The sequence below is a fragment of the Mytilus edulis genome, chromosome 1 (assembly GCF_963676685.1).
Source record: "Mytilus edulis chromosome 1, xbMytEdul2.2, whole genome shotgun sequence".
In the NCBI taxonomy this organism is placed as follows: domain Eukaryota; kingdom Metazoa; phylum Mollusca; class Bivalvia; order Mytilida; family Mytilidae; genus Mytilus; species Mytilus edulis.
Window position 1 is genome coordinate 116,159,050 of NC_092344.1, and position 144,179 is coordinate 116,303,228.

A 144,179-nucleotide genomic window follows, 5' to 3' on the forward strand; every position below is an offset into this window, starting at 1 on the left:
AAGGGAGAAAAGTACAAAGTGCGTTAAGAAACGCAACGGGACCAAATACTAATTCCAGTGGGAAATCATTTTTTCATGTTCATGTAGAGATGAAATTAACAATATTTACAATTGTCAGGTCCTGAAAACGAGGTCGATGGGCCCCGGGGCGGAAAGTTTTAACCTTTGTTAGTGTTGTGTTTTATAGTGAAGTTTAAATTTTGTTCGTTTTCATCTTTCAGAGATAGGTGTGACTACCTTGTTGCTTAACTAGTATACATGTTTAAAAAGGAACTTTCTGAAACCTGCCAATTTTTCTCGCTGTGTTGAAGATCCCTTGGCTGACTTGTGCTGTTTTCTGGTCTTTTGTTGGTCTATTGTATCTTTGTCACATTCTCCGTTTCCATTCTCAATTCTATGTTGAATTAAAGAATATATATATTAAGATTAATTGCTGAAACTGGACTAAAGAATATATAACTATCTGATATATCAATGAAACCATCATAAAACCATACAATTGGTGATAATTATGAAATATAATTCGGCGACTGCACTTCTTCTCAACGAAAAAAATAAATAAACAAAATGTGATAAAGAGACTTTAAGGGCTTATTGATAACGTGTTTGTAAGAGCGGGTAATCATTAGAAACAAGCTTCAAAAACCCATGTTCAATATATTGTAATTGGGTGGTATGTATTCTTTTTCAATAACTAAATCTTACATGTTGTTAAGTTCTTTTGAAGTTGAAGAATACCACACCAAATAACATTTCACAAGGCGAACTTGGTAGATATCATTTGAATTAGATTCTAAAACCAGGTTTTTATGATAGTAAGGAATAATAATTGGATTAATTATTTGTCACGATAAATTCATTCAGGTTGAAAAAGAAGATCATAAAATAACAGAGCTAAAAATTAAAAGGATTATATAATTCCATTAAGTGTTAGCAAAGATGCGAGTGCTCGGAATCGTTTCTAAATTAAAGAGACTTCATAAATTGCACAAATTCTTTAAAAGTTTTGTTACTTCCTTTCCCTGTCCCGATGAATCTACAACTACTAAAAGTACACATATTTCTTTTATCTAGTCTTGTTGGGATCCTATTATTTTCAAATGAGAATTAGGATAATTTAAATGATATATAATTTAAAAAAGAAAATCACAAAACAGATAGATAGATAGATAGTTTATTAACGTCTCACCATTAATATACACAATACAATATTTACATATATCATAAAACATAAATATATATTAATGCCATTCTTAAAAGAATTATGAGAGACAAAAAGTAAAATTTCATCAAACAATAAAAGGACTTTATAAAACTATGTACATGCACTTATTAAAATTTCTAAAACAAATTACAAAAATTTAACAGTCTAAAACAATTTATCGATATAAAAAACGTCTCCTTCTGTCTAAAATAGATTTGCAGGTTTTGGCACATTTGTAAATAATATTAACGTTTTGGCATCCCAACACAAAAGACAGTTTCTCACGGTTCGTCAACATGTTAAAGTTCTCATCTACACTGTTTATGTATTCATAAAGTTCATTCCTTAAATCGTCATAAAGTGGACATTCAATTAGTACATGTTCCTCAGTTTCAGTTTTAGTTTCACACATAAAGCAAGTCCGTTCATGCATTGGTAAACGTTCGAAGCGCCCGGTTTCGATTCGTATGGGTGCAACCCCACATCTGAATTGCGAATATGCTCTACGTTGAGCAGGAGATAATAGTGTTTTTAAATAAAGTTCACAACTAATTTCGGTTTTAAATGTTCTATATGTCCTTAATTTGTTACTACCACCATCCATACGTCTTGCAGAAACTCTATGTAGATCTTCCGTCCACTTATTTCTAAAAACGGTTAAAAGTTTATCTTCTATTTTCGCTAACACCGTAGTTTTGTGAATGTTCGTGTCATTATACCAGTCACTAATATTACACGATTCAAACTGCTGATAAAGTCTATAATTTGAATTTTTACATGCTTTATAACGCCTAAAACTATGTTCCGCCCAGTTATGAATTCTTTTATTTAGTCGATCAGTGTTCATATACCTTAAACGATTCCATTGATTTATAACAGTTCGCCACTGCCTTACACAAGGTGGTTTCCAGGCTGAATCTCCATTCACTGCTACATTAGGTGTATACCGTCCGACTCCCATATAAAAACGAATTGCCTTATTTTGTATCGAATTTATACATGAAAATGTTCCATCACCCCACACTGCCGCTCCGTAGCTGATTGTACTCCAAACAATCGAGTCATACAATTTTGTGAAAGAATCAAACGGTAGTCCTCCAAAGGATTTATATTTAGATATCACTAGTCCCAAGGCACGGTTGGCGGATGCTGCTACGTGTTTCGCCATTATTTGATAGTCCAAATGCTCCGTTAACACTAAACCTAGGTATGTATATTTTCCCACCACATTTATGTCAAGTTCGCCACATTTAAAACTGTTTATTGTCCTTGGGGTCGAATTTGGTCGGAAATGAACAACGTTTGACTTGTTATGATTTATTGTCATCTTATTCTCTGCACACCAGAGCTGAAGCCCATCCAGCAAAACTTGTAAGTCTGATTCCGAGCCAGCTAACAAAACAAGGTCGTCAGCGTAAAGTAGGATCGACACATTTTCCTCGTCAATATTTATTCCAACATTTAATGAACATATATACGTAACAAGACCGTTCACATACACATTAAAAAGTAATGGTGAGAGCAAACAACCTTGTTTTAGACCGCATTGAACATCGAACCAGTCCGTTAATTGACCATTTACCCGAACACAGCACTCTACTGACTTATATAACGACACGATAGCATTATACATATTCCCGCATATTCCAATATCAAGCAATTTCTGACATAACAAATTACGGTCTATCCCATCATACGCCTTTCGGAAGTCTATAAAAGCTGTGAAAGTCGACAAACGCTTTAGCTTTCTTGTTTCAATAATTGACGATAATGACTTTATATGATCAATAGTACTACGTCCCTTCCGGAAACCATTTTGACAATCATCTAAAATATTATTTTCCTCCTCCCATTCGAGCAATCGATTATTCAATATGTGACAGTACAGCTTGTAGCAAACAGGAACAAGTGTTAAACCGCGGTAACACATTGGGTCTTTTGGATTCGACGTCGACGACTTAGGTATTGGATTAATAATTCCTTTTCGCCAGATAGTTGGAATTGTACCACTGAAGAAACATTTATTAAACAACCTTAGTAGGAAGTTCAACAAACGTGGATTCTTGAGGACTTCCGCTGGGATTTCATCTACACCAACAGCTTTGTTAACTTTCAAACTGATCACTGCTCGTTTAACTTCCTCATGAGTAATGTCATAATTCATCGTAGCACCATTATCTGTACTTGTGTCCGTTGGAAGGTTATCAATACTACCTTCTGGGTTCAACAAACTACAGAAAGATCGTTTCCATTCATTCAGGACAGCGTCTCGATCATGTGAAATACTTCCATCCGGTAGTTGCACAGACATCGGTATAGCTTTCCTTCTCTCTTCGCCTACTCCGACCCGTCCGATCTTTTTCCAAAATTCAGTTTGATTTGTTGATTCCAAATTGTCAATTTCATTTAATTTGTCTCTCCAGTAACGTCGTTTCGAACGTTGTGTTTCACGGTCGAACAATTTCCGTTTACATATGAATTCTTGTCTACATTGACGTTTCCTAGTATCTGATTTACTTTTCAGCATCTCTTTTTCAATAGCGCATACATCATTCCACAAAATCGTCAGATGATCCGACCACCACGGTTTTTTCATCCGACGTTTTTTATTATTCAGGCCTAAAGACACTTTAATAACTTTGTAATCCATCTTTTCCAACATTTCGTTTTTCAAAAGATTAACAAAATTTTGGTAAACTATATCCAAGTTATTTTGGTTGACATTATTTAATTCCAAGGATAAAATTAACTCTTCAATATCACGTAAATGATCCGCTAAGAACGAATTTGGGATATTTTTCAAATTAAACTTATTATATTCACTTTTATTTCCATTATCATTAGATGCTTCCGACACACATTTCTCTACCTTTACATTCCATAAAAGCATCGAGTGATCAGGTTTAGACACTAATGGATCAACATACTCAAATATATCATGTTTTTCGATTAATTCCGACATAGTTATGACGTCACATTGCTCAAAAATATCAAGTAATTCATATGGAATAAGACAATAATCCACTACAGAAGATCCAAGCTGAGATATATAAGTATAATTATTTTTGACACCTTTTCTTCCATTTAAAATACAGCAATTCGAATTTATAAGATATTCGCATAATAATTCTCCATGCGCATTGCGCTTAAAATCAACATTTCTTTCCGGTATCGTATCGACTCCTGCAATGTAATCATCCATATCTCCACAACGGCTATTGAAATCGCCACACAAAAAGAAAATAGATTCATTTCCATACACATGAACTTGGCTCAATAACGAGTCATAAAAATCATTCGCATCTATGTTACGTGTAGTTCCAGTTGGCGGTAAATAACACACACACGCTCGGAAGCAATCTCGACCGTCACTTTGTTGTACATGAACCCATAGAATTCCTTCAACTGATTTATCTAATATTTCGATGTTGTAGCGTGATGCAATGTCATCGCGTACTAGAAATCCGACACCTCCCGAACCTTTCTTTGCTCTTTCATGTAATTCTGTCCGGTTATGACCAAACCATTTATAGCCATTTATACGGATTTCATTTTTTCCTGTCAGATGTGTTTCGGCGATCCCTATAATATCTAAGTGTTCATTTTGAATACACATTTCACGTAATTTATGTCGGTCATCAATGTTCTAAGTGGCCCATCCCTTCACATTCCAAAACCCGCAACGCCACTAATAATGCCGCCCATTTCTGTAACCGCCACGGTGAGTAGACTGTCTAAAATTATCGGTGTCTCTTGGTTCGTTTTCTCGTCGGTAACTGTCTCTTACGTTGTTTGATGTGTTTTGCTCATGTCGTCGTCCTCTTTGCTCGTACAGCTGTCGGCTTAGATCGGTCCTTTCTCTTGATTCGTTGTCATTTCGTTTTGTTTGGATTCTCGATCCACGAATTTCTAATTTATCCTTGCCGATAGTATTCACAATATGACGAAGATTTGCATTGAGCATCCTTTCAGCCTTCGGTAAGTCATTTTCAATAAATACGTCTCTATAATTCCTTGCTTCTCGGAGTGTTTTCTTTACCTCCATTACTTCACGCTTGTCCTGTGCGTTTTGGAACTTTACAATAACTAAACCCGGTTTACCCTCTCGAAAGCTCCTCTTGCGTTCTACAGAGTGTATGCTGATATTTTTCAATCTTAAACCGTCCTTTAACAGTCCGCTTACTTTGTTGAAAAGATTTTCATTTTCACTTTCTGCCAGGTTTCGAATGATAGCGTTGTTTCTTTTGTTGTTCTCTGCCTCAGCCTCGGGTCTGATCATAGGTTCTTGACAACGGTCTTTCAAACTTGATATTTCATTCTTTACACTCTGGAAGTCCTCATTTACATCTACTTTTAACTGTTCTATGTCCTTTGCAACTTTACTCTCCAGATTTTTCATTTCTTTATGTACGATATTCCTTTCCTTCTTCATAGCGGTTTCAATTTTTCTATCAACAACTTTTTCAATAGTTTTTGCGAAATTACTTTCTAAACTGTCTATTCTTGTCGATAGGTGATCGCGTAAAGTATTCATCGAATCTGTTAAATTGCCTACCATGATCTTTAAATCATTGAGATCATTACTGTTTGTTTGTTTACTAACAACTTTAATAGTGTTCATGTCGCTTTTATTAGACGCCTTCCCTTGAACTCCAATACACTGATTGTCTTCTAGAGCGTGACGATTTTTGTCATCGAGCACACCTGGGCTATTTCTCTGTTTTTTAGTACCATTTTTATTATTACCATCAGACCTTCTACGTTTTGTTGTTTTTCTAGGTGTTAAAGCGAAAGTATTAAAGTTACTTACAGGCCTTTCAGCGTGAATTTCAACCGGTACAGATACAATGTTACTAGCCATAACTGTCTGAACGTAACTATCCGCTGATTGTTTACTCATAGGATCCGACTCTGAATTAAGCATTCCCAACTGCTTTTCTCACCGAATTTTCACTAGTTCACAAGATCAAAAGTAGATCAAACGTTACTTTTCACTTAAATGTCTTGTTATAATCCAGAAATATGTGAAAAATACAAAAATATTAGACCACAGAATTTTTTTTTTACTTGTTTACTTGCACATGCGCACGACAACGCATGGGCACAACACAAAAATATATACAAACAAATTTTATAGAGAATAATCCCAAAATATAGTAAATACAGCAATAATGAAACAGTGCTATATACACAGTCAAACCAACGGGTTGGTGACTCATTATGACTAGACAAAAATAATTCAATATCATGTTAATGTATTACATATTATTATGATTATATATAAAAACAAAGTTTCAAAAATCAAAACATCAAAATCGTTACACATCAAAACAAATTAATTTTTTTTTCTGAAATCCGTTCGAACTATATTTTGTTTAGGCACAACTTTTTGAAATTTTGGATCATCAATTCTGTTCAAATTTATACTTGTTTGGCTTCCTTTATATATTGATCTGAGCGTCACTGGTGAGTCTTGTGTAGACGAAACACACGTCTGGCGTATTAAATTATAAGCATGGTACCCTTATAACTATTTACCAGTTTTGAAATTTAATGACCGTTTATGTAAAAGGATAAGATTTACGAAAGCATGTCCACGAAATCTAAGTTTTTGTATCTTGGTAGTTTTAGCTTCAGACGACATTGACCTCATGCATGAACGAATACAATATTTTTTTTGTCACCTCATGAATTGTGCTTTAACTCTTTGAGGAAATTACGTGCTTTTGTAGATATTGTCTCATTTTAGATTTGAGCCCTTTTTAATAATAAGTTTTGATATATGTCTCTTTTTAAATCTTCTGTTATGTGAGTTTTGCAATTTTGTATTTTTGCAAATTAAAAAAAAATGTTTGGCTTTTTGTATTAAGAAATCACCTCCAACACAGCAATACGAATGGCCCTGTAATTATTCAATGATCCAGCAAAATATAAATGAATTTAATATTCTCATTTGCAGCTTTAGTTAATTTTACGGAATTTTTTGGATATTTATACATATCTCATATCTATCTTCAAAACATTTTCTCGTTTTTTATTTGAGTAATCGTATTCATTTTATTACACGGGCACCGGTTTTATTTCTCGATTTGCTACAATCAAGAACGGTTGGTACGTAACACAACCGTTGGTGCTGGTTTGGAGGTATCATTTAATGTATGAAATAATGTTCTTCCTCATGATCAAATTAAAAAAAAAATGAAATGCGTATTACCAAAAATCCAGTTTAACGATTTATTTGATAACGACTTCCAAGTTTCTAGAACACATTGTTTATGATTCTTTATGGAATAACTTAGTTATGCACAAGTGCATGAATCAAACAGACCCCAAACGATCTGAGTTTACACGGCGTTTGGATTCTAAGTATATATTTCTGTTTGGTAAAGTTATATTGTTTATGTTTCGTTTATTTATAGAAAAAATATTGTTTTCTACCAGACTTTGGAATAATAAAAATAAACTAAAACTACAAAAACATTATACTGGTGTTGGTTATATTTTTTAACGTGTAAAAATTGTGTAGTTTTCGTATTATAAGTAGTTCATCATCATGATCATTGCAGTAGAATATTTTTTTTCGGAGAGGATGAAGGAGCTGATATTTCATTTGAGTGAGCTCGAGAAAAGGGAATTCTTCGATATTTTTTTTTCTAGAAATGCGTTTTAGAAAGTAAATTTAAAAAAAACCAGTATTCACTATTTGGTTGGCCATGAAAAAAATGATTTTAATTGACTCGAATAATTGTCATTTTATTATATTTAATACAATTGTACTGTCACTCAGACACTTGTGTTCAATGAATATTTTACAAGTGTATCTTTTATTTGATCTTTTATTCGTACTTTTAACTCTAGTAAACTTTTTCATACGTGTGACTGATTATTTTTGCCAAATTTCAGAAAAATATAAGAATGGTATTATAGATAGTGAGTGTGAACAACTAAAATAATCATCAATATTAAATTCCGACATAGAATGTCTATTAAATAAGTAAAAACAAGTTACAATGTAGTTGATTATCCATCTTTTATTGCACTATATATTTTCATTTGGTCTTTCTCGTTCGTGTTTATAGCTCTATATTATATATATTATTTGCATACCCTGAAAAATGTTGCATGCATACGAATACAACAAATGGAAGTGTTTAACGACCTTGACTGGCTATACAGCCCTCGCACGGTCGGCTCGGTACCCGAAGGCGTTTGATGAGCGTTTCAATAATTTTGTGCCATCGGTCAGGAACGATTGGTGGTCGCCATTTTGGAGGTCGCCATCTTGGTTTTGTGAGCTGTTTTGATTTGGTATGTTGACTATTTTGATGTTATATTCTTCACAACGGCTGCTTTCAGGGCCAGTTGGGTCAGCTTGGCAGCCCGCTAACCTCGATGATGGAGTACTGGTAGATGAGTCGTGGACGTAGTATTAAAGATGACAGGAAGTATTATCAGGACCAAAGCCGCGAGTCAGTGAAATGAATGTCAATCATCTAACACCTCGGACGTCAATCGGCATAACACTCCCCCATCTACAATGGGTTTGAAGTGCATGTTAACGCGGGAATACACCTACACTGTAAATATCGTGCTTAGAATTTAAACACTTGTGATACATGTTTAGATCTAAACGTGTTTAGGATTGTGTTTAATTTCTAAACACATTTTTCAGTAAGCACATAATATTTAAACATGACGTGAATTTAAATACGTTTAAAAATGAAAGTGTATAGAAATCAAACACATTTTTCTAAGCTGAACACGATTCTAAACACAATCCTAAACACATTGTACTGAGACACGTTTAGATCTAAACATGTAAAAAAGAGTGCACAAAAGATGTGCTTAGAATTGTGTTTAGGATCTAAACACCATTTTTACAGTGTACTACAACGTTTACTGTACAGCATTTGATTGGTTTCTGTTATCTAAAGTAGTAATGCGTTGATCATTTAAAAGTAAACCCTCATCGAAAGGAGAGCTTGCCCAGCACGTCCGTTCAGCCGTTATCACTAAGACGTAACTAATGTATCTGAGATTGATAAATGGATATGTTCATACGAATAAAGAGAACAGGTTATGTATTAACCTTTAACATTATACATTTTTAATGGGGTCAATTTTATATATTAAAATAGCTCTTATTATATTATTTTTTTCTAAAAGCCTACCTCCAAAATATGCAAAATTATCTATTCTATACTATTATATCAATATAACAGGCACACATAGATAAACTATGAATTTAGCTTATGTTTAGCCTTTTCTTTTGCCGGTGGAATTTTAGGGGAAATAAATCTTATTTACTAACCGATCGTTGCAACGGTGTGTTGAAAGCATAATCGAGTACACACAATATCTTTCATGAATGTGACCTACCGAATTAGACTATTTACCGGATTTGTAATCACATAAGCAACACGACGGGTGCCACATGTGGAGCAGGATCTGCTTACCCTTCCGGAGCACCTGAGATCACCCCTAGTTTTTGGTGGGGTTCGTGTTGTTTATTCTTTAGTTTTCTATGTTGTGTCATGAGTACTATTGTTTTTCTGTTTGTCTTTTTCATTTTTAGCCATGGCGTTGTCAGTTTGTTTTAGATTTATGAGTTTGACCGTCCCTTTGGTATCTTTCGTCCCTCTTTCGTTATGAATATGTAACATATCTACATGAAAGTTATACCAGTTTGTAGATAAAAATCATTCAAATACTTTAAATATGGATTCATAAAACATTCATTGACATTAAGGGCATATTTGAATTAATTTCAAAAGTTCAATGACGGCTCCCAGTTCGTACTATGGTTGATACGGTAGCAAATCGGGAAACCTCTGATGAGAGAAAAACAACAATTTAAAGTTAAGATAAATCCAAATTCACTTACACTATCGAGACCGTATCCTGATGATACGTTTTATCCTCAGTTGTTGGTTTTATTTTGTGCAGCACTGGGTTGATACCTTTGATTGGTGACTATCAGTCCCTGACGGCATCATCAGATCAGAAGTCAGTACCTAGGTAATGAGGGGGGCAATAGGGCGTCCGTTAACATGTTAACTGCCTCGATTTTGGCAAAATCAGTTAACAACAAATGCAAAAATGCTGATAACAGTAACTTAACCAAGTGGGTTGAAACAGTTAACAGCTTATCTCAGATAACAGTTAACAACACCTTGAAAAGGGTCAAAAGAGGTTAACATAAAAAGGTATTCGGTTCTTACACATCCTTGGCTTTCAAATATTCGGCCTTGGTCATTTCTGATGACGGTAAATTCAGATGAGGGATTCGGACGCACGTATTTTAAAAAGTGTGGTTCTTTTTTTCTTTCTTGTTATGGACATTTTTAAGGGAAAGTCACAGGAAGTAGTGTAAATATTATTAAACACATCTTAAACGCGTTCTCTGATAATGAATTCAAAAGAAAAAAATTCACACTGGTATTTAAGTGTATGTTAGAGTTAAAAGGAAATGCTCAATTGAATTCGTAAATTAAATAATTCCATTTGATTCGGGTAACTAGTTGAATATTACAGTGAAAGTATGTCTTGTTTGAACGTAAAATTGTAGCATAATATATACGTTATAACTAAATTCTGCAGGTTTATAACCATCCAATAAATAAAATTATCATTAACTCAAAAATAGCTATTTGTCCTAATGTACTACATGTACTATTACTAGACATTACTACCACAGCTCTATCGACCAAATGTCGTTTTTTGTGGTCATGTTTTGTTTTAAGATCAAGTAATGCTAAGGCATTTTCATGACAGTCATGTTCTACTAATCCCACAATTTTGAATACTTCGTCCTTCTGCATCATTTCCATTGGTGGTAAAGGCGGCGGGGGCACAGAGTTATTTCCCTTTATATTTGGTGGTGGGAACCAACAGTCAATAGTCATACATCGAGGTTTATCATTTAAATCAGCCGTTGTTGAATATATTCCCTCATCTATAAATTAAAAGTCGAATTACTATATTACTGACAATATGTTGAAAAAAGTTGACTTTAGAAAACAGGTATGATAAGTCTACCTCAAACCCTTTCAATTGTTTTAAGGGTTTAAAGAAATTAATTCATAAACAATCATTCTATAAAAAGCTCACATCGTAAAGTTTGCCTATTCACCGTTTACGAGTTTCTTTCCAGGCGTTACTCTGGCATCGTTTATACAAGACTATCAGTTCATTTGAATGTGTTTTTCCAAAGTCAAGTGCTACCTTCATAGTCTTGCTTTTTTGTTTTTGTTTTTTGTTTTTCTTTCTCATGTCTCTGATCGAGCAAGAGCTTATACTATGGTGTCAATGTTGACGATTATATTGTAATATTCACAAGCGATATGTCTTGTACGCGTATCTGAGCACCACGTTTCTCTCTAGTCATAAATATATAAGTTGTTTTCCTTTCGTTTGATTTTATCATTTGAAAAGGTTAATTTTATTACTTTTTTATGATGTATAATGTTGTTTGTAACTCGACAGGTTTATAAATTATGCAATTTTATTATTGACAAGACTATAGGCCTAATTAACATAAAAATTGAATGTTTTAAGTACAAAGTATGTCAAACAAGACGTTGTCTTGAGTACACATCTGTACAATGTTTTACTTTGAATGCTTTAGAAGAACGGTTCAATATCACAATTCCCTTTAGTTTGGAAAACTAGAATATGTGTCAGTATTAACAATACTAGAATACACCCGTGATATCGCGGGTCTGTGGCTGAATTAAAGAATATAACTATGCGTAAGCCTTATTTTAGTATTGGTATTGTCATCTGATAAAGTCATGCCGATTATAAGATGCACAGTTTTCTCTGCTTTCAACATCTTTCTGTTTGAACCCGTCGACCTGGAACTTATCAATTATTGGTATTATTAATTTTATTTGGAAAACAAAAGTCCCTGGAAAGGAGTATTTTTTAATCAACAGCATTGTCTTTAATGAGTTATAATTAAAGTTGAATTTTTTGATTCGCTGTTTTACGTCATTCCGGCTTACAAATTGAAAACTGTACATGCTGTACCTATATGCCTTTTAAGTCCAGAATTATATTATTCGTATTGTCATCTTAAGAAGTCATACTGATTAAAATACTACAATCGGGAACAATGTGACAATGATTGAATTTAGTAGTGTCAACCCTGTGATTACGACCCGTGTATATAGCAAAATCCTAAATACAGCGTTTGGTGGTGCGCCTGTCAGATGTGGAACGTACAGATAAGGTAATGGGTAACAGGTGAATATACTATTGGTATCGGTATCGGATTTGACCCGGAACTTCTTAATTATTGGCAATATTAATTATGTGGGAAACAAAGGGGTCTGGAGAAGTGTAATTTTTAATCAACAGCATTGTACTTTATTAGTTAGATATAAAGTTGAATTCTTTGATTCATCGTTTTTACATGATGAACGCTGATAAATTGGACCTCGTAATTTTAGTATTATAGAAACATAACAATGATTAAATCGAGTGAACAACCGTTCACATGAATCTTCGGTGCTTACTGTTTTTCATGCCGTGGTTCAAATTTTGAATTTGATATTTACCATTTTTGGTGCCAAGCTTGAGAAAAAAACATCTCTTAAACAAAATTGTTCCCTGGGTACATGAGAGGATACTTGTAGATCAAAATTTCGATGAATTATCTAAAGTTTTGAAGCAGGCAAATAGTATTACAGCATCAATTAAGCGTTTGCTGTTTGAAATGAGAAAACAGTTGGCCTCGGTGAATTTGTGTGAACGATTGTTTAAACCGACATTGGACATTGTTTTGGGTTTATTTCTATCACTGTCAGATACATATTCACGTTTTCCAAACAAAAGAAAGTGTTCTATTTCACCTTTCTACTTGTAGATATCAATTCGACAACTTTTTTTAAATCAAAGATTCTGAGAAAACATGGTGGCATTCGGCTGTTGTCTGATCTATGGTCGGGTTGTTGTCGCTTTGACACATTCCCCATTTCCTTTCTCAATTTTATGGCATAATATTATTAGTTACATAGTGTGCTAGTGACCTAATACGGTATATATGGGGTCAGTAAATTCCATATGGGGTGAGAGCGAAGCTCGAATCCCCATATGGAATTTACTGACCCCATATATACCGTATTACGTCACTAGCACACTATGTAACGAATTTATCTTACCGACTATCTTAACGTGTGAAATTAAGACCAGTGATTCTCAAAACGAGCAAGTCTTCAATACTGTTAGCGCTAAGAAAATACTTCCATTGATCCTACAAAAACAGATGCCAACAATAACGACTTGTAAGGTTTAAATGTGTTTTATGAATTTGTTTCAATCTTAATCATCAATTTCTTCGTCTGTTGGAACTTTTATGATTTTTTCTCAGTACCGTTTTGTTTTTTTACAAAGGGACATAACACCATTACTAACCGTGTATGAAATAAGCCCCGCCCCTTCTTACCTAATAAGGAATACAAAGGGACGTAACTCCACTACTAACCGTGTATGAGATAAGCCCCGCCTCCCTACTAACCTAATATCAAATATACACGGTTTGCACGCGGACGCTTTTAACCAATCATATTCCTGGAAATGTATAGGAGGTAAGATAAGATAAATTGCCTCTCAGCCAAGTAGAATGTTATACTTGCATGGTTATTATAAAATACACAAACAGACAGTATTATAATAAGACTAAATTACCTTTATCTGAACTTGTTTCCGGACTTTTCTCAGTTCCGTCAGTTACAAAAGGCCAAATTTCAGTGCTGTTAGAATTAAAGACAAATTGATGAAGTAATAGGATAGACGCAAACGTTGGACATTTTCTTCCGAATGAAAATGAGAACCTTAGTGTATAAATAAAATATTTTACTATCATTGAGTGAAATATTAATGTATTTAGCAGCATAGATTACTTTAGCTGGATTTGGCAAAACTTTTAGGAATTTTGGTCCTCAATGCTCTTCAACTTTGTACTTTATTTGGCCTTTTTTTTACTTTTTTGTATTCGAGCGTCACTGATGAGTCTTTTTGTAGACGAAACGCGCGTCTGGCGTTTATACAAAATTTAGTCCTGGTATCTATGATGAGTTTATTTAATGCAAACTTGACAAAGTGGGACCTCGATCTCTGAGTGGGTCCGTTGCGGTCGAGTTATACTGTAATATAGTTCCTTGTTTTGTGAAAGGCAATAAAAAAGTATCATTATGAAATACGTACACCAATAGACCAACAATTTTTTACCAAAAATAAGAATCTGTGACACATTTAAATCATGCATGTAAAATTTCAAAATTATGATTGACAATATTAGATTACATCCACAATATCTATTTGGATATTTGAGATATGGCAGCTGAAATGTCCTTCGTAATGCCCGCGTCACACTGTCCCGATTTTTACACCGATGGCAACACGATTATGGAAATTTTCAAAATCGGGACTGATCGTATTCAGATCGAACTATTCGTAGTGCCATCTTTAACCATCGTAGAACCATCGGCCACTTTTTCTATCCTTCGGGCACAACTTCGGGAAGGGTTCTAAATTTTTTAACATGTTAAAAAATCCCCGAAGGTGCGTCCGATGTTGAGGGTTCGTATTGAGTTCGTATCACCATCCTCACCATCGTAATGTCACCGGGAATGCATCTTTGAACATCGTATTGCATTCGTGTTTCCATCGTTTCCATCGGGCAGTTTTGACATTACGATGTCTACACGAATGAATCACGAAGCTACCCGAAGGTCTTACGATGGCAACACGACTTCGTGAAGACCTCGTAATCCCGTCGTGATGCCATCGAATAAAAGTACGAAGGTGACAAGATGGAACTACGACGGCAATTAATCCAGCTAAATGTAAGTTAATTTTCGCGCTTAAATACATTTAAAGTGCTATGCGCGATATGCACTGGTCAGTCTAATACGACAGTTAAGAAAGACGTTCACAAAACATGGAGCTCATATCATATGATTCTATGAGAACAAGAAAGGCGACAGCGTTGTTTAGTTCAAATGGAACAAGAAGAGCAGGTATTACAGGCTCAGTATTTACTTTTACAAATAAAATATTATTTTTTGTCAATTTTTCATATCAAATAACATAATGAAAATCATCAACACTGCAGGTACACGTATATAGGGAAACCAACTTTTTCTTCATTATTCTGATTTTTTATGTATCGTCTGAGTTGTTGTCAGACGAATGTTTACTCCATAAACATTTTGTTTTCTATATGTCATATTTTGCCGCATTTGTTGCTTTCCCCACATCCTTCCTTTAGTCTATATTATTATGATATTCTCCTGGAAAGAGCTCTTTTTGAATAAAAGGGATCAACGAACCCATTACCGTACCTTTAAGATAGATCAGTAAACATGGGCATAATTATGGGTGATTATTCAAACTAGTGCAAATATTTAACAGTTCAAACAAGGCAATGCCGAGCGTGGCCTCCTCTCGTATGTAACATATTGGGGACAAATATGGACACTATATTTGTATATGACACATGCAGAAAATGGTGAATACGCATATTTGATACATAAACTATTTTTTTAGAAATCAACCAAAGGAGTAGGTTCAGTAAGACCCCTTTTTGGCCCCAAAATATAGCAGTTTTACAAAATTGTTAAAATGTAAACCTTTAGTTATTTATTGGACAGCAGAATGCTTCTGCTACATAAATGTGGGCTGTTTTTGACAATACAATGCACATATATCCGGTACTAGCACCATTAAGTCATACTAAATTACTGAAATCCTCATAATTCTAGCATTTTAGTTAAATTTCAGACGGTTTTCGTGTAAAACGAAAGTGGCCGCATTCGTGTTCATCCTTAATATTGAAATCTAAGTTGTATTTTATGATATAACATAACATATATATAGGTTGAGAATGAACACGGATGCGGCCACTTTCATTTTTACCAAAAACCATCTGAAAAGTGACTTTTTTCGGCATATTAGGTAGATTTTTCATATTTGAGCTTGAATCGGATCGTTTTTAATGACTAAATCTGTTAAAATCTTTCACATAAACTAATTAATTCAAATAAAATAGACACTTAAGTGTTTAAAAAGTGGTCAAAATCTTTCGTCAGATGAACCTGAAATTTGAGGCCAAAATCCGTCCTTACCGGACCTACTCCTTAGTCAGTAACTGGAAATACCCACGGTCTTCCGTCTTATGATTAAACCAAAAATTAAATGTACAATATAATGTATATTCAATATTGATCAAACAATTTAAAACGCGTGATGCCTTCGGCATATAATTTAAATGCATCGTAAGCTGTACACGACGTCTTTTAGACATCGTATGGCCATCGCGCCATCATCGTAAACCATCGTGTAGCCTTCGTGATCCATCTTGTAGGCATCGGCTGAGATATGAAGCTTAGATACTGTCTTCGGTTAACCTTCGTATGTCCATCTTTTGCTATCGTATATACTTTCGGCACCCTCGTATAGACTTCGTTATTCATCGTACTTGCTTCGGTCACTTTTGGGTATTTTAACGAGATCGGGACCAACTTCGTACGAACTTGCAATTTTCGCATTCGGGTGTCCATCGTATATAAAAATCGGGACAGTGTGACACGGGCATTAATGAATGTTGATTTCGAACAAAAGTCGTAGTATGACCTTTTTTACATTCTGGTTTTAAACCGATCTCGCGTAAACGTATGGCATGATTCTTTAAAAAGCAGTAACCATCATTCAATGTTATCTATAAACAACTAGTTTCCGTGGTGTGTCGATAGTTAATTATTACCTTTCCGATCCAAATGATCCTGATCCTTCGGTTGTTGTCCATAGACCGTTAGTAGTTGGTGTATGTGCTTGCACAATAGTCGGTTTTGTTTGTCCATTTGTTGGAATCACAGGTATGTCACCTCTACCTTCACCAAATAATAAGGTAAGATGATAGTTTAATCATTCAGAACTCTTGCCTCCATTTGTATAGGTTATTTAAAAACAAAGTAAATAGATAGAATCATTTGAAAATATATTTGAATTAAAGTTTAAATATCCACAAAGTTGAATTACAAAATGGATACTTTTCAGTGTATCATAGTTATTAACTGTTAACCCTCAAAGTTATGAAAGTATAAAGTGGCATTGCAAAAGTCGTACTGAGAATTACCTGACTTTAAAACAAACACATTAGAATATTTTCTTGAAGTAGAATATACAGCTTTTCAGATTGGAGTAAATTTCAGTTTGCATTAAGTTTCAAATTCTATTACATTTTCATATTTGTTGAATAATTGATTGTTCTGTTTTATGTTGTGTTAAAATTGGGATATATAAAAAAGAAGATGTGGTATGATTGCCAATGAGACAACTATCCACAAAAGACCAAAATGACACAGACATTAACAACTATAGGCCACCATACGGCCTTCAACAATAAGCAAAACCCATACCGCATAGTCAGCTATAAAAGGCCCCGACAAGACAATGTAAAACAATTCAAGCGAGAAAACTAACGGCCTTATTTATGTAAAAAATTGAACGAAAAACAAATATGTAACACATAAACAAACGACAACCACTGTATATAAAGGCTCCTGACTTGGGACAGGCACATACATAAATAATGTGGCGGGGTTAAACATGTTAGCGGGATCCCAACCCTCACCTGGGACAGTGGTATAACAGTACAACATAAGAACGAACTATAAAAATCAGTTGAAAAAGGCTTAACTCATCAGATGGACAAAAATATAAGTGGACGTGGCCGGGTACTTATACATCCCGACACAAAAAGACACAATGAACAGATCTGAGAGTACTCGCAGTTATCTGACAGCTAGTTCAAAGCCACTAACAACTAATAAAAAAAATCATGCATCTAAGACTAAACTTTCAATCCGTACACATCCAACATCCAATGGATTTAGTGTAAAGACATCATAAACAGCCAGAGAAAAACATGACCTTGTGCAATGCCAAGTTACAGGTATCGACAGATTGTAGATCCATGAATATGTATATATATAACATACTAGTAAAATTTAGTTAGCTTTTAATCTACTAATAACAAAATCAATATTTATTCCAATAAAAACAATATTCAATGATCTTATTACGGTGTTGAATAGGTAACCTTTTAGAATAAGTTTTTTTATGATTGTTTTAGAGTACGTCTTGATTCATCATAAGATACTCGGTAAGATAAATTCGTTGCACTGTGTATTAGTGATCAAATACAATGTTACAGGGTAAGTAATTTACATAAATGACGTTGAGCTTCGCACTGTATTTGTATGTTAATATAAACAGCGCCCACTGACTTAAATTAGATAACCATGGCTTCCACAGTTTTATTAATGCTATTCCTAGCAGAATATTTGGAATAAGATAAAATAGAATATGCAGTGCAATATATCCTATGTCTTGTTATATAATGATAACCCTGAAAAAACTCATGATAGCTTTTCATGACTAATAGGGACTGATTATAATTTTTCTCTGATACAAGAATTAATTTTTTTATTGGTATCACTCCAGAAATACCGATTGTGATTGTTCTGCTTTTGAATTTTGAATTTGAGGCATATTTTAGAATTCCTTGAACAAAATAGTTCTTTAAAAAGGTAAGGGATTGACTTATACCATGAAAACGTGAACAGGTTGCAACATGTTTCTCTAAGTAACACGAAAGAATTGCAACGCGTTATTCTATGTTACGTGAAGTAACTAGAATGCGTTGCCCTGCGGTGCGATAATTAAAAAACAACGTTTTACTCTAAGATACTGGAACATACAGTAGCATGTTACTCTAATATACACGAACAAATTGCAGCCCACGTCTCTAGAGAACATGTCGACACAATCCTTAAAATGGGCAATCGGGAAAGAGTTAGTCGTACGCTACTGTCATTTAGGCTTTTCTCAAAATTCACATTGTTTTTAGAACCAAAAATAAATGTTAGGTGAAATACTGAGCAATTCATTATCATATCAGATTAAAAACCATTTGACGGGCACCTTTACTGGTACGTGTATAGTGATCTAATCAATAAATTAATACTAACGAAAAAGAGTTAGTAAACCGTGTTCCATGTGCATGATTAAAGACAGGTACATACAGCTAACCTTCGATACAATACAAAAACAATGATAAATGTTTACATTGACGTAAACATTTGATCTTAGTTGAATTTGACTATAATATTAAGCTTTCATTGGTCGCTCCTTATGATTTAGGTATTTGTTCATCCTCTCTATTTTCTTGTTTGTGTTTGTACGTTCCAGATGAAAACAAACTAATCATAGATAGCAGGATTAAATTTTGTATAAACGACAGACGCGCGTTTCGTCTACAAAACAGTTATTTTATGAATATGATCATATCAATGATAATTCATGTAAGAACAAACTGGCGAAATAAATCTCCACGAGCAGTGGCATAAACCCAGTGGTTGTAAATAAACTCATCATAGGTACCAGGATACATTTTGTATGAACGCAAAACGCACGTTTCTTCTACAAAAGACTCATCAGTGACGCTCGAATCCAAAAAAAGTTTAAAAGGCCAAATAAAGTTCGAAGTTGAAGAGCATTGAGGACCGAAATTCCTAAAAAAATTGGGCCAAATACAGCTAAGGTAATTTTATTCCTGAAGAAGAATAGCCTTAGTATTTAAAAATTCAAAAGTTTTGTAAACAGTTATTTTATAAATATGACCATATCAATGATAATTCATGTCAGCACAGAGTGCTGACTACTGGGCTGAGGGATGCCCTCGGGGAAAAAACTTCATCAGCAGTGGCATCGACCCAGTGGTTGTAAATAAACTCATCATAGATACCAGGATTAAATTTTGTATTAAAGCCAGACGAAAGTAGTCCACATTACCGCTTCGGACGCTCCAATGGTATTAGACGTTATGAATGTTAACTCTTTCAACAATTCATTTCCAAAACTGAATAATCTAGTTGTTGGTATGTGTTGCTGTTGTCGAAATTGATGTCAAAAAGATATAGAAATCTTGAAATATTTGAGTAATGTACAGAGAAATTAATATACGTGCATGTTTTTTTTATTGAAACAATCTGATCAGAATCGGTTGAAAAGATTGAAGAATTACAGGAAAAAAACATTAGCTCATATTTCAGTATCAGTTTTTTTATGAGATTTTTTTGCTTTTACTATAAAGATAAACTCATACATGTGTGGCGTTCCGAAAATTAGACACAATGGAAAGAGTGCCATTGGGGCAATAAAGGATTAGTCTGAAAGACACTTAGACTAGTATACTGAATTGACTTTAACTAAATTTGTCTGAATGGAAAATATAGGTCAGCGTAACCATTTTTGAAAAATGGGTGGTTCAAGTTGCAACATGTTGCTCTTTTATATTTTAATAGACGATAACTCTTGAAAATAAAAAAAAAAACTTATCTACAGAATCTTATAGCTTTCTAAGAAGTCCTCATTGAGATGAATCGCTTTAGGAACAGAATATCATAACCTTATAAGGAGTCGTCATTTAGATAAATGGCTTTACAAACAGGATCTCATAACTTTCTTGAGAGTAGTCATTCAGATAAATGGCTTTATCGGTAATTCGTATATTTTCCCTTTGATTTTACTGCCTAATATTTTTGAGTATCAACGTACTAGCTGTATCACTGAAAATATTAGGCAATACATTGTGTGACGTCATAATTACCGATAAACAGAATAATAGATAGTTTCGTTTTTGATGGTGACTATATCATGCGGAATATCACAACTCGCCCTAACGGGCTCGTCTAGATATTCCACATGATATAGTCAGTCTAAAAAACGAAACTACCTATTATTCTATATTTACGAACAGAATATCATAACCTTATAAGGAGTCGTCATTCAGATAAATGGCTTTACGAACAGAATCTAATATAGTCCTGTCAATCTAGCAAAAATTTGACCATAACCTTGAAGTAATTGCAACAGAAGATTTTAAAGTTTTAATCTTCAGCGGTATATCCCAAATATACACAGAAAATAGTCCCATAAAATATAACTTGAGGAAAACTAAAAAATCATGATTTTAAAATTCTTATGGAGATTTGCATTGATAATGGAGATAACCCTGCAAGAAAGGCAGAAATATCAATAAAAATTGATACAAAATTATAACTTTACCGCTTCTATTCAACGAAATGTATTGATTCTTGCTATTTAAGCCATCTTTAAAGTATAAAAAACAACTCTTAAGGTGTTTTCATATCTTTTAATAAGCTACAACCTAGGTTTCATAAGTTATTAGTTGACCATTTATGAGATAATTCACCATGGCAAGGTAAAGAATCTCAAATTGAATAAAACTAATAAAGCAAATATTCCTCCTTTAGTGGTTTAAAGTTTCTTTAAACAAGGTAGATGTTAACCAAATATATGATTTACAGATATAATCAATGCCAAATATGTACATTATTTTTTCAAAATTGTGACAAAGCCATACAATTTGCAATTTCTTAAATGAAAACTGTGCAAAAAAATATACTCAGAATACTTCGGTTTTGCACATTTCTCGAGCAGAAAATTATACAATTTAGTCAAATATGAACTTATAACGCCATCAAAGTATCATATTCTACATGAATTTTAAGAAAATCAACCAAAAACTGACACAAAAAAAGACTTATTTTTGCGGAGTTATCTCCCTTTCCAATGTTAATATCCATCAGAAATTAAATATGCAAAATTTGAGTTTTCCTCAAGTTAGATTTTTTCTATATATATTTGGGGCTAAATGCAACAGATTAGAACTAAAACATTTTCTGTTTCAATTAGTTTGAGGTTCAAACTTAGTTTGACTTGACTAATATCTTTCTTAGGAGTCGTTATTGTGAAAAATTGCTTTACGAACAGCATCTCATAGTTTTCTTAGGAGCCGTCATTTAGATAAATCGCTTTACAAAAACACTAACTTTGATATAAAATATTGTAAAGAAGTCTGTTATTGTATTACATTTAAGAAATAACTGTATTGTATTTGAATCTTTAAGGACGTCCATCGGTAGTTTTACTGTCGCAAATTAAGTTTACCTGGCGACGCGTAGCGGAGACAGGTAAACGGGTATTTGCGACAGTAAAACTACCAATGGACGTCCACAAAGCTTCAAATACAATACAGTTATCTCTATTATAATGCAAAACAAGTTTATAATTAAATTTCAATCATTATTTCAGTGTAAAATCTTCATTAAAGATAATTCTACGTAAAGATGTTATCTTCTTTGGTCCCTACACTAGGTGACGTCACAGATATGCTTCCGGAGTCAACCATGAACACCGGGCGTTTTCTGGCTTCTTTGCCGCTTCAAAATGTAATAAAATTTGATAAAAAGAAGATTTTTAGGTGCAAAAGGTGATTTTTTTGGCTTATAATTGTAGAAATTACATGTCAATAGATTCAACAATTCAAAATGTCGGCTTCCTTAGTTACAGACAAGGAGATAGAGAATTTTACGCTAACTGTCATCCAATCAGAACCATTGATACAAAATAATTGCATTAGAATTCCTAATATTTATAATTGGATCAGAAAAAAGTGTATCAAAGAAGAACATTTTCCCTGAAAATAATGATGAACTATCGGTAATATAATTATAATGTTAACAAATAAAAAAAATATGTAGATTTATAAAATTGCAACAATTTCTAGATGGCGGCTCTGATAGATGCGTAGTTTGATTCTTTGCTTTATAGCATTGTTTATCCACATTGATTCTTTTGCAACAAAAGTTAAATAACCTTTTTATATTGTTCGTCTTAAATAGTGGCATATGCGTTCGCTGATATTATAAATAGCACAAAAGTCATATCATCTTTTCAAAAGTAACTTTTATTTCCTCAAAAATACAAAAAAATATATTATCAACAACTGTCATGTAAGTTTTTTTCAATTCATACAAAAAGTACATTACATTTAAAAAAAAAAAAAAAAAGAATTGCATATTCCAAGAGTATTCCGAGGATGACGTATAATATACCGAAAGGCAAAATGCGGCAGAGTTATATAATTTCAAGCAAACGAAAATTAAGATATATTTTCAAGATTATCGAACAAATTTAACATGCAGATTTTTTCGAATGCATTTATTATGAGAGTAAAACTCCATAATAAAAGAAACTAAAGCATAATAGAAAAGCCATGTTTCCTTAATAAAAGTTTTTTTTAAAAGTGCAACATTTTGCCTTAATAAAAATACAGCTAAGAATGCGATACAATTGAAAATCTACAGGTTTGGAAAGAGAGAGAGCTATCGAACAGTTTACATATCTGTGAAGTGTACATGCCATATCACTAAGTCAAAAATCAAATAAAAGAAAGACGCGTTAGTTAACTGTACAAGCGGGTGGATACTGCACTAGCGAACAGAGTATGGTACGTCTCCTCGGAGTTCTTGGTCACCTGTGCCTTCAATATCAATTTCTGTATAAAAAAAAAGAGAGGTAAACGTATTAAATTAAATTAGAGAATTGCTACTATAACATTTGAAGTTTTGGTCGTTTGTATGTCCTAGTCTATAACATTCAATCAGTGCAAGTAACATTTCTAATTAAAATCGTAATATGGTAGAAAAGGACAAAAAAAACCAATTTAATATGATACTGATTAAGTTTACTACCAATTATTGTATTGAGTAATTAATACAAGTATTGTAAATTTCATATACATATTGCCTACAATTATAACATCAATAATGTGCGTGCAATAGATTTTTTACCATGCATCATTCACACTTACTAGTATGGTGATTTGACATAAGATGAACACTTACCACAATTCTGTTCGTCACTTTCATCGCCACAGTCATCGACATCATTACATTGTAAATGCCTACTGATGCATTTTCCGTTTTTGCATTTGAATAAACCTTCCGGACATTGGACAGTTGTCTCACCTAAAAGAAAAGTAAACACTTTCATTGTAAAAAAAATCACAAAATCACAAAACTACTGAACTCCGGGGATATTCAAAACGGAAAGTCCCTAATAAAATAATAAAACACATCAAACGAATGGACAAAAACTGTCATATTCCTGACTTGGTTCAGCCATTTTCAAATGTAAAAATTGCTGGATTGAATCTGGTTTCATACTTTGAAAATTTAAAGCCACTTACATTGACGACAATTTTTCAGAAAGTGAAATAGAAATAACAATACATGATTTCCAATGAGCATAACCATGACCTTCTCCTGCACATTATTTGATTTGAAAAGAATGTTTTATATATTTATTTTTTTAAAGTCATAAGAAACGAGTGACCGGTGAAAAATAATGTTCTTCCAATTCTTGAACCAATGCATACAAACATCATAAACTTAGTCTTATGTGCACGAATTTATCATTTTTTTTCGTGTCAATTTCGTATAATCGTTAATTTTTTTTTCAATCGGTCAGTGTTGTTGTGAAAATATGGCAGGTAATTAAAGTTCGTGTTTTGATGTCGAAGTTCAACGATTGTCGCCTGTTTGTCAACAATCGACAAAAAATCAACAAAAATGGACAAAATGAATCTGTCCATGGTTCAGACATGGAAATCGAGCACGTCTTTAACATGTAAATTCAGATAATAGTTTTTTTTAAGGACATCCATGCGTATTGTGATCACCGGATTTTTACGAGATGGGTCACAATGAGGTCACTTTGCATACGGAAAATATGCCGGGGGAATTGCTTCCTGGAAGGAAGCAATTAAAATAAAGTAAACTTTTCTAAATATGAATAAATTAAAGAATTTTCTTCAGAAAAAAGTATATGTACATAAGTTTTATAATGAAAACTATCCATTGAGTTATAAAAAAACGTATGCATTATTTTTTTTGATTTGAGGTTTCTTATGACTTTAAAAATATTTCCCCGACATTGTAATACAAATTCAGATGGAAACAATATACTGTGGATTCATAATTATTCGTTGGATACTAATTTTTGTGGAGTTTCGTTGGTACAGGTGAACCACTAAACTAAATGTTTAACGAATAACAAAATTTCTAAATGCTTGTATGCAGTTTGCAGAAATTACAGAAATTCAACAAGCGCACAGCGCAATTTCCAGAGGAAAATTGTGATAAAAAAAATGTGAACAAACGTGGACTGGAAGGTAAAGCTGATTCTTTAAGAATTGAATGCATGTATTGGTTCAATAATTTTAATAGAAATATCGTTGCATATGACTTCAATCAGAACCAAATATACTGGCTATATAGAAAAATATGCATGACGTATAAATATTATGTCAAGTATGACAAGTTCAAGGTCAAGGTCAAAGTCAAAGTCAAAATCCCGTTACTCTGTAACGACAAACCAGAAAATAAAAAGAAATCAAAAGAAAAGTTCTCAACAATAATGAACAGTTTTAAGGAAATAAAATTCCGTCATACCCTGTTAAATTGCGATATGTGAAAAATTGCGTTTATTTAAAAAGTTAAAGTTCCGTACCTCCAGAACGACATAGCCAAAAAAATCAAAATCAACAGGGACCAAATGGGTAAGAGTTCGCACCTAAGTGCCAATTCAAGATGATCCCTAGCACATTTGAAGCGACAGAAATCTTTGCTAGACGTCGATATAGCAGCATCTTTACAAAGAAGACTGGCACATTTGCGTGATGAAACTAATATCTAACCAATACAAGACAAACACGGTATGCAAAGAAATCTATCGTTATTTGTTATAGTTTGCCCTTCACGATATAGACAAATAATGGACTGCACAAAAAGGTAAAACAATGGACTGTACAAAAAGGTAAAACAATATACTGCACAACAAGGTCAAACAATTGACTAATCAACAAGGGCAAAGACAATGACCTGCACAACCAGGACAGATAATGAACTGCATAATAGGGACAAATAATGGACTGCACATAAAAGGTAAAACAATGAACTGCACATCAAGGACAAACAACGGACTGCACAGCAAGGACAAACAATGAACTGCACAACAAGGACAAACAATTGACTGCACAACAAGGTCAATCAATTAGCTGCACAACAATTTCGATACATGTACAGACCAAAGGAAAAAGTACACTTTTATATCCCGGAAATAGTATGCCGATAATCTAAAGTTAATGTCTCTAACGAGATTTAAAGTAAAGATGTAGAAAAAGTAAAACAGAAATACCGACCTCCATGGAAAATTCAATTCGGAAAGGCCATCATCAAATGGCAAAATCAAAAGCTTAAACACCTCAAACGAATCAAATTCAAATGTCATACTCGTGACTGTGTACAGGTATTTCCTCATGTAAACATGTTGCATGACAGTAGCATAAAATTTCACGATGTTTACAAAAACTTGTAAACAAAACAAACATACATAATAGGTAAAAATGTCAAAAACAGGGGTACAGCCGTCCCCAGTGTTATAATCGTAATCACTATAAAAAAAAACCCAAACAAGTATGTCAAAAAAGAAAAAGTAAATGGCATAAAGACAAAGCACATTAGCAAAACTGAAAGACAAGAATAAAAAAATGACACATTGCCGTGATGCATATGTACCGAGTCACGACAAAGGTATATTACCTAAAATGGACTGAACAGTAAAGGTTGATAATTTACAACGACAAAAAATAGTTAACTGTTATACGTAATTAAGATATTAAACAACGTCAGTACCTATAATTTATAATTCAAGACCATCATGTATTATTTGTGAAGTTGGTACGGATTATTTACCAACAAGGTCTTGGTATCTGTCAATGATTTTTTTTTTGAAAAAGGACCAGATGTTCTTCGACATAACCCTTTTTCGTCAACTTTTTTGCTCAGACACTGGGGATGGTTTATAAGGTTCGGGTAGCAGCTACAAGCTCTTGGTATATTGCTACGAAGGTGGGAGAAATTGTTCCTTTAAAAATTAAAATCTTCTCGTTTGTCATAGATTCTGATATTGAGATGACTGTTTATGTCAAAATCAAGGTATAAAGATATGAAATAAGAAAAAAGAAAAAGAAAAAGAACAATTTCATCATATTTACATTTGCTTTCGTCTGATCTATCAGCACAATCAAATTCGTTGTTACATTTTTTATCTATGGGAATACAACGCTGGTCAGATTCACATGTAAACTGGAACTCGTTACAATCTGCAATATATAAAATTTCTAAGTTATCCGTAAAGGGATATATTGTCGGTCTTGTTAATAAATATATATAAGACTAAGATATTTGATTATGGGATGAACTGTGGTATAATTATAAGCTACATTTTTTGACTGACATTGTCATATTTGTTATCTATAAAGAATATATCTGTGGTCATAATCATATACATTGTCTTCAAGGTCATGGTTTCATCGACTACAGACAAGGAACATCACTAAATGAGTAGTGCTGAATGAATTTCGATTTTAATTGATTTGAGTACATAAAGGCAGTATGCACCTTTCATCATAATTATGTCGTTTTAAAGATTCCCCTAGCAGAACGTGGATCTTGTCATATCTTTAAAAAAAAAAAAGACATCTTATATCATGAAAAAGCCAAAACTCACCATCAGGATTTTCAGTAAAGTGTTTATGGAATCTTTTTTTTCTTTTACATAATTCAATTTTATATCAGTCATACTATATTCATTCCAAAATGGTTGCTTACATTCGTGCCATTTTGACTCATAGTTGTCTCATTTGCAATCATGTCACACCTCATCTATTCAAATGATAGAGCGACCATATGGATTCGTGTCTATTGGTATCACTCACCACAATTACGTTCATCACTTTCATCATCACAATCATTGATACCATCACATCTAAATGCCAGTGGGAGACATCTATCTGTACTTATACACTTAAACTGATTTGGTTCACAACCTGCAATGTTTTTTCTTAATGTTATATAAGTATTAACTGGTTTGCGCTATTCGACTAAGTATGCATTTTCAAAGACATGTAAATGGTTCAACGCACTGGCAAATATCATAACACATTTTCCAATTTTATAATAAATGTAACAACCTGTATCAATTGTAAAATAGCTCAAGTTCAACTATTGTGTCATCGCATAGAAGTAATGTGCGATTTAGCATGGTTTAACTTGGATTGTCTCTCGTTAACCAGAATAAATGTCAGGTCAAAGAATTATAACGTACAACAGCTATCAGGAATTATCTTATATGCAAGACACGTCGGATGCGCAGTACACATTTTGTCGCACGTATGTTTGTCTATATTACGACGACACAGAGCGGAAAAGTAATCGCAATTGAATGCTACTTTTTTGGTCAAGGAATTATCCAACAAGAATAAAAACATAACCAATATCATTGATATTAATTTAATATTTAATAAGCAGCCATTCATTTTTGAAAACATCAATCAGAAGGTTTTAGCATATTTCGGTATTTTCTTACAGAATCTTTTTCGGAAGTAGGAGTTTAAACATATAGTACATAGTTTATTTTTGCTTTTTATAAGGAGGAACAATACTTATTTCTGTGTCATAGTCAAAAGGATTTGGCAAATAACTGCACCTCTACTAGTTAAAGAGTAACATCATTTTTTCCTAAAATAAGCACTCCCAATAAAGAAGGATTATACGTGTAGTAATAGTTGTGACTATGATACTGTAAATCTAAAATTAGGTGTTTTGCCATGTTCTGGCTTCAGTTTTATGATCTTTTATTGTTAGGAACATGATACAGATTAAAAGGGGAGGAAAATATAAAATTGCCTTAGACCAATTTGGCACAACTTTTAGTAGGGTTCAATGCTTCGAAGTAGATTTTGCCTTCCTGCTTTTTTTAATGGAGCACCCCTGTGCGAGTTCTTTGTACTTTCTCGCATGTTAATGAAAAAATTAAGAATGGAAATAAGGATTATGTCAAAGAAACAACAACCCGACCAAAGAGCAGAAAACAGCCTAAGGCCACCAATGGGTTTATCACACAGCATCGTGTCGTACCAATTCTATAAACATGTATATATAATCGAAATTTTTACTCGTTAAAAATTACTTTCACGTTACGGCAAAAATTCAATTAAATATCAAATTGGCAACATCGAAAAATATAAAATTGAGAAGATGCGCTCATTGAGTTTTCATTGTTGCGCATAATGGAATATCAAAAGTAAGACATGTCCGCAGGCAGCCATCATTGGATAATTTGGTTACCTTGAAACGATGTTGGTACAGGTTTTGTTGTTGTTGTTGGCGCTGGCGTCGTCGTAGTTGTTGTTGGCGCTTGTGTCGTAGTAATTGTTGTTGTACTTGGAAAAATGAAGGTAGGTGTAGTATTTGGTACAGCGGCAGTTGTAGTAGTACTTAAAGATTTTAATATTCCTGTAACTATGATTTTTAGTTCTTTCACTTCATTACAACATGATGATACGTTATTTTCTAAACTCTGAAAAAGACATACATGTGACTGGTTTGTTATCTTACTTTTAAGTTGCCATAGTGCGTTCATAATATTTATTTTGAAATAACATACATTTTTTATCTTTATTTTAAATACGATAAACAGTAGTAAACCACTGTTCAATAGTCATAACTAAAACCAAGTGTCCCCATCAACTATAAGAGGAAAACAAACACCTACCGAATTAGACTATTAACGGGCTTTGTAACAACGTGAGCAACATGACGGGTGCCACATTTGGAGCAGGATCTGCTTCCCCTTCCGTAGCACATGAAATCATCCCTAGTTTTTGGTGGGGTCCGTGTTGTTTTTGTACCCCTATTTATGACATTTTGTTCATGCATTGTTGTCAATATAATGGAAATTGATGCGACTGTCGTACAAGTGAGAGGTTTAACGCTTTAAAACTAGGTTCAACCCACCATTTTCTATATTTGATTATGCATGTTCCAAGTCAGGAATATGACAGTTGTTGTCGATTAGTTTGATGTGTTATATCATTTGATTTGGCGTACTTAATTATAATCCTGGTACCTTTGATAACTATTTACACCACTGGGTCGATGCCACTGCTGGTGGACGTTTCGTCCCCGAGGGTATCACCGGCCCAGTAGTCAACACTTCGGTGTTGACAGGAATATCAATAATGTGGTCATTTTAAGAAATGTCCTGTTTACAAAACTTTGAATTTTTTTGAAAAACTACGAATTTTCTTATCCCAGGCATAGATTACCTTAGCCGTATTTGGCACATTATTTTTGGAATTTTGGATCCTCAATGCTCTTCAACTTTGTACTTGTTTGGATTTATAAATATTTTGATATGAGCGTCACTGATGAGTCTTATGTAGACGAAACTATCGTCTGGCGTACTAAATTATAATCCTGGTACCGTTGATAACCATTTACACCACTGGGTCGATTTCCCCGAGGGTATCACCGGCCCAGTAGTCAACACTTCGGTGTTGACATGAATATCAATAATGTGGTCATTTTAATAAATGTCCTGATTACAAAACTTTGAATTTTTCGAAAAACTAAGGATTTTCTTATCCCAGGCATAGATTACCGTAACCGTATTTGGCACAACATTTTGGAATTTTGGATCCTCAATGCTCTTCAACTTTGTACTTGTTTGGTTTTATAAATATTTTGATATGAGCGTCACTGATGAGTCTTATGTAGACGAAACTATCGTCTGGCGTACTAAATTATAATCCTGGTACCTTTGATAACCATTTACACCACTGGGTCGATGCTATTGCTGGTGGACGTTTCGTCCCCGAGTGTATCACCAGCCCAGTAGTCAACACTTTGGTGTTGACATGAATATAAATAATGTGGTCACTTTTATAAATTTCCTGTTTACAAAACTTTGAATTTTTCGACAAACTAAGGATTTTCTTATCCCAGGCATAGATTAACTAAGCCGTATTTGGCACAACTTTTTGGAATTTTGAAGCCCCAATGCTCTTCAACTTTGTACTTGTTTGGTTTTATAAATATTTTGATATGAGCATCACTGATGAGTCTTATTTAGACGAAACACGCGTCTGGCGTACTAAATTATAATCCTGGCACCTTTGATAACTATTTACACCACTGGGTCGATGCCGCTGCTGGTGGACGTTTCGTCCCCGAGTGTATCACCAGCCCAGTAGTCAACACTTCGGTTGCCATTTGACCATGGATTTTCATTTTTGAATTTTCCTCAGTATTTTTGTGATTTTACTTTACACCAACATACTTAAAATGGACTATTTGACACCAACTGCCTAAATAAGTTTCACCAACCTAACAATTTCAAAAGATATATTAAAAATGTTTTATTTGCAATTTTTAAGAAACTTAAACCTGTATTATTTGATTCTTAAATAGAACTACAATAAGTATCGAGAACAAATACCATTACCTTTATTCTTTCTTTTAAAATCGTAATTTCTGAAAAAGAAATAAAACATGTTTCATTTGAATTTTTAAGGTGACATTTGAATGGATTATACACAAGAAAAAAACATGGAATATACTATTAACTTATCATAGGTATGTGACTGAACGACTAATGTAATGCATTTAATCTAGTTACTCAGTATTCAAAATAATATTTGTAAGACTTAAAACATATTGTTTCATACTAAGAAAAATTGTTAAATACATGTATCAATGCAAATTGCTTATTCGACCAATCAAAATGCATAAAATCGCAATGTTGTATTTACCTTTATTAGGAACTACAATTGTTGTTGTTACTCCTGGAACTCCTATAGGACCAGCAGGACCTGTCAAGCCCGGGGGTCCCATAAGACCACGTTCACCAGACTCTCCTTTTTGTCCTGGTCCCCCTGGAGTGCCTGGAATGCCCGGATATCCTCGATCGCCAATCATCCCTGCTATACCTTTAGGTCCTGGTAATCCATTTAACCCATCTTTTCCGGGAAAACCATTAATACCTGATAATTAGAATAAACAAATAAGCAAGTAATTCTGTTTACATCAAAGAAAGGGAAATAAAAGTAGACTTAAAATCTGTCAAGAGTTATTCTCCTGTGAATTCAAGTGTATAGTTTCATAACATTATTTAAAAAACAAAATGCAAATATCAAAAAAAGAAGATGTGGTATGATTTTCAATAAAACAACTCTGCACAAGAGACCAAATTACACTGAAATTAACAACTAAATATCACCATACGGCCTTCAACAATGAGCAAAGCCCATACCGCATAGTCAGCTGTAAAAGGACCAGAAATGACAAATGTAAAACAATTCAAACGAGAAAACCAACGGCCTAATTAATGTACTAAAGATATGAACGAAAAGCAATTATGAAACACAGTCACAAACGACAACCACTGAATTACAGGCTCCTGGCTTGGGACAGGCACAAACATAATGAACAGAGATAAAACATGTTAGTGGAATCCCAACCCTCCCTCTAATCTGGGACAGTTGTGTAACAGTACAAAACAAGAACGAACTATAAAGATAGTTTTGAAAAAGGCTTAACTCGTCATATAGATATAAATATAAATTGATTAAACACTGAAAACACAGAGTAGACGTGGTCAGGTATTTGTACATCCCAACAATTATTCAATTCATCAATAGACTAAAACATGCCTCTTACCATTCATTCCTGGATTTCCCTTTTGGCCAGGTAGTCCATTGACTCCTGGTATTCCCTGATCCCCTTTTGGCCCCTGAGGTCCGGTCAATCCAGGTGGACCACGTGGACCACTTATACCTGGTTCTCCCTTTTCTCCGCTTCCTCCATTTCCACTACCCCTATTTCCAGGTTCCCCTTTCTGTCCTCTTTCTCCCTGTAGTCCTATCAAACCTGTTTCTCCCTTTTCTCCTGTTTTCCCATCATCTCCTGTTTCTCCTTTGTCACCTTTAAATCCTCTAAATCCAATTTGTCCTGGTCCACCCTTTTCGCCCTGTTCACCTTTGAAACCCTGTAGCCCTCTTTCTGCTGTCATACCCCTTTCCCCTTTTTCTCCCTTTTGACCTGTTCCACCTCCTCCACCATTATTAGGTATGATGACCTTGAAAGAAGACGTAATATTCAATGAAGTAGCAACGTTTCAAATATAAGGTAATCTTATTACAGCTCAAATTAATTTAAACGGTTTAAAACTCTTTATTGTATGGAAATTACTAAATTTACCTTGGCTGAATTGAACAAAAATAATCCATATGCTTAGTTTTGTAGCAATATTCGACTTGTATGAAATTAAAGCAGAAGCATGTTTATGTCGACTATCCCTCTGTTATCTTTCGTCCCTCTTTTAAAGTTAGTTCCTTTTGATTCTCAACACAACATAAACAAATGCATAATATAAAATGGGAGATTCTCAACACCACACACACATAAATACATAGAAAGAACAATTTTGATTTACATATATCTTGTGGTATTTGCGTTCTATTTTCGAAAGAGATTAATTGACGGGCTTTACAGCAAATATCATCATAATAATTATAGTTTTGATTGTACTTAATTTATTCTGGTATATTTTTATTCTTTCATTTCTGCAATGGGAACTATTTCATCGAGGATAGTACAGGTTATTTTCATGCAACAAGTTTGCTTGTGTACGTTTCACGATGTTTTGCGTTAAAAGGTTACTATTATGTTTGTTAGGTACAAACATAATGTGAACATCCAACCACCTGCCAAAAGAAGAGTTTCCTTTTTATTGTACATCTATGTTCTTCTGTTACTTAATATAACCTCTAGATTCAATCGAAAGTACCGTTGAACATTGAATTAGTATATCAAGCATTTCACCAAAAGACTTAAAATATTCAAGTGTCCGGAAATTTTGTTGCTGTTCAGTATTTGCATACTTTGCAATTCTAATAAAAAGTTTACTTTTTATATTATCCGCGACAACATTATGTACAAGGAATACGATGAAAAATTACAGTATTTTATTGAAAAATGTTTGCCTAAAATATAACCAGTTATGCTACAGAAATAATGGACATAAACAAAAATACAACTTCATCAATGTTTCAATACTAAACTTTCGTTTGTTATAACTTACCGGTCGATTTGTTTCCAGTGTTTTAACTCTAGTATCCAATTCTCTGTAACGTTTGCAGTTAAAACATTCTAAAACCAAAAAGCAAGTATTCAAGTTTAGTTATTTTCAACATAAATATAGAAAGATGACAATAGCCTACCATGGTAAGCATCTCATTAGAACCGCAAATTTAATTTCAAAAGTCAAAGTCGTCCAAATAAAATAATTTTCAAAAAACGTGTTTCCTAGAAATTCAATGCTTTTACAGCTTTTATTTATTGAATGCGATATTTGTAACTTCCTCATCATTTGTTGTGCAAATAATATTTTTTAAGAGGTGTTCTTAATCTCTTCCATATACATTAATTTGCACATGGACTTATTACCATGATACGCTTTCTCTTGTATTCTTGTCAAATTGTGACAACAACCGTTAATAATAGTTATCAAAGGTACCAGGATTATAATTTAATACGCCAGACGCGCGTTTCGTCTTCATAAGACTCATCAGTGCACTCAGATCAAAATAGTTCTAAAGCCAAACAATTACAAAGTTGAAGAGCATCGAGGACCAAAAATTCCAAAAAGCTGAGCCTAATACGCCTAAGGTGATCTATTCCTTGGATAAGAAAATCCTTACTTTTTCGAAAAATTCGAAAATTCGAAATTTCGAAAATACTAAAAAATAAAAATTATAGTACTTACGTATTGAACAGTTATCCCCTTCATAACCAGGAATGCATATTAATCTTCTAACTGGAAAATATCTTCTCATATACTTATTTGAATACCTGTTGAAAAAATATCTGTTCAATTAGATAAACGTTTGATATGAGTGATTGCATCATGTATTGACATAGACATGCTAAATCCACGCAAAATCTGCCCATGTTATATTTTCCCCAAATTTTTAGTTTATTTCAAAGCACAAGCAATACAGCTTTTATAAATAAATACATCTATATCATAACAGAACAGAACATTTGAAATAATATTGGGGGCAAGACAACACAGTATAAAGCATTCAAAGGATTGTCCTGAAAATTTTATATCTGTGACGTATTTCAAATATTTTCTAAACGTTTTATTTTCCCCAAAAAATATTTATAAATATACCTGCTTTTGCTTCATAGAAAAACAATACTCACTCAAATTGATGTTTTACCGACGTCAGCCCTCTGCTACTGATTTAAGAGATGAATATGTCGACATTCTTGACTTATACGAATGCTTCAACTTAATACATATTTAAAAATAAAAGTGCATGTAAATTGGACATTCGACTTCAACTTCGTACTTTATTTGGCCTTTTAAATTTTTTTTTATTCGAGCGTCACTAATGAGTATTTTGTAGACGAAACGCGCGTCTGGCGTAAATATAAAATGTTTATTCTGGAATCTATGATGAATTTATTTATCTGCATATGAGGTGGGTATTCATATTACTCTTGCTTAAAACTCTCACGCTACGTAATAAAGTTAATAAGTAACAATTTTATCATAGTCATAACACATTTCGAGTATTTATTCAAGAAATTTAAAATAATGATGTTTAATTGTCAAACAAAAATACAGAGAATCTACTTATCAGGTTTAATTGGAGACCTGCAAATTATTAATGATGAGTTTTCATTTCAACCTTCCCTTGTTAAATCTACATTCGACAAGGATCCGTTCAAGGAACCTTTCTCTTTTGAATTTAGATAAAGTCAAGAAAAGAGTCTCATTGCTTAATCTCCTGATATTGCATTGCTATAGGATTTTTTTCTTCAGAAAACATAATTTGTGAAATTTTACAAGTACAACTGTGATTGGTGGTGGTTTATTAAAACTTATACCACGGTGATTTATATCCAAAATTATTGTTTTTTTTTCTCTTTTCAGGGAAAAATATATTAAGTATTTTGGAATTATATGAATAAAAATAATTAGAATTCGTCATTAAATGGGATAACATATCACCCAATTAATTAACCTAACATTTAAACGTTTAGATTACTACAAATACGTTTGGCATAGAAAACATTGAAAAGAACTTACTTTAAAAGATTTACCAAAGACGTCTTTTGCTTAATATGTTCTGTTTAATGAATAAACAAACTTCGCAGACATGATTCATCCTGCAAAACCTAGACACATGCTCTATGAATATACTCAGCGGAACTTATAGACATGCTCAATTAAGATACTCCAATGAACTTAAACATGCAAATCTTGCATGCAAAAGTTAAAGAAAAAGATAGAATTAGTTTTTAGAAATATGATAACTATTAAATAAAGTCAAGAATTCTTTTTATATATACAGGAGTTTTACAACAAAAGACTATATTTTTTTATTTTTGTGCTTTAGCTTCTATGAAAATCATTAACGACCAACTTATACTATCTGTAGTTATGATTATAAAAAAAACCTAGGCCAACTGCTAAAAATGGTAATATATATACTACAAGAGAATTATCCCCATGCGAACTTTCGAAGATAGAATCCATACAGATATGCAATCAAAATCAAATAATTAGTATACACATCATGGGAAACGTAACCAAATGACTACGGTTTTATAAAGATTTCAAACTTTTTCACTTAAAACAAATAGGAAAAAAGCTTATAATGTCAAACTATTCATTTCATTTGAACAAATTATTAGGATCTGGATGTTTGTACAATCTGTGTGCGTTCTGGAACTGAATGAATGTCATTAAGACTTTTAAACTGCCATTCATTTTGTGACCTTCCTGGTGTAAAACTTTAACTAAATTGTTCCAAATGTTAGCTGGTTCTGTGATTTCGGGAGTAGCGCCCCGCCCTAAATAACCATAGCTACCTAATGTGTATACCAACCACGAGTTTTTAATTACAAATCTTCAAACAGTTTCTAGGAAGCTTGAGCAGCTGAGAAGTTTTATCTAATGTTGCATACTTACGGATCCCAACACCATTTAGATCTCATTTCTATATTAGTTATAAAATGTGAAGTGCTGAAAATTAAATTTGATTGTCAAGCTTACTGTATCGTCATTTCCTTTTCGTCAGATGCATTTCATTTACATCATTGTTTTGTACAATAGATGTCAAGTTTAGAAAAGAGATATTACCAATATATCCCGATTTATTTTACAAAAGTGCTATTTTTCAAGAGATTTCTAATATAACTAGAATATTCAATGGTAAGCTTATGAACTTGATGTGTGTTTTGAACACGCTACTAAATTGAAAATGTTGATAGCTCTGCAGTAGAAGTTTAAAAGATTTGAGCAACATGTAAGCATTTATTCAAATGTTAATATCAAAGATTTCTTGAAAAAGACAAGATCAAAATTCAGTCGAAGTTAATGTTGAGTACTACATTCAATGGACACATTTATTTACTTTTTCCTGAGAACAGGATTTTATCAAAAAATTACGTCATGTTTTGCAATAATATATATATCAAAGCAGCAATGCAAAACTTGGTAACTATATGTGTTTCGTGATGTTGATCTTTTTAAACGTATATCATTTAATCTTTGATATTCAAATTGTAATAATCATAAACACTATTTTTCTAAATGATGTGAAACAAACAAAAGAAAGGACATCTTGTATTTTATCAAGTAGACGACATTCTTGAACTATTATACTTTTTTAATGTCTCCTTTCTATTTTGATTGATGGCTGCCTTCATAAATACATATAGTTATCTTAAAATGAAATGTAAGATTTGTGATGTAATACTCTTACTTTACGTTTTCATTTGTTCAGAAATATTTTAAGATGTTATCTGGAATATCAATTTTTCGATAAGGTTTTTATTTATAACCTGTGGTATGTAAAGTTATATAATCAAAGTGTAGTTGCATATTTTCATTATAAATTGTATCGTACTATTTGTTGTTTTATCTCAACTCTCGCATGTTCTTAGTCTTGACACTTTGGTGTTATCGTAGTGTGTGCTTTATCCGTGTCTTTTTTCCATTTTGTTTTAAATCTTCAAGCCTGCGACTGTTTTAATGTTATATCTTTCAATTAAAATTTATCCGTAAGTTATTCTGAAATCCCTATGTAGATTTTTATGTGAAAAAAGCGGTATTTTACAGTTTTATCACCTTCATCCTCGGAATTTGAAATATTGTAAGTTCTGTTTATCACGACAATAGAAATTGAATGATCAGACAACTTAAACTCCAAGAGATAAGAAGGAAGAGGGTACAAAGGGAACATTAAAAAATCAAGGAAAAACTTAAAACGCCATGACAAGAATAAAAATAAAAAGTCGAAAAGACGACCAAACCCACAAAACATTACATAGAAAAACAAAAGACTGTACAACACGAACTCTATCAAAACAGAAGCTGATCTTGTCGTGTAGCTCACGCAAATACAAACCCTGTGTACCGTCTCAGACATTCGGTGATATACCAATCAAGGAAAAGATGTAGGGGTTGTGTTTATAACAATTGAAAATATACATGGTCATCTGTGACATATGTGTATGAAGTAAATGTCAATGGGGCTGGCTATGTTAACAACAGAAGTAAATGTCAATAAGACTGTCTATGTTAACAACAGAAGTAAATGTCAATAAGACTGTCTATGTTAACAACAGAAGTATATGTCAATAAGGCTGTCTATGTTAACAACAGAAGTATATGTCAATGGGGCTGTCTATGTTAACAACAGAAGTATATGTCAATGGAGCTGTCTATGTTAACAACAGAAGTAAATGTCAATGGGACTGTCTATGTTAACAACAGAAGTCAATGTCAATTGGGCTGTCTATGTTAACAACAGAAGTATATGTCAATGGGACTGTCTATGTTAACAACAGAAGTAAATGTCAATGGGACTGTCTATGTTAACAACAGAAGTAAATGTCAATGGGACTGTCTATGTTAACAACAGAAGTAAATGTCAATGGGGCTGTCTATGTTAACAACAGAAGTAAATGTCAATGGGGCTGTCTATGTTAACAACAGAAGTAAATGTCAATGGGGCTGTCTATGTTAACAACAGAAGTATATGTCAATGGAGCTGTCTATGTTAACAACAGAAGTCAATGTCAATGGGGCTGTCTATGTTTACAACAGAAGTCAATGTCAATGGGGCTGTCTATGTTAACAACAGAAGCCAATGTCAATGGGGCTGTCTATGTTAACAACAGAAGTAAATGTCAATGGGGCTGTCTATGTTAACAACAGAAGTAAATGTCAATGGAGCTGTCTATGTTAACAACAGAAGTCAATGTCAATGGGGCTGTCTATGTTAACAACAGAAGTCAATGTCAATGGGGCTGTCTATGTTAACAACAGAAGTATATGTCAATAGGGCTGTCTATGTTAACAACAGAAGTAAATGTCAATGGGGCTGTCTATGTTAACAACAGAAGTATATGTCAATGGGGCTGTCTATGTTAACAACAGAAGTCAATGTCAATGGGGCTGTCTATGTTAACAACAGAAGTCAATGTCAATGGGGCTGTCTATGTTAACAACAGAAGTCAATGTCAATGGGGCTGTCTATGTTAACAACAGAAGTCAATGTCAATGGGGCTGTCTATGTTAACAACAGAAGTAAATGTCAATGGGGCTGTCTATGTTAACAACAGAAGTAAATGTCAATGGGGCTGTCTATGTTAACAACAGAAGTAAATGTCAATGGGGCTGTCTATGTTAACAACAGAAGTCAATGTCAATGGCGCTGTCTATGTTAACAACAGAAGTCAATGTCAATAGGGCTGTCTATGTTAACAACAGAAGTCAATGTCAATGGGACTGTCTATGTTAACAACAGAAGTAAATGTCAATGGGACTGTCTATGTTAACAACAGAAGTAAATGTCAATAAGACTGTCTATGTTAACAACAGAAGTCAATGTCAATGGGGCTGTCTATGTTAACAACAGAAGTCAATGTCAATGGGGCTGTCTATGTTAACAACAGAAGTCAATGTCAATGGGGCTGTCTATGTAAACAACAGAAGTCAATGTCAATGGGGCTGTCTATGTTAACAACAGAAGTATATGTCAATAAGGCTGTCTATGTTAACAACAGAAGTCAATGTCAATGGGGCTGTCTATGTTAACAACAGAAGTCAATGTCAATGGGGCTGTCTATGTTAACAACAGAAGTCAATGTCAATGGGGCTGTCTATGTTAACAACAGAAGTATATGTCAATGGGACTGTCTATGTTAACAACAGAAGTAAATGTCAATGGGACTGTCTATGTTAACAACAGAAGTAAATGTCAATGAGGCTGTCTATGTTAACAACAGAAGTCAATGTCAATGGGGCTGTCTATGTTAACAATAGAAGTCAATGTCAATGGGGCTGTCTATGTTAACAACAGAAGTCAATGTCAATGGGGCTGTCTATGTTAACAACAGAAGTAAATGTCAATGGGGCTGTCTATGTTAACAACAGAAGTCAATGTCAATGGGGCTGTCTATGTTTACAACAGAAGTCAATGTCAATGGGGCTGTCTATGTTAACAGCAGAAGTCAATGTAAATGGGGCTGTCTATGTTAACAACAGAAGTCAATGTCAATGGGGCTGTCTATGTTTACAACAGAAGTAAATGTCAATGGGGCTGTCTATGTTAACAACAGAAGTAAATGTCAATGGCGCTGTCTAGTTTAACAACAGAAGTAAATGTCAATGGCGCTGTCTATGTTAACAACAGAAGTCAATGTCAATTGGGCTGTCTATGTTAACAACAGAAGTAAATGTCAATGGGGCTGTCTATGTTAACAACAGAAGTCAATGTCAATTGGGCTGTCTATGTTAACAACAGAAGTAAATGTCAATTGGGCTGTCTATGTTAACAACAGAAGTAAATGTCAATAAGACTGTCTATGTTAACAACAGAAGTAAATGTCAATTGGGCTTTCTATGTTAACAACAGAAGTAAATATCAATGGGGCTGTCTATGTTAACAACAGAAAACACCACAAGTGTACACAGTCATGTCCGTTTTCATACAAATATATTATCAAACGATACAGAATTAATCTAGCCTGACTTTCTTCAACACGTGCTGAGGTAAATGTCAATGGGGCTGTCTATGTTAACAACAGAAGTAAATGTCAATGGAACTGTCTATGTTAACAACAGAAGTAAATGTCAATTGGGCTGTCTATGTTAACAACAGAAGTCAATGTCAATAAGACTGTCTATGTTAACAACAGAAGTAAATGTCAATGGGGCTGTCTATGTTAACAACAGAAGTAAATGTCAATGGGGCTGTCTATGTTAACAACAGAAGTAAATGTCAATGGCGCTGTCTATGTTAACAACAGAAGTCAATGTCAATAGGGCTGTCTATGTTAACAACAGAAGTAAATGTCAATGGGACTGTCTATGTTAACAACAGAAGTAAATGTCAATGGGACTGTCTATGTTAACAACAGAAGTAAATGTCAATTGGGCTGTCTATGTTAACAACAGAAGTCAATGTCAATGGGGCTGTCTATGTTAACAACAGAAGTCAATGTCAATGGGGCTGTCTATGTTAACAACAGAAGTCAATGTCAATGGGGCTGTCTATGTTAACAACAGAAGTAAATGTCAATTGGGCTGTCTATGCTAACAACAGAAGTAAATGTCAATGGGGCTGTCTAGTTTAACAACAGAAGTCAATGTCAAAAAGACTGTCTATGTTAACAACAGAAGTAAATGTCAATTGGGCTGTCTATGCTAACAACAGAAGTAAATGTCAATGGGACTGTCTAGTTTAACAACAGAAGTCAATGTCAATAAGACTGTCTATGTTAACAACAGAAGTAAATGTCAATGGGGCTGTCTATGTTAACAACAGAAGTATATGTCAATGGGGCTGTCTATGTTAACAACAGAAGTAAATGTCAATGGGGCTGTCTATGTTAACAACAGAAGTAAATGTCAATGGGACTGTCTATGTTAAAAACAGAAGTAAATGTCAATGGGGCTGTCTATGTTAACAACAGAAGTAAATGTCAATTGGGCTGTCTATGTTAACAACAGAAGTCAATGTCAATGGGGCTGTCTATGTTAACAACAGAAGTAAATATCAATGGGGCTGTCTATGTTAACAACAGAAAACACCACAAGTGTACACAGTCATGTCCGTTTTCATACAAATATATTATCAAACGATACATAATTAATCTAGCCTGACTTTCTTCAACATGTGCTGAGGTAAATGTCAATGGGGCTGTCTATGTTAACAACAGAAGTAAATGTCAATTGGGCTGTCTATGTTAACAACAGAAGTAAATGTCAATGGGGCTGTCTATGTTAACAACAGAAGTAAATGTCAATTGGGCTGTCTATGTTAACAACAGAAGTAAATGTCAATGGGACTGTCTATGTTAACAACAGAAGTAAATGTCAATTGGGCTGTCTATGTTAACAACAGAAGTCAATGTCAATGGGGCTGTCTATGTTAACAACAGAAGTCAATGTCAATGGGGCTGTCTATGTTAACAACAGAAGTAAATGTCAATAAGACTGTCTATGTTAACAACAGAAGTAAATGTCAATGGGGCTGTCTATGTTAACAACAGAAGTAAATGTCAATAGGGCTGTCTATGTTAACAACAGAAGTAAATGTCAATGGGGCTGTCTATGTTAACAACAGAAGTAAATGTCAATAGGGCTGTCTATGTTAACAACAGAAGTAAATGTCAATGGCGCTGTCTATGTTAACAACAGAAGTAAATGTCAATAGGGCTGTCTATGTTTACAACAGAAGTCAATGTCAATGGCGCTGTCTATGTTAACAACAGAAGTAAATGTCAATGGGGCTGTCTATGTTAACAACAGAAGTAAATGTCAATGGGGCTGTCGATGTTAACAACAGAAGTCAATGTCAATGGTGCTGTCTATGTTAACAACAGAAGTATATGTCAATAAGGCTGTCTATGTTAACAACAGAAGTAAATGTCAATGGGGCTGTCTATGTTAACAACAGAAGTAAATGTCAATGGGGCTGTCTATGTTTACAACAGAAGTAAATGTCAATTGGGCTGTCTATGTTAACAACAGAAGTAAATGTCAATGGGGCTGTCTATGTTAACAACAGAAGTAAATGTCAATGGGGCTGTCTATGTTTACAACAGAAGTAAATGTCAATTGGGCTGTCTATGTTAACAACAGAAGTAAATGTCAATGGAGCTGTCTATGTTAACAACAGAAGTAAATGTCAATGAGGCTGTCTATGTTAACAACAGAAGTAAATGTCAATGAGGCTGTCTATGTTAACAACAGAAGTAAATGTCAATGGGGCTGTCTATGTTAACAACAGAAGTAAATGTCAATGGGGCTGTCTAGTTTAACAACAGAAGTAAATGTCAATGGCGCTGTCTATGTTAACAACAGAAGTCAATGTCAATTGGGCTGTCTATGTTAACAACAGAAGTAAATGTCAATGGGGCTGTCTATGTTAACAACAGAAGTCAATGTCAATTGGGCTGTCTATGTTAACAACAGAAGTAAATGTCAATTGGGCTGTCTATGTTAACAACAGAAGTAAATGTCAATGGGGCTGTCTATGTTTACAACAGAAGTCAATGTCAATGGGGCTGTCTATGTTAACAGCAGAAGTCAATGTAAATGGGGCTGTCTATGTTAACAACAGAAGTCAATGTCAATGGGGCTGTCTATGTTTACAACAGAAGTAAATGTCAATGGGGCTGTCTATGTTAACAACAGAAGTAAATGTAAATGGGGCTGTCTATGTTAACAACAGAAGTCAATGTCAATGGGGCTGTCTATGTTTACAACAGAAGTAAATGTCAATGGGGCTGTCTATGTTAACAACAGAAGTAAATGTCAATGGCGCTGTCTAGTTTAACAACAGAAGTAAATGTCAATGGCGCTGTCTATGTTAACAACAGAAGTCAATGTCAATTGGGCTGTCTATGTTAACAACAGAAGTAAATGTCAATGGGGCTGTCTATGTTAACAACAGAAGTCAATGTCAATTGGGCTGTCTATGTTAACAACAGAAGTAAATGTCAATTGGGCTGTCTATGTTAACAACAGAAGTAAATGTCAATAAGACTGTCTATGTTAACAACAGAAGTAAATGTCAATTGGGCTTTCTATGTTAACAACAGAAGTAAATATCAATGGGGCTGTCTATGTTAACAACAGAAAACACCACAAGTGTACACAGTCATGTCCGTTTTCATACAAATATATTATCAAACGATACAGAATTAATCTAGCCTGACTTTCTTCAACACGTGCTGAGGTAAATGTCAATGGGGCTGTCTATGTTAACAACAGAAGTCAATGTCAATGGAACTGTCTATGTTAACAACAGAAGTAAATGTCAATTGGGCTGTCTATGTTAACAACAGAAGTAAATGTCAATAAGACTGTCTATGTTAACAACAGAAGTAAATGTCAATGGGGCTGTCTATGTTAACAACAGAAGTAAATGTCAATGGGGCTGTCTATGTTAACAACAGAAGTAAATGTCAATGGCGCTGTCTATGTTAACAACAGAAGTCAATGTCAATAGGGCTGTCTATGTTAACAACAGAAGTAAATGTCAATGGGACTGTCTATGTTAACAACAGAAGTAAATGTCAATGGGACTGTCTATGTTAACAACAGAAGTAAATGTCAATTGGGCTGTCTATGTTAACAACAGAAGTCAATGTCAATGGGGCTGTCTATGTTAACAACAGAAGTCAATGTCAATGGGGCTGTCTATGTTAACAACAGAAGTCAATGTCAATGGGGCTGTCTATGTTTACAACAGAAGTAAATGTCAATGGGGCTGTCTATGCTAACAACAGAAGTAAATGTCAATGGGGCTGTCTAGTTTAACAACAGAAGTCAATGTCAAAAAGACTGTCTATGTTAACAACAGAAGTAAATGTCAATTGGGCTGTCTATGCTAACAACAGAAGTAAATGTCAATGGGGCTGTCTATGTTTACAACAGAAGTAAATGTCAATTGGGCTGTCTATGTTAACAACAGAAGTAAATGTCAATGGGGCTGTCTATGTTAACAACAGAAGTAAATGTCAATGAGGCTGTCTATGTTAACAACAGAAGTAAATGTCAATGAGGCTGTCTATGTTAACAACAGAAGTAAATGTCAATGGGGCTGTCTATGTTAACAACAGAAGTAAATGTCAATGGGGCTGTCTAGTTTAACAACAGAAGTAAATGTCAATGGCGCTGTCTATGTTAACAACAGAAGTAAATGTCAATGGGGCTGTCTATGTTAACAACAGAAGTAAATGTCAATGGGGCTGTCTATGTTAACAACAGAAGTCAATGTCAATGGTGCTGTCTATGTTAACAACAGAAGTATATGTCAATAAGGCTGTCTATGTTAACAACAGAAGTAAATGTCAATTGGGCTGTCTATGTTAACAACAGAAGTAAATGTCAATGGGGCTGTCTATGTTAACAACAGAAGTAAATGTCAATGGGGCTGTCTATGTTAACAACAGAAGTAAATGTCAATGAGGCTGTCTATGTTAACAACAGAAGTAAATGTCAATGGGGCTGTCTATGTTAACAACAGAAGTAAATGTCAATTGGGCTGTCTATGTTAACAACAGAAGTAAATGTCAATGGGGCTGTCTATGTTAACAACAGAAGTAAATGTCAATAGGGCTGTCTATGTTAACAACAGAAGTAAATGTCAATGGCGCTGTCTATGTTAACAACAGAAGTAAATGTCAATGGGGCTGTCTATGTTAACAACAGAAGTAAATGTCAATGGGGCTGTCTATGTTAACAACAGAAGTAAATGTCAATGAGGCTGTCTATGTTAACAACAGAAGTAAATGTCAATGGGGCTGTCTATGTTTACAACAGAAGTAAATGTCAATAGGGCTGTCTATGTTAACAACAGAAGTAAATGTCAATGGCGCTGTCTATGTTAACAACAGAAGTAAATGTCAATGGGGCTGTCTATGTTAACAACAGAAGTAAATGTCAATGGGGCTGTCTATGTTAACAACAGAAGTCAATGTCAATGGTGCTGTCTATGTTAACAACAGAAGTATATGTCAATAAGGCTGTCTATGTTAACAACAGAAGTAAATGTCAATGGGGCTGTCTATGTTAACAACAGAAGTAAATGTCAATGGGGCTGTCTATGTTTACAACAGAAGTAAATGTCAATTGGGCTGTCTATGTTAACAACAGAAGTAAATGTCAATGGGGCTGTCTATGTTAACAACAGAAGTAAATGTCAATGGGGCTGTCTATGTTTACAACAGAAGTAAATGTCAATTGGGCTGTCTATGTTAACAACAGAAGTAAATGTCAATGGGGCTGTCTATGTTAACAACAGAAGTAAATGTCAATGAGGCTGTCTATGTTAACAACAGAAGTAAATGTCAATGAGGCTGTCTATGTTAACAACAGAAGTAAATGTCAATGGGGCTGTCTATGTTAACAACAGAAGTAAATGTCAATGGGGCTGTCTAGTTTAACAACAGAAGTAAATGTCAATGGCGCTGTCTATGTTAACAACAGAAGTCAATGTCAATTGGGCTGTCTATGTTAACAACAGAAGTAAATGTCAATGGGGCTGTCTATGTTAACAACAGAAGTCAATGTCAATTGGGCTGTCTATGTTAACAACAGAAGTAAATGTCAATTGGGCTGTCTATGTTAACAACAGAAGTAAATGTCAATGGGGCTGTCTATGTTTACAACAGAAGTCAATGTCAATGGGGCTGTCTATGTTAACAGCAGAAGTCAATGTAAATGGGGCTGTCTATGTTAACAACAGAAGTCAATGTCAATGGGGCTGTCTATGTTTACAACAGAAGTAAATGTCAATGGGGCTGTCTATGTTAACAACAGAAGTAAATGTCAATGGCGCTGTCTAGTTTAACAACAGAAGTCAATGTCAATTGGGCTGTCTATGTTAACAACAGAAGTAAATGTCAATTGGGCTGTCTATGTTAACAACAGAAGTAAATGTCAATAAGACTGTCTATGTTAACAACAGAAGTAAATGTCAATTGGGCTTTCTATGTTAACAACAGAAGTAAATATCAATGGGGCTGTCTATGTTAACAACAGAAAACACCACAAGTGTACACAGTCATGTCCGTTTTCATACAAATATATTATCAAACGATACAGAATTAATCTAGCCTGACTTTCTTCAACACGTGCTGAGGTAAATGTCAATGGGGCTGTCTATGTTAACAACAGAAGTAAATGTCAATGGAACTGTCTATGTTAACAACAGAAGTAAATGTCAATTGGGCTGTCTATGTTAACAACAGAAGTCAATGTCAATAAGACTGTCTATGTTAACAACAGAAGTAAATGTCAATGGGGCTGTCTATGTTAACAACAGAAGTAAATGTCAATGGGACTGTCTATGTTAACAACAACGGTCAATGTCAATTGGGCTGTCTATGTTAACAACAGAAGTATATGTCAATGGGACTGTCTATGTTAACAACAGAAGTAAATGTCAATGGGACTGTCTATGTTAACAACAGAAGTAAATGTCAATGGGACTGTCTATGTTAACAACAGAAGTAAATGTCAATGGGGCTGTCTATGTTAACAACAGAAGTAAATGTCAATGGGGCTGTCTATGTTAACAACAGAAGTAAATGTCAATGGGGCTGTCTATGTTAACAACAGAAGTAAATGTCAATGGGGCTGTCTATGTTAACAACAGAAGTAAATGTCAATGGGGCTGTCTATGTTTACAACAGAAGTAAATGTCAATTGGGCTGTCTATGTTAACAACAGAAGTAAATGTCAATGGGGCTGTCTATGTTAACAACAGAAGTAAATGTCAATGAGGCTGTCTATGTTAACAACAGAAGTAAATGTCAATGAGGCTGTCTATGTTAACAACAGAAGTAAATGTCAATGGGGCTGTCTATGTTAACAACAGAAGTAAATGTCAATGGGGCTGTCTAGTTTAACAACAGAAGTAAATGTCAATGGCGCTGTCTATGTTAACAACAGAAGTCAATGTCAATTGGGCTGTCTATGTTAACAACAGAAGTAAATGTCAATGGGGCTGTCTATGTTAACAACAGAAGTCAATGTCAATTGGGCTGTCTATGTTAACAACAGAAGTAAATGTCAATTGGGCTGTCTATGTTAACAACAGAAGTAAATGTCAATAAGACTGTCTATGTTAACAACAGAAGTAATTGTCAATTGGGCTTTCTATGTAAACAACAGAAGTAAATGTCAATGGGGCTGTCTATGTTAACAACAGAAGTAAATGTCAATTGGGCTTTCTATGTTAACAACAGAAGTAAATATCAATGGGGCTGTCTATGTTAACAACAGAAAACACCACAAGTGTACACAGTCATGTCCGTTTTCATACAAATATATTATCAAACGATACAGAATTAATCTAGCCTGACTTTCTTCAACACGTGCTGAGGTAAATGTCAATGGGGCTGTCTATGTTAACAACAGAAGTAAATGTCAATGGAGCTGTCTATGTTAACAACAGAAGTAAATGTCAATTGGGCTGTCTATGTTAACAACAGAAGTCAATGTCAATAAGACTGTCTATGTTAACAACAGAAGTAAATGTCAATGGGGCTGTCTATGTTAACAACAGAAGTAAATGTCAATGGGGCTGTCTATGTTAACAACAGAAGTAAATGTCAATGGCGCTGTCTATGTTAACAACAGAAGTCAATGTCAATAGGGCTGTCTATGTTAACAACAGAAGTAAATGTCAATGGGACTGTCTATGTTAACAACAGAAGTAAATGTCAATGGGACTGTCTATGTTAACAACAGAAGTAAATGTCAATTGGGCTGTCTATGTTAACAACAGAAGTCAATGTCAATGGGGCTGTCTATGTTAACAACAGAAGTCAATGTCAATGGGGCTGTCTATGTTAACAACAGAAGTCAATGTCAATGGGGCTGTCTATGTTAACAACAGAAGTAAATGTCAATTGGGCTGTCTATGCTAACAACAGAAGTAAATGTCAATGGGGCTGTCTAGTTTAACAACAGAAGTCAATGTCAAAAAGACTGTCTATGTTAACAACAGAAGTAAATGTCAATTGGGCTGTCTATGCTAACAACAGAAGTAAATGTCAATGGGACTGTCTAGTTTAACAACAGAAGTCAATGTCAATAAGACTGTCTATGTTAACAACAGAAGTAAATGTCAATGGGGCTGTCTATGTTAACAACAGAAGTATATGTCAATGGGGCTGTCTATGTTAACAACAGAAGTATATGTCAATGGGGCTGTCTATGTTAACAACAGAAGTAAATGTCAATGGGGCTGTCTATGTTAACAACAGAAGTAAATGTCAATGGGACTGTCTATGTTAAAAACAGAAGTAAATGTCAATGGGGCTGTCTATGTTAACAACAGAAGTAAATGTCAATTGGGCTGTCTATGTTAACAACAGAAGTCAATGTCAATGGGGCTGTCTATGTTAACAACAGAAGTAAATATCAATGGGGCTGTCTATGTTAACAACAGAAAACACCACAAGTGTACACAGTCATGTCCGTTTTCATACAAATATATTATCAAACGATACATAATTAATCTAGCCTGACTTTCTTCAACACGTGCTGAGGTAAATGTCAATGGGGCTGTCTATGTTAACAACAGAAGTAAATGTCAATTGGGCTGTCTATGTTAACAACAGAAGTAAATGTCAATGGGGCTGTCTATGTTAACAACAGAAGTAAATGTCAATGGGGCTGTCTATGTTAACAACAGAAGTAAATGTCAATGGGACTGTCTATGTTAACAACAGAAGTAAATGTCAATTGGGCTGTCTATGTTAACAACAGAAGTCAATGTCAATGGGGCTGTCTATGTTAACAACAGAAGTCAATGTCAATGGGGCTGTCTATGTTAACAACAGAAGTAAATGTCAATAAGACTGTCTATGTTAACAACAGAAGTAAATGTCAATGGGGCTGTCTATGTTAACAACAGAAGTAAATGTCAATAGGGCTGTCTATGTTAACAACAGAAGTAAATGTCAATGGGGCTGTCTATGTTAACAACAGAAGTAAATGTCAATAGGGCTGTCTATGTTAACAACAGAAGTAAATGTCAATGGCGCTGTCTATGTTAACAACAGAAGTAAATGTCAATAGGGCTGTCTATGTTTACAACAGAAGTCAATGTCAATGGCGCTGTCTATGTTAACAACAGAAGTAAATGTCAATGGGGCTGTCTATGTTAACAACAGAAGTAAATGTCAATGGGGCTGTCTATGTTAACAACAGAAGTCAATGTCAATGGCGCTGTCTATGTTAACAACAGAAGTATATGTCAATAAGGCTGTCTATGTTAACAACAGAAGTAAATGTCAATGGGGCTGTCTATGTTAACAACAGAAGTAAATGTCAATGGGGCTGTCTATGTTTACAACAGAAGTAAATGTCAATGGGGCTGTCTATGTTAACAACAGAAGTAAATGTCAATGGGGCTGTCTATGTTAACAACAGAAGTAAATGTCAATGAGGCTGTCTATGTTAACAACAGAAGTAAATGTCAATGAGGCTGTCTATGTTAACAACAGAAGTAAATGTCAATGGGGCTGTCTATGTTAACAACAGAAGTCAATGTCAATGGGACTGTCTATGTTAACAACAGAAGTAAATGTCAATTGGGCTGTCTATGTTAACAACAGAAGTAAATGTCAATGGCGCTGTCTATGTTAACAACAGAAGTAAATGTCAATGGCGCTGTCTATGTTAACAACAGAAGTAAATGTCAATGGGGCTGTCTAGTTTAACAACAGAAGTAAATGTCAATAGGGCTGTATATGTTAACAACAGAAGTATATGTCAATGGGGCTGTCTATGTTAACAACAGAAGTAAATGTCAATGAGGCTGTCTATGTTAACAACAGAAGTAAATGTCAATGGGGCTGTCTATGTTAACAACAGAAGTAAATGTCAATGAGGCTGTCTAAAGAATTCCTTGCTCGACATATGTTATAAATTTAGACGACAGACGTTTTACCGATGTTCAAAACTCGCAAATCGAGCAATTAAGAAGAGATGAATCATGGTAACAAGCAAAGGCTGAGGGAATCGTATGTACTCAAAAAGGTGCAAGACCGATTGCATTTACAGGATACATTACGCTAGCTATGCATACGTCACATGCCTTGCGAATACACGATAAGTATAACCCCATTGACGAAAAGATTCAGTGCAACATGATAAAATTAATGCTTTATACTGTTGTAAGAACGGACACAGGCTGATAGAAAATAGAGCGACGTAACGTGGTCGGGTTGATATCGAGTTATCAGCGTGGGTACGTTCGAACATAGATGAGAGAAGATGATGAATAATCCCAGGCTGATAACCCTATATAAGTCCTTCCTTATGTCACGTTGTTGGTCTGATATACGGTTATTAGTCAGGTGAGTTCAAACAATAGTATATGATATGATGGATACAAGGCAAGCTTACCTTTAAACTGTTCTAATTAAGAAGCTTTTACATGGAATTTTATCAAACTAGATGAAGATCTATTTAGTGGTTACAAAAACCGACAAAAGGGAAATAAAATAGCAATTCACGAAACAGTTTGACTGAGGATGATGGAACCTCAGTTGCTTATGTATATAACAATGACGCGTCAGATACACGGAACATATCATGAACCTTAGGTCCTTTCTTGTTTGATTCGATCTTCAACATCTGTTTTAGATTTTAACTTTTCAAATATTTTGGCCGCGATCAACACTTCGGTGTTGACATTAATATCAATTATATGCTCATTTTTATAAATGTACAAAAGTATGATTTTTTTGAAATAACTGAGATTTTTCTTATCCGAGGCATAGATTTTACATTTTAGTGTTATGTCGTTGTTCTCCTCTTATATTTAATGCGTTTCTCTCGGTTTTAGTTTGTTACCCCGATTTTGTTTTTTGTCCATGGGTTTATGAGTTTTGAACAGCGATATACTACTGTTGCCTTTATTTACCATAGCTGTTTTTGGCACAACCTTTTGGAATTCTGGATCCTCAATGCTCTTCAATTTTGTACTTGTTTGGCTTTATAACTTTTGTTAACTGAGCGTCACTGATGAGTCTTATGTAGACGAAATGCGCGTCTGCCGAATTAAATTATAAATCTGGTACCTTTGATAAATTATTACTAAAAAGACAATAATTGTCGAAATGCGCATCTTGTGCATTAAAATTGATATCGTGTATGTTATTTTCAATCGCTTCAATTGGTTAACTATCCAAAGTTTGTTGAAATAACCTACCAACTTAAGTACTAGTACATTAAAAGATCATGACTAAAATATAAGATATAAATGAATACGGAGATACATTTAAATTAGTGTCACAAATCCTCAAGAAGCATACTTGAATATATCATCTTAAATAATATTGTTTAAGTACATTTATCAAGTTCTTCCTGCAATAACTGAAACGCCAATTGCCTAATAATTTTAATAGTTAGACAGTATCAGATTGTTAAGTAAAAACAAAATAGCTAAGAGCTTTGGATTGTTGAATTATGTTTAATGAAATTCCTCCGTCTCTGTACAGATAAATCAATTTTATATAGATTAGGTTTTCATAGAAGTTTATCAGAAAGGTAATGTAAGGCATGTGTTTGGACGTCCCATTATGGATTACTTACCAACACCCATGTACATGTTTATATTTAAATTTATGTGTATAAACAACATATTACTTTAATTATTTTTTTATATCTTTTTTAATTTTCGTTTCCTTAAATACTTTGGTTTTTTTAAACAGTAAAATTGTTTAAAGTATTACAAAAATAGTATTGAATAGAGTTCACAAAACAGCTACATTAATTTAGATATGTTTATTAGACTGGTGTCTGGTTGAAACACAGATGTATCGGATTTCTTCAGATCAGTAGAAGCAGATAATTTAGTCATGCTCATTGACAGCCTTCTAGATACCTGCACGTTTCAGATTAAAGTTCATACTAATTTATCTTACATTCTTTGTTTTTAACTATTTCTTTTTTTTTTTAAAGCTTCATCTTAAAAAAAAGGTGTGCAATTAAAGTAAAAGTATAATCGTTTCGTGACTTTTCTCGTAAAATGTTAATTCATTTGTATACTTACAATCATTATTTTTGTTGAAAATGAAAAAATAAAAAAAAACAAAAAATTCTTTGATTTATAAATATAATTTATCAAAATTTCTTTTGTTTGCAAATAGAAATAATTTTTTTTAGCAATCATGACTTTATTGGACAACTGCGCATCTGATTCAGAAAAATGGTAACGTTAATGTTATTACTACCACTAGGTCGATATCTCTGCTGCAGGACTCCGAGTCCCTGAGAGAATCACCAGCCAAGTAGCATGAGTAGCCAATAAAGGGTTAGCGCTATAAAACCAGGTTTAATCCACCATTTTCTACATTTGAAAATGCCTGTACCAAGTCAGGAATATGCCAGTTCTTGTCCATTCGTTTTTGATGCGTTTTGTTATTTGATTTTGCCATGTGATTATGGACTTTCCGAATTTATTTTCCTCTAAGTTCAGTAGTTTTGTGATTTTACTTTATACTTTAATACTGTCATGAAATACGAATTTTATGTTATTTTTGCGGTTACAAATGTTTTTAAATTAAAGAATATATCCCCTCAAGCAAAGCTCTGATTAATTTAATGACATTGGTTATTCTTTTTTGTCATTTTTGGTTTATAAGCTCTTCATTTTTCATAAGCTTTGGATTTTAAGGTATTTTGGCCTCAAGGATTACCGTAGAGATAGTTATTGTCGAAATGATCATCTGGTGTAGACAATTTAGTACCGTTAATGTTATTGATACACAAATTTGTTAGCGATAAAATTGAACGTATTCAACTTTATCAAAGCAAGCTGCGTAACATTATCAATGTTATTTATATAATTAGTTCTATTCTTATCTCTATCTTAATATAGATCACATATAACACAATTTTCCTTCAGCAGGTCCAAGTCAAGTATCTAAAATAAATATTCAAATATTATTAAATAAAAGAAATATAAAGGTGAATCAAAAGTATCTGAAGTGATTTCATGCATTATAAAATGTAAGTTTGTTTAACATTGTTTTAAAAAGTAACTTACCTAGTATGTACTGGCCAATTATTTCCCTTTAGTAATGATAGAGAGCTAAATAATACTGAAATTAATAATAAATTCATTTTCTCGTTAATTTCCTCCAAATTGGTTAATTAATTGCTTGAAATCAATCCTAATAAGAGTTTTATAAAACACACATCTTTCCTATTTAATCCACTAAGGCCATCTGTAACGGAAACTCTAATTACATAGCTTTTATAAAATCAAAGCTCTTAAAATGCTAACCGTAACCGTGTTATATTTAAATCTAGGTAACCAGACTAACTTTGATTAGTAATAGTTTCTGCATTCTAAAAATGTTATCTACTTATAGTTGAGAAATAAAACATGATCAATTCACTTCATTTGATAAAAGCTATACGCTTTGTTTTTCCTGAGCAAAATTTTGAAAACACACAAATAATCAAATGATCAAATATGAAATAATAGTAATAGTCAAAATATTAAAAACTTAGGCATGTATACCGATTTGACGCAATGTATAGAAAGCTGAATGTTTAGTTAGTCTAGGTGACCGGGTGGTCTAGAGTGCATGCGGTGTTGTCTCGATATCCCAATAGCATGAGTTCGAATCCCAACAAGGGAAGAACAAATGCTTCCGCAAATTTACAGATTTAACATAGATAAAGGCAACAGTAGTATATCGTACCCGTAGTTCAATTGTCATAAATCGATTATGCGACAACAAATCCGGGTCGCAATCCAAAACCGAGGAAAACCCTTATTGCACATGTGTATACCATAGTTAACCATTTCGTGAGTTTATAACGATCTGTTAGCATATATGATGTCTTTATGATTGTGAATCTTTGGTTTCAAATCAATGTTTCTAAGTTTTAATGATGCGGTCTTGTCTTTTCTTGCTATTATTTCAGTAAAATATAAACATTCAAGGTCAACTATATGGATTAAACAAAATATCAACAACCGTGATTATTTAAAATTCATTTACTATACCTTTTGCAGAGTTCTTTTTCTTTTAAGGCTACATATATTAATATTATGAAAATTGCCTGCGTTATCTACAGTTTTTATTTGAGCCTTCATTTAAGTTGGTCATTGTTGTAGGCCGCGAATTGATCTATAATTTTTAACTTCTGTATCATTTGGTCTCGGGTGAGGGAGGCGTCGTCTCATTGACAAATTTGCCCTAAATTTCATTCTAAAAAAATCATATAAAAAGGTAGGGAAGGTTCAAATCTATCTACACAGTAAATATAGCCATTGCACAATTCCTTTGAGACCCCATCGGGGTATAATGTCTGCCTTTACATAAAATACCATGAGTTTCGTGTGACAGAGCCTACCCCCGATACCCATGAAATTTTTGCCATTGGACACTAAGCAAAGAAGAATCATTGTTCAACTATGGAAATATTATTGCCGTAGAATTAATCGACAAAATCAGAATAACAACAATGTAGTTGTGCGGGCATGTTTGAAACTAGTACAAAAAATATATTGAAATTATTATATTGTTGACGATCGTAGATGTCACTTCATTAAGTTATTTTATTGCTTATTAACTGTTGTAGAGTTTGATAGACATGTCTGGACTGAATGGTCAGATCTATGGTAAAAAATCCTTATGCCGTTGATTGCGGACGTTTCGTCTTCGAAGGTACCAATAGCCCAGTCGTCGCCGAATTTGTTAAATGTTTCGAACAATAAGTTTTCTTGTACTCCCATTGGTCGTATTTGAAGCAACATTTTGGTACTTTACTCAAGCTAAAAGTTTAGTAATAAAGTAAAATCATTGAATTATTCGAAAACGAATACTTTTGCACTACCAGGTATATATAGCTTCAATTGTACTTGGCGCCACTTTTGGATTTCCATGCTCTTCAACTCGTATTTGACCTTATAAAGACTTGAGCGGCGCTGAGCAGTCTTATATACACGAAACTTGCTTCTGACGTCCTTAATAATAAGTGATTTAAATAGATAATTATTTTGAATATTTCGACTGAATCTGGAGTAACTGTGTACTTAATGTAAAGAAACGCTTCCAGAATTGTATCTGTTCCTATTGTTTTCACTTATTCCAATGCCAACTACAATGAAAACTGTCCCAGAAACTCTGCAAGAACAGAGTAAAACAAAGGTAAAAAATACCAAAGGGATGTTAACAAAAACAACCTGGCAATAACACGGTAATAAGTGAAAAACGACGTACAAAACATTACACATAACACAATATAGAAAATAAAAAGACTGAGCAAAACGAATACCATAAAAAAACGGGGATGACTTCAGGTGCTCAGGCAAGGTAAGAAAATCCTGCTCTATAAGTGACAACCATAGTGTAGCTCAATAAATTACGTACTCGGTGATAAGTCTAATTCGGTAGGTTATTTTCAATGAAAAGTGGCAAGGACTGTAGTAACGACAATTGGAATATATCTGTCGTCATTAGTGAAACAGATTTTCCATAAAGGTTTACCCGCTCGTGGTTGCATCCGTAAAATTCCTCATAGGAATGACTTAACATTCAAAACAAAAATATTAGTTGTTTTATAACATTTAAACACAACTACCTTTTATTACATTTCAATTATTAATGTTTAAAGAATGGCCTTTTGCAGATTCTCCTCTACCTAAAGCCCATATTTTGAGTCAGGATTCGCAACTAATTTAACGCTTGCCCTATCGAAGCATTCGATGTGTCTCCGTTTGAATCATTCCTATAACCTCAGCTGTTTTGATTAACAACTGTAGAAATGTACGTTTAAATATTGTTTTAACTAAATATTTGGATGATTTTGTATTCTTAGAGACCGGTAGTCCAGCAGCAGCATTTCTCATCCAGGTACAGTTTTAAAAATATTTTTTCACTACGCATAGCACGCTTTTCTGAAAAAATATTCATTAGATGATTTTGAGACAAGTAAACGAAAAATAGATCTGCATTTCGAAAAGTTCCTGTAATCATATGATAAAAACAGAAGATTTTCTTTTTAGAAGAGTGAATTGTCACACCAAATAAGAAACGAATAGTTTTTTGAGTCTTTTGTGATTGATTGATAAATGAGTAAACCAGATAATTGGAACACAATCATCGCTACGTAAATATTCTTTCTTTTTTATCTATCTATGTGTTCTTCCTCTGCTTAAGCTCGTTTAAAATTGTTTATGCGACTGTCATACAAGTGAGCTGTTTAGCTAGCTATAATACCAGGTAAAATCCACTATATTCTTTATAAGGAAATGCTTGTATCAAGTCAGAAATATGACAGTTGTTTTTTTATTCGTTCAATGTGTTTCAGCAGTTAATTTTGCTATTTAATAAGGGAATTTTCGATTTAATTTTCCTTTTATTTTGTTTCTGTTTTGTAATAAAAAGGTTCAACACAGTAACTATATCCTACATTTACAAAACCCGTTCACTACTTTATTTACTATTCAAAAAGTTTGAACATCAGCTTTTAAGTTTTCTTCAGTGTTGTTTTTTTTTCTAAAGAAGAGTAAATTATGAAAAGGAGTAGGTTCAGTAAGACCCCTTTTTGGCCCCAAAATATAGCAGTTTTACAAAATTGTTAAAATGTAAACCTTTAGTTATTTATTTGACAGTAGAATGCTCCTGCTTCATAAATATGGGCTGTTTTTGACAATACAATGCACATATATCCGGTACTAGCACCATTAAGTTATGCTAAATTACTGAAATCCAATTTAGTCAAATTTTAGACGGTTTTCGTGTAAAACGAAAGTGACCGCATTCGTGTTCATCCTTAATATTGAAATGTAAGTTGTATTTTATGATAATACATAACATATATAAAGGTTGAGGATGAACACGGATGCGGCCACTTTCATTTTTACCAAAAACCATCTGAAAAGTGACATTTTTCGGCATATTAGGTAGATTTTTCATATTTGAGCTTGAATCGGATCGTTTTTAATGACTAAATCTGTTAAAATCTTTCACATAAACTAATTAATTCAAATAAAATAGACACGTAAGAGTTTAAAAAGTGGTCAAAATTTTTCGTCAGATGAATCTGAAATTTGAGGCCAAAATCGATCCTTACCGGACCTATTCCTTTGTTTGTTAACTTGGTTTAATTTTCCGTATATTTCTCTCGGAAACAATTTAGCTTTTTCAAAAAGAAAAGTTGGAATTTTATTCGGACACCATTATTCATTGCGTGTATATGTATATTATAATGATTAACCAGTTATGCGACAGTTTTTTTACATTCAGTTGTAAACCTTTTCTCACAGTTTCGTTTAAACGATATAAAAAGATTTCTGGAAAGATACATATGCGAAATTGTCACATTTTGCAAGGTTCAAAATTCAAAGATCAAATAGAGTTGACTTTTATGGCTTATATTTACTACTCACATACAACGTTACCTGTTCTCAAGAGTATTATAAATGTGTATACGCGCTACGAATTCTATGACGAGTGTCAGCATCTTTAATTATGTTTAACACATCAAAGCATTAGTTATGTATATGAAATTAAGTGGAATGAAATTTTGAATTGTTTGACAAATAGTATCAACTAATTACTGTACTTACTATACCAAACCATTCATAAATCATTCAAGAGACTTTAAAATCTACATATTAAGTATTCTCGGTTACAACTGCTATTAATATGACAAATATATCTAATTTTGTTTTTAATCTTCGTTTGAAATAAAACTTTTGTATATCTTTAAGTTATTGTTTGTGGGTCGATGAAGCGAATTGAGATGTCGTAACGACTGAAACAAGATATATGATCAGACAGCAGACTGATTTTAATCTGATCCGTCTTCCATCATTAACTCTGTAGTGTCCATGACATGAAGATACCGGATATGCATAGATGGGCAGATAACTCAGACGTCATAAATTTTAACTGACATACAAATGTGTTGTAGTTTATTAAAATAAGTGAGACATATCATTCAGTTATTATCACTTAATCTGTTATAACAGGTAACAAGGTTTGTTCACCTTAAATAATAAAGACGTTCATTTAAACTCCTAAATTAGCTTATCATGCACCTTTGGAGTAAACTGACTCTGCATGAAATTAGTGTGATTGATTTTTGTTTGCTTGTCTATTCAAAATGTTAAGGTCTTTGACAAAGAGTTATGAGCACTTTAAAATCGGAAGAAATGGAAGATTCGTTAGATACAAGTCATCCTTTCAGTGAAAGGTGTTACATTAGACTTTAAAATTGATCTTTAAGTAACCATGTTTCTGATTTTCAGTAGCAGCGATTGGCAATGTATATATATCCTTTATATCACATTATTGTTATTAATCTTTTCACAAGTTGTTGCAATTGATCTCCGAGAAGACAGAATTTTGTCTGAGATCTTACATTTTCTTGATAATTAGTGACCAAATGCAATTTGGTCCAGGGCTTTAAAGCCTTTGCGACTGTAATTGTATAATGCCATATAATACATTGTAATCGTTGTTTTTTAAAACATGTACTATTACAGTTAATAAAAGTTGTTTGGAAAGTCACTACGACAATGTTGTATAACTGCCAAATTTATATTTAAAAAAATGGTTTTCTTGAACAGGGTATTTATTTGTTGTTATATTGTTTTCTCTCAAAAGGATATAAATATCGTAAGTACTGTCCAGAAGGATAGAGAAATTGCCATCATGCGAATCAATATTCAAAATTTTATCGATGCTACATTCACTACTTGTCAGACAGCTAAGCACCAAAGTCAAGGCATTGCACACAGGCTGTCTATTTCTGTCTACTAAATCACATGTCTATATCAGGTAGAACATCGTCATTTTTTTCATTATAGCCGGAATCGTTTGAAGTGCTGATGTTACTGATCTTCCTTGACTTGTCTGATTCTGAAAAATATAGCAAACAATTAACTAGAGTTCGTACAATTTATTTATTCAGTGGGACAAACAGATACATTTTTAATAACAGCCCTATAATTATTAATCCTTTAAAGCAGAAGTTTCCATTTTCCTCATGGAACAAGTAGTAAAGCTGGAATTATAAATTTCTGATATTGTATTCTACGACGCAAGTTCATTATGATGAAGCAGGTGTTTGTACAGTAGAAAATATAATATGCATAGCAGGACTAAAACATCTAAACATAATAAGAATATAACCCTACTTCGTACTAGACCGACACGTTGAGTCGGTTTTAAACGTGCTAGTTCATAATGCAAAACATCTCATCCTACATGAACACATTATAATACTCCGAACCTACCAGTCTTTTCAAACTCCTAAATGTCGGGTGCTAGGCGTAGATTCGTCTGTCAATGGATCGTACGACCCTTATTGTATACCAATACAGACTACAACATATGGTACACACTTTTTACATCCCTATGTCACACAATGCATAAGATACTAATATTTTGTTTTATCCTAATTAAATATATTATGTAAAGAATATGAAACCATGCATGCATCAAAATATGAAAAGACTTTTTCTGAACCGAAAAATAATAAAGGACACTTAACATCGAGAAATGACGAACAATGTTGTCTTTGAAAAAGAGATAACAAGACAACAGCAAATGTACCTTCGAGTCATCCACCTGCAAAAACATATAAAATATGTCGTGTTGAAAGAAACAAGCGCTATACAATTGTTTGATTAGTTTTGATTTAACGAATACAAAGCTTGATTTTCCATCTAATGCTTAAGTCCATATACCATGTTATGGTGAGTAAAATTTATGAATACCTGGAATGTCAGCTTCGACATATCTGCCCTTGAACTGTCGATAGGTGTCAATCTACCGTGTGGTACAAAATAAAAGTCTCACAAAACAATAAATGCACTTTCTGTACGGACTCAACAGAAACTCTAGAACACATATTCTATCCAAAAGTATTTGATGTTTGGGAAAAACTTAATAAATGGATATATTCAAAAGTCCAAATTGAACTACCCCTTAATTAAGATATATAGATATAGGAAGATGTGGTACGAGTGCCAATGAGATAACTCTCCATCCAAATAACAATCTATAAAAGTAAACCATTGTAGGTCTTTTTTGGAATATTAGAACAAAACAGAATTATAACTACACAAGAAACCTCATAATATTATTAACTAAATGTTATATATACAAAACAAAAATGCAATGTGGACAAGTAAATACTGTAGCCTTATAAATTATCTTTGTTTACTGAAAAAATAATATTTTATAAAAATAAACCATTGCAAAGAGCGAATTCTCCTGGAACCCCTGGCTCCAACTAATAGAATGCCTTTATAAGTAAACTTTTATGTAATAAAAACATCTACCAATTCATGCTGCCCAGGTGAGATTTTCTTTGTTTATTATTTACTTATAAGTTTGTCCAATGATTCAAAATATCAACTTTATGTATTTGTCCCGATTTTGCTGATGTACTATGGACTTACTTACTATGACTATTTGTGTATGTAGTTTTTGCCAATAAAACATTACAAAAAGTTTTTAGCTTTAATTATTGTAAAAAGATTTAACGAATACAAAGCTTGATTTTCCATTCAATTTTTTAGTCCTTTAATATAACAATGTAGCATGAACCATCAGCCATGCTCAAATTTAAAAATATTTTTTTCTCAGTATTTGGTGTAGCTCCACAATAATGTATATTTTTTTTATCCATATGCCAGTGCTTGAAATTTATTAATACCTGGAATGTCAGCTTCCGAAACATCTGCCCTTGAACTGTCGATAGGTGTCAATCTACCTTGTGGAATTATTGGGTTGACTAATGATTCATGGATTTTGTTATAATCATTGGTATGTCCAAGTAACCACCATGTCTTCATGTCTCCTTTACCCTATAATACAGCATGTGAAAATGACAATTGGAACAAATAACTCAGAACTTAAATATTACCTGTACGCAGGCAGAAGTTGAGAACAAATAGAATTTGAGATTTTTTTTAATAATACAAAAGAAAAATTTGACTTATTTTTAGGCATCGTGTCTAATATCCCCTGATGCATCTCATTATAAGGCACATTTCTGTGTTTTATAGTTGTTTTTGAAAATTTTAAAATTTCAATATAAAAATATACTGAGTATGGCTTGATTGTATGCTGTTTCATATGACAATTGCCTAAAATACTATTTCGTTTATAAGTACCTTAACTGGAATTGTGCCTCTTGATTCGCAGTCAAATCCACCCATGTGTTCCAATTCTTCATATGTAAAATTACTCATATGAATTCGGTATGCTAAAAGACAAAATAAACATCAGTGAAAATCTGAAATTTCACTTGACCACACTATGATACAGTTTTCAATACGGTTTTAAAAGTTGTATTTACTGTTGTCTTGTAAACACAATTTCAATAACAGCCTCTTAAGGATGTACACCCTTGAGGAGCCAAACATTTCTAGAATTAAACTTTTTTTCTTAACCTGTTTTTGAGTTTTATATGACTGTAAAAAGTGATTGGTGAAGAAAAAATCATATGGTGGTGTACTTCTTTTTTTGCTACGGACCTTTGAAAGTGCCCAATTGTGATGATTTTCCAATTTTTCATCACATTTTACTTATTTTTGGGCTATTATCATGAAAAAATCACAGTTTCACAATTAAACTTTGTGTCATACTTACAATAAAGATGAAATGGGCCAATCTGAATAAATCTAACTTAAAGTGTTGATATTAGAAAGTTTTATCATATTTTGATGCTTCTTGTGTCAAATTTACCATGCTGACAATTTTGTAAATTTGTAATTTTTCTCCGTTTTAAGAACAAAATGCATATTATTTTAACTTTTTTGTAATAAAATACATATATAAGAATTTTGCAAAGAAAAAAGTGATATGGGATGTGCATGTTCCGGGTAGAGTCATTTTTTGTACCTCTCATCCATTTTCTCAAAATTTTGGCTAAAAAGACAGACTTTATAAGTAAAAAAAAAATTGAAAAATTGAATACTCAAAAACTAATCATTGTTAATACACAATTTTTTCACAGAGTTAAGATTGATTATAACATTTTTTGAATTCATTGATATTTTCCACTTTTATCACATGTTTTGAAATAATTCAAGAACGAGATTTGAACGAGACTGAGACGTCAGAAGAATACATCCTTAAGATACTAGGCAATAAAACATAATATGCTTACCAATTAAAAATATACATTCCCCTTGCTCTCAGAGAAATAACCCAATATTGATGTTATAGTTATCAAAGGTACCAGGATTATAATTTAGTACGCCAGACGCGCGTTTCGTCTACATAAGACTCATCAGTGACGCTCATATCAAAATATTTATAAAGCCAAACAAATACAAAGTTTAAGAGCATTGAAGATCCAAACTACCAAAAATTGTGCCAAATACGGCTAAGGTAGTCTAAGCCTGGGACAAGAAAATCCTTAGTTTTTCGAAAAATTCAAAGTTTTGTAAACAGGAAATTTAAAAACAAATTACCACATTATTCATATTCATGTCAACACCGAAGTGTTTTGACGTTTTGATAACAAAAATTTTGTCTAAAAAAATTGTTCAATTCGGAATATTTTGAACAATTACTTAAAATGATTCGAATCGTTTTCATATTCTTGAGAAAAAAATTGAATGTCAAAAGGAATTTAGTTTTAAAATAAGCCAAAACATTTAGCATCTCCAAGATAATCTGGTAGATTAAAAAAAAAATTTGATATCTACTTAATAAACTGCTGACATAGCTAGTTAATATACAGAACGTTAGTAAAATTTAAGCTGAATAATTATAAAGTGAACACAACTTAGTTTTTGAGCTTACCTTCTCCGTTTGATTCCATTCTGGATGCTGTATTTACAGTATCTCCAAATAAACAATATCGTGGCATTTTTAGACCAACAACTCCAGCACAGGCTGGACCTGTAAACATTTAAGCGCGTAATCAAAGTAAAACAATCTCAAAATGTGTAAGTTCCTAACTGTATTAGCCTTCAAAAGCCTTGAGATCAAAACGTTAGGAAACCTGATGATATAGATATATAAGGGATCGGTTTAAAAAGCTTAATAAAATATAACGACTAAACAAGACCACTGTTTGGTGAGTAATTCAAAACATTAGTGTAGAGTATAATTGAGAAAAAGGCAAATACAAAATTATAATATATGCAATTAAATATAAGAAATAGGGCAAATATTCAATTTTATGACCGCAAAATTGAATATATCATAGAATAAATAATAAGCTATTGTAGGATTGCCAATGAGATAGCTCTCCATCCCAGACACAATGTGTAAAAGGTAAAACATTTATAGGTCAAAGTACAGACTTCAACACGGAGCTTTGGCTCACAACGAACAGCAAGCTATAAAGTGCCCTATCATGACTAGTGAAAGATAAGAATGAAATGAAAAAATGTAATATTCTATCAAAAGAAATTATTAGAAAAACAACGATAACACGTATCATCGTCTTCTAATTTATTAAATTGTATTATATATTTTCACATTGTCTACCAGAAACCATGGAAATAAGTACTAACCTGAATGAAGTCCCACTCTTATCTTGAGTGGTTCCGAAGGTCTATGTGGAATGACAAACACTTTACATGCAGCTACTATTTCTAACGACATATTGGAGATTTCTCGGGCATGCAAACATGTTCGTGTAGGTATTCCAGAAACAACCATATCTGAAAGGTAGAATTTCCGTTATGTTTATGTATATTTTAGATTTACCTTTGAAAATTATAACGTCTGAATGTTTTTCATAAATATGAAATATTTTTTCAAATATGGTATAGCATTTCAAGATGGCTTCATGTTCCAGGTCAGGAATATGACAGTTATTATCCATTCGTTTGTTGTGTTTAGGCTTTCGGTTTTGCCCTTCGATAAGGGGTTTTCCGTTTTGAATTTTTATCGGAGTTGGGTGTTTTTGTTATTTTACTTTTTTCTTTTCCATTGAAACTGCTAAACTGCGAAAAATCAACACTAAATCTTTCATTATAAGACCTTATACTGGATGACACTTTATATAAATGTTACCTGGTAGGACTAGCCTAAGTAGACAGTATTTAGAAATTCCAAAATGGCCGTCATTGTCATGGAAACAGGGGAAAGTTTAACATTGACCCTATGGTAGAATACATTACAGCAGCATTTTCTTAAAGAGTATTACATCAAATCAATAAAAGTATATGAATATGTAATATGACGTGTTATTTGTCTTTAAAATTTTGGAAATGGTCACCATTAATATGGAAATTGGTAAATTGTCCAAGATTTCAAAATTTTCTAAACTTAATGAAAATTAAATGTTTAATGGCATGTGTAGATGCGCTGTTTTAATTTGGAAATATCAAAATTCATTTGTTTTCAATTGGGGGACAAGGGTGCCATCTGCTATTGCTCGAAATTCCAAATCTAGTTTAGTTTAATGTTGAGTGGTTAAAAACGAAAATCCCTAAGGGACGACATCAAAAGATCAATGTAAGATAAAAAAAAAAAAAACTTAATTCAAATAGTTTGGGGTGGGGGATTGAACTGCTGCAAGATTTGGTTATCCGACATTGATTTTTACATATATTCATATGGATCAATCAATTTTTCCCAAATTAAGTTAATAGGGGTAGGGGGGTCAATGAAAAAAACTATTTGAATTAAGTTTTTTATCCTTCATTGAACTTTTGATGTCGTCCCTAAATTGTCTTCGCTTTATTTTTTGTAATGAAAATAGATGCAAGATTTCAACATCGGTAAATTACTGTAGCCTTTTTCATGTGTCTGTGTAAAACATCTTACCATGCTGAATTTCTTTTGTAACTATTAACATTGAAAACAGGAAGAGGCAAAAGAAAAATGTCTAATAAGAATCGTCCCGGGAAAGCTCTGTTGGGTAAGTGATCAATACAGACATAATTTAATGATTTGATAACCGGCGTTAACATACACGTTATCAAGTCCAAAAAGATAGCTATAAATGACAATTCTTAAATTGGTTTAGAATAAATTTCATACTTCTTCAGTATTTTGTTGTTGTAATATCATAAATCAAAGATTTTACCAAATCAAAATATTGTAGCAGCTTTATATTGCTGCTCATGTAAACAGACGCGTTACAATATACGTGCACCTAGGAAATGAAACGTCACCATCACGAAAGTGAAAACAAATAAGAGGATAGAACAACTTCTTCAATTTGACATCATTTTTGTTGAAGATTTCTGTTGAAAAGATTAAAACAAAATCAATTGAAAGAACCTTTAAAACAGATAAATAAAAATAAAATTGTGTTGCTTATCTTTGACTATTACACATTGTTGGATTTATCGATGTAAGCGTGCAGCATTTAATATATCGACCATCATTCGGACATGACCATACTTTTATTTTTTGAAATAACATTGTATGTTGAGCTAAATACTGTTTCTGTGAATAATTTTTAATTACACGATTATTAATTAATTCAAAACAATATATGATTACATACATGCATCACCAATAGTTTCTACTTTGTATACGTCATATTTGTCGATGATGTCATCAAAGGTAATATATAACTGGTTGAGTAACTGTACCACCTGTATTGGTGTGCTCCCACCGGAAATGGTTGTGAACCCAACAATGTCACTAAAGTAGATGGTACAGCTATCAAACCATTCTGCTTCAATAGATTTGCCAATTTTTAAGTCATCAGCAATAGACCTTGGCAACATGCCTGTAAATAGAAGTAGATAAATAAGGTAAAAGGACATGGGTTCTAATCCAAGTGTATAGACGTTTTTAAAGAAATAAATGTTCAGATTGTAAAAGACCTGCTTTCACTTTCATTTCAGAGTTCTCTTTGACTAAAACAAAGTAATTGGGCGGTATTTGAGATTTTATAAAACTGTGTATAGATAGTAGATCTAGTTCATTAGTTTGTATTTGATTGTTTCCCTAAAAGTATAAATATAACATATAACAATGTGGCAATATTAAGACGAGTTCGTAAAGTTCTGAATGCATTCAAACTCTCGACTAAATCAAAATATCGCCCAAAAGCGCAATTCTCTTCAGTTTATCTTTCAACAAAATGCTAACATATTCTTTTAACAAACACCACGATGTTCAATTTTCACTTCGTCGTTCTGATTGTTGTCGAACTACACCATTTTTTCCCACAATGCCATCATTTTCTTTAATAGTTCAACTGAAGTAAATTGAATAGAGGTTGTCTGGAGCAGATAAATCATTAATGAAGCAAATTATCTTATCATGCGATCTAATTATAAACTAATTATACTTTAAGGTAGCTTAGAGGAAAGTAAAACAATGTTTACGTTAGATTTAACCTACTGTAAAGCAATCGGTCGGTTTTCTGTTTCTCGTGTACTAAGTCCTGGGTTCTCTCTGCTACGATAGATTCTAAATGTTTGGAATACTTCTCCATCTGGAATATATTAATGACATATTTTTTAGATGCCCTTTTGTTTGATATTCTCAGAATAATAAGCATGGATTTCTTACGAAAATATGTTTTGATCTACGATTGAGCAATTGATTACATGATTTAAGAAAGTCAGCTGAATTCAATATAAAAGTTAAGTATACATAAATAAGATGTGCAAAGACAAAGAAAAAAAAGGGAAACAATATAACTCAAAGTCCTTTATTATTATTTCAGATTGTTCGTAACTATATGGATGACCATTGTTTTGTAACATGTTACTATATATAATTTGTTTCATAGCTGTGTTTTTAGAATGTAAAAAACGATCAATTTGTTTTAATCGGAAATAAAAGTACAAGGTATCTGAGCCACTTCATGTATAATAATTTGTCCACGCGTTTTCTGGTATCACTTGTAGAAAACAACATATGTTCTTACCATTGCCATCATTAGATCTACTGGACTCATCTTGTGGGGATTGATTCTATGGATAGTTTTCTTTATAGTATCAAAGTCTGGTCTGTTTATAATTACAGTATCCCAACATTGATTCAGTAACTACAACATTTGCATTCCATTTTATATAACAATGTTTTGTATTTTGAACTATGAGTTTGTACAAATTATGATTTGTATTTTGACTTCTTTACAAATTGCAAAATATTCACGAAAATTCACGTATAACTTGAACAACAATTTTATAACTTGTATTTTGGTTGGAAATTTTTTTTTATACACACCACAGAATTGTTATTGAATGACCACACAGTACACCTGATTTATCAAAACTAAAGTTCTTTATCATTCGTTGGAGCAGGATAGTGAATTATGGAATCGTGAATTGCACAACATCTTTCGACAATCACATTTACATTTAGAAGTGCTGTACCCGCCTATAAATTTACATGAAAGAAATCCCGGACAACCCATTTTGTAAGGCTGTTTAACTGCTTCACGTAGCGAAATTTGAAGCTTAGGAACCGTTGCTGTGAATTAACATGTGTCTTTCAGACCTTCATTTTAACTTAAGACGTAAATACCCTGTTTAAATTCATACAGCTGTTCCAATTAGATACTCAATATCTCCAAATTCAACAATTACGCCTCAGATATTTCGAGGATTGGTTTGGACACGATCATACGGAGAATTCTTTATAATAACATTAAATCTAAACAACAAGTTCTGATAGTTACTGTCCCGTTTTCTTGGTAAAATATTAGTCTTGGATCTATTGTCCACATAGTTCACGCTTTGGTAAGAATGATTGGTGTTTCAATGTCAGTGGCATACTCAATTTAACTGTAAGCCCATTATGATTGTTCTTGGTGTACACATCATTGTTCTTTCGTGTATCATTCCCTGCTAGGTGCAGAACATTTTGCAGTAACTTAAAGAGCGTAAATAATAATATTATAGCTTTGGCCACGTATTAAATCAATTGACCCCAAAGTAAACTTATATATGTATTTTAACTCAACCCATAAAGGATTGAAATATTTGAAGTCCTGTGACTAAATGGAAAGGTTCACATCAACTCTCGTGTTGAGTCGCGTGTTTAACGTCAGATTGTAAACGTCACACAGGAAGAGATATAAAATAATTTTGTCGTTCAAAGTATTTTCAAAATTATAATAGAACAATAACATAAGGGCATTACAATAGAACAATAACATAATGGTATTACAATAGAACAATAACATAATGGCGGGATGTTTAAAAGTACAGAGCTACGTCATTTGTATCAAAGAAACACAAAAAGTCACACGTACAAAACACATCATCAAAAGAGAAGATAATACAAACAACACATTGACGGGAAGAAGAGTTAAATGTGAAAGACAAAAGATGCAACTCCTGATACCATCATTTACTCGTCGGCTCAAACGAGAGATGAACAAGTATCTTTGTACTTTGTTACTAAGGTATTCTGTGTGATTATTTAATAACAACTCTATGGTGAAGTGTATCAATGCTTCTTTAACCAAAATCCATATTATAAATTATTGTACAAGTTATAAGTGAATTTTCGTCAATTATTATACAAATTGTAATTTGTACAGGCTCTTTTTGTACTTAATTAGAATTTGTACAAAATCAAAATACAAATTATAATTTGTACAATTATTTTGTACTAATTATAACTTTAAAATATGAGCGATGACAACCACTGACGAGTTTTTTTACTGACATCCAAACGAAACTAAATAACATCTGTATGTCAACCTAGAATTGCCAAGAATATGTGTTGGGATTAAACATTTTTTTAATATGTCAAAATGATATTCACATGAATATGTGTTGACGTTTAACGAGTTTGTTACATTTGATGGTCTTGTTTTTCAATTGATAAAAACCAAAATGAGAAAGGATCTGTCATATATACACCATTCCTGCCAAGTTTGGTTTGTATTGGCTATTTTGTTGCAAGATATATATTATACCAAACTAACTCGTTTTTTTTAACTTAAACTTGAAAACAGATATGATGAGCAGAGTATATGAATTTAAGTTTATGATTTTTGAATACGTATTAGTGTTGTGTTTCTGTTGTATCGTAGTATTTGATGTGTTTCCCGCAGTGTTGGTTTTTAACCCGGATTTGTTTTTTTCTCAATCGATTTATGAATTTCGAACAGCGATATACTACTGTTGCCTTTATTTAGTGCATTGACTTAAATCTGAAGTTGGCTTATTGTGAAAAGAGGTGGTATTGAATATGTTCAGCCTTATTTCAGATATGGTATTCCTAACAGAATTTTTTCATCACTATTTATTTTAGTAGTTTCGTTTAAGTTTGATACACAATATAACTAAAGATCTCCAAAATTCAAAATCTATCAGGGCAAGAAATGCATGAATTCCATCCTCCTAATGTTAGTATGATTATTTATAAGAACTACTAAAAAATTAAGTCTAGTAAACAATGAATAAGTGAATAAACCCATATGCAATGACAAAGCAACATTAGTATTTATATTTTTTTCAAATTTTTAAGCTTTATCAATAAATCACTTACATTGATATAATCATCAGGACAAGGGCACGTATTATCTTTATCTCCATATTCTGGGTCGAGGTCTGGAACAGGAGGTTTCCAGTTTACAGGAAGGTCATTTACATCTTCGTCCTGTAAATATCTTCAGGTAGAATTATTTGATGTATTGCGATTGGATCGTGAAAGCTCTGTTATATGATCGTGAATCAAATATTATCTAATTTAATGAGTTAGACGCGAAAATAATTTATTATTATGATCAGTATATGGAAAAGTCGAGGTTTAAAACTAAACCGTTTTTACAAAATTACAAAAGGAAGATTGATCTTCAAATGACTAAACAACTTTTCTTTGAAAAATCGCATTACACTTTATTTATTCAAATTGTTCTCAAAGTTACTTTGTGTTAGCACAATCAAACATTTTGAAAAAATGAAATATTTTCAAAAAAAAATTTTTTTTTTTTTTGGTTCGTGAAAGATCGCGTACCACTTTTTACAGATTGTGAAAATTATCGTAAAAAATCTGATGGTACGAAATACATTGAATCATAATTCAAAAATAAAGACATATATGGAATTCATTTATACGAGTCAATGCTACTGCAGATATTTAAACAGAAGCTTTTTTTTTGCTATTCAGTTTTCTTAAATCAAACAATGATTGCTCATTAATAGTAATTAAATCAGCCTGACTCAAGTATTTTACTTTCAGATATTAAAATTAAAAAAAAATATTACACCATATGGATCGTTGCGTGTCGCTATTTCAACCAATATAATAGCAAAGGCATAAACATCTCCAGCTTCAGTGGGGATGTATGGAGACTGTCCGGACAACTCAGGTGCTCGATAAACATGTGTTCTCATTTCCTTGTAATAATCATCATCATTATCATCATCGTCGTCATCAAGGTCTATCATCATTTTGTCCTTTGTCCGGTATTCTGTAAGACCATAGTCTGTGACTTTCACTGTCCATCTATCATCCACTACACAGTTATTACTCTTTAGTCTTCCGTGGATTATTTTGTGATCATGTAAATGATTCATGCCTCTTGCAATGTCGCTTGCAAATGAAAACCTTAAATGTCAAAATAAATATTTACAACTTTGATAAACTATTGAATAAAAGCATGCGAAAAGAGTAAACAACCGAAACCATTGTGCAAGAAATGTTTACTTTGTCCATTCTAATAAAAAAAATAGTCTGGAGATTATCAAGCGAGATCAAAATTAATTACTTAGTAAAGATTGATTTATAAACCTATGATAAATGAGAGGCAAAGTAAATTAAATATCAACCCTATTACTCAATTGGAAAGACAATTGACTGCTTTCAATCTTATTCCATTGGAATAAAATTTTAAAAAAGTACTATGATACTATGATGTTTTGTTAAAATACCAATACATCTAAAAATTACTTTCCATAAGTATTTTAAAATCTTGTGCTGCTGTTGTAGATTACCAACCTGAATGCCCAGTTGAGTGGCACTTCATCATTCATAAGAACATCACTGATGCTACCTTTAGGACAGTACTCTGTTAGTATACAAACGTTTGGTACATCTATACATCCTGCTACAAACTTACACAGGTTTAGCTGGTCTAATTCTCTACAATATATCGATAAACACATGTTGCTGAAATATTCACATTTAGCATTCTGCAATTGTGTAATGGTCGAATTGGGTTATTCACTTCATATAACTAATGTCGGCTGATTTTTTCATTGATATTTGTTTTTGCATTCAGTGATAAAAATTACATTCATGTTCAGGGCGAGCATGAATTAATAAAAAAAAATATAACAATTTAGCTAATTGTGTTTAAGTGCTGGAAATATGGACTGCCACTGGAAAATAAGGTAAACAGGCCACTGATCATCCGATTGAAGTTTGACGATTAAAGTCAAAGCTTCTTGGCTCCAAACCCCCATTAATTCCAGAGACATTCGGGCTATGGGCCGGAGTATCCTCATTTTATACTTGTTGATAGTAATATATTAATACTTTTATTTTAAAATTGTTTGTATGCACATTGAACGACAAATCTATGTGACGTATAAAATTTTCTGACGTCAGACACACAAATCAATAAATGTGTTTGTAGATAGATGTTTGTGTGTTCTGTTAACTTGTTCCTTTTAAAATTGTTATACGATGATGACTGATGTACCCATATTTTGACTTTTTTATTTATTGTGTCTGTTTAGTTAACGCATCAATGTAAATATAACGGAATTTGATTACACTGTCATCAAAGTGAGAGGTTTAGCGCTATAAAACCAGGTTTAATCCACCATTTTCTACATTTGAAAATGCCTGTACCAAGTCAGGAATATGACAGCTCTTGTCCATTCGTTTTTGATGCGTTTTGTTATTTGATTTTGCCATGTGATTATTGACTTTCAGAATTGATTTTCCTCTAATTTCAGTATTTTTGTGATTTTACTTTTTACCTAGTAGCTTTAACTTCTTTTCGTATCTTTGATGTTAATGAAAATTCTTTTTTCTTTATTTTCCTGACGCAAACTGTTCTACCTTTGCTGCAAAATCGAATTTTTATGTTTTTAATAAATAATATCAATTTAATAACAACAAAAATTAAAAACAAGTTATAGCTAAAAATTACGATTGATACGGTTGGAAAGGTAAATGCAATGTAATAAATATTGGAAGCAAAACAGATATGAATAGAAAAGATGATATATAAACCTAACTTGTCATTGAAGAGTTGTTGGAAGATACAAAGAGGACATAAAAAAACTCGTATGTCGTAGGGACACTGTCTATGCCTAGGGCAAATGCTATGTATTCTGGATATGGACGTGTGTGAATACGTTAAGATGTCGTCTTTGTTACCATGCTAATTTTGTTCCGTAATTCGTTGATCTTTTCCTGTATATTAATTCTTTTTACTGAGAATGTTCAAAAATTGGAAGCAAAATATCTTCAAAATAACCTCATGTAAAATTATTGAGGACAGTAAGAACAGTTTTGGTTTAATGCTTGAAACATTTCATAGGATTTTTCAACCTCATGCATAAAATCGCGAAAATCAAGACTTAGTCAATCGTTCCAGTGAAGAAATTATTACACTGACATATTAATTTTAAAGTGAAGTCCATGTATGATTAGTTTTTTTCTATAGAAAAATCAACTCGTTTTTACAGATTGAAAACCTGGGATGCTTTATAACGTGAGAATGCAATAATCTATATAAAATTTTATGATACAATTTATTATTCAATAGCAAGGTAACTGAAATTAAGACCTGAAATATAAAGCTATTGAACTTCTGCTCATGTATTAAATTGCTCCCAAAATATACATACTATATAGCTGTTTTAGCAAACACTTGTTTTCGTGTTGCGGACATAGCCATACTGTTAGTCCCGCTCATGTCGTTGTTACTTGTACAATTCACACTGATCATACTGCCAAATGCACCTCTTAGTCCATCATCTGAAATACATGATTAGTTTATGGGTATATAAACTTTTACTGGTCATGTACATTGCGCAATGTTTATATTCAGCATCTAGCAATAATTTATAGAGTGTCATTCTTGAACTGGTTTTATAAATTGACCTCGGCTCTACAATTTTGATGTGACAATTTAGTTTTGTGATCGACTAGATATAAACAACGGATTCCATAAAAGGATTTAAAAACTATTACGTTTTCATGTTTCTTTATCGATGAGGATGCGGAGGAAGGACTTTTTTTTTCACATAACACAAAATAAACTATTTCGTATTATTTGCAATTCTTTTTTTAATTGCTTATCATTTTCAATATTAAAATTTCAATCTATATTTTATAGTTTTTAAGATAAAATCGTCATTACCCTTGCTTTTTACCTCTTTGTTCTTTTTTATGCCATGTAAGTCATTTGTGTTGGTAGGCAGGGTCATCGGACACATTTGTTTTAAACAGGATACTCCATTAATGATTGTGGTCAAGTTTGGTTAAATTTGCCCCAGTTTGTAAAACAACGACGACGGACTGCAAGTGATGAACAAAGCTCACTTTGCCCCTTGAGATAGGTGAGGTAATAAAAAGCGTATGTTTACCTTCTTTGATGTCATCGTGTTTAGCAATCCATGATTCGTCCCATAATAACTTTCTTTGTTGATATCGAAAATACTACAAGTTAAAAAATAAGTTTGCTTAAATATATAATAAAACATTGCGGTTTGAATACCATTAAGACACCAGTCCACCAGGGACCGACCAAATGACGAAGGTCTTAGCAACTGTAGAACACCATACGGTCATAAATATTGAGCAAAGCCAGTACCGTATGGTTATAAGCATTGAAAGCCCCCGAAATGACAAAATGTATCTAAATTTATGATTTGTAATAAAGATAAAAAAAAAAAACAAAAAAAAAAACATATATTGAAAACAGCGACCGGCGACAAACACTGAATTACAAGGTTTTGATTAATACTTTAGGTTAATTTCTACCAATTAAATTAAAAAACGAAAATACGATGAAAGATTACACAAACAATTCAATCGTTATAGTGAGTTGCTCTACGATGGCTACATTGACTGTACCAACCCTTGCAACAGCTCTTTGAGGGGTTGGTAGCTGGCCTGTTCCAAGGCATATCGTCTTTTCTTCTTCAAAATACCACAATTTTACAATGATTAAAGCGCAAGTAGGAAAGACCGATTACATGGAGTACTGAATTATTAGGGGTAGATGTAAGATTTAATCTAAAAATACATGTTTTGTTATGTTTCTTTACCTATTGCATATTATAAATTTCATGTAAATTAATTAGCCAGCAACTGAATTTATTCCATTTACTTATTTAAAAATTCAGAGTATGTTTTGGCAGATAGTTATCAAAAAGACCTTTCAACACTAAACTTACTCCAAAAACGATACACGCTGCAGTAACGGCAAGGACTAAAAATGTAACAATAAGAGCTATCGCCCATGACTTTAATGGACATGATCCACAGTCCTTAGGACACGTCTCACAATCCTCCCCAGTGGCACATGTACCATCCCCACAATCTAAAAAAAAAGTGTATGTTACAGACAATATTGATAATGTCAAAGCAAATTGATATTTTTGATGTATTTAGTAAAGAACATTTGACACAAATGTAATTGTAAAACATGTCCAGCTATAAAAGAGGGACGAAATATACCAAAGGGACAGTCAAACTCATAAATCTAAAACAAACTGACAACGCCATGGCTAAAAATGAAAAAGACAAACAGAAAAACAATAGTACACATGACACAACATTGAAAACTAAAGAATAAACAACACGAACCCCAGTGTAACAAGTGTTGCCAATAAACTTGATTATACCTACAACAAACCGGGTCTAGTTATCTTTATTTTGAAGTTTATTGACTGCAGCCTCCTCGATAATGCCAAACAACGCAAGCCCATATAACTTTTCCATTTTTAATTGATTTGGTATGAAACATTTTCCGTTTGGTAATATCTAATATTTTTTTTTTAATTTTAAAATACAGTTCAACATTTTTTGAGATACTTGGATCTACTGTCAAGAGTTAAACGTCCTCACTTCCAGTGCTATTTACCCCATTTAACTCAAGTTTAGAGTTCTTTCTTCAGAACTTTTGCCTTTTGCTTTCAAAGTTTACATAAATAAACCCAATTTGCTTCCTATAAAAATAAGTTGAAATGAAATGACTTTATTGAATTATAGATAATGTAATGTTGTGTATCGAACTAAATTTCAAATTACACACTCTTAATGGTTTTATGTACATCAGAAACATGTCTATCTTGTCGTTAACCTACTATAAATTTTACTTAATGAATTTATTTTCATTACTTTGAATATGGGTTTCTCTGTTAAAAAAACCCGGGTTTCTCTGTTAAAAAAACCGAATTAATAGCAAAAAAAATCACCTGTTTTCGATAGTACCCTAGTTTCTATTTCCAAGGCCAAGTGTAGGCCAGCAACTTTAAAATGAGCTATAAGAGCTGTTAAGCCTTCTTCGTAAAGTCCGCCAATATGACTTGACCAATTTCCCTGTTGTACTGGACCTACTAGTACTGAAGAATGTGTGAAAACACTACCAGTCGGAGGTATCCAAGGTCCACACAAAGCGTTAGGAAGTCCAGCAAGTGGACAAGAATGGGCATTGACATGATGCACACAACAATTAGTTTCGTCTGCACTAGTTGCAGCAGGACAGATCGTATTCTCGCACCAAGCCTGTGCTGTCGTATCATCGCTGTGAAGTATACAAATGAATAAGTCGTCATATTTTTAAATTTTGTGAATGGAATCGTAAGTGAACGAATAGTTATAATAGAGTACACAAGCATAAAAATTAATATTGCAATACATGAACGTTGGCATGTCAGTAACTGCTATTAGTTCTTTATTTATGTATCATTGTCCTTTTCCTTGGGGTTTTATGTTACCTATTCTGACATCGGAATCAAACTTCTTATAAAATGAGTTTTGCTGTGCATATTGTTGTGTGTTTTCTTGTTTGACTAGAGGTAAAGGGGAGAGGCTCACAAAACATGTTTAACCACGCCGCCTTATTGTGCCTGTCCCCTTAGAAGTCAGGATCCTCTGGCCTTTATTAGTCTTGTACATTTTTTAAATTTTAGTTCCTTTATATGTTTTTAGAGTTTAGTATGACGTCCATTTTCACTGAACCTGTACACATTTTTATTTAGGTGCCAGCTGAGGCCCACCTCCGAGTGAGGGATTTTCGCTCTATTGAAGACCCATTGTTTGACTTCGGCTGTTATCTGCTCTTTGGTCGAGTTGTTGACTCTTTGACGTATTCCCCATTTCCATTCTCAATTTTATGACATAAAACTTATTGGACATTGTTCTTTTGTTTTTGTAGGGTCATATATATATATCTATAACTCTCGAACGAACTCAGCAATCGTGTAGTATTACAGCGCAACTATATAAATCAGATGTTATTCTGATAAAGCCAGCATTGTATATTCATATAAGAGAAAAATACTATATTTTAAAAATTTTCAATGAGCATTTTATTTCTTCCTATATATAATCTATAGTTGTGTAGATCGACATTCAACAAAAAAATCTGCATACCCTTTTTTGATAATGAAAATCCATTATCAGTTGTGTGTAAAACAAACTGTTAACCTTTCTATCTACTAATTTATATATTTCAAAAGAAATATACATGAAGAAGAAACGACTTAAAAGTAGAGATAATAAGATTCAAATTATTATTATGTACCGGCATATCAATAATTTTATAAGATATATGTCTTCAGTAAAACTAGAAACAGGTTTGTTGTAATAATTGTTGTAATAATGGACCAATGATAAAAAATTAATATTCATTTTGTTATTTTGGTGACTATTTGAACTAAATCTATCCCATCGGACTTGATATGTGGAAAAACGCATTCAATACCAAAAGGCAATACTTGTATTTAAATCATTAAATGGTATGGTTCCTAACTATTTACAAGAAAATTTTCATTTTACTGATAATCAAAACTATAACTTACGTTCAGCTGATGAAAAAGTATTAAATCTTCCAAAACCAAAAACAAATTTTTTAAAGAAAACATTTACATATTCAGGTTCTCAAATATGGAACAGTTTACCAAATGAAATAAAAATGAGTAATACACTTGTATCTTTTAAAACAAAATGTTACAAATTTTTCATCAATTGTGCAAATTAATATGCTTTTTCATTATTATTTAAATACAATTGTATATTGTGTATAATATAACTTTATAATACTCTATGTACTTATAAATATGTTATTATTATTTTGAGGACTCTCAGGAAGATTAGTTTTAACTAATGGGATCATCCTCTTGAAATAAAGATTATTTATTTATTTATTTTTATTTTTATATGGTTAAGTACAACCTACCTCTAGGTTCAACTCTAGAAATTGACAAGGAGGTTCGGATGAGACCAACACTTGAGGACAAAAGAAAGGATTTTAGTTGTCTAATTCAAAACCATTTCTATGTAAAAACATTCGAGCAGCTCCTGCATTTGGAGTAATAATCTCCTAATTAAAACGATATTTCATGACTTATGTTTCCGTACATGCTTTTCTTGAAAGGGTTGCTGCTGACAAGGAATCTATAACACAAAGGATTCCCAGTGGTTATAGTTAATGTTTTATGGGCGCTATCGTGAGCTGGTTGACTGACTTTTAATTAAGAATATCTGTGTCACAGATAGCAGCGACTATGTTTCAATAGTCATAGCCGTTCTCCCTTCCTCTTTTTCTCAACTATTACATCATTGAAAGAGACTAAACACCAATTGTTAATTATCATGAACAACAAAACTTTTTCCACGTCTGAGCACATGATATCAGTCCTAGTATTTGTCGAATTCCGTCGTGTCGTTCAGTCTTTATTTTCTAATGTAGGGTTTTATATATAATTTATGTTTATTTCTTTTCTTTTTTGTTATGATTTGGGGCGGTCTATCTTCAAGGAATTTTGGTCCTCAATGCTCTCCAACTTCGTACTTTATTTGGCCTTTTTAACTTTTTTTGATTCGAGCGTCACTGATGAGTCTTGTGTAGACGAAACGCGCGTCTCGCGTATGTACAAAATTTAGTCCTGGTATCTATGATGAGTTTATTCATCTGCTTTGTACGTTTTGATTCTCTATTTAGTATACTGTTAGTTCAAAAATATTGGGATATCTTTATTATTGCGAAAAATGCGACAGGGCTTTAATCGCAATAATTTAAACTCGCATTTTGATTTTTTTTTTATATCAATTCAAACAGGATTTTTCTAAATATCGCAAAAAATAAAATGGCATTAATGTCGATCTTAAATGATAAAATCGTAATAATAAATGCACGTTATTATCAAGTTCTGAATTGATAGTGTTCGGCCTCTTTTTTATTTTCAAATATACTAGATATATGAGCTGATTTTTCATGTACAACTATTCAACAACGTGATCTGTCAAGTTAACAATTTTGAGACATACAATCGATAACATATACAAAGTAACTTTTGATAAAATAAAATAAAAAACTACTGACAACCATTACCTTGAAAGACACGTGAACATGCGGTCAAGTTAATCTATTATATGTTATATGCTGTCGTAGGCTTTCTTTTGCTTTTTTTCAGAATTTGTGACGTTTTACTGTTAGATAGTACACGAGTTAGGTTTATTAGACATTCTTAAGATACATATTTCAACCTCAAGACTGACTTTGTAAAGGAGGCTTATCTATCAATTAAAGATTTTAGTATAAGAAGAGCTATATGTAAAATGAGAATAAGTGCTCATGATCTTAGAATTGAGAAAGATAGATATAGTAAAAAATATAGAGAGAGAACTCAACGTCTATGTAATCACTGCTTATCACATGGATCAAATTCTATTCAAGATGAGACCCATTTTACAGTAAATTGTCCATTATATAATGAACAGAGGAAATATTATTTGATAAAGTTGTCACTTTTTGTACTAATTTTAAAGAACTACCTAATGATAAGAAATATTTCTGGCTGTTCACAAATGAGCATTTACCTACTCTCATGTGCCTAGGAAATTACATCATTAAAGGTTTAGAAATAAAATCCAGATGTAAACAAAATATATGAAATAATATAATATTTTATTGTTATAACATTTTAATATAATAGTTATATAAAACACATGTTGTGTTAGGCTCTGATCCTGTCCATAACGTTATAGTATGGTATTTGTTTTCTGTTTTGTTTTTTCCAATCATATTGTGTTGTAAAATGATGCCCTTTATGGGTTCTTGATTAGATTAATAAAATTCTTATCTTATTTTATCTTATAGTCATGCTGAAAGTTAAGTGCATGTCATTAATGACAGTCCTGGCGTACTTACGAAAATCCTGCCGCACTTGGTCCTGAGTTATCGAAATAACCATTAGTAAAAGCCCAGGTATAGAATGTTGTATCTAGAATGAGTTCGTATGTGACGTTAAACTCTGTTTCTGCTTCTATTTCTGATGGAGGGGGGACAACCCATCGCATGTTGACGCCTGTAATGAAATGATTGTATCTCCTAAGTGAGTTAAAACAATAAGGAAATATACATATAAATTGACATTTATTAAAATCATATACTGAATCAATGGACAAAATTCCACATTCATCTAATGACTAGTTTTGTATCCCACTGAATTTAGATAAATTCTTTTTGGACTATAATTATGTTAATACCGTCTTTTCGTCTTTTAGTTCATAATGTCTTGAAGGGAGAGGGTCATTGTCTCAGACATTGACGAACATCCGACCTTTTATTCAATTCATAAAAACTATGAATAGAAAGACTTTCGCATCCACTGACTTCGAAAGGCAAACTAGCATTTCTCAAATTGGACTGAACCTGTTTTAAGAATTTCCAGCTTGCCCATTCTAGAAAAGGCATGTATAATAAAGTCGACAGTAGTTAACCGATGTTCAATTTTTCGGTACAGTACTTATAACCTAATGTTCAGTGGTTGTCGTTTGTTGATGTGGTTCATAAGTGTTTCTCGTATCTCGTTTTTATATAGAATCGACCGTTGGTTTTACACTAGTAATTTTTGGTACCCTTTATAGCTTGCTGTACGGTGTGAGCCAAGGCTCCGTGTTGAAGGTCGTACTTTGACCTATAATGGTTTAATTTTACAAAATGTGACATGGGTGGAGAGATGTCTGATTGGCATTCATTCAAAAAAATCATTAAAAGTAATTATATCACAATATCGGTAATACAGACAATAAAATAAATAGAGAAAGTGTTCCATGGACACAGTTGATACCCCGCTTGCATAATTATATAATAAAGTCCCTTAACTCGAGAACTGTTTAAATGACGCCAACCAAAATCGAACTTGATTTGTGTTTTGTCGTAATAAGCATTGTTTGTCAGTTTCATAACATTTGGTTGAGGCAAACTAAAGTTAGAGAACGCATTTTTATTTATTTATGAAGCGGCATAACTCCAATACGATAAAAGTGAAGCCACTCAAGTTCGAAATTCATCTCTGTTTTGTGATATTAAGCATGGTATATGTGTTTAATAACATTTTGTTGAGGCAAACTAAAGTTTAATGGAAACTAATTTCGGGACGTACGTTCGTACGTACTGACTGACAAGGATTACAATTCAAAATGCCCCCTACGTTGACAACGGGGGCATCACCAAATGCTAGATCATCGGTCTTTAAGAATTGCCTAACCTTGAAACTTGACCGAATGTGAAATATATAATTTTTAATACGTTCTCATGAAAAATACAAGACTAAAAAGTTACAAGTATGAACTACACACACAAATAGCAGCACTCACAACTAAAGCAAGAGCAACACGAACCCATTTAAAACAAAACCAGCCCCAAATGTGACAAACGGTAGATCCCATTAGAGAAAAAGAGGACTGGATATTCCGTAGCGGTCAAACAACCCAATAAATTTTCTAATCGATGGGTTTAAAATGTACTTATTTTAAGATATCAGTATAACAGTCAAAGGACAACCCATCTACGAGAAACAAAAATAGCGGTACTTCATAAAAAGAAACCAAACAAAGAAACAAAAAAAAGAACTTTCTTAAAGCATTTCAGTCACTTGTCAGAACAACAGTTTAAGCGAGTATTTTGACTATACGTAAATGAGTCGGAAATAGACGAATACAATGATTCCCTATGAAAGTTACATATGCATTGCGTTAGTGAACCATTAAAAACTAAAAATGTATGTACAAAAATAATAAACGAAAAACAAAAATGTTAGATAACAACAAAAGACAACCACTGAATTGCAGGCTCCTGGCTTGGGAAAAGCAAATAGAGAATGTGGTTGAGTTGAACTAGTTTGTTTGCCCCAACCTTCCCTTTACCTGGGACAATGTTGCAACGGCACAACACAAGAACAAATTATACAAAACGACAACCGATAATCAAATATGAGAAACAACAATAAACGAAAACCACTGAACTATAGGCTCTTGGATTGGGACAGCCACATATAGAATGTGGCGGAGTTAAACTAGTTTGAAGACGTCAATCCCTCTAACCTGTAACTGTGGTGTAACAATACTGAATAAGAACAAACTATAATCAGTTGCAAAAGGCCTAACTCACCAGATGAATACAAATAGAAATACATTAAACATAAACACGAAATGAGCGTGGCATGGGACTTTCAATTACATCCCCACAACAAAAAGACACTAAGTACAGACCTGAAAGTACTCGCAGTTACTGACAGCTATACGTGTAGTTTTTAGTCAGTAACTACTAATGAACAATTATGCAACTAAGACTAAAAGTTCTTATATTTCACTGTTCTTGAAAATTACGAACAAAACATCAAGGACTATTAATGGACTTAATTTAAACAACAATAGTGAAAATTCCCTTTTGCAATTTTGCCTTTAAAAGTCATTTGGCTGGAGATCTCATGTAACGTTAAATGGCTTTTGAAAATAATTAATGCAACATCAGTGAATTCAAAGCAGTGTTCTTTTTCTGTTTTTGTGTCGTATATATCTACGTTCAAACCATATTTCCTTTTGTTCAAATAAAAATGCATAACAACTATCTAATACTAAATCCAAATGGTTATTTGTCTATGCTATATTGATCTATTTCGCTTTGCATACATATTTGTTAATAGTTAGTTTCCCAGTGGATTCAACTAAATATCTCCAAACAGACCGTTTCTGAATAGTTTGTTTACCACGTTTGAAAAAAACTAAATTAACCTTTTATATTAGTGTTCTGCAATTACCATTCAAAGGTATATTAACGGCATCTTAATAGTAGTTTCTAGTTATAATGTTTATTTATATATTAACTTTGTGTGGAAAAGTAAACACATAAAAATCTGTTTTTCTTGATTTGTAAAAACATAATTCGCTTTGCAGATGAAGCATAACAGATTGATGATTTCTATAGGATAAAGTTAATATAATAATATGAAAAAAATAAAACAACAAACGATCTGTTGTTTTTGTTTGACTTTTTATTAAAAAAATTATTTTGAATTGTACACACAGTTCTCGGGTTTGACCACCAAACAACCGACATAATTATGGTATTTTGCAATAAAAAAACGGTTCTCGCAGTCTAGGCTATTAAAATCTAAGAACCTACCTGTTAGAGAACTTCTGATATGTCAATGTTCGAATTGTAAAACGTTATATACACGTTAGAATTCTAACTAAAGCAAAATACTACCAGAATATACAATTGTCCAAGAGGAAAGACAAAGAAACGTTATGAAGTAATGCAGTAACGACCTTCATTGGACACTCATGAACAGAGTTTGGAAAACCAAACAGTAACCCAAGGTCAACTTTGACTGGGGAGGTTACATCCTTAGTTTTAGGTTAGTTTTATAATGTTATTATTGTTTAGATTTGAAACTCCATAGTCTTCGTTGTTTTGGTGGTCATTTTTCATAACAGTTAAATATAGCAACATTTCATAATTAAACACAATTGTATCATTTTTTTAATTTCAAAGCTGATAACCTAAACCATACATGGATTTTAAATACAAACAAATACAAACACAATGTATCAATGAAATGATAACGATAACGTGTAAGCTACTGGACGAAAACCATCATAGTATCGACCCAATAGAAGTAAAAACAAACAAAATTGGTTTCCGCTTAACGGAAAAGTGTTATATAAGACCAGAACGCGTAAAAAATCAGAAATAACAGTTCATAGAGTTTAATAAATATTCAGACCATAGGAAAGTAAATTAGTTATATTTCATTATATCACGAATGTTACTCCTGCTCCTGAAAGATGCAAACACTTTCCACATTAAGTTTATCATTCTTTCGACAATTTAGTTTTATTCACGACACTGCGATAAAAGACAGGATGAAAAATACTGTCTGATATTGTTTTTTTACTACAAATATTATATTCAATGATATTGTCAGTATGTTTTTATGATTTCACGTCTGTTGTAACTGTAACCCTTTAAACATAAAAAAAAAAGATGCGGTATGATTGCTAAGAGACAACTCTTCACAGGAGACCACACGACACAGAAATTAACAACTATAGGTCACCGAACCGCCTTCAACAATGAAAAAAGCCCATACCGCAAAGTCAGCTATAAAATGTTCGAAAAGAGTTCCTTTTGTGTTACCGACCGTGCATTTCCCCAGTGAGATTTACATACTGATGGAATTCCCTGCTATTTATATACCACTGAATGAAAAAGTTGATTGTTTTTTTATGTTCAATGTGAAAAACATATATTGAAGTTCAATTAAAATGCCACTTTTGTCAAGATTTAAAAAAAAAATGTTTTTGTGACTTCCTACTATATGGGAGGCAACTCCATAAACAGCTGATTTTCACCTGTTGCAAAAAGCACTTTGATTTGTCAGGTAAGATAGCTCCTTTCGGAGCAGGCGAACGTAGGCTGAAACTACGTTTTCTTAAATCAGCCGGATAAGCTCTTCGAAATGCATTTTAGGGGCCAGCTGAAGGACACCTACAGGTGCGGGAATTCTCGCTACATTGAAGACCCATTGGTTGCCTTCGGCTGTTGTTTGCTCTATGGTCGGGTGGTTGTCGCTTTGACATATTCACCATTTCCTTTCTCAATTTTATATTATAAGAAATCTCAAATATATGCACAGGTTACTGATCCGTGTGTCCCAAGGTGGTCTGTTTTTAAGGTTTTTTAGGGGGAAAATGCCTAATTTCCAGCTGATAACTTGTACCAATTTGCATGTTTAAACAAGAGATGTTGGATTTTTTTTTATTTATTCAGAAAGTTCATAGAATTATCTTTCCATTGATGTATAGATATCTATATAACTATGAATATCTGACTTCTGCATGATGGGTCCACTATTACATGCCCTATTACAGAATGACGTCACGTAAAAAACTGTTGATTGCACCCTAAAAACTTCCATTTGTTGTCTTTTGTGTGGGTTCGACGACTTACAGAAAAGAGCGACGATTTACAGAAAAGAACCGAAAAGGACCGAACATGACCAAAAAGAAACCGAAAAGGAAATCGATTTTTTTTTATATCGAAGGAAATGAGCAAAGTAAAAAATATTTAAAAAAGTGATTGTATCCAATTGAAAAAGGGGGAGGTTCTATAGAATAGTTATAATATTTATTTGAAAATTTGCACAATTCACTAGTCGAGCTGATTCGAACTGGTCACAAGCAGACAAAATTAAGATATGATTTTTTGCTCACACCATTTTCCATTTTTTTATGGGATAAATAAATTTTCTTTGTTAACAGTGATAATAACATGATTTTAACAAAAATTTCTATAAGGTTTTCTTATTTTTTAATTATTATTTGATGAGTTTTAATATACATATAAGTGATTTTATTTCCGGTCTCTTGGGGACAGTTGTCTCATTGGCAATCATACTACATCTTCCTTTTTTATATTAAGGATGAAACTGGGCCCTGTAGTTTTGCATCGGTGGATTACATTTTTATCTTTTGCTCATATTCAAACGTATGATTTTACCCATTACACATTTGATTTTAACTTTTTACAGTTAGTTTGTTTAATTGTTTAAGAGTTAAATGTACAATTATACTATCAACATTATTTATTACCCTTTAATTTAAAGCTCATAGTTATTTTCTAATCATAAAGTTGTTGGTTAAATTTCATACAATATTTTTTTTTTCATTTGCTATTTTCTTTTACGCCAATACAGTGGTTAGGATATCCTAGCTAAGATGATTCAATTTTGATCCTCAGATAGCTTCGATGTGCATGTTGAGACATGTTGTAAGTCGGTCCTAACTTTATCATAATTTCTGTCCTAAGACTGGATATCTTTTAGGAACGATCTTAGGACAGTTTCGATAAACAGGCGCTAGTTTTCATAATGTTATTATGTAACAAATATATTTTTATTTAAATGAACAAATGACTTTTATTTACTCTCATTTATATTTTAGGAATTAAGCGTAATGCCTGCACACATTTTTTAGGATTTAAGCTTAAATAACCTCATTTATGCAATAGACTTACTGCCTAGGCGTTAGCTTATATTGACTAGGATTTAAGCTTAATGCCTAATTTCACTTATTGTCGCTAACATATACATTGTTTTAACTTTATATAATAAATATATGTATCCTCTTTTCGGTCCTTTTCGGTTCTTTTTTGTCCTTTTCGGTTCTTTTTTGTCCTTTTCGGTTCTTTTCTGTAAATCGTCGCTCTTTTCTGTAAATCGTTGGACCGATAGCGTAGAAACGATCAAGTTAGTTCTAATGAATATACTCCAAGGTGATGAGTAATTTGCATCAACTGAGAATGTCAAAAACTTACCAGAGCAAGACGTTAGAGGTGTTGGGGAATTTGCATCAGCTGCTAATGGCCAACAATGGTATTGTGCATTTCCAAAGGAATGATAGCCTGACGTGTTTGAGATCTGAAAAAAAACCAATTATGTATTTAGCGCATTTTTACATCAGTTCTATCAATATGTAATTTGATATATTTTTAAGTAACAAAATGTTAATAACAAAACTAAAAACAGTAAGAATTGAAAATAACTGTCATATTTCTGACTTGATACAGGCATTTTCCAAAGAAAAGGGAGGTTAGACCTTGTTAATTAGCTATTTAAACCTTCCACTTCTCTCCACTGTACTGATATGTTCAGGGTATGCATGGTATGAACTAGCTCCAATAATATTTGATAATAATAATTGTGTAACAAAATTGGCTCACGTGTTTGAAAGTTTTAGCTTATCTAATTTAACATCAGCTTGAGATCAAAGACAACATAAACTGAAGTAACAATCAGAGTTGACCATGGGGTCAAGTTTCTTTGTTGCCACACTTAAATTTGTTACTATCAGTTGCTTGTTGATTTTCTGTCAAGTTCGAATGTGCGATGTCGAACCGTTATAACTCTTTCGCATTTAACTTTCATCAATGATCAGGTTTGTTTTCTTTCGAAAAAGCAATGCCAGCGGAAACCCAGGTAACGATTTTACAAAACGAGCATGCGTTTCTTTTTTTAAACTACGATAATTAGTACTAAGTTTCTTTTTGTTGTTGGGATATACAAGTACCTGGCCACGTCCTTTTTTGTTAGATGTATTTCTATTTGTATTTATAAGATGAAATCAGACTTTTTCAACTGTTAGTTCTTAAATTGTACTGTTACACCACTGTCCATGGTTAAAGGGAGGGTTTGGATCCCGCTAACACATGTTTAACCCCGCCACATTTTATATGTATCTGCTTTTCCCAAGTCAGGAGCCTGTAATTCAGTGGTTGTCGTTTTATGATGTGTTTTATATTTGTTTTTCGTTCATTTCTTGTATATAAATTAGGCCGTTAGTTTTCTCGTTTGAATTGTTTTACATTTGTCATTTAGGGGCCTTTTATAGTTGACTATGCGGTATGGGTTTTGCTCATTGTTGAAGGCCGTACGGTCACCTATAGTTGTTAATTTCTGTGTCATTTTTAGTCTCTTATGAAGAGTTATCTCATTTGCAATCATACCACATCTTCTTTTTTACATAATGTATAAACGAATTTTGTTAAATATTATAAACATTATATTAAGAAGATACCAAACTCTCAAAGATAGGAATACAAAGATACAGTCAGGTTTTGTTTTGTTTTCAGTGTTTGTTTGTGTTTTAGTTGGGGTTTTTATCTTCATGTGTGAGTGCATAACTATCTGTCACTTTTGTAGCATAAGATTTATTCATTAACATATTCATCTTCTTTATATTTAAAGCCACATCAACCCAACTTTATATAACCCCTCTCATGCCATATATAAGGACAAGTTATGAGTTTAAAACATGTCTTGACTTTACTGCATTAGGCTGTGTTGACTTTAATCGGGTTAACCTTTTGGTATTATAACTCTCGTGTATTTTCGTCATGTTTGCTGCACCGCATTTTTTGTTAAGGACATTTGTGATGGATGTTATTCAAGAAATACACTTTCGTTAACTTTTTCACTTTAAAAATATCCACAGATGTACTAAGTCGCTTTACCTTATACAGATTTATTATTGTCCATTTAACATGACAAAGAGGTAAACAGTTCGGTTGATAATATTTTGAATAAATATTATATTATTTCATCAAAGCTGAAATGTTTGACTAATAAACAGTGTTTAAATTAACATATAGCTCACAAAGCTTTCAAAAATTGCAAGTAGTCATTAAAAACCTCAAACCTGACAATGTATTTCATACACAAAATTTATTACAAGTTATGAAAGGTGTTACATAATGAAAAACGTTGACCAACACGTGTAAGTAATGTAAGTATTTAGCTTTTACTTATTTGTATATTATTTATAATGTCTCTATTATGGTATAATAAAAAAACTTTATTATAAATATAATAAAGAAGAAGATGTAGGGAAAATATCCATAGAACAAAATTTAAACGTCACAGTTCTAATGAAGGCCACATTTTATTATAGTATTAATGAATGGGTGTTTTTATAATGGCCCTGTTCTATGTCCAAGGTCTGTAATAATGGTCGAGGAAGTCTGTAATGGCCCGAACCAACTGAACAAAAGTGTGTGTGTTGCTGCTAACTTGATGTACTGTCTTACTCTTTTAATGACAGTTTAGTTTGAACAAAATAATTTGTACTTCACAATTTTAAAGCTTTAAATATACCAAATTTCCAAGTTATTAAGTTGAAAGAAATATGTGTTAAAAACAGGATGAACAGTGATCCCTTTATGTGGTTCTTTAATGTTGGTTGCTGGTTACTAAATTAAATAAAATACAAAAAGGTATTATACTCTTTACAACTTAGTTTTATTAACTTTATTAAAAACCCTAACAGGGCTTAATACAGACAAACTGGGCATTAATACAGGGCCATTACAGAAAAAACAGGGTCATTACAGAAAAACAGGGCCATTACAAAAAAAACAGGGCCATTACAGAAAAACAGGGCCATTACAGAAAAAAACAGGGCCATTACAGAAAAACAGGGCCATTACCGAAAATATGTAATTTTTAATAAACAGTCACTTTTGGCAATAATGCATTTAGTTGGTTAATAAATCCAAATAACAAACTCTGAAACCGACCAGCGTCAATAGTCAGTTATACTGTCATGGTGAACAAAACAATCAAATACAGCAACAATCACTTATGCCTACAACATCCCACACCATCCTTTTGCCCTAAACCATGCACATACATATCTACATCGAACACAAGCGGATGATATATAGTTATGGAGTGTTTTCCGTTTTTAGCTCTGTCCGTTCTTGCGACCGACTTTTACTTCCGCAACTGCCCCTGAACATCATAACAGATCTTCTTTTTTTTTTTTAGCTTTCACAGAAATTTTATCACAAGATGTTCTTTCAGTTAGAGTTTTTTTTTTTATCATTTATTGATCCTAATGATTTTTTTGTGGGTTAACATTATATTGACGTTCTCATAAGCGCACACTACAATACACGTTTGTATCCCTTTGTCAGACATTTTAAAGCACCCTTATAATCCTCAGCATATAATACCATTGTGCACCTCTTATCGTGTTTTGGTCCGAAATAAGTATTTGTATATCCCCAAGGACTTATATATACGTCCCTGATATCCCTAAGCAATTCATAGATTTTTCATTGCTGTATGCGGATGAAATGTATGATTGTGTCAGCTTTGCATGCAGAACCCGAGTCACCTTGTATTCACAAAACAATATACAAATTGTTTCCTCTCCAACATAAATCCGAAAAAGCACGCCTGGTAAACCATCTAATCTCAACCAAATGGTTGAGACGGAAAAAAGTATTCTGGCACTTCCTGTTGAGCTTTTCTGGTTCAAAATATTGAAAATAAACACAGGGTAGGTCGAATTTTCGTCGATTTACTGAAAATCAACGACTTTTTTGTAAAATCGGAGAATGTCATGCCATAGATAAATAATAATTGTAACTAATATGTCTCTTCTTGGTTTACAATATTTTCAATTGAAGTCACAATCACTTTTCTCCTACGGATTATAATGTTTATATTCTTTAAATCCGATAGAACCGCTATGATATTAATGACTTAGCAAGAAAATATGTCAATTATTTGTTTTTTTTAGGCTTTACGATAACCACGTCTGTAAATTGCACAAATATTTGTTTGTCAAGCATACTCTGAGCAGAAAAATAAAAAAATATAAATGGTTGAGATATAAAGGTATTGGTTGAGTCTTTCTGTCACAATGTTGAGACTTTCTGGTTGCGCTGTACTATTCGAGTTTACCTTTTTTTTACGGTTAACCTGATTCATGTTTTCTGTCTGTGGTAACATAAAATCTAAGAGGCCCCTCATGGGGGGGTCCTAGTAATCACATAATCACCATTTTTTTGCCAATATAATCACATAATCATTAAATATTTGCTTATCTTTAGTAATCAAATAATCATAAACTAAAAATACAGTCCTAGGTTATCAAATAATCATGAAATATTTGGCTTAATAATCAAATAATCATTAAAAAAACGGCCAAGTAATCACATAATCAAAAACCCCATGAGGGCCCTCATCTAAATGCAGATACAATTTTAAGCATTGCCGATAGAAAAATGCATGCCTTACAAATATAAATAAGATTATTTTACAATGGTTATATATTAATATGATTTGGATGAATTCGATTCCTAACAGACATTATTTAATGCCGAAAATGCGTACATTTATAAAGAAATAAAATAGTTAAAAACTAAACAATCGAACATGACCCCTTTTCTAGGTTTATTTTTTCGTACACATTATTTCAGGGGTAGTACTTCATTTGCCACAGCGGCTTAACCTAGGTTAGCCTGGTCGACGCTTCCGGTATATGCATAGTCGCTTCATTTGCTGTAAAATCAGACGCCGGCGGAAATAGGCATACGCCGCCCTCGCCGGTCTCACTCACCGGCAAGCAAACAGCCGGTTATAAAAGTATGGCGGGAAGCGTAATTTTAGATAAATTGTCGGAATTTGAAAGATAAATAATTTTTTTCAATCAGACTATATTATATGATACTGCATTGGTCAACTTTGACGATAATAAATCGCCATGCTATATTTTATTTTCAAGTTTATAAAATGTATGTCGGAGAAACGTTTTTATGATGAATATGGCCTAAGAAAAAAAGATTGCATTTTAAAAATATATATTTATATTGTAAACAGGTTCATTTTTTATATTCCCTAGCAAAACAGTATAAATTTGAACTTCAGTCGCCATCTTTATATCAGCCGGTTCCACTCGTTTTATTTTCAGCCATATTTAACCCGGTCACGTGATAGGGCGAACAGGGCATAGCCCGACCTAGAACAAATGAAGCAGCCTCTTTAAAAGGTGGTGCTAATTTAAATGTGAGTAAAAGATGTCAGTTTTGTCATTATAATACTTGTCACACAAAAAATATGATTCGATTTTAAAATTGCTTTGTAAGTATTATAAGTGACATCCAACTTAGTGTAATCACAGGTGTTGTATTGAAATAATTAAAACTTAGATGTTTGTTCACAACTGCATGCAGGGCACATCCTTAATATTTGGCAGTATTCAGCAACATTTATATTATAACCCGGGCCCCGTCACACTAGGCCGTGATCGCACTACGATCTCTAAAAAAATAATGCTATTGACGATCGTAGTGCAGTATGGTCGTGTTACGGTCTTGATGAGGTCTTTGTGATCGTGTTGAGAGTAGCAAACTTAAAACATGTTCAAAACAATCGTGATGCGTTCGTGGCGAAATCAGGTCGCAGTTCTGTTTTAGTCGTAGATTTTTTTAGCCGTGTAACTGTCAGGATCAGTTCCAGGTTGAACTGTGTAAATCAGTTCTAGGTAGAACTTACCAATGACCAAATCAGTTCTTGGTTAGAACTGTTCCAGCTAGAACTGTCTTGAAAGTGTCAGGAGATAGTTCCACATTTGTCCGCTAGAACAGTTCTCCTTCAGATTATGACAGTTAGAGGTAATCTCTATTGTATGCACATCTCCTTTGCAATTATCTATTTTAAATGAAAATAACTTTTGATGAAATGAATGAATTTAATGATTATCCATTTCTGAATATTAATTCAGTTTTTTTTTTTAAATATTTTAAAACTGGATTCGACGTAGCTAAATTGTGGGAGATAGTTAGTTTGAACTCTGGCCTGGTCAACTTAAATTCTAAAAAAAAAAATTGTGTGTGTCTATGCTAAGCATGCGATATCTGCTAAAAACTGTGGTCACACCTTACCAGATAGTTCGAACGAACGCCGAAAGGATAAACAAAAGTTTTTTATTTACAAAATATGCATCCGTTAGGAGTCCGTGATGTAATGACCAAATAAAACGGACGTGTAATATGCCGAAAAATGGGGTGGAAGAGGAATAAGAAGAAAAAAAATGTAAGAATAAAAAGCCAATAATTTTGCCTGATCATGATTAAGAAGTTGAGCCAAAAATATTCATGATACTAAATAAAACTAACATACCAATAATTGCTTTTTCTTACGCGATTTGTTTTCAATTTGTATGTATCCGTTTTATTATCAATGTTCTTTCTGTGGTACGATTGCCAATGGTATAACTCTCCACAAGAGACCAAAATGACACATAAAGTAACAACTAGAGGTCGCCGTACGGCCTTCAAATATAAGCAAAGCCCATACTGCATAGACAGCCTATAAAAGGCCCCGAAATGACAATGTAAAACAATTGTTATGAGAAACTAACGGCCTTATTAATATAAAAAAAAAAATGAACGAAAAACAAATATGTTACACATAAATAAAAAAAAAAATTCTAGCCCTGGAGATGTCAATTACAACATTATTGACGTTAAAGCTTTTGTGCAAAACTGCATCTCAATCGGTAGACTTAATCTCCAGCGTTAGTACTATAATACTAGTACTTAAAAAACACAGCTATTTACTATTTAGACTCTATTACAATTTTATAGCTGACTATGCGGTATGGGTTTTGTTCATTGTTGAAGGCCGTACGGTGACCTATAGTTGTTAATGTCTGTCATGTTGGTCTCTTGTGGACAGTTGTCCCATTGGCAGTCATACCACATCTTCTTTTTTATAGTTGAAAATTTCATTCACCAGAAGATCTCAACATTGATCCAGAATATCTCAACCGATACCAGAAAATCTCAACATGACATACTTTATAACATATTTAGCTTAATGAAATTATACTAGTAAAGAAAAAGAACAAACTGTAATTTTATGTTTATAATGTTTTAGAAAAATACTAATTTACTGATATATATGCTAGTTTATCAATGATATCACTGTCATTTTGTCAATAGCTGACTGCGCTGGCCACATTTACCTGCTGGAGAAAAGTCATTACGATGTCATTTTAAATCATATTCATTTGTGTTATACACGAGATAAACTGTAATTCCAATATCTATGGCATGACATTCTCCGATTTTACAAAAAACGCATTGATTTTCAGTAAATTGACGAAAAGTCTACCTACCCTGTGTTTATTTTGAATATTTTGAACCAGAAAAGCTCAACAGGAAGTGCCAGAATACTTTTTTCCGTCTCAACATTTGGTTGAGATTAGATGGTTTACCAGGTGTGAAAAGGATATGAAACTATGTAATCATGGTCAGAAATATGCCTTGCAAAAAGCAGTTAATTAAATTATCTGAAGTGTTGTCGCACGGGTTTCAACGCGAATGGCATACTCTCAACACAGTTTGCCTCTTTTTAATAATTATATTGAATAAACTCCTGCTATAAAAAGGAATATATCGGGGTAGCTCACAATTTTTAGTTTAATATGTATATAAAAAAAATATCAACAGCAAAAGACTTAGTAACAGGAGCATAGGAATTCAGAAACAAAATTTGAATTCCAAACTTTATTTTGATTTGATATTAAATTATAAACAATTGAGGTGAATACAACATTATAAAGCTTATACATTCAAAATACAAGGCAAAGTCAAGTATACTAGAATCAAACTACGTATTTCATTAAAGCTAAAATCAACTTGGCGAATTCCTCACTAACTTGAATTGAAGTCTATGTTAAAATTACTAAAAATCCCATCATTATCTTTTTTAGGAAACTACTTATCACTAGAAAAAAGTAATATCACAAAAATACTGAACTCCGAGGAAAATTCAAAACGGAAAGTCCCTAGGCATATGGCAAAATCAAAAGCTCAAACACATCAAAGGAATGGATAACAACTCTCATATTCCTGACTTGATACAGGCATTTTCTTAGGTAGAAAATGGTTGATTGAACACGGCCGACACTCGGCTAACCGAGAGATAGGTCGGTTAATCTATATTGAGTATGCGGCTATATCGGCGGTTGGTCTGTTAATCGGATTGGTTATACGTCTGTTAAGAGTAAAACGCACAATTTTAATATTAAAATCTATTTAATATACAGATTTTAGGTACATTATAAGAATCAAATCAAAAAAAGAAAAGTGTCTGACGAAATGATATATATCATAGAACATTTTCCAACTGTAAAAACATTTCATAGTCTGCGCAGTTTTCAGTAAAACCAAAAGGCGTCGCGCAAGTATGTAGTATTTATGCTTATACGCATAGCAATTTTTGTAATGAAAGGCGAAAAAAACAATTTTAAATATCATTTAAAGGACACAAAATCGTACTTTGGTTCTAAAATATAAATTGAAATTAGTAAATATTTCATAATTGTAATATAACGTGAGTAATACCACGTTTTAGTGAACATTATGGGAATAAAGTCTGTTAATGGGTTGGACAATTGAAATTGTGTCAGTTAAGAGTTATTTAGCCACGACAATAGTTGTGCTACCTTTATATTTTCCCTTTGAAAAAGTTAAGAATGAGATGCTCTTGAGTAAAAAAAATGACAATACGCTGCAACAGTATCCTTCTAGTAAGAACATTTTTTTATTTTGACTTCCTTTGCATTTTATTAGGGGATGTGTCACTTCAATATATGGATATGGATTGCCTGCTGGAATATGCATGAATCTATTATTAACGTTTTCTTCAGCCTTAATTTTTGTGTCTGTTTAAAGTAGCACGTTCTCAAATCCGTCCGAAAGTGTCTTTCTAATACAACACAGGGTACATATAACGTGTTGTCGTTCTCATATATGCACATGATATTTGTCACTGGACGTTAAACTCTAAATCGTCAACATCATCCGATTGGTTCTTTTCTTCTATTACTGAATCATCTGTTGTTTACAAATCAGTCTAAAGAAGTAAATGGAAAGGAGCGAATGCAGCTACATTTGGTTATCTTAAGTTTTAATTCATTTTATTCTGTTTAGTTCCTTTCTACATAAGTGCAGAGGAGAACTGTAGTTGTCCGCATGTAAACTTTTAGCATTTATTACCAATATGAGTACATAGCAATCCGTTACTGTTTCAACACCCAGGGGTGTTTCATGTCTTTATTCTCAAACAGTTATTATTTTTTTCTATCTGTTTTTTATTAATGCATCACTTCCTACTGTCCTTATTTACACCACTGGATTCAGTACATTGAATTGTTTTGTTAGACATGAATAATTTTTATGATAAAGATATATTTAAAAAGTTATACAATGAAACATGCAGAATTTCCAATGATTTCCTCGATAACACCTGATTAATAGACTTTAGCCAACCCGATTAACAGACCCACCGCCGATATAGCCACATACTCAATATAGATTAACCGACCAATCTCTCGGTTAGCCGAGTGTCGGCCGTGTTGAACCTAGTTTTAAAGCTAGCTAAATTTCTCACTTGTGTGACAGTCGCATCAAATTCCATTATATTGGCAACGATGCGTGAACAAAACTAACAAACATACACACTTATTATTATAAACTACATCATGTAAAATAATGTAATAAAGCATCTTTTATTAATAAAATAAAATGAAACCAAACGTTTTACATTATATGAATTAAGGTATGCTTTTACATTGAGCATGAATAAAATAAAATTTCTTCTAATGTGAAACCAGAAATAAACGGCAGTTATTGTAACAGTATGAAAAACACTAAAACAGATTTAAAATTAGTGTTAAAATTACATACCAAACATGTCAGTATAATCCAACAAAATATCCTCACGTCAAACATTATTCGGTTACAATACTTTGGCAGCTCTTCTGCAGTTCGGTATATTTTCCCATAATACTTGAAGAGATTTCAATAAGATTTCACAACGTTAATAATGTATCGTTACTCAATCGTTGGTAACTTTATAAATTTGTATATTTTTGTCACTTAATGTAAATTGTCTTTATTTTATAAGCTATAAAGTAGTTATCTGTTTCCATCCTAGAATATCAAATGTCCTACTTGCAGTCCTCGTGGTTATTTAATCATCATATATCCCGTTAAAGATTTGTCAACAGTATTGATCTCGTACATAATTGATTTCTGTTTCATTATTTGGCAATTAAGACATTTAGACTTATTATTTACTATTCGTCCTTTGCTCGATTGTCCAGTACATTAAATGAGTAAACATGTTCCCTGGCTATTGACGCTATCCTATACAATAACTCATGTTTGTTTTTCCATTATTTTGTTTTTCTTTCTCAAGTAATTTATATATGTTGTTACTTATTTCAAACTATAAGTTATTAAACTAAAGTTTAGAAATTTGAAAATTCTATAAAGTTTAGTTTGATTGTTTGTAAAGATTGAAAGCTTCAGATCAAATAGTTGAGTCAAGCGGGATTTCTGAAGCTCTGTTTTACCACAAATACTCAAATTACATTGTAAACATCACCCAGGTACTTCGGTGTACTTAATAAATAATAATGTTGATAATAAAGTATATTAAAATTGTTTCAATTACTCGCTTAAAGAAATCTGAAACTCTGTAATGAAAAGTTCTAGATTTCTATTCAAACCGTAGTGTAATGCTCTAGAATAAAAGGTCAGTTTCACCGAACAATGTTATAACGAGTCACCATAACAATATGGTCTCATTAAGAAAATTCAGAAGTAGTAATGATGTCAAATCCATGTCTTATAAGACAATTGGAAAACCGATAACTAAAGAAAAGCAGCTCTTCTAATGGGGTGGTCGACAAAATCAGCAGTAAAACAATTCCGTTGACGATACTGAATAGACCGAAAATTCATGCAGTTGCATGGTGCCAATATGATTACCTATTATTTGAGATATATAATTTCAAAGTACTAGGAATGTTTTAAAGCCTTCATTTGGCCTAATATCTTTGAGATTTTTTTCTTCTCGTATACCAGCAGATTACTGTCAAAGTTAAAATTTGTAAGTGAACATGATGAATATGCATAAGATTGGTTGAATAGTCGTTAACGTTTACAAAATCAATGGGCACAAAAAGAGGGGTATATATAGGTGGCCGGTTAAGGCCATTTCGCGTTTTCTCCCTTCGTATTCTATAGCGCGAAAAAGCGAAAACGCGAAATCGAAAAGAGAAAATGTTTCGCGTTTTCGCGTTTTCGACTTCGCAATTTCGCGTTTTCGCCCTATAGAATATGAAGGGCGAATAGGCGAAAACGCGAAATGGCCTTTACCGGCCACCATAGGTATGGTATGAGCCATTAAGTGGTCCTTAGACTTGCAAAAGCAATAAGATTTCTGCAACCCTTCTAAAAGTATGGTATAAGATGAATTGATAAGGTGAGCTAATTTGTACACTTTAGAATAGAAAAAAGTAAAATCACAAAAATACTGAGGAAAATCAATTCGGAAAGTCCATAATCACATGGAAAAATCATATAACAATACGCATCAAAAACGAATGGACAAAACTGTCATATTCCTGACTTGGTACAGGCATTTTCAAATGTAGAAAATGGAGGATATTAAACCTGGTTTTATAGCGCTAACCCTCTTACTTTGATGACAGTCTCATCAAATTCCGTTATATTTACATTGATGCGTTAACTAAACGGACACAATAAATAAAATAAAATATTTAATATATGGGTACATCAGTCATCATCGTATAACAATTTTAAAAGGAACAATTTAACAGAACACAAAAACATCTATCTATATCAAACAGAATCAATTTATTACAAAAGATAAGAAAATATTTACCTATGCATATACGTATTATCTATTTTAATGCTTATATTCTGCCATTATTTGATTATTGTTGCAATATATGGGGAAGCTGTTGTGAAAGTGGAATAAATAAACTTAATAAGTTATTAAAGAAATCTGCTAGGGTTATAGTAGAAGCTGACATAATGACATCATCCAGTTTATTGTTTAATAGTTTACGCTGGTTAAATGTGGAAAAACGCATTCAATACCAAAAGGCAATACTTGTATTTAAATCATTAAATGGTATGGTTCCTAACTATTTACAAGAAAATTTTCATTTTACTGATAATCAAAATTATAACTTACGTTCAGCTGATGAAAAAGTATTAAATCTTCCAAAACCAAAAACAAATTTTTTAAAGAAAACATTTACATATTCAGGTTCTCAAATATGGAACAGTTTACCAATGAAATAAAAATGAGTAATACACTTGTATCTTTTAAAACAAAATGTTACAAATTTTTCATCAATTGTGCAAATTAATATGCTTTTTCATTATTATTTAAATACAATTGTATATTGTGTATAATATAACTTTATAATACTCTATGTACTTATAAATATGTTATTATTATTTTGAGGACTCTCAAGAAGATTAGTTTTAACTAATGGGATCATCCTCTTGAAATAAAGATTATTTATTTATTTATTTATTTATTTACAAGATTGATCGTTTATATAAATATACAGTGTTAATTTCCATTGTTTAACCCAAGCGTACATTTTAGATAAATAAATTGAATGAAAACTACGGTTCCTAATTTGTACATTGGGATTAAAAATTCGATATGTATCATTAGTTTCTTTAGTTTACAACTCTGTCTTGTATTGTTCTGGTCATACTATTTCAAATATTCAATTTCATGACTGTATCATGTGTTTCCATAAGTTTACCATAGTACTATCATATGGTTGGGTTAAAAATTAATGGTAAACCCTTAGGCTAGTTTTTACTGTTTTATAGTCTAATCTTACCGTTTTAATTTCTTGACATAACTGCACGACTCGATTCTCAATTATATGTGTTAAGATGATCGTTGCAAAGAATCCTGTTCAAACTTTAGTAAAAGACGGGATTAACTTTGCATTGTATAATTAATTGTTGCGAGAGTTTATATTCTTTGTTGAAGGCAATTGTAGTGACCTGCAATACAAGTACTATTCAATTGAGTTTAGTTATATGTCTTGTGTTTCTGTCTCTGCGCTAGGTTTTCTATATTTTGCATGTGTAGTGAATCATGACATAAGACATTGTTACGTGTACCATGATGAGCTTTCGTGCAAGACTGCTCTGTGTATTTTTTACATGGAACATTTGATCAGACTTTGACTTTTTGACTCCTGACCTACATGTATGCATATACATGTGTGTCATCATGTTGCAGTGTGTTCCTCGGTATATTACCTTGACCTCAAAATATAATTTTCAATTGACCTTGCTTCTAAATATGTGGCATGTAGATGTATTGTCATAAGATGATGAGTCTATTGGCACGAGAAACTTCATGTAAGCTTGACCTTTGCCCTCAATGTAAAACTTGTATATTTTGTTTGAATTAAATGGAGAATTAACTGTATGATTGGCACTCGTACCACATCTTCTAAGATATATTAGATACATAAGATATATTGTTAGTTTTGTGTACCACCATGACCCTTTTATCAAAATCCGCTTTGGTTTTTTTTACAAAGATCTCTAGACCAGACTATGACTCTTGACATTTGCATATTGGATGTGTCTCTTGGTATGATTACCTTGACGTCAAGTCAGGAGTCTCTGGTTTTTGTTAGTCTTGTATGTTTTTAATGGTAAGTTTATTTTATAATTTGGAGTTTGAACTGGTATACATTTTGTTAAGGGCCATCCGAAGCCCGCCTCTGGTCGAGGGATTTTCTCGCTTTGTTGAAGATATAAAAAAGAAGATGTGGTATGGTTGCCAATGAAACAACTATCCATAAAAGACCAAAATGACACAGACATTAACAACTATAGGTCACCGTACGGCCTTCAACAATGAGCAAAGTCCACACCGCATAGTCAGCTATGAGGACTCATAAGTGGCCTTTGACTGCTTTCTGCTCTTTTGACATTGTTACTGTCTCTTTTACACATTCCACATTTCCATTCTCAATTTTTAAGAATGTTTGGTTCAGATGAAACTAAATCCTTTAATTTCCGTGAATATCAAGTAAGAAAATTTACTGCTTCAGTAGCATCGTGTGCTGCCAGTTGTGATAGATAATGCAAAATGTTTCAATCATTTTACCTTAGATTTCATTTCATGGACATGTAGGTGTGGAATGTCTGCTTTTACATCATAAAAATTCACACAGAAGGTATACGCATATCAATAAACTGAACTCAATTCTAAGAACCATTAAAGTACACTAAGACAGAGAGCTCAATCTAGTGAAACACTTTGTTAAGTTGGTCACATTTAACTTGAAATATCACTGTCTGTTACCAAACTGCACCGAGATCCTGAAAAAGAATGTGCAAGTTAAGTCTATTTAAAAAAGAATTCAATGGAAGTAAATAAGCTGATTACTGAAATAAATGTAGAATATATCTATTAATCACAGATGCCCCTGCTTGTGAAAAAAATTAGTAAACGTCCACATATAGATGCAGGATTCGCGTAGTTTTGACCGTACTAAAAATGTGACCATAAGCATTGTGAATAAGTTTCAAAACATTTGGCTGAGGCAAATTAAAGTTAAAGAACGGAAACACTAGATTAGCAGTTTTCCTATCTCAAGGCTCCGGGTTGACATTTGTATCATTGGTACTCGTACCACAACATCTAAAAAAATCATGAACAGTGACGCCATCGGGACCCAATATTGAGCTTCATAGATCTGTGTTATGAGGTAATGTGAATCGCGTATAAGGTTCCTTACATTTGATTGAGTCAGACTTATTTAAGAGAAAGGAAACGAAAGAGTCAGCACTTCTTATATTTTTTAAAGGGACATGATAACTCTTGAATGGTAAAAGTGACACTTAAAAATTTCAAATTTGATTTTGTGTTGAGGTGGGGATCCCGCTTACATGTTCAACCCCTCCTTATTCGGTATGTATGTGCTTGTGGTAAGTCAAGAGCCTGTAATTCAATGAATGTCGTTTTTTATGTGTTACATACTTGTTTTTCGTTCATTATTTGTACATAAATTTGTTCGTTTATTTTCTCGTTTGATTATTGTTTTACAATGTCATTTCAGTGCCTTTTATTGCTGACTATATGCGGTATTGACTTTGCTCACTGTTGAAATCTGTATATGACCTATAGTTGTTAGTGTTTGTGTCATCTGGTATTTTGTGGAGAGTTCTTATTGGCACTCATGCCACATAAGGGGGAGGGTTGGGATCCCTCTAACATTTTTAACCGCGCCTCATTTTATATGCACGTGCCTATCTTGTTTTTCGTTTATTTTTTGTACATGAATTAGACCGTTTGTTTTCTCGTTAGAATTGTTTTACATTGTCATGTCGGTGCTTTAATAGCTGACCTTGCGGTATGAACCTTGCTCATTGTTGAAGACCGTGTGGTGACCTAGGCTACATTTTATAATTGTTAATTTCTGTGTCATTTAGTCTCTTGTGGAGAGTTCTTATTGGCACTCATGCACCAGCTTCTTTTATATATTGTGTATAAGTTTTGTAGTAATTGGTTGAGGGAAACTAAAGTAAGAAGTGCGGAACCCGTTTGTATGGGACGTTCGGGACAGACGGACTAGTACGTGTAACTCTTTATTTTCCTAAATCATGGCGCTACATGTAACACAGAAGTTCTTACTATTGTGCTGGTGATACACATCCCACTAGCACTGTCATTAACACATGTTCATATAATTTTATTATAAAAATATTCAATCTTAATCTTGATTTCTTTTTTTTGGTCGAATGATTATATGCATGCCCTTCACAACGACTGAATGAGTATCAAATTTGACAAATTTATTGTACATTATTATATATTTTATTATATTTTATGACTTTTCTTTCAACTAATGAAAGCTTACCAACTTATTGATCATAACTTTCCTTTATATGTCTTTTAACATTCTGTTTTGAACAAAAAGATTTCTTACATATACATCACATGTATTTCTTTCAAATCTGACATTATTAAAAAGCCATTAAAAAAAATTCAGTCGAACTTGATAATAAATGTGCAATCAAATATATATGCAAGTCGTCAACTGGTCAAGTGGCTAGATGCACATATCGTTAGCCATATAAACATCATGTCCTAATTGGATGGTTTTAAAACTCCTAGCATAGGCGCCACCCCCCACCCCCCCACCCCCCACCCCCGCCTTTGTGGGAAAAATTTTGTTGATTATATAGGGAATCATTGAAGCATGAATGGAGCGGGCCCTCCTTAGGAAAAGTTCTGGATCCGCCACTGTCTAGACATATTTACGTAAATAAGGGATTTTTAAAGGGAAAAAAAGAAAACAAAATGACTGAATTAAATAAAAGGATGTTCGATGTACTGTATACTTCGGTTTGTTTTAAAAATCTATACGATGCTTTATTTTTATCTAGTTTTCTTATCAAAATAATTAAATTGAGAAGATAAATACCTTATAGCTTCCTTTACCGTCGATGCTAAAATGTTTAATGTTATAAAATAATTTTAGCGTCTTTGACCTACTTTACCTTTTTATTCGGAGACTTGCGGTTATCTTCTGTTATTTTCAACGGGAACATTAGAATGATCTAGAATAGAACCCAGATGGAACCAAGAGGCGGATCCAGGGGGGGAGGCCTTCGTGGGAAAAATTTGGTTGATTATATAGGGAATCATTGAAGCATGACTGGATCGGGTCCCCCTTCGGAAAAGTTCTGGATCCGCCACTGTCAAACCAATAAATTACCAAGACGAGCAAAAATGTCTGCACCTATATTGTATTTTGAAAGCTTTTCACATTATTTCTAAGCTTTATTAGCTTTGAGAACCTAAAATTGATGCCGTGCCGTGTGTTTTTCTTTTGAGATACGATATTTTCGAACAACAAAATGTCTCACCAATCCGACTACACTTTTTCGTCACATGTCAGAATTCAGGTTAATGATTGGTTAGAAGATCAGATATTTTCGCATACAGTGGAACATACATATTTAATTCTAAATAATCAATAAAAAGATTTCCACAAAAAATTGAGATACGAGGTTTTTGCATAACAGCGACGATATATATATCATACCAATTTCATAAACATTATATGAGGAGGTGGTACCACAAAGTTATTTAGTGCTTAATAAAGCATTTCTAGAAATGTACATGTCGCTTATAAATTTAACAATAATTCTAATTATATCAGTCTCAACACACGTATACAAAAATTTAAATCTTGCTTCATTAGTCATATTTAAAAAAGAGGGAACTATTTCACTAATTTGAAAACAGTTGGTCTCTAATTATATTTAGTTTTGTACATTTTAAAGTGAAATGAAATTCATCTTCTACTTCTAAGAGGCACAAAGGACAAATTCTTTCTTCTACAGGGGTTTTAGTGTGACGCCCTTGTTCAATTCTAAGAACACTATTACTAATACGAATTTTAGCAAAATGCCCTATTACTTTTTTGTCTATATTTAACAATAAATAGGTTTCCAATTTATAATTTTCTTTAAGCTGTCTATATGTTCTCAGCTTATTACCATGTACTGATTTATTATCACAAAATATATTTTCTTTCCAATAATTAAGATATTTATCATTAAGTTTGGTATGAATTGCATATAATAAACGCCTTTTTGAAATAGTATCATGATTTTTCCAAACATGTGAAAAATTTAATGAAGCAAGTAACTGTTCAATCTTTTTAGCAAATCCATTGGTTAATTGCAGGTTGGAAAAATATACATCTTTTAGTAAACAATTGTTATCAGATTTGATAACATGCAACCAGAAGCCAATTGACAGTTTAAAGCTTCTATAAAAACTGGATACATACCAAGTTCAGCTAGTACTGCTAAATTGACAGCTGATTTATTTACTCCAATTAAAGTTTTTGCAAATTTAATTTGGACTTTGATGGTAGCCAATGACCAATATTTTGACTCTAGATTTGTAATATCTTTTATCATATACAGAGACCAAACTTCACTACAGTAAAGAAGTATAGGTTTAACACAAGCATCAAAAAGCTTTAAGTGAGGTAATACATTGATATCTTCAGAAAATAACAGTTTTCTAATACAAAATATAGCTTTTGAGGCTTTTTTACAAAGAAGTCTCACTGCTTCTGTAAAACTACCAGATGGTTTAAACAGTATACCCAAATATTTATATTCTGTACAGTGTTCCAAAATATTATCACTAAAACAAACTTGTCATTTGTAAGTTTTTTACCTGATTTGTTAAAAATCATAACTTTGGTTTTATGAAGATTTACTGTTAAATCCCAACTAGTGCAATATAAACTAAGCTTGTCAAGGCATTTTTGTAAGCCATTAGCCGATTCAGAAATAAGGACTAAATCATCAGCATATAACAGACATGATATATCATTATCATTTAAATGGGTGGTTCACATGTTGAGTCAAAAATAGATGGTAAATCATTAATATATAAAGAAAATAATGTAGGGCTTAAAATACACCCTTGTTTTACCCCAACTGAGGAATTAAAAAAATCAGTGATACCTTCCGAGATCTTTACCGAGTACAAAACCTCTTTATACATATCTTTCATTATACTAAAAAAGGAACCATCTATGTTGTAATAAGACAATTTGTAAAAGAGGGCATCTCTGTTAATAGTATCAAATGCCTTCCTGAAATCAATGAAACAGGCATATATCTTTTTTGATGATTTAAATGCTTTATCAATTATAGTTTTTAGAGTTAAAATATGATCACTTGTTCGACTTCCCTTTCTGAATCCAATTTGCTCACGACAAATAAGTTCATTTCCTTCAAGATACTTTTCTAATCTGTTATATAAAACTTTTAGAAAAAATTTTCCTAAACAACTTGGTAATTAGATGGATCCTTAAAACACCCACCCTTGAAAATGGGCTTAATAAAATTTGTTCTCCATAAAGTTGGGTAGATACCTGACTTAAGAATAAGATTAAACAATTTTACATAAACATCAATATTCATATAACAAGATATTTGTAACATTTTATTTGTAATACAATCTGAACCACTTGCTTTATTATTCTTTAAAGATTTTGCTGCAATAACCACCTCCTCAGTTGTAATAGAACTGTTTAACATCTTAGTACATGTGTTACAATCTTTAAAAGTAGTATACTCTTTCTTATCATTACAAACATTTTTATCATAATCAATATTCATTAATTTATTAAAATATTTAAACCATTCTTTAGGTTGTATGTTAGAACTAGGATCCTTGAAGTTCTCCTTTTTTAGTTTCTTAATTGTTTTCAAAAAATCATTTGGACAGCTATTATTTGAATCTATAATCTGTTTTATCATTTTATGTCTAAATTGTCTATATTTTTTCCTTATAAGTTTATTCAGTTCCTTTTTATTATATAATACTTTGTGCCTAAGACTGTCATTCCAGGGCTCAGTACATAATTTTCTAGTCAGACTCTTTAGGGACCTATATTTAGATTCACATTCATTATCATAATATGGCTTTTTTATTTTTCTTCGTATACTTCTCTTGGTTTTACCAGGGATCTTATTAGTATTACTTAAAAAAGCAGCATTGTATAATATTGATGATATACTAGAGACTGTATCATTAACACTTTGAGTTACATTGGAATTACATGTATTATTCGCATCTATTTTTTGGGTTAAATTATCTACATCAGAATTAATAGTTCCAAAGTTCACTTTCAACATATTGGACTTAAAAATTTCTTCTCGTTTAGTAGTCCATTTAACTCTTCTAAGAGTTGGCTTAACATAATTATCACATGACTTATTTACTAATTGAGAATGTATAGTTATTGAAATTGGACAGTGATCAGATATTGTTGGTTCAAATTGTCCTACACTAAAATTGACAATATTTGGTAAAAATTCAGATGAACATAAACAATAGTCATCAATTGACACACCATTATGATTATAGAAAGTGATTTTACCTTTTGAATCACCGAGAGTTCTTCCATAAGGATTCTTAATTGAGATTCTGTGAATAAGTCAAGTATTAATTTTCCATAGTTATTAGTTTTTTTGGTGTACTTGAGTATTTCTAAATTTGCATACACTATCTGCAACATAATTAGTGGGAAGAAAGTTGTCCAAACTGTCATCTACTTCATTTGTTATGAAATCTAACTCTTTACAGTTTATATGAGCATTTAGATCTCCCATAAGGATTACATCCCCTGATATACTATATTTCGCAATGTCTGCTTCAAGTTTCTCAAAAATTTGTATCAAAATTTGTTCTTAATGTGTAAGATGAGTTTGAAGGAGGAATATATAAAAAACATAAAAATACATTTCTATCAAAACTGAAAAATGTCTTGTCTAGTTTAAACCACATTATATCATCCATTGTTTTATCCATCAACTTTACACCTAATAATATTTCCTTCTTAAAAAATGTAGCTAAACCACCTCTAACTTTATTTGAATCAGATGATCTACAGTTTACAAAACATTTATAACCATCATAGTTTAAAATCTCATTGGTGGGTTTATGCGTTTCTGAAAGACCAACAATGTCTGCAGTCATAATTTGACAAATATTATCATCATCTAGTTTACAAACTCTGTTACCACTTATTCTTTTAAATAATCCATTAACATTCCAAGAGCTGATAGATAATTGCTTTGAAACTTTTATACATATGATCAAAATCTAAATTTGAATTAATCATTCAAAATGCACAGGGGTCGGTGAACTGTAAAACAGATAGAGAGAGAAATTAAAGTGAAAAATAAAATAGAAAATTACTATCACTGTTTAATTATTTTCAAGAAAACCTTACTTGCTTAAAAAAATTTTTTTTTTGCCTTTTATCCAGCTTTGACTATAATATGTGAAATTAAATAAAAGTGCTTGCCCATCCTTGGCTAAATTTATCCCTAATCTACATACTAATAGTAAATACTGAAAAATATAACTTCTGCAGAATCTTATGAAAATAAAAAAAAAAATAATAGTTAGTACCAATAATGAATTCTTAATATATATATACCAAAATACATATTTTAATTAGGAAAACAAGTAATAAATTCTGTTATAGTCTACATTTTGTACATTATATTTATTTTTCTAAGACCCAAATTCATGATACTGGTGAAAAACACTGGCTACTGCTGTTGCGATACTATCCGCTAACTTTCTGTCATAGTACGTGTTGGGTGGCCCTTGATAGGTGTTTCCTGCTGGAGTCTCAGAGTTTCGTCCTTGATCACTTCGATTACTGCTCTTTCTATTAGGTGTATTGTACGGATACTTGTAATCATTTCTACTGCTGATTGTGTCTTTTTGAGATTCTCTGTATGAATTCACATATAGATTGTTTTGTGAATGTGGAACCTGGTTCCTGGTTCGTGGGAATAAAGTGTTTCTTATGTTCCCAGCTAAAACACGAACTCCTTCAAATTTATTGAGTCTAAATGAATCCCACTAGAACTTTTTCACTACATTACCATTTGAAATGAAGTTGCTATTTCTACAAACTTTTATCTTATCAGCTGTGTCATATTTGTACAAAATTCTCTCATTAAACTCTCTTATTTTTACGTTAAGCCTTTCTATTTGTGAAGGCAACACCAGTGAAAAAACTACTACAATGTAATTCTGATTTTTCTAAGGCCTTTTCTATTAAATCAGTATATTTTGCTTATACTTATAAGTCTTAATTTGAATTGTCTCCCTTTCCATATATATCCCAACAGTAAATTTAAAGCAGTATTCATATTGAATTTAACGAAATTTTCTATAATATTTAAAAAAAAAATTAAAATTACCTGTCTCAGTTAAGAGGCAAAAATAGTCGGTTAACTTGAAGTATCATACAGTGTTTATTTAACCAATAATAGTGTTTAATTTCTTTGTCTGAAATGTTGTCGAGGCCTTTTACAGCTTACTATTTTTGTTGAAGGCTATATATGGTATCCTATTGTTGCTTTAATAACATATGCGTCGTTTGGTGACTCTTTTTGAAGGTTAGTCTAACTCCATGGTAAGTTCTGAACAACTCAATAAGGGTAAGAATACTCTTTACCGTCAGGCGTCAAACGGTCATTTTTGGCCATCGTAAGCGTCAAATTGGTTGGATTTTTAATCTTATTGTGATTCGTCTCGCTTTTTTTTTTTTATCGTCCTAGAGAAATGTACGTTTTATCGTCATACGCCCAAAATCATCGTAAACATCAATGGCATGCTCTTTTACCGTTATTCGTCATGGAGGTACTATTACGACACTCGTCAACGGGAGCTCCATCAACTTAGCCTGGGGTCCTGGCTAATCTTGTCAGTAGCAGCGCAGCTAGATTGGGCCGGATGCCAGGCTATCCATCAACTGTGCTGACTGATAGGAGGTTCCAGTCTAGTACTTTTCATGAGAAAATATGTGTTTCGGAATGCCATATAATTTGTTCTCTCTTGAAATACAGAAAACCTGATGATCAGTACATATCAATATGATGAATTATTATTGATTGAAACAACAATGTCTCTTTGTTTCAAGAAAGCAAGAATATGACTTGATAAGTTCGGTTAAACAAAAGGCCGGTGTCCTATAGCCATTCTTCCCCAATACCAATTTTTCCGGGTGGAAAATTTGGATCGATCCAATATTTCCCCCGGAAAAATTGGCATAATCCAACTTTTCCCCCTCAGCGTTATAGGGGGAAAACGAGGATCAGGCCAATTCCCCCCCTTTTTTGCGGCATGATAAGCTAGTGTTTCCCACTGGTAATATAACGTCGGCGACGTCAGTTAGAAATAATTATCCTAATAAAAGAAAATTATCTTTTTTTATTAGTTTTGCGGTATCAAAGCTTCATCGTATTTATATACATCATGTTTGTACCACAAAGTAAAAGAACCCACCAAAGACATTGTTAGAGAAAAATACTCGTCGCCTTAAAGCTTTCATTCAGGAGAAGAAGTCCGATACGGATGAAATTTCATCAAACCAAGAGGAGATATGTACACCTGCGCAAACCAGCATGGGAGACGTGGAATTGCAGGAACTACCCCATTAGTGTGAGCTATACAAGATCTACAAAAATATCCCGCCTGCCCGTAAGGTGCAAAGGATCGACCACGCTCCAGCACTAATGATACAAATATCTACCAGAGTTACACTGACGTGGTAGTAAGTAGTTAAAGGCCACCGTACGGCCTCCAACAATGAAAAAAAACCATTTAGTCAGCTATTTAAAAATGCCCCGACCATTAAGATTTGAGAAAAAAAATCATACAATACTAACGGCCTAATTGATAACAAAATTACGAAAAAAAGACATGACCGACATGAACCAACAACAACCACTGTACTACATGTTCCTGGCTTGGGAATGGCACATAAAGAATGTGGCGGCCTTAAACTCAACCCTCCACAATGAACCCAACCTAGGATAGCACATCGCAAGAAAAAACTGTAAACTACTGTTGCAATTGGCTTTTCTAAAAAATGTTGAACGGTGCACAGTAATCACTTACTCATAAAAACAAAAAAATGGAAAACAACACAATTAATAATTTATTGCGTCCGAAGCGCTTTTCTGGATTTACCTTCATCAGGAACGCTCAAAGCCAAACATTTGAAATCCGAAGATGGGTAAGTACCGAAAATCGTTGAAGAGCTATATGTCAAAAATACCTAAAATAAATAGCCAAATTCATCTAAAGCCAACTTTGCCTGAGGGAGTTGAAACCTTAGTTTTATAATAATTTAAAAATTTATAAACGGACAATTTTAGTAAAGTTTGTTAAATCATGTCAGTACCGAAGCACTGACTACTGAGCTGACGATACCCTCGGGGACTGATAGTCCACCAGCAGAGGTATCGACCCAGTGATGTAAAAAATGGAAAACAACACGTTTAATAATTTATTGCGTCCGAAGCGCTTTTCTGGATTTACCTTCATCAGGAACGCTCAAAGCCAAACATTTGAAATCCGAAGATTGGTAAGTACCGAAAATCGTTGAAGAGCTATATGTCAAAAATACCTAAAATAAATAGCCAAATTCATCTAAAGCCAACTTTGCCTGAGGGAGTTGAAACCTTAGTTTTATAATAATTTAAAAATTTATAAACGGACAATTTTAGTAAAGTTTGTTAAATCATGTCAGTACCGAAGCACTGACTACTGAGCTGACGATACCCTCGGGGACTGATAGTCCACCAGCAGAGGTATCGACCCAGTGATGTAAAAAATGGAAAACAACACGTTTAATAATTTATTGCGTCCGAAGCGCTTTTCTGGATTTACCTTCATCAGGAACGCTCAAAGCCAAACATTTGAAATCCGAAGATGGGTAAGTACCGAAAATCGTTGAAGAGCTATATGTCAAAAATACCTAAAATAAATAGCCAAATATAGACATAAAGCACTGAAACAAAAGTACTCGCAGTTATTGAAAGCTGTTTCAAAGCTAGTGAAAAGGTAGACGGACCAGTGGACATAGACAAACTGGTGAATATGTAGACAGACTTATCGACATATAGACAGACATGCAGTGCAGTTGAGAATGTAGAAAGACTAGGGGACAAGTTAGTTGATCATAGACAGACTGCTTAACCTGTAGACAGACTTGTGTTTATATAAAAGAACTAAAAATGTGTATATATATACCTTTTTCTAACACTGTTCGGTTTAATTTTCAGACTTGTATATGTAAATATGTTATTAAAAATTTATATATTCACGCAGTGAAATCTATAATATAAGGGGAAAGATTGGCATGGGGAAAAGTGACTATATGTATACGTATTGTCAAATTTCCGCGGGGGAAGAATGGCAATGATCCAATATTTCCCCAGGGGAAATATTGGCTCATGCCAGTCTTTCCCCCTGGGAAAAAACTGGCATGTGGGAAGAATGGCTATATAATACCGGTTCAACCATTTTTAAGGCACAAAGCTGTTATCTGCAATTATAAGTGGAGTTGTGCATAGCGAAAAAGCGTCTAAATATGTGCATAAAGGCATAATTGTGTGTGTTTCCGGAACTTAATTTGCCCTGTTAGTATCATTGTCGTAACGATTTTGGCGTGAAATACTATTATTTTTCTTATCAAAGCTATGTTTTATTTATCCCTTTTGGTATTGATTTTTATTTGTATTAAAATACTAAAACGTCCAGTAACATTTGAGACTTCCCTGCAAATAGGTACGCATACCTACGGAAAAAAACTACCAATTAAAAGAAGCCACACGGAACATTGTCATCAAGAAAAGAAAAATTACGATGGGAAATGAAAAATCATCTCATATGTCATAAATTTTGGTAGAAAATTACCATGAGAAATTCGAATATCGATATGTTAAAATGACAAATATCATATTTATCAAATTAAGATTTAGTTGATGTGTATGTGGATGTGCATTTTGTATTTCATTTGCATATTAAAAAAGAATCTGGATTGTTGTGCAGAAAATGTCTTCTTAGTATCTGCAGTTTTGTTATAAATGTTTGAAAAGTTTTGAATGTCCCCTTGGTATCTTTTTATATTTTATATCCGAGCAATAGTTTTAAAAACTTCAAAACTCACTGGAAGCATATGAAAGACGAAATTAGTCTGACTTCTTGTGTAATTCAGTAACGAAGTCACTACATAGTGGGAACCAATAGCATTAATGACAGGTATGGAGAACTTGCTTTAAATAATTTAAGTAAATATGATTTTGTTGTAGATAAATGAATAGATTGGAAAAAGTTAATACAACTTAAAAAAGCCCTCCCCATACATTTCTTACACATAAATTACACGACAATAAACAAATAAGTATATGGAAGGAACAAAAATGGAAGAATGAAAGCGGATCTGTGTCCTAAAACCGTTCAGTTTGTTTTATATAAATCCTGTTTTTTAAGAAAAAAAATATGTTATGTGTTTTTAAGAAAAAAATATGTAAGTGATTTTGATCAGTACAATCATCATTCCTCCAAGCAAAACAAAGGATGAACATCCTTATCGTCAATATCTGAAACTAGAGCTGGTCTTTGGTTTTGCTACTAGAACACTCGAAAAAATAGTGGAAGGCGTCTTCATAAGGTGATTCACATCTACATTTTGGGTTGTTTGTAATACATTTATGCCAGAACAGCACTGGTACATAAGTCGTAGATTCCAGATATTTAGAATTTGATCAACTTCGACGTAGTACGTTTTACTCGGTTAGAATCAGATATTTAATTCTTTCTTCGATTACAGATAAGGTTGTAGAATCCATAATGTAAGGTTATTGATATAAGATTTGGATATGAACTGACGATGGTATAAATGAATAAGCTGATGATTTTAGCCTATACATCGGAGCACAAAGTTAATACTATTTCATAGATGACCATTTGCATAGCATATTGAGGGAGGTATATAATTGGTTAAGCTTTATGGACACATTCCATTATGCACTTCATTCCCAAAAAACTGTCATGGTTTAACCCTTCCTTACATTTTGGTAGGCCAGTTACTATACGCACAGCTTCAATATTTTTCTTGTTGGTCAGATTCTCATTCGAAATATTTTTTAAATACTTTGCAAGCTAGTTAAATATAAAATATTAGAAAGAAAACTCACCAATATAATAATTATTTGGTTTTAAATATAACACTAAATAATAGTTTATCTTTTATACTCAGAGGTCATACTTACATATGGTCATTAACTCCATTTCTCAATTTTAAGCAAAGTAGTTAGAAAAGATAATGAATCAAAGACATCCGACATAATTATGTATTAGATATTTGATATAATGTTTGCATATTTTACAGTTGTTTTACAGTGTACGTAAAAGGTTTGGTTACACACGTTAAAAACTAAAATATACATGTTTGTTTTAATTTTAAACATGATTTTTTAGATACTGTCATAAGTCTTTAATGCCATTTTTCCTTTCCCCACAAAACGCATATGATATAGCGAAGTAGTGCTTCAGTTTGGTAATTAAATGTTCAAATAATTAAGATTTATTTTTCTAAAAACATAAACACGTGACCTTTGAAGGATAATATTCAACATCAATAACCAATACGGGTTTTAGAAATATATGTTTTATGCGGGTGGTGTATGATAGCGAATAAAAAGGAACATAAACTATACAATTGTGGCAACAATAGGATTTATTCAGTCTGACACGAGGGAGTGTGTCCGGTCGGACTTAGCCGATCATGTTACATCTGTACACAAATTTTGTTAGCTAATGTCTTCCTTCATAATAAAAAAAAACTATGACTTAAATGGTGCAGTGTTTGGTTGAGGTCATTGTGATTCTATGAAGCATGAGAGCAGATAATTGACCAAAAAATTGACAATATCTGCATTTATGATCATTTGATTACATTAAATATCCTTGATAACATGGATTACACATCTGACAACTTTATTTTTATAATTTGATTCTGAATTAAATATAGTTTCTGCATGGTTCGTAACAAAAAAGTTTATAAAACGCGTTTTTTGTTTGTATTATTTCTGCATTACGGATACATTATTACCAAAAATCAGGGATTTCTATCATCTTGAATTTCCATTTATGAAAGTATCAGATTATTTAACGTGTAGAATTTAAAAACCCTTTAACATGTAAAGAGAAGGATTGTGTACGCCGGGGACAACGACAAAAACCTCCGATTTTCTTTTTTAAAAAGTCGGGATGAATAATAGAATAATGTCAAAAGACATTTTAATAAACTTGTTGCTTTAGGTCTGAAATGAAGAAACTTTATTCAAAATGACTATTTAATAAAATGCTATTTCGAATCTCAAGATGATGTTCAACCATAATGTAAATAAATAAATACAAGATACAAAAACCGGCCTTTTTGTTTCGAAATTTGAAGGCTTACGACTTTTACCACAAATATAACGCCTATAGATATACATCCACCGATACCACGGGTGTCATTCGGTTTATCGAGAGAAATGATCGTGAAAGAATATCTAACGGAGGTCAAGTATTGAGAGACGATCGTGAAAGTTCTGGTAACGGATCGTGAAAGACATTTAATCGAGAGGACATATGAAAGATCAGTAAATATTCTAATTTAACTAATTACACAGACAAATTTACGACAAAATAAAACTGTCTGTCAAAATGGTTTAACATTATGATCAGTATGTGAGAATATCCAATTTCAAAAGTACATAGTTTTTACAAAACAACAAAAGGCAGATTGCTTCTCGACATTTCAATGACATAAAAAATGTAAACAAACACGATTTTTTCACAAATTCGACTAGATAAACTACTTTCATCCGAGTAAGGGCATTCTATTTGAATTAATCAAATGGTTCTCATAGTTATTTTGTATAAATATAATCTGAAACTTGGTAAATAAAGAACTATTTACACAAAATTGATTTTTCGGATCGTGAAAGATGGCGTACCGCATTTTTGAAGATCGTGAAAAGGATCGTGAAAGATCTGATGCTACGAAGACGTTCAAATTATTCTTCAATTATAATAATATAATGATAATTTATATTTGTTATTGGTATTGAGAAAAGCTAGATAGGTCAACATCCTCAATAGGTTTAAGCATTTCAAAGTATTAATATTTTCAGAAAATGAAAAGAAAAAGAAATAACAATACGGCAATAATAAAAGACAATGGGTGACAAAACGCCGACAAAACAATCCAGTGTTGTTGTTATGATTGCAAGGTTTCAACTAACATCGAACTCATTAGATCATGCATCATTCGGCAATGTTTGTTTTATGTTGTTTGTCCTTTTGGATATATACCTGAATGCTATAGCGCCAAGGTATTTCGAGTATGATATACATGTCTATCTGCATGTTTCATATATGACTTTGGTGATGTCAATCGTATTTGATATATTGAATGATAGTAAGGGAGCTACCATTTGATTTTTAGGGGGGGGGGGGGCTAGGATGAAAAATTTTGTCCTGCATTTTTTTTAGTTGTAATCTCTGTCCTGCCTTTTTATTTTTCACTCTATTCGGTCCTGCCTTTTTTTATTAGTTTATCCTGATAATTTAGTTCAAACATATTTTATTTACTCAAAGTAAAATGGATTGGACACAAGTAAGCCATACTTATGAAGTCCGCTCCGAATGACAATAATTTACAATACAATATTAATATGAGCATGCAATATCAAAATAAACAATATTTTACGAGTCTATCAATTGAGAAAAAAAAATGAAACAGAAATAGATGTAAACATTGAAAACGTTGATGATGATGATGATGATGACGTGGATGTACCGTAAATACATTTTCTACATAACAAGAAATCTCTCAGACCTTTTGATAAATTCGAATACGTGTTTGAATATATTCACATTTTGTTCATACGAGAGATTCGGATTACCAGATGTAAGTAACTTAACATTTAATATAAGGTCATCAGGAAGCCATCTTAGACTATTCATCAGAATTTCTCTCTGGTGTATATATATAAAGAGCAGTCGAAAAGGAAATGGTGTACAGTCTCAATGTTACATCCACAAAAGCAAGATGGATCAGCAATTATATTGACTCTAAACAAGTCATAGTTCAAGAAAGATGAGTAGCATCTGAATTGTGTTAAAATCATATTTAGTTTCCTCGGTTCATATAGAAAGTGCTTTGGTACATGGTTCATATAGAAAGTGCTTTGGTACATCTTTATTTGTGGTATTTAACCTTTTTAAATGGATTTTAAACTTTGCTATAGAGTCTGATTTTCGAAGGGACAAATCGGTATGATTCCATAGGTCAATAGTTGATGGTATAAAATATTCTTTAGTAAGAGATAATCTACAAAAAGGAACAATGATGTTAGCTCCCTAAGATGTCTACTATGTCTGGCTGTCGGTCAGGGTTCATATACTTTTGACCTTATGTTCCGAATTAATTGGCTAAGCATAACTTTTACATTTGTCAGTTTCTAAGGCACTGTAAGGATCGGAACACATTTATTTGGTGTACGGGATATTTGTAGAGGTCTGTATGGCATGGTTCATCTGACCTTGACCTCTTTTTATGAACCAATGACAATCTTAAGCGCATCTGACACTTCCAGTAAAACCCTTGATATTATAGACGTTAAACAAATATACTATCATAAGTAAAGCAGACATTACCGCATTTGCGATCTGGTATTCTACAGTCTGTAGTATATAGTTAAAGCAATCCACAAAATGTTGGCTATCGTTCAATCTCTACTTACACATGAAAGATGCCGTTTTTGCTGTAATTTTTTGTTTGATGGATAACATTTTGGTTTAAACGTTGCATATCCTTATTATTGGCTAAATAGTGTCGGTCTGCCTGAATTTGCATTAGACCGATTCACAGAGCTGAATCTTTCACACTTATTTAGACACGTTTTTAGTTGTTGTTTATTTTTAACTTTCGAGGTAAAGTGTTCAATAGAAACAAAAATAATAACAGCTTTAATGTTCATCCTTACCAAAATAGATACAGGCTTCAACTAGTTGCAGGTTTATCAAATGGTAAAAGAAATAGTGATTTCTGATTACTAGTATTAAGTCTGGTCACACGTTTTCTTTCACGATCAAAATAATACGTTGCCTGATCTTTCACGATCAAGTTTGATAGAAATTCAACAAATTCAAGGTTTTCATTAACAAATTAACGCTTTTAAGGGAAGAACATACTTTAATTTTACTGTTCTATCAGATACACCAAAGAACAAATTTCAAATATATCATGATATTCTGAAATATGACCATTATAGGTACAAAAAGCGTGTTATTTGTAATTAATTTCATAGACACGCATTGCGCCTTTTGTGTTTTTTCAAAAAGGACTTCATATTTTCTTTATCTTCTTTCACAGTTATGTTGAGGAAGTTAAACCATTTTGACAGACATATTTTTTTGTTCGGATTTTTTCCGCGTTTTGAAAATTAAGCGATTTTTTCAAAGATTCTGAACTAGAATGTACATTAAATGTCTTTCACGATCCGTTACCAGAACTTTCACGATCGTCTCTCAATACTTGACCGCCGTTAGATATTCTTTCACGATCATTTCTCTCGATAAACCGAATGACACCCGTGGATACTATGTGTAAAAAAAAATCATGTCGAACTCGGTTTTTGTACTTAACTTATCCATCTCAGAGTACAAACATCCAAAATTATATTTACTAACTTTAGGACACCCAATAAGGTGTCTTAAGATCATCATATCTTCATCCTAGCATAATAAAGTTTAAATTTCGCTTTTTGCTCATTATTTTACGTGGAAATGAACATGAAATGAAACGCACCATCGGTTATTAACTCGTATATAAAGAAATTGTGCATTATTTTAAACTTTGAACTTCGTGTTTCACGATACGATTACACTACAAAGGAGTAGGTCCAGTAAGACCCCTTTTTGGCCCCAAAATATAGCAGTTTTACAAAATTGTTAAAATATACACTTTTAGTTATTTATTGAACAGTAGAATGCTTCTGCTACATTAATATTGGCTGTTTTGACAATACAATGCACATATATCGGGTACTAGCACCATAAAGTCATGCTAAATTACTGAAATCTTCACAATTCTAGCATTTTAGTTAAATTTTAGACGGTTTTCGTGTAAAACGAAAGTGACCGCATTCGTGTTCATCCTTAATATTGAAATGTAAGTTGTATTTTATGATAATACATAACATATATAAAGGTTGAGGATGAACACGGATGCGGCCACTTTCATTTTTGACAAAAACCATCTGAAAAGTGACATTTTTCGGCATATTTGGTAGATTTTTCATATTTGAGCTTGAATCTAATGGTTTTCAATGACTAAATCAGTTCAAATCTTTCACATCAACTAATTGATTCAAATGAAATAGACACTTAAGTGTTTAAAAAGTGGTCAAAATCTTTCGTCAGATGAACCTGAAATTTGAGGCCAAAATCGGTCCTTACCGGACCTACTCCTTTAATTTTCATTTCAAAACAAATTGTTTTCCAGTTTAAATTACAATCCTTTTTGATATAATTACATTGGTAATTATGCATTTAATTCTATACATGTTATAATAAAATTCGTAAACAATTTTATTAAATAATATCGGCATAAATAAATGTTTTATCAAAAAATTACTTTATGATTTAATATTTCGACTTAGGATATGTTTAGGACGTCCTAACATAAGATTCGTCTGAGATAGCTTCGAGACATAACTTAAGAGTGTCCTAAACTAATCATAAGTGCATCCTAAAACTGGTCTAAGATGTGTCTTAGGACGAATCTTAGGATACTTTCGAGAACACCACCCCCAGATTACAGTAAGATTTTGGATAACACGGATTTTTTGTGGAGTTGCGTAACGATTACTTTTTTTTACAAAATGACTTTATATTTACATAGAATGAATCGGTCACCATAAATATACGATTCGATGGTTAAACATTTTTATGCAGTCAGTTTTTTTTTTGTTTTTTTTTTTCGATTTAAAAAAAAATATTAATGAAAACATTAAAAATTCAATTTTTCCGAAGATAAGGCTGATGCGATGCTCTTTGAAAAGAATGCATTAAACATTGTCTCTCTTCATATTAAAACGTCTTTATAATTTAAAAACCAACACTTACAAATAAACTTAACATTTTCAACAACAGAGAGAGAATAAAACCTTTATTTGGATCTTTGTCTACATCCTTTCAAATAGATTCTTTAAACATTTCTATAGGAGAACAAATAAACCGCACTAAAGAAATCCTTTGATTCCTTGTTTTTAAATAGACCATGTCCGTATCACAACTGCACTACAGAAATAATGGAGAGCTCGCTGCATCATGTACCATTCATGCGGTAAATGTCCCCAACCTTTAAACAACAATGTGGTCTGAAATTGAAACATTGTCACAATCTGCAACACGTGGCCATAGCTGTTTCTTCCCGCCTAATTAAAATTTTAATCATCTGATGAACCAGATCAAACTATTATTTGTTTATTTATGGTATTCTATCAGAAAAATGAAGAATGTATCACGTGCCCATTATTCATCCGAGAATACGTACAGGATGTAAACGAATCGGGGATCCACTAAGTAGCTATGAATATTAAATTAGTAATATTGATCAAATACATGCACATTCAACACAAATAATGCCTTTCGTTTGACTTTTCAAAAACTTAAATCGCACAGCTTTTGATTAAAATAAATAATATTTTCCTTGGTGCGGTGTAAAATAATTGTCCTTTATTCTTTTCTTCTTTTTTTTTAACTCGAATCCCAGTTACTCATACCACTGAGTCCACACTTTAGTCTGATAACTTTGTATATTTCTTACCTATATGTAACCCATAAAGTTTTTTATTTTTCATATTTAACGACTCTTATCTACAAATGATAGAGAACCTCTTTGAGGTAAAAACAAGACGTTTATAATCATGTTACAATTGATATGTTGATATTTCAATCATCACCGTATATATTTGTCCACAAACAAAATGATACAAGGCAATACATAATGAAATTGGATACATGGTACCAGGCTAACCAAAAATACCTAGATGGTCTTATAATTACAGTTTTCTTATCAAAACCAGCGAAAATGCTTTTTTCGCAATTAAATTGTTTATCAAAAAAAAATAAGAAATAAGAACTTTAAACTTGAAATATAAAATGGCCTGAATTAAATTATGAATGCCTCCGCACTTGAAATTGACCTTTTTTTAAGCATTCTCCGCAAATTTTGACCATGTATTTAATAACATGGTCTTTTTCACCTTCGAACTTTCTCAGATTTGTCAGATTTGCTGAATCCTATGCATATGCATTTGCTTTATTTAATATTTACAATTTAGTGTGTATAAAGACAATATTCTTTCATATTTACCTAGCGAACATTTTGTCTTTTGAGCAAAAATTACTATAACATGTATGTTCAAGTTCAGAGAATGTCTGTCAGGTTCGGGATATAAAAGTAAAATTTTCTCGTCCAATGGTCTTATTGTTCTATGAAAATGAAGAGTTTTCGATTTTTCGAACATTTGTGAAAATTTATATTATTAATATGTGGACAATTTATGATGCACCCTTCTAACACCCACTAGCCAGTGCGTTGGTAATTACACACAATACAGTGTTTCTGTAGATTTCTTGATGGACTATGTAAGTGTGCTCAAACTATATGGTTGCATCAGCTGAAGTTGACCTTGGACAATGCTCTCAAATAGTTCATGTTCATCACAAAAATCTGTTCCGTGGGATTTCATAAGTTTTTTTCTCAATTTTCAACTAAAATATAATACGGGTATCATCGAGACCATAGATCTGGAAAATACGGTCAAAGGAAACATATGCAGCACCATTACATTTGATGGGGATTTCCTCAATCTTGATATGAAAAGTTCATAGTTTTAAAATGCCTAACGATGCGTCATTTTGCTTTACAGTTTACTAAATCACAGAAAAAGATAATACCACACATACATGTGTCCCTTGCTTTCTCAATATTACAAAACCAAAATTTACATAATCAAAATATCTTTAATAGCTTGGAAAAAAAACCACAAAAAATCAGTTCAGAAACATATCGAACACTAGGCATATCATAATTATATGAGTTTGGATGGGGAAATTTAAAGAAAATCAATCATGTCATAATGACTATACTATATGAACACTCCCTATTTGCTACGTATATATCAGATGGTACGTAACTATACTGTTAGTGTCGTTTTGGAGTTGTAATTTAATGCATAAGACTGTTCTATCTTTCTTGACATAAACAAATCCGGCTCATCGTGTTGGTTTGATACAAAGCAGGCCGGATTAATATTCATATTACATTAAGATGTTCTCGCCTTGAATATTCATGTAATTTGCCGCTGGACGTTTATCAACCATCCATTATTATCCTTATCTTATAATTATAATAAATTGCACTGACACTCGTATTTTAAAATAGTTTATTAGCGTATCTTATAATTTGATTCTTTTTTGACATCGTACTTTTTTTGTAAAATTTCTCGCATATATGTGTAAGATGATTTTTGTGAAAATGCAAAAAAAATAATTGAGTAATGAAAAGAAGTAATATTAAAAGATTTTAATGTGAATAAGTAACTATATTTATATGTATAGTAAGTAATGCGAAGAATTGATGCCGATAATAAAACATTCGTTTGTCATCTTTATGGTATAGGAGTATTTTGTTCAACTTTTGAACCTTACACAACTGTTTGGTTTTTTTTAGGTTTTTTTATTGCGTTGTTACATCATGTCTAACTTACCTATTATTAAATACCTTGTAATATTAAGGTATATAGGAAATTTATTTTAGAAACGTGCCTTGTAGGATTGCCAATGAAAGATCATCCACCAAAGTTCAAATGAATAGACCACTTTCGAGTTCATCCGTCACCGGAAAAAACTCGTCAATTATACGCGCCTTTATGACGTCATTTACCAGATAGAGGGGGTCGCCTGTATCCCTGCACTATTTACGTTCATCAAGCGTCTTAGTGATAGTCATTGTGCAGGATAAACAAGAAATAATGGTTGTTCTGTAGGTACTTAATGACAATTCCCTAATGACAGCAATGCTGATTGTCAATTTTGAGAATTCAATTTGCCGAATAATTCGTACAATATAGAATTATAGTTTTCCAACCACTCGCTCAACGTTGGAACGGAAGTGACGACGCCCCTAAACGCACAAATGACGTTCACTAAAACCAGAGTTTTTGACGGAAATGCATCGAACTCGAAAGTTGTCTATTGGATGTAAGCATATACAGGCAACCGTATGCATGGCCTTCAGCAATGAGAAAAATTCACACCGTATAGTTGGCTATAAAAGTCCACAACATAAAAAAATATCAAACTATTCAATAGAGGAAAAATGACAACCTAATTCATAAATTAAAAACACTTATAAAACAATTTACTAACTTGGGACAGGTACATAAAGGATGTGGCGGAGTTCAACATCTTTGAAGGCGCAAACCCTCCCCTAGACTTGGACAGTTGCGTAACATGTTCTTTCAGAAAAATACTAGACAGAGTAATTTATTTTCGGAAAAGACAACAACTTTTGGTTTGCAAAACTGTAAACGCTGACAATTTACCACTTTACTCTTTAAACGCTGACAATATACCACTTTACTCTTTCCCCAAAAAAGCGAAAAACTTCCAGACAGACCAACCTCGCAACTGATTTTGTTCTTGAAAAAAAACTGACCAAACATTTCCGTTTTTATATCGAAACATATGACGTACAAATACAGTTTTCTTACAACCTGATTATCTGTATAAGAATTTATATCTAAGTTTGAATAGCATGCCATAATATCCTTTTCATGGGTATATTTCCAGTCCGATAAACAAAAATAAAATGGTGGAAATCCATTAAAAATATTTAGATTGATAATAGAAATTTATTTTTTAAATATAAGGCACTGTAATTAACGCAAAACAATAAAACAAATAATCATTTATAAGTAAATGTAATATTAATACTATGGTTACAGTTACAGTATTGTTTTAGAGCACAATTACAGGAACACACTTCACCGTGATGTCGCATTTGTGAGCCTTCAAATTGTTTTGGGGGATCTATAGATCTATAAAAACTGGTTGGCATCTGAATACCATCTAGTGTAATGGGAGATGGATCTTCGTTTCTCCTTTTACAACCGATATCTGATGATTTGAATTGAGGTTGGTTAATATTTGTGAACGATCCTTGTCTTTGTCTTGACCTAATTGGTTTTAACTCTGCGTACTGTGGTGTCGTTATTTGTGGAGAAGTGTTCATGGGATATGTAGCTGAATCTGACATACATCGAGGAATTAAAGACTGAAACAAATCAGGGTCTAGTATGTCACCATAACTACCACTGTAATCAAGCCCATTTAAAATGTCGTCACCACAAAAATCGTCCATCGATGAGCTTAAAATACTTGAAAAATTATCTTTTGTGTCCATATCTACACAACTATCACGTAGTTCGGATTTAATTTTCATTGAATTTTCTATTTTATGCTGCTCATCCCCAAAATAATTTGGATAAACGGATCGTTCATCAGGGGCACAGTCATGAACTTTGTAAACTCGTAAATTAGGAGATGAGTTCCGATAAGCGTCGTCTGTTGAGGGAGCGTTTCCAAAATTGTTTTGTTGGAAAATAATGTTCATTTTTGGAAACATGTTTGAAACACTATCACAAGGATACTTTTGGTTGTTAAACTGCGGATGAATGCCAACATTGTGAATCTGGTCTGAACAGGTTAAATGATCGACATTGCTGAAGCTGTCGTTAAAAAAGGCTGTTTGACCTTCTGCAGAACCAACAGACGACGATCGTTGCCATGGCGATGGTGTTGCTTCATATATTTGTGGTGTCCATGGATTCGGTCGTCTAGGGACTGTAGCGGGATTATAGGTATACCCGACAGACTTGCACGTACATTCAAATGGAGGGCAAGAACAAACGCATTCGGAATCTGAAAAAGATAATCAACACTGTAAATTGGCTATGGTGATACACTTTAGTAGTTATGGCTAGTGTTTACTACTATATTATAAAAAAATAAAATGGCATCGACCTATTGTAATTGTAAATAAGATGCTTTCGAACAAGAGTTTCAGCAATTTTGTAGAATACACACGACTCACTATTTTATTGATATTCGTACTTTATTTGTCCCTTTTAGCTTTTTTGATTCGAGCGTCATCGGTGGGTCTTTTGTAGACGAAACGCGCGTCTGCCAATCCTGGTATTTATGATGAGTTAATTTATCATCATCAATTGAATGATAAAATGTAAAGAGAAAAGCGTCTTTAACTACTTAATTGGCTTCACGTTTATTACTGCTAAATATGAATAAAAGAAGCTGTTGTGTATATGCCAATAGGCAATCTAAAGACATGCAGAGGACAACATCTTGTCTTCAGCAATAATCGCTTATAGTTTATTAATGTTGTCCGATAAGTTGAACAAAGACAGACCAAATTTCCGAAGTTGTGAATTCAAAAGTAACACTGTTCCTATTGGTTCTATTTGGTAATTAATTTATAAAAACACTTACATGGTACTGTTTTCTTATGTCTTTCTGATGGCAATTTTCTATTTCTTCTTTCATTTAAAAGATTTGTCTGTAAAATAAAGATCGATGTTAAAAACTGAAAATTAATTAAATCAAATTTTATTTGTGGTGATTAATTATGTTATTCTTAATAACTTTGCATGTTCACATCTATTATCAATACCTTTTCTACAAATAGTTGACCGTTTTGCAACAAAGTTCTGTACAAGAAGGTATACTTTTTTAAAATAAATCGCAATCATCTTTATTTGAAGGTATATAAAAGAAAAAGAAAAGTTAGATTCGAAGGTTATTACTTACAATCATGACTTTGTGTTGCTGTCTCGTCATTTTTTGGTGGCGTCTCGATAGAGATGAAGCTTTGACTTCCGGTTGCGGATGATCATGAACGCCTTTTGCTTGAAAATAGATTGCCCCATGAACGTGTCTCCAAAAGTGTGTGACTGGGTATCCACAGTGACCTTTGCATGACAGTAACTCTAAACGACCTTTACAGTTTACATTTGGACACGGTTTTCCTAAAACAACAATAATAAACATATCTTCATTTGTCATTAAGTGTAGTTATTATAATATATTAGCTGATTGTTGTATAGATGATTCACAAAACATGTCAATTGGTGCATAATCTATTCCCTTAATGCATGCAAATGAAACAATTTCAATTTGATGACATAAAAAAAATATACCATCCAAATTCATGATTCACATTCTTAAATACATAAAGTGACACACTATATTTGACAGTTTTCGGCAATTGTCAAACCTTTTTTTTATCTTCAGTAATTGTTATTTGTTTAAAAAAACATCTTTTAAAACATCTTTTTATTATTATCATAGGCTTCTGTTTTAAGTCATCTTGTTCTTTTGTCGTTTGGTGGTGTGTTTTTGTTTGTTAGATTACAAAGCATGTATATAATTTTAACTTTTTAAACTGTTAAATAATCTACATTTTGTATATACCTATTTGTTTTCTTCTTGCTTTATCACATATAGCAGGACGCAGATTTATTTTGGCTCCATTTTCCAATGTACAGTCATGACTACAAACATAAACTCCCAGACAAGATTTCTTTAGAATGTGCGCATTGTGATTGTTGGTATTGCGCATTGCCCAGCCACTCACATGACGTCTTGCATCTTCCACTTCGACATTGTAGACGTATCGACAGTTTTCTGCTGGCCATTCAGTAAACATATCGAAAGTTTCAACCTTTTAGAATAAAGAAAAACAAAAAATAGTACTCATTATTATATATACATATATATTTTGTATGATGTACAATTATACGAGTATACCCTCTAGTCGCTGGATTTCTGTTTCTTTGACATCTTTCTTACATTGATTATAAATTTTCTTATCTTACAATTTATCTATTTTCTTCTTGTGCTCATTGTCGATGTGAATTCTTTATCAATATTTTAATGCATCGTGTTCTACAAATGCAGTTGAATCTGGTATTCAGTCTCACTAGGGCATCTACTGAGTAATCTAACATCTTCATTCAAATATAAATTAATTGATGGTGTCCTTTCATTTAGGAAAAAACATATGTGCAATTGTCCTTCCCCTTGAAAAATAAAATAAACTTACAAGTGGTAAGGCATTGTCGTTGATGTCCCATTTATGTTTTTGCTCCTCTCGAGATTTAATTGAAGGTAGGAAAGTTGGCTCTTCTGTTAATGTCATTTCAACCTGAAAAACATCAAGTTACCACTAAATTTTCTCTTGTCTTTTGATATCTTTAAATTTAAATTCAAATTTTTACATATTGTTTATGCATCAATAATTTATAATTGTCAATACTATTTTACGTTTTTATGGACAAGCCGCTATATGGAATGGACGTGCAACCTGTTTCATTTGACCATAACAAATGTCTTACTATTTATAATTTGGAGAAAAGGATGGATGACCACACTACATGCGGTCATTGTTAGTTTTATTTGACATATTTTTCTAATGAATATATCACAATGTATATTAACTTTCCTAGCAGTCATTAGAATAGGGATTGCCAATTGAATTATCAAATTGAATAAATCAAAAAAGAGAACACGTGTTTGGATATTTATCAAGTTATCATGTCCAAGATAACAATCAGTTTGGTCTTTGACTGTATCTTAACACAGGCTGTATAAAATTTTATAATGCTGATATATCATTTAATGTATTCAAAAACAAATGACTATTCATGTTAACGATATGTGATGGGGGACGTTCAAAGACAGACGCCTCGTTCGGTAGCAGATCTACCTGTCGTGTGTCCTAACAATTTAATTACCCATGATCATTACAAGGGTGATATCATCATCGGACATCATATTCTTCAGAACAAATTATTTTTACATTTGATATCATAGTAATGTGTGTCCATATGTTCATCACATAAATGACATTTTCTTTAAATCTAAGATTACATGGTTTTTACCTATGATGTGAATAACAATAAAATAATTTGATCACAAGGGAAAGTGATTTTTACACTAAGAATTACCATTTATATACGACATATCGATACAGTTTGCACAATCTGTCAAACGTTCATAGAAACAGTGAACAATGATTACGAAAAGATATTATATCATTCGCGTTATGAAAAAGAACATAAGCAACCTTATGGTAGATCATAAGTAAATGTTTTTTGAGACAGAATTTTCTTATAATTTGACAAAATGAAGATTTTCCTATGCTTTTTTCAAAAATATAATAAAAAGTATGGGTCACCGTGCTATTTTTCAAGCTATGAGTGGTTGAAAATTGCCTAAATTTGGTTAGTTTGTTCATGAAAAAACACATAACAGGGCATAAAAAAATTCTATGAGATAGAATTTTGAAATAAATTGTGGGAAGATAGGTTTTATAATATGTTTTAAGAAAATAAAAAGAAAACATGGTGTCACCGAACTTGTTTTCTTGCCAAAATGAAAAATAAAAAATTTCCCTATTAGCCCAGTATGAATTGTGTGCTAAAACAATTATCTCCCATTAAATGGCTCATGTGAAAAAAAATGATTTTTAAAACCAAAAAGGTTGAAATTTGTTAAAATATTTTGAATAATACAATAAATTAGCAAGTTTTCGTTATATATATAAACAGTCTAACCATTAAATTGCAAATCTGTTTCCAAATTTGCTGATTTGGGCAAATAACTAGACCGATTTTGTACTGTGATTGTACAATCCAAGATGGCGGTATACCATGAATCTACCAGGTGTAACACCACTAATTCGGGCCCGGCCAGAAAGCACATACCAGAAAGTAGTACATATTTAACGCAAAATAGTTCCTACGCATGAGTGTAACTTTCAAAATATGTAGGATATTTAGGTATTTTTGGCATCAAATAAAAGCTGAAGGACTGGTGATCATTGTAGAACACTTTTGGACAAATTTTAAAAAGAGGGTACATTTGGTCTGTTTGTCAGATCTGAAGTACCTGTTTTGGTACATCCGAAGTTCCAGGAACCAGTTCTTTCTTATATGCCATGTAAGGTATGTTGATTTTTTCAGTAGAAGACACCATAAAGTGTTGCTTTGACATGCAATGATTGCCACTTTATTTGAACTTAAAATAAAAGAGGTGTGCCTGGTTGAAATGGAGGAATTTAACATAGAAAGTAATGGGACCATGAATTAGTGGTGTACTTCCTATACGTTCCAGGTTAAAACGCAATTATTGAAATAACGTCGAGTTTGCATTTGACAATACTGTGGCATTTTAGCACAATTACATTTTATGAGCATGAAATTGACAAGCATATCTTTTAATGCATTCAAATTCAGAAAACTGGTTACTAGACGAGTACTGTTACTACTGTACGTGTGTTTCTTTAATAACCGTCACCATGTACCTACGATGTCGATCAAAAGTAAAAATTATGAATTTTGACAAGCACCGATAAACTACAAGGCTCAAACTTACAGTCTGCTTGCAGATTGTGGCAATCATTAAACTTGAGAGATTTTGGTGAACACTGGGAACAGAAATAAAATACAATTAGATGTTTCCTCTGAATATCAATGTGTTTATAGTAACTTGCTCCACCATGCCCCAAAACAGTGATAATGATTCATGTGCGTACATCACTTCCCACAAGAATCTTTATCTAATAGGCTTGTTACCAATAGTTTGTGTAACCATTGTATTAAGAGAGATATGAGAGCAATAAGAAAGCAAAAGAACTGTCGTCTTTTGTCAACAATACCCGAGAGCTTTGTCAACAATACCCGAGAGCTTTATCAACAATACCCGAGAGCTCTGTCAACAATACCCGAGAGCTTTGTCAACAATACCCGAGAGCTTTGTCAACAATACCCTAGCTTTGTCAACAATACCCGAGAGCTCTGTCAACAATACCCGAGAGCTTTGTCAACAATACCCGAGACCTTGTCAACAATACCCGACAGCTTTTTCAACAATACCCGAGAGCTTTGTCAACAATACTCGAGAGCTCTGTCAACAATACCCGAGAGCTCTGTCAACAATACCCGGCGAGAGCTTTGTCTACAATACCCGAGAGCTTTGTCAACAATACCCGAGAGCTTTGTCAACAATACCCGAGAGCTTTGTCAACAATACCCGAGAGCTCTGTCAACAATACCTGAGAGCTCTGTCAACAATACCCGAGAGCTTTGTCAACAATACCCGAGAGCTTTGCGTCCTTCGTTTTTAGCATGAACCATATCCTATCTTATGTTACCCCAATATATAAACTCATTTCACTGACTGCATGAAACTAATTATTGTGACCCCTTTTTCAGTTTGATATTTTCCCCTTTTAAATTAAGGTGCAAACTTCCTTGTGACAATGTTGACAATGAACTATTTTTGCCATTCTTATTATGTCTTAAATCTTTATTCTAATTCTACGTCTTAGATAATCCAAAGTAAGCGGGCTATGCGCGTTTTTTAAGAGTTTATTTCCTAGAAAGAGTTTGAAAAGGAAAGGGTATGGATTTCTGTTTTAAGTATTTAAATTTGAGCTTTTCGATATTTGTAAATAGAAAAAATTGTTAACAAAGAAATCACTACAGTAAAATTTTCGATTCTACTATTTATTAATGAAAATCATAAACAACTTGCATATCATCAGAAAATTACTTATCTCATTGAATGTACCTTGTTATTTCTTCTAACCAAAAAAAATAAATATGCTTTGCGCGTTTCTAGTTCGTGACTTTGGAGAATTTTCGGTATTTCATTTCGTTCTACAAAACAGCTGCAAAGAATAAAGATTGGGATATGCAAAATGGATTACTGGGACCGTATTACCAAATATTGGTAATGCTAACGGTATTAGGTTATCAAGGATTTGTATAGTAAGACATACGATACAAATTATACTAAAATAAAACTTAATATCCTATTAATCCAACCCTATTGTATATGCATATCTAGTTTTCGGTTGTTGTATATTCATGATGGATTGTAATGTTTGCACATCATTTTCATATATTCTATTTTACACACTCAGTTTAACATAAAATCTAAAATGTACTGATATTTATAGTAATCATACAACCTCATGTGGTTCGTATTTGTAAGCACTAACATAATTCGAATTTTGTAACAGTTTTACTTTATATTTGCACATTCATAGGAATGGTTCATTAATTTAAACGCAATAATTCTATAGAAATATCAATTTGAATTTTCACAAAAGTATATAATAATTTGTACTTTAAAATATTTGCCGTGGCAAAACATATATATTTTCATGCATAAGTAAAATTAATTAATTTACCAGTTGTATCATCGGAAATCATATCGCATCATCATATATTTATATTATATATATCATATAGAATGCAATCAAATTCAAAGTTTGCATACTAACCTTACTGAAAAGTTTACCGACGAACAGACAATTAGCTAACTAATTTTAAAATGATCACTTACCCTTGGAGAATTATAGCAATTTTCCAGTCATTGAACAAATATTTGATAAAATAAAGTGATGCTGGTGACAATCTCAAAATCTTATAAAACACCCAAGAATAAATTAGCCAATCAGATCCTTCTGTAGCAGCAGAAATCCCACCTGTTTTGTCGTCTGTCAATAAACTTAAAATTATTTCATAAAGTCATTTTAATGTCATAAATTTGGCCAATCAGAAGAGGATTAAATTCAATTTGGATCATTAATTTTCAAGAAAATGTGTTGAATATTAAGAAATCAAAGCTCAGAGGTATCTTAAATCCGACAAAATTAGGAAAATTAGTTCGACAAAAATATGATTTGTAAGGTATAAGACACTGCGAGTTGTAAAAAAATGATAAAAAACATTTCAAATGGGAACAAAGCAAAACTTTTGTTCAATTGTTCTTGAAAATGATTTTTATTGAAAAATCTTTAAATAAAAACGATCGTCTTATTGTAGTAGGTTTTTATCTTTTTTGTATCTCTCCTATCTGATGAAATAATAACATTCATATAACTTATACGAACATATTTTGATATTTTCTTGACTTCTTTTATATATATATATATATATATATATAAATATTTCTTTGGTGCTTTTACGTTTGCGTTTTCTATTTTTATGTTAAGAAATTATTGTATATGATATCTATGGTCAAGAAGCAGTAAATATGTTATGTCCCAGATTTTGGTAAAATTTTGCATACAACTTTGGCTCTTTATTTTCTGAAATATGACTGATTGAATCCTTTAAAAAAAAAGGTGACATTTGTTGAGAAAGCAAATGAAATCGTCGAAAAAAACGTTTTTAAATTTGTATGCTAATCATTAAATTGCTAGATTCTAATTTCAAGTGGTATATATTTTTTTTCATTTTAGTAAGAATAGTTCAGTACAAATTTTTATAAACTAATAGTTGAATTAAATTTTTTATCTTTTACGTCCTTTTTTTGGCACTTTGTTGCCAAACAAAAACTTGTAAATTATTTATGAAAATATAATGGTAAAACGTTTATCATATTAATAATACCAGCATGATGTCATCAATGTATTCAAATAGAGTGTTTATTTAATTTTTAATAAGTATTTAATTATTCAACACTAGAACGGTGCAGATGAAACTTAGTCAGAATCCTATCTTGGAAGGTATCTTGATTTTATGATGATTAATTAAGCAGTGGACAACATGTTGATGGACACACTTTCTACGTGCTAGTTCATATAAGGTCATTCTTACAATTGAACACGAAGATTATAATGTTTCAATTGGTTTTATTCTTTCTAAAAGACTGCTGATGGGGTATCTTATAAATATGTATAGTTTTTAATCAACAAAAGATGTGTGCATTCATTTTCATTTCATTTGCAAATGCAATGATCATTTAATGGTCTTGAATTTCAAGTAAAATATTAAAAAACGAAAAGAGCGGACGTATATGTAGGTAATAGCACAATAAAACCATTACAATTATACTAAAATGGTTACTCAAATATATGTAAGAAATACTTTTAGCTTGCTTTCTTTCACGTACTAACTTTTGAATAAGAGTTTGACATATAGGACTACCTTTGTCTTTCTAAGCAAAGCTTTATTATCTTGTGCATACTGAACATGAAAACAGTGAATTTCTACAATCTTTTTTTTATAGATTTTTATCACGATTGTTCGGTGGTTTTGGTACTCCCTTTGTCTAATATGGTTGTAAAATAGCAGGAACACGGCAATAGTTCATTATCTTGAATAAAGATTTTAGGAGGAAAAGTTTACATTTAATAAAAAAAAAATAGTAGTTTATTTCAATATGATATTGCTTTACGTACCAAACTTTTGATATTTATTTGTCCTCATTCATTGGGGTGTTATTGTTTTTAAACATATTTTATTTTAAGGGTCATTGTTTTTGTTTTGTAAAATACATAAAGAGCACTCTTTTGAATAAATTTTAATTTGTCTACACTATAACAGTAATACGGTGTTAAAATGTAGATAACCACTCTTTTTATATTTCAGCTATCTTGGCGGTGTTAAAAAGATGTTGATACTAACAAGTTCCATTGATATCTGGAATACATACAATCTCTTTCCTTCTGCAGTTGTATAAAACACATGATTTCTCTAAACCCTTTACAGAGGCGGATCCAGGGGGTGGTCATCCGGTGCCGGTGACCACCCCCTGGGTTTGCAAAAGTGGTGCACCATGTACCAAAAAATGGTGCACCTTGAACATTTTGAAAAATCAAATCAATTTGTCTATCGTAATCACCAGTCATAAAGTTGTCATTTCTTACCTTAAGGCTAAATACATGTACCTTGACAGGTATGTTTATACAATGAACATGTAATCAACAATCGCTAATTACTTGGTCGATTTCTTTGATGTTAAGGTGTAAAAATTAAGAGACAGTCCTCAATCTTAGATGTTTTTAGCAGGTAATTTGTACTTTTTTTACATTACGTTTATCTAAATTTTTAAAGTTTGTATAATAACTTTTCTCGACCAATAATATTTTTTACTGTGATGCCAAAATTCAAAAATAATTTAAAGTTTTAAAGTCACATAAATATTCTATATTGAATGAATACCCCCGTTCTATCATCTGTTTGTCTAAAAGTTTCATTCATTTCAATTTTTTAGTAACTTATACCCTCTTTCCTTCAGGAAACGCCACAAATCAGCCCCCTCTGAAGTACCAACGACTTGTAATGGACCTAGCATTGATACGAATAAAAGTGATCAGATTAAAGAAACAACCCCCGACTTACATATATAAGTACAAACGACATTGGTTTTGTAAAACAATCAACACGTAAATTAACAAACGAAGAGAAATTTAATTTGATAAGAAATCATTTCCAACCTGGAATAAACTATAACTTTCCTATAAAAAAATATGCAGGAAAGAACAGATTGTTTCAGCTGAATTGACTAAATCGCTATGATGAGCTAGTGTACTCACCTTCACAAGAAGGAGCTTACTGCATATACTGTTCTCTGTTTGGGGTTAATAGTTTGGGAACATTATCATGCAAACCACTAACAGATATGGCACATGCAAGTACAAGACTTGATGAGAAATCATGTAAAAAAAGTCATACTGAAGCTAGAGCAAAAGCTCAACTTTTTCTTGAAAACATTGAGCAAAGGACTACTGATATTTAAATAGTTTTATTGATAAAGCAATGAATGAACGTATAAAAGCAAACAGAACTGTTTTGGAATCTATATGCAAGTGTGTTTTAATTTGCGGCAAACAGAATCTTCCTATAAGGGGCCATAAAAAAATAGAATTTTAATTTAAGATTTCAAAAGGTGACCACCCCCTAATAAATTCCTGGATCCGCCCCTGCTTTACACTAGTAGTCCACAGTTTAAACTGACGAAAAAAATTGAAAAATTTAGTCCAACATTATTTCTAAAAAAAGAATAACCGACGTAAAAACAGATATATATATATTAGGTTGATTTTCTAGGCACTTTATATATATAATGTTTCAAGGAAGGAATAGAACATACCGATACTTTGTATATTACTTTTTTTATTCAAACAAAAAGAATCTTCACGGTGACTTATTTACTTACTCGTACTTTATACCGGAGCTTAAGAATAAGATTAATTTAGACAAGCTAGAATTTTCATTTAACTTCACGCTCCGCTATAATATAATGTTCTTTCACTTTATATTCATATATATAAATTGGTAACTGTCGTTTATCTGTGGTTTATCATTTTTGATTGTCACCTTGGTATCTTCTGTCTTTTGTGTTTAACATTTGCGGAATAATCATTTTGAGTTTGTGTACATAATGAAAAAAAAATCTCCTCATTAATTTTTTTTTTTAGCAACTGTTCGAAAAATGTATCTACATTGTAACTCTCTGTTGTTTAATTAAACTATAAAACAAGTTAAAGAAAGGGTCAACGAAAATATGTTGTACATGTAGCACTAAATAAACACATGAAAGAGTTTTAATAAGCTGCTCCTTTAAAAGATCTTAAAAAATATATCCTATACGGTATAGGTTTTTCTAATTGTTGAAGGCCGTACGTTTGCCTATAATTGCTTCCGTCCTCTTCATTTGAACTTTGGTGGATATTTGTCTCATTGTCCTCGATCATACCTCATATCCTTATTTATTTTAATAAAATGCAAATAAGTAGACAAGATAAAACGAAAAGCAAAAAGATGAAAGCCTATTTTGGAAAAAGAAAGACACCCTTTTATATCTTTACTTAACTGCCGAAAGAATGTTCAAATGGGTCTTTAATTCGTTTATAAACATAACATGTTAATTAGAATACATCTTAAAATAAAAAGTCAATATAACTGATTCATAACTGATAGAAAACGCAAGACTGAAATATTGCTTTAGACAAAACTAGCGTTTCCGACAAAGTGTAAAGATATAAACTAATGATATTCAAATACAAAAGAAAAAGAAAGACGAGAAAAAATTGCTTAGAAAGGAACAATCTTTCTGACCTTCTGTCATTTTATATAACAGAACAGAAAGTGCAAATCAAACATATTATTTTGTAATTGATCCAAATTTAATCGTTTAACTTTAATGCCCGCATGCTGAGATACAGATTGATAACACAGCTTAACATTTTGTTTTACACATACCCGCAACTTTATGTCAGATGAAATATTTTGTCTTTTTTCTGGTATTTGATTAGATGAACAAAAACTCGAAACTTCTGGTACCCTATAAATTATGATTTATGTCAAAATACTAAACGTCGGGCTATCAAGAATGGGTCTTAATCACTTGACAGCCAATGACAATTGAATCAATCTGTTTTTTAGATAAATGGTTGATTTTCGTGAGAAGAACAAAAAATATAATTTCTGTTTCCTTCGATGACCTCTTACCCGAATGACCAGGGTTGTGTAAATACTACCCATCCCAGGTCTATAATTAATTATATTTGTCTATTATCTGCAAGGTGCAATTAAAATGTTCCATTTCTTAACAATTTCAAAGAATTCTGAAATTGACCAACGGCAAAGGCGATCTTGACAAATTTATTTTATTCAAATTACACTGTCTTCACTTCATGCTTGACAGAACTTGATAGAAACAACCGTTTTCCTAGCTTTCAGTAAATTGATACTTAAATATAAAAAGTTATTTGCTATTGTAGTAATGCACATCATTATTCCATTTTATGTTCTGTACTTAAAATTTGACTGGTAGCACAAATAGTTTATACTATTGTTATTTTTGTAAACATTGCCACGTGCCAGTTATCATTATCGTAGAAAGACTGGTGACAACCTGCCACACTCCGAAAGTAAGACAGCTTGGTCATCTCACCTGGTATTAAAAACATTATTATTATAACATTTTAAACACTTTATAAATTTTGTCAGTTTACAAAAAAAAAAATCAGATATGAATTTCAAATTATGTAATTCTCGATTGTTTGTTTTTATGGTTGCTCACGTGCAGTTTTCATTAGAAATAATAACTAAAAGACAATGAAGAATACATTTGACAATTTAATTTATTTTGAATATTTTTTGAATTGATATGAAAACGTTTGAGTTGACTTTACTAATGAATTTTTAAAATCGAAATCGTGTTGTTATTTGAAATTTTAAAATCAAATAAATACGGAACGTTTCATGCACATCGCTTGGGCTTTCATTTTCTAATAATTACGATATTGATAGACGGTTCAAGATGAGTGATGATATCATAAGAAATGCTTTATTTAAGGAAACATGTGATAACAGTTTTATTTTTTAAGTGAAACGTGTTAAAAGTACATTTTCTATATTGACTTAACCCAGTCGATAAAAAAAGTGCTGAATATTTTGAATTAACCCGAACAAAAAGTAAAATCACAAAAATACTAAACTCCGAGGAAAATCAAAACGGAAAATCCCTAATCCCTTACAACACATCCTGACATAACTCTAATCATCTCTCTAAATCATTAACCGTCAGCAGTAGAATAAAAACACTATGATGTTTAGCTGTTCTGCAATAATAAAAAAAAAAGTAACTATTCATATTAATTCATTAACTCAATCGGAAATATAAAAAAAAATGTTATATGAAAGACGAAATTGCTGTAACTTTTTAAGGTTATAGCCTCTATTTATTCTATAAAGAATAACTCCTTATTATATTATATGTATCTATATTATACAATAAATGTACAATTGTTTTATTTATCATTTATCTATTTATTATTGAGAAATGATACTTAATTAAATAAGATATTGAATTGAATTGAAAAAAAGTTAAAAATGATTTCAGTGCATTAAGTAAGTGATAGGGATAACTATGTATGCACTAATGTGGCTTCGAAGTTCAGAACAAAAAGAAAAGTGTTCTATAGTGTTAAACCCACAAACATGAATGTTTATATGTTAATATTATAAATGTAAATGTTATTTATGGAAGTTGTGTCAATCAGTTGTCAAAATTAATGGAAATTCTATAATAATCACAGAATGGCATGTATGTATGGAACTGACCATTGACCAACAGTACTCGAGAAACACCAATGACCAGTGGTCATCCTGTGCAATAATGAAAACTACTTGAGATATTTCCAATTTTGATTCCATGTGATTTAATTTGTGGCCGTTAGACACTTGAAGTATCGGATAGTGTTTAGAATAACAATAAGTGGCGTAAAGGTTATTACAGTAACAATAGTGAAGTATAAAGCCGTGTCATTTCACATCACCAGAGGTCCATAACTCTATAATTGTATCTTTTATCAACATGTGTTAGCCTTCTTTGATATGGCATTTATTTTTTTGTAATTTGAGGTCATGTCGATCTATACTTCATGTGCTTTATTTGTTTTCAGTAGTGTCTTAAGTAAATGAATGCAAATTTAAGAATTTATATGTTAATAATGCTAAAAAGATTACAAATATTAACTTTACGGATAGAAGTGGCAATATGTCCAGTTATTATGCTGAATATGTTAACAGGTTTAACGACACTACGGGCATGATTTGGATGAATATGAAATAAGATTTTTAGAGATACCTTTTTCAAATTACTACATGAAATTTTCAATATATGATTTTATAAAATGCTCTCAAAGACTAAATTTGAATCTATTAAAGCAATATGAGATTGAAAATTGCTTGGAGGTGTACAACCTTAGCATTTTTTAAACCATTTATATGCAAACTTTAATAAAGACATCTCAGATTTAATTTTTAAAGAACATGGTAACATGTTCATTTTATGAATTGAATATCCGGAAGTCAATCAAAAATAATAGTATCGATGTTATAATTTCATCAATCAAGCAGATGTTTGTTTGTCAGTATTGTAGCTTTTATAAACAACATCCGATTTGGTAAAAAAAAACACAACAATATACCTTAATTTTAAGCTAACTGAATTTACGACTAAAACAATAGCCTTAATGTCTAGTGAGGATAATGAGCATGCATGTATTTTTACATTTTTTATACAACTTGCCGGTGGTCAAAACCCATGTCTTATCAACGTCGTAGTATGTTTGAAGGACAGAGATAAATACTGTTGCGACTGTGACTAAAGCTTATATTTCATCTGGTTATGTATTTCTATTTTGCTTTCCTGATCATATCTTAATTCAAATTGAGGGTTATTTTGTACTAGTATTGGTCATGAAAGTCGACAAGATATAAAGATTATTCAAAAGTAAGCTAACGCTATATATTTTGATATGTTATCACTGATTGAGTTTTTTGTTGTTGTTCGAATTAAACAGTTACAAAATTGACATTTATAATGAAAACGGTTGTATAAGGACTGTTATTGTTCTGGTACCACAATGTATTGTAACGGTAGTTCGTTTTCAAGAAGTTTCATCAGAACAATTGTATTGGTAAAATTACTGATACAATTGTAGCTTTGCCTGAAGTCATCTTTCAAAAACATTTGATTTTTATACAATAATCAGAATAATTATTGTAACTTTAAAGTATAGTTGATACTTCTTTCGGAATTTCTTTTATGGTAAAGAGCTTGATCTCCCTCTTGGAATTTGTTATTTAAAAAACAAAAAGAGAATACATCTATTGTGGAAATTCAAGTATTCAAAAATTGTGATCATTAAAAGAAAATATGTAAGATTAGGAGCAGCAGAACCAGTGATGAGTCAAGTTCTTTATTTGATTTGTGTTTTGTTTAATTTGGTAACAATCAATATGAAATGTAACAATTGCATTGAGGGATCAACACCTATCTTGTCCTGCAAGAAGAAAGCGTCAACATTCAAACACACAAACACACACACATATACCAAAAACGTTTGAAAACCCTGTCGGCATATTGATTAAAATGTCATTTAACAAAATAGAAATTTGAAAAAATAAAGATAAGGAAATAATAGAATTGAATAAAAAAAAGAGTGAAAATGTATTTTATCAACTAGGAACAAGATAAAACTTTTATTTCCGGATAAAAATCCAATAAATATCATCCTCTTTATCGCCAATATTTAATTTGATGATTAGTGTCATATTGAAGGATCACTGGAGATTTATAACTGTCTGACAGCCACCCGTTAACGTCATCTTCATCAATTTCGAGAAAAAAAACATGATTTAAATTAACAATCATATTAAGTCTGATTGCGTCTTATCTTTTCAATTGTAAATTTGGTAAATGGAATATACATTGTTTTAAGAAATAAGTAATTAATCAGTGCGAATACACTTTGTAAGAATAAATCGTTATGGATATGCTAACTCATTAAGCTCGTAGTATGGTGACCTATAGTTGATAAATTCTACATCATTTGGTTTCTGATGGAAAGTTGCCTCATTGGCAATCATACCACATTTTAATTGTTTTAAAACTGATATTGAGATTTGAAAACTCAGATAAAGAAATATATCTACGAGGGAAAAACAAGAGAAAATAAGTTGAAGCAAAATGGGACAATTAAAACCCCAAATCATATAAAATCAGACATCAACATGGCCGAAAAAAAAGAAAAAAACATCAAAAAATAACTTGACCACAATTCAAATATCAGAAAACTGAAGATTGCGGGTTCCCTTAATAACTGTGGAGACCTCTTGACCTCTAATGTAAGGAAACAGTTCCTGCTTCACATGTGCAACATGACGCCCACTTCATTGAATATAAGTATTAAGCGATAAGATGCATACAGTGATGTCACAACCGAGAAAAAGTTAACGAAATTGTGGCTACGACGAGTGAAACAAATCCAGGGTTATAAATATGTATATGACACTCCGTAAACTTCGGATTATGTAATAAAATTAAGATAGGAAAAGGGGAATGTGTCAAAGAGAAAACAACCCGACCATAGAGCAGACAACAACTGAAGGCCACCAATGGGTCTTCAATGTAGCGAGAAATTCCCGTACCCATAGGCGTCCTTCAGCAGCCTTAAAAATATGTAAACTAGTACAGTGATAATGGACGTCATACTAAACTCCGAATTATACACAAGAAACTAAAATTAAAATCATACAAGACTAACAAAGGCCAGAGGCTCCTGACTTGGGACAGGGACAAAGTTGCGGCGGGGTTAAACATGTTTATGAGATCTCAACCCTCCCCCTATACCTCTAGCCAATGTAGAAACGTAAACGCATAATAATACGCACATTAAAATTCAGTGCAAGAGAAGTCCGAGTCCGATGTCAGAAGATGTAACAAAAGAAAATAAATAAGATGACAATAATACATAAATAACAACAGACTACTAGCAGTTAACTGACATGCCAGCTCCAGACCTCAATTAAACTGATTGAAAGATTATTATGTCTTCATCATATGAATATCAGGCACAATCCCTCCCGTTAGGGGTTTAGTATAATATTTTCATAAAATATATGAGAAGAACATAACCTGTGTCATGCCAACAACTGTTTTTTAAATAAATGTGTTTAGTTCCGATGCAAAGACCCTATAAGTGAATCAATATTAAAACCAAAATATGCCATCTTTAATGACCTGACAACAGTATCGAAACTATATCCCTTCTTAATAAGTCTGTTTAAAGGTTTTGTAAGCTTTTGGGGTGAATACTGACATTTTTGTGAATGTAAAAAGTAAAATCACAAAAATACTGAACTTAGAGGAAAATCAATTCGGAAAGTCCATAATCAGATAGCAAAATCAAATAACAAAACGCATCAAAAACGAACGGACAAGAACTGTCATATTCCTGACTTGGTACAGGCATTTTCAAATGTAGAAAATGGTGGATTAAACCTGGTTTTATAGCACTAACCCTCTCACTTTGATGACAGTCTCATCAAAGTCCGTTATATTTACATTGATGCGTTAACTAAACAGACACAATAAATAAAACAGTCAACATATGGGTACATCAGTCATAATGGTATAACAATTTTAAAAGGAACAATTTAACAGAACACAAAAACATCTATCTACAAACACATTCATTGATTTGTGTGTCTGATACATATTACCATAAAAGATTGGACATGAATTACCTGAACGTATAAGATGTCTGCATGTTGAGTTATATTTACGAATTATTTCCTTATACCGATGATAAAATTTAGTAAATGTTTTTACTAGTTTGTGATATCGAAAACCCTGGTGTAATAATTTTTCAGTAATACATAAATTTCTCGCGCTAAAATCTAATACGTTGTTACATACACGAGCGAATCGTACAATTTGAGATATATAAACACCATAAGATGGTGACAAGGGAACGTCACCATCTAAAAATGGTGTACTCTTAAAGGGAACATTTGGTGTTATAAAAACTCTCTACATGAGTCACTGATTCTGTCTTTCTTGATCCGTGAGACCGAGAAAAATGTTGAAGTAGAGCAATCACACCCAAGTGCTGTCCAGGTTTCCATCAATGACAATACCACTTCACTCAGGCATGACATACGTCTACGCAAAATTTGAACGGATTTCTTGATCATCAGCTCGATATTCGTTTTTATAAGCTTCTACCAGTTTTGATGTCAGAAGTTGTTTCGATGTAATAGGCGAAATGTTTTGTTATCTTTACCTCACTTCAAGAGGATCAGCTTCTCAATAATACTATCCTATTACTGCCGAAACCGGTTTGCATTGCATATCGAGCTCTGGATGGTACTTGAAGTTGGTCACGGATGCAGTGTACCTCTACGATGCCAGTATAAAAGAGGGACGAAAGATACCAAAGGGACAGTCAAACTCATAAATCTAAAATGCAATGTAATCCGGACGTCTGTGTGACGTCTGTGTGTGGAGCGTTCTTGATGAAAATAAATCCGAAAAAGCGCTTTGGACGCATGTAATTATTAAACGTGTTGTTTTCAAATTTAATTTCTAACAGCACCTGTATCAAAAGTTGTTTTTGTTCAACAGTTCTTTGCTTCCCCCAATATATTTGGCTTTTAAGATTCTTTTAACGAACGCTTTGTCTTTTAGAAGATACACAGAATTTGTTGTTGATTGGAGTCTCCAGGTTGTTGTCTAACGATCATGGACGTAAATTTCAACCTTAGATTGAGATGTGTCTTTGACACAGTACATTTTATATCTGATGTACCGTTTGACTCAGACTTGAATCAAGATCTGTTCTTGTCTGGGCTATTTTTCCCTGTCAAATACATATTATTTCGTTGAAGATATTTCGAAAAGAAAAGATGTGTTTTGATTTGTTTATAAAAACTCTGGTAACCCACTTTGATAGGAGGGCATAAGACAATTTTGCGGGAATTCGGACGAAGATTCGAAATAATCAAGCAAATACCCCAGCTTAGGATATCATAGCTTTGTAGAACTTTGTTCATGGTAGAATATCGTACAGTTCATATATCTTTGTAGTCTGTTTATGGAAGTGTATGGAAATTGGCTAGTTTATTCAGGTGGTGTGCCTTAAAAATTATAGAATATGTAGACAAGGCAGCAGGTGCATGTACTGCTAGTTCAGGTCAAATGGCGGGACAAATTCCACTTCAACAGGAATTTATATTGCATCTTATAAGTCTGATACTAGTTAAGACGTTGATTGAAGTCTTGTATTAGTCTTGCTTAGAATTAGTCTTCATCCCTATTAGGAAGATCGCTAAACGCTTGGCCTAGGACACGGGCATTAGTCTTTGCAGGTGTAGCTTTACTTTGTGTTTTCTATATAAAACCTAGTAGTTTAAAAAAGCGCTTTAGTTGAGGAACATATCCTGTGTTGGCGAATATTATATTGGCTCTAGCAGAATAAACTTTGACACTTTCTTTGTGCTAGGCTTGATATATCTTTAGAAATTTTTGAGACACTCAACCTGTTGTGTAATGTCAAGTTTCCTGCTACGAACTGGAAATACGAAGCAATTGTCCAGGTCACAATTTGTAAAAAGTAAACAGTTATAGTTTAAAGAACGGCCTTCAACACAGTCATGGCTCTCTACGAAAAGCAAGCTATAAAGGGCCTCAAAATGACCAGTATAACCGTTCGAACATGAAAATCAATTGTCTAGTCTCTAAATAAAACAAGAAACGATTAACCGTATTTATCGCTGCGAAGATACGTTCTCTATATATAATATAACAGTCAAGTTGTAGCTTCCTCATTGCTGCCTAATGTCGTTAACATAACAGACAATTTTGGCTTTTGCACTGTATGACCGCAATAGGGACTCAGACAGTAAAAAAGACTTTCAGATGCTGATGTGCATTCATTAAACCAATATAAAATCTAATATGTAACAACGGTTAGGTATATTAAATGTGACTATTAAAAGGGGAACACTGTCAATGTTCAAAATGCCCCCATAAAATTAAAGAAGAAATTAGTTACAATGTTACATATTAAATACACTGTATTGGCATATTTGTTAAACTAATATCATCAAAGTAAAAATAAACTAAAACTTTTAACGTAACAGCAGTCATCTTTATTATATTATTTTTCTCACATAAGTTTATCAACTACTTTAAGACATCTCTTTATATAAATTGCCTAAATTGGATTTTTTTTATGGATATCAAAGTGAAAAGTACTTGTTGATTTATACAGAGTTTCTTCACAGCCAAGCGTGTAACTGCATAAAGTGTATGCATTTCCCGTAATAGATACCTGCGGTTCTTTACGGTATTAATGCTGGATAGAAATTGTCAAAATATCCTTCTCTTTGTACACGTATTTAAACATAAAAAGCATCCCTTCTTTTTATGACAAAAAGGAGAAATTTGAAAAAGAAATTATCTCTAATGTTCCCGTGTAATGATTTTACTCATTTTAATCCATAACCGTACCCTCCCCTTTGACGTCGATGTAGATCAGATGATCAGAATAATAAAAATTGCAACATTTTATAAAGGTTATGTAATAAACTGTAATCTTCTTTACTACAAGGGTTCATTATTCACTAAGTTATAAAGATAAAATAAAAGTCATTCAAGATGAAGCAAATCATTGAAATCACTTTGCTACATGGATAAGTTATTCATCGTTAACTAAATTGAAAAATTAAAAACATAAATATGGCAAATAGGGGTCATGCGAACCGCCGTGCAAAACTTTAGCTGTAGACGCTT

General features: G+C 32.6%; 4 protein-coding genes and 1 long non-coding RNA gene across 12 annotated transcripts; 1 reads left to right on the plus strand and 4 right to left on the minus strand.

The window, feature by feature from the left end:
• Positions 1-4,892: 4,892 nt before the first annotated feature.
• Positions 4,893-6,128, minus strand: LOC139501989 (uncharacterized protein PF3D7_1120000-like). The gene has a single exon (XM_071291340.1). The coding sequence runs from the start codon at positions 6,126-6,128 to the stop codon at positions 4,893-4,895; it is 1,236 nt and encodes a 411-aa protein (XP_071147441.1).
• A 4,511-nt stretch (positions 6,129-10,639) lies between these two features.
• Positions 10,640-54,452, minus strand: LOC139501743 (uncharacterized). Of its 8 annotated transcripts, none has more exons than XM_071290897.1 (14): positions 54,153-54,452; positions 37,031-37,084; positions 34,811-34,896; positions 34,127-34,194; positions 32,704-33,121; positions 31,797-32,027; positions 31,490-31,518; positions 29,332-29,563; positions 27,921-28,031; positions 27,198-27,305; positions 23,982-24,108; positions 16,974-17,096; positions 13,895-13,959; positions 10,640-11,159 (listed from the first exon to the last, which is right to left on the minus strand). In XM_071290897.1, the coding sequence occupies exons 1-14, from the start codon at positions 54,227-54,229 to the stop codon at positions 10,807-10,809; spliced, it is 2,082 nt and encodes a 693-aa protein (XP_071146998.1). In that variant the 5' UTR covers positions 54,230-54,452; the 3' UTR covers positions 10,640-10,806. The 8 variants fall into 8 exon arrangements, with proteins under 8 accessions (XP_071146998.1, XP_071146991.1, XP_071147019.1 ...); XM_071290890.1 differs by having other exon boundaries at positions 16,974-17,100; positions 23,986-24,108; positions 54,153-54,365; XM_071290918.1 differs by having other exon boundaries at positions 16,974-17,100; positions 23,986-24,108; positions 37,031-37,058; positions 54,153-54,252.
• Positions 54,453-59,028: 4,576 nt separating this feature from the next.
• Positions 59,029-96,850, minus strand: LOC139501784 (atrial natriuretic peptide receptor 1-like). Its single transcript, XM_071290961.1, has 19 exons — positions 96,554-96,850; positions 86,828-86,930; positions 80,375-80,531; positions 76,416-76,744; positions 75,393-75,538; positions 74,580-74,652; positions 73,839-73,968; positions 72,963-73,049; positions 71,974-72,117; positions 71,241-71,583; positions 70,522-70,632; positions 67,943-68,062; positions 67,411-67,504; positions 66,563-66,790; positions 64,614-64,763; positions 63,895-63,993; positions 62,256-62,347; positions 61,796-61,946; positions 59,029-59,991 (listed from the first exon to the last, which is right to left on the minus strand). The coding sequence occupies exons 1-19, from the start codon at positions 96,596-96,598 to the stop codon at positions 59,894-59,896; spliced, it is 2,700 nt and encodes an 899-aa protein (XP_071147062.1). The 5' UTR covers positions 96,599-96,850; the 3' UTR covers positions 59,029-59,893.
• Positions 96,851-123,053: 26,203 nt separating this feature from the next.
• On the minus strand, positions 123,054-130,748 carry LOC139501785 (transcription factor glial cells missing-like). Its single transcript, XM_071290977.1, has 6 exons — positions 130,644-130,748; positions 126,334-126,435; positions 125,703-125,952; positions 125,040-125,257; positions 124,722-124,788; positions 123,054-124,136 (listed from the first exon to the last, which is right to left on the minus strand). The coding sequence occupies exons 2-6, from the start codon at positions 126,427-126,429 to the stop codon at positions 123,121-123,123; spliced, it is 1,647 nt and encodes a 548-aa protein (XP_071147078.1). The 5' UTR covers positions 126,430-126,435; positions 130,644-130,748; the 3' UTR covers positions 123,054-123,120.
• A 2,055-nt stretch (positions 130,749-132,803) lies between these two features.
• LOC139520478 (uncharacterized) lies at positions 132,804-134,003 on the plus strand. The gene is made up of 2 exons (XR_011663894.1): positions 132,804-133,096; positions 133,326-134,003. It is a non-coding gene; the product is annotated as an uncharacterized lncRNA (long non-coding RNA).
• The last annotated feature ends 10,176 nt before the right edge of the window (positions 134,004-144,179 follow it).

Excerpts from the sequence above, each read along its gene's own strand:
- LOC139501785 (XM_071290977.1), bottom strand. The coding sequence starts at position 126,429 with ATGACATTAACAGAAGAGCCAACTTTCCTACCTTCAATTAAATCTCGA. Across the intron at positions 125,953-126,333 it reads ACGACAATGCCTTACCACTT|GTTGAAACTTTCGATATGTT; the intron begins GTAAGTTTATTT and ends TTATTCTAAAAG. Across the intron at positions 125,258-125,702 it reads AGCAAGAAGAAAACAAATAG|GAAAACCGTGTCCAAATGTA; the intron begins GTATATACAAAA and ends TTGTTGTTTTAG.
- LOC139501989 (XM_071291340.1), bottom strand. The coding sequence starts at position 6,128 with ATGCTTAATTCAGAGTCGGATCCTATGAGTAAACAATCAGCGGATAGT.
- LOC139501743 (XM_071290897.1), bottom strand. The coding sequence starts at position 54,229 with ATGAATTTATTATTAATTTCAGTATTATTTAGCTCTCTATCATTACTA. Across the intron at positions 34,195-34,810 it reads AGGGGATAACTGTTCAATAC|AATGTTTTAACTGCAAACGT; the intron begins GTAAGTACTATA and ends TTTTGGTTTTAG. Across the intron at positions 31,519-31,796 it reads AATTGTAGTTCCTAATAAAG|AAATTACGATTTTAAAAGAA; the intron begins GTAAATACAACA and ends TTTCTTTTTCAG.
- LOC139501784 (XM_071290961.1), bottom strand. The coding sequence starts at position 96,598 with ATGTTTGACGTGAGGATATTTTGTTGGATTATACTGACATGTTTG. Across the intron at positions 86,931-96,553 it reads GGATTATACTGACATGTTTG|ATCTCAAACACGTCAGGCTA; the intron begins GTATGTAATTTT and ends GTTTTTTTTCAG. Across the intron at positions 61,947-62,255 it reads GAGGCACAATTCCAGTTAAG|GGTAAAGGAGACATGAAGAC; the intron begins GTACTTATAAAC and ends GCTGTATTATAG.